The sequence below is a fragment of the Danio rerio genome, chromosome 19 (assembly GCF_049306965.1).
Source record: "Danio rerio strain Tuebingen ecotype United States chromosome 19, GRCz12tu, whole genome shotgun sequence".
Lineage (NCBI taxonomy): Eukaryota > Metazoa > Chordata > Actinopteri > Cypriniformes > Danionidae > Danio > Danio rerio.
The window spans coordinates 26,278,386-26,422,564 of NC_133194.1; the positions used below are offsets into that span (position 1 = coordinate 26,278,386).

The 144,179-nt window shown below is 35.7% G+C and overlaps 6 protein-coding genes and 2 long non-coding RNA genes across 22 annotated transcripts in view; 4 read left to right on the plus strand and 4 right to left on the minus strand.

Moving 5' to 3' along the window:
* Window positions 1-1,557: 1,557 nt before the first annotated feature.
* pimr92 (Pim proto-oncogene, serine/threonine kinase, related 92) lies at window positions 1,558-6,466 on the minus strand. 5 transcript variants are annotated; one of them, XM_073931707.1, is made up of 8 exons: window positions 4,445-4,791; window positions 3,587-3,851; window positions 3,193-3,287; window positions 3,058-3,108; window positions 2,602-2,977; window positions 2,306-2,482; window positions 1,999-2,087; window positions 1,558-1,846 (listed from the first exon to the last, which is right to left on the minus strand). In XM_073931707.1, exons 2-8 carry the CDS (start codon window positions 3,834-3,836, stop codon window positions 1,835-1,837), a joined length of 1,050 nt encoding a protein of 349 aa, XP_073787808.1. In that variant the 5' UTR covers window positions 3,837-3,851; window positions 4,445-4,791; the 3' UTR covers window positions 1,558-1,834. The 5 variants fall into 5 exon arrangements, with proteins under 5 accessions (XP_073787808.1, XP_073787810.1, XP_073787809.1 ...); XM_073931709.1 differs by lacking the exon at window positions 4,445-4,791 and adding an exon at window positions 6,333-6,466 and having other exon boundaries at window positions 1,560-1,846; XM_073931708.1 differs by having other exon boundaries at window positions 1,560-1,846; window positions 3,587-5,663.
* An 891-nt stretch (window positions 6,467-7,357) lies between these two features.
* Window positions 7,358-26,554, minus strand: matcap2 (microtubule associated tyrosine carboxypeptidase 2). Of its 6 annotated transcripts, none has more exons than XR_012395050.1 (9): window positions 26,379-26,554; window positions 25,700-26,002; window positions 23,035-23,696; window positions 20,262-20,405; window positions 16,154-16,286; window positions 11,810-12,115; window positions 10,796-10,893; window positions 8,825-9,038; window positions 7,358-7,696 (listed from the first exon to the last, which is right to left on the minus strand). XR_012395050.1 is itself a non-coding variant. In XM_073931674.1 (8 exons), the coding sequence occupies exons 2-8, from the start codon at window positions 25,701-25,703 to the stop codon at window positions 8,880-8,882; spliced, it is 1,506 nt and encodes a 501-aa protein (XP_073787775.1). In that variant the 5' UTR covers window positions 25,704-26,002; window positions 26,379-26,554; the 3' UTR covers window positions 8,162-8,879. The 6 variants fall into 6 exon arrangements, 3 of the variants coding, with proteins under 3 accessions (XP_073787775.1, XP_073787774.1, XP_696417.4); XR_012395049.1 differs by having other exon boundaries at window positions 25,481-26,002; XR_012395048.1 differs by lacking the exon at window positions 25,700-26,002.
* Window positions 26,555-29,063: 2,509 nt separating this feature from the next.
* Window positions 29,064-49,560, minus strand: chtopa (chromatin target of PRMT1a). Of its 3 annotated transcripts, none has more exons than XM_073930558.1 (6): window positions 49,279-49,560; window positions 48,298-48,533; window positions 45,803-45,953; window positions 43,600-43,744; window positions 31,047-31,181; window positions 29,064-29,899 (listed from the first exon to the last, which is right to left on the minus strand). In XM_073930558.1, the coding sequence occupies exons 2-6, from the start codon at window positions 48,318-48,320 to the stop codon at window positions 29,700-29,702; spliced, it is 654 nt and encodes a 217-aa protein (XP_073786659.1). In that variant the 5' UTR covers window positions 48,321-48,533; window positions 49,279-49,560; the 3' UTR covers window positions 29,064-29,699.
* Window positions 49,561-50,533: 973 nt separating this feature from the next.
* snapin (SNAP associated protein) lies at window positions 50,534-53,933 on the plus strand. Its single transcript, NM_001045148.1, has 4 exons — window positions 50,534-50,649; window positions 50,929-50,975; window positions 51,794-51,912; window positions 51,995-53,933. Exons 1-4 carry the CDS (start codon window positions 50,534-50,536, stop codon window positions 52,100-52,102), a joined length of 390 nt encoding a protein of 129 aa, NP_001038613.1. The 3' UTR covers window positions 52,103-53,933.
* Window positions 53,934-56,319: 2,386 nt separating this feature from the next.
* On the plus strand, window positions 56,320-102,997 carry smad10a (SMAD family member 10a). 4 transcript variants are annotated; one of them, NM_001365639.1, is made up of 12 exons: window positions 56,320-56,557; window positions 63,763-64,003; window positions 80,874-81,048; window positions 81,221-81,244; window positions 84,330-84,578; window positions 88,199-88,405; window positions 89,879-89,974; window positions 90,077-90,130; window positions 93,227-93,410; window positions 96,756-96,924; window positions 100,099-100,237; window positions 102,000-102,766. In NM_001365639.1, exons 2-12 carry the CDS (start codon window positions 63,767-63,769, stop codon window positions 102,209-102,211), a joined length of 1,746 nt encoding a protein of 581 aa, NP_001352568.1. In that variant the 5' UTR covers window positions 56,320-56,557; window positions 63,763-63,766; the 3' UTR covers window positions 102,212-102,766. The 4 variants fall into 4 exon arrangements, with proteins under 4 accessions (NP_001352568.1, NP_001038388.2, XP_009292496.1 ...); NM_001044923.3 differs by having other exon boundaries at window positions 84,360-84,578; XM_009294221.5 differs by having other exon boundaries at window positions 56,367-56,557; window positions 63,758-64,003; window positions 102,000-102,997.
* Window positions 102,998-113,967: 10,970 nt separating this feature from the next.
* syt11a (synaptotagmin XIa) overlaps window positions 113,968-144,179 on the plus strand; it is a 50,002-nt gene continuing 19,790 nt past the window's right edge. Inside the window, exons 1-2 of the mRNA NM_213460.2 lie at window positions 113,968-114,186; window positions 138,476-139,365. Of these exons, the coding sequence (NP_998625.2) occupies window positions 114,153-114,186; window positions 138,476-139,365 (924 nt within the window). The 5' untranslated portion in view covers window positions 113,968-114,152. The remainder of the gene's footprint in view (window positions 114,187-138,475; window positions 139,366-144,179) is intronic.
* On the plus strand, window positions 121,992-126,435 carry LOC141379085 (uncharacterized). Its single transcript, XR_012395064.1, has 3 exons — window positions 121,992-122,597; window positions 123,012-125,062; window positions 125,107-126,435. It is a non-coding gene; the product is annotated as an uncharacterized lncRNA (long non-coding RNA).
* LOC141379086 (uncharacterized) overlaps window positions 124,098-144,179 on the minus strand; it is a 31,407-nt gene continuing 11,325 nt past the window's right edge. Inside the window, exons 2-3 of the long non-coding RNA XR_012395065.1 lie at window positions 126,264-126,343; window positions 124,098-125,658 (exon numbers count right to left, since the gene is read on the minus strand). This is a non-coding gene — a long non-coding RNA (uncharacterized lncRNA). The remainder of the gene's footprint in view (window positions 125,659-126,263; window positions 126,344-144,179) is intronic.

The window sequence follows — 144,179 nt, forward strand, 5'->3', positions numbered from 1 at the left end:
ATTTCTGTGGAGAGTTTGCATGTTCTCCCTGTGTTGGCTTGGGTTGCCTCTGGGTGTTCTGGTTTCCCCCACAGTCTAAAAACATGTGTGGTAGAGGTGAATTGGGTAAACTAAATTGTCCATAGTGTATGTGTGTGAGTGAGTGTGTATGGGTGTTTCCCAGTGATGGGTTGCAGCTGAAAGGGCATCCACGGTATAAAACATATGTTGGTTAAGTTGGCGGTTCATTCTGCTGTGGCCACAGAAAAACACTGCATGTCAAGTGACTTAACCAAAGCACATCATTGGCCACACTAAGGTCTTCTCTTTCCAACTAAAACAATTCAATGTTGGTCTTAAAGAAACAGTGGCAGGGAAATTAACACAAATATCATGTTGCCATATGGCAACACCATGCGGTAGAGGGATAAGTGTGCGAAAAGCCTAGAAGCTGTCTGATGCTTGTATGCTTGAGATATTGAGATATCGTTCAGAATTGTACACACACACACACAGAAATTTTCTTAGTTTATTTCTTAAGTTAATTAGGTTATAACGCCTATATGTATGAGGCAGTTAATGACGTTACGTAAGAGTGTGATTGTTGATGTTTTGAGGTTGTAAGCAGAATGACTGGCAAATTCTTTGTGAGTGTTGAAGCTGGTTTCTGCTGATGAAACTGCAAACTATCTTCAGTAAACTTTATTTTAGTTAAATCCCATTGGTGCCGCGACACAGTCTTACATCTGTTAATTGTGTCTTGGATTTTAAAACTTGAAAAGGTCAACTCTGGGTCATTCTTAGCCCTGGGTAAATCTAGCTTTTTCTTTTACACTGCTTATAATTTACTAGGTAATCCAGGGTTAAGAACAGTGTGGAAAAAATCCTCATTTTTGTGTTGAGAGAGAACTGTTAAGGAAAAACAGTTCAAAGGTTAAAGGTCATTTAGGCCATATGCATATTTCAACACTTTGCTTTTCCAGCAGAATGGCTAGTGTCTGTCCTCTAGTGGCCTCTGACTGATACTGTCTGAATTTTTATTCAATCTTATAGATGTGGAAATGTCAGACCAGTAGACCTTGACTTTTTAGAAACTTTTTTTTTTGGTGCCCGAGAGAAAAATGACTCTTAAGTTATTGTAGAAGAATAAAAAATACAGTCTGTACAGTATAAACATAATTAATTCTATATCCTCTTAAAGAGATATGTTCAAGCCTCTGTGTGTGTGTGTGTGTGTGTGTGTGTGTGTGTGTGTGTGTGTGTGTGTGTGTGTGTGTGTGTGTGTGTGTGTGTGTGTGTGAGAGAGAGAGAGAGAGAGAGAGAGAGAGAGAGAGTGTCTGCACAGTCCTCTTCCCTCTTTTTTCTACATTGTGCTTTAATTACTAAATTTGTTCACAATTTCCCAAAACTTTGCTCAGTTACAGTCACATTATTTTATAAGTGTGTGTGAGAGTGTGTATGTGTTTAGTTGTTCTGATGTTTAAGTGTTCAACTGATGATGTGTTTAAGTGTTTCATTCACTGCTGTCTGCTTTTTCGGCATCTTGGCTGGTTTGATGTATTTTTGATGAAAACAGGACTGGTGCGACAAAGTCTTTTTTATTCATGTTTTTATTTACAAATGTTTTCTTTGTTGGGGCTGTGCCCTTTTCTCAGGATCTTCTGTGCCTTTTCCAGGATCTTGTCTTGAGGCATGTTCTTCTGTTGCGGCTTTGGCCTTTTTTTAGGATTCTTTGTTGCTGCTGTGTCTTTTATTAAGCTCTCCTGTTGAATCTGTACTTTTTTAGCGTCAGGAACTGTGGTGCTCAGTAGTGCAAATAATCTTTCCCATCCATTTGCACTACATTCCTTATTTCTTATTCCTTGACCTGAAACATACAGACACACACCAAATCAAGGTTATTGATTCAGATTCATCACAATAAACAAAAACCATAAAATCTATAAAAAAAAAAACCTTTTTCAAATGAAAGGAGAATCTATTTTCCAAATCATTAGAAGCTGATCTACAGTTCAGTACCTTAAACCATTGATGGAGAAGGATTTCTTCCAGAGGAATCCGCTGGATTGGGTTTTCCTGCAGGAGAGCTTGAATCAAATCACAGCATTCTGTGCAGAACGATGGTGGGAAGAAGTGAGAGAAACACATTATCAACTTCAACTTTACATCTGCTGTCATTTTATTCATCTATAAGATCTGACTCTACTCTCCTTTAGAATCAGAACATTGTCACCATTATCCAATATCCAACTCTTAGTTTCAATCCATCATTTTGTGTGATTTAAACTACAACTGCTCGTCTATGATGTGATGAATGACGTCTTACCTTCTGACAATCCAGGCTCAGTCCAGTTTCCATCATCGATCCTCTGCGTGTCCATGACTTCAGGAAATCGTTGACACAGCAGCAGGAATAACAGAACTCCTAAAGACCATACAGTGGATGGTTCTGCATGGTATTCGTCGTCCAGGTAGTACTCTGGTGGGAAGTACTCCTTTGTGCCTGAAGAAACAAGATTTGGTCTCAGCATGAAACACTAAAGCATGTTTTCTCTGTAACATGAAAATACATGATTGGTCAAATTGACAGTACAGACTACAGGTGTTAAGTTTAATACATACCACAGAAACTGTCATAGCCAGATTCCTGGAGAAGAGCTCCACAGCCAAAGTCAATTAGCTTGACCTCAAGCGTGTCCGTGTTGACCAGCAGGTTCTCCAGCTTTATGTCTCGGTGAAATACCCCACGTCTGCAGCACATGAGACCGGCCGTTGTTGCCTGCTCCATGATCTTTTGAGCCTGGCGTTCAGTGATGGAGCCGAGAGACATTATGAAGTCGAACAGATCTACACAGGGTGAAGGTCGTTCCAGGATCATGATGTAACGATCCTGCTGGTCCTGCCAGTCCAGCAGCTCAATGATCTCTGGAACCTTGCCGCCTCTATGAGCCAGTATCAACAGGCCGATCTCTAAAGGAAGGGGCTCAGGATGACCAGCCTAGAAGAAAGATTAGTTAGGCGGTGTTGCTTCCCAAAATATACTGTTGTCAGTGCCTTTACATGTTTAAGTCTACTTACGATGTTGATGTATTTCATGTTCGATGGCTTTCTGGCAATTTTTACTGCCACCTGCTCAACAAAACAACACTTCTGTTATAATCACATCAAGTGCACTAAAAAGTGAACATAATATATGTTAAAGGGATTGTTCACCTCAAGGCCATCCTCCAAGCGCTTCCCTTCATAGACGCTGCCAAATCCTCCCTCTCCAATCTCCTTGCCGAGTTCATACCGGTCCAGAATGTCACCTGTTAAAAGATGAATAATTGCAGCTGATGTGAAATGTCAAGCACTGACAGACACGTGTGTAATGTTTGAGGTGGAATAGACATATGCCTATATTCAATAATTCAATACATCGTGAAAATGAACCTGCACAATACTGATATGGTGGACACTTCAAAATACAGCAAACAGTGATTGAAACTTTTAGAGTGCTTTTAAAAAATATATTTATATTTACAGAACTTAATGTAATGTACTCTACTTCATACTGAAGAGGATCATGAGAGAAGGCCACACATTCTCAAATGACCACTAGATTTACCTTCAGAACTCTTCTTGTGGATCTGAACAGAAGTCTGGTCCTCCTGACTAGAGCTGCTGCTGGACTTCTGGACTTTACAGGAGAGCAGCTTTTCAGGACTGTCAGTCCTTCTCCTCTTTCTCTCATTTTCTTCTGCAACATCAGAGGACTGAAGGCTGGTGATGGATATCGGAGGTGTATGAGGATGAAAATCGTTCACATGAGAGCTGTGACAACTTCGTTTTCTCTTTTGGCCACAGAGAAAAGTCATCCACTGGTTGTCATCCTTATTTAGAGATGTAAGACATGCATTAATGATAATGATAATGGCTTATAAAATTGATTTGTATTTTGATGTAAAGTGTAAAGACACACTTCATCTTAGAGATCAGAAACAGTCATGAATTGGGTTTCTTATAGTGAATGCTCATAATTTGCCCTCAACAAATCGGAATCATACACATTTTATGCCCATTATTGAGTCCATTGAATATTGATATTTATACCATTTTTATATTTCATTGATATTATTAATAATCTGCAATTATTTAAATTATTTATGTACAATACAGATTGTTGTAAAGATTTCTCTTTTAGTGGATAAAATATGAGAATCTTTGATTACCAAACAATTGGTTCTACTTAGATTTGTGTTAGAAACCTAAAACAAGTTAAAAGTTATTTTTTTATTGTACGTGTTCGGTTTTTAGTTACTTTACTCTCAAAATCATTCCTCATAAATCTGCAGACTTTTTAAACAAAATTCTCAGCAGAAATAGCAAAACATGTCCACAGAATCTGTCTGGGCCTATATGTACATGTACAGAGATCTAGTGAACACAAAACATGGTCAGATTGACAAACAGTGACTGGATTTACCCTCAGCGTAAAGGGAGAGCGGCTTTTCAAAACTCTCCCACCTCCTCTTCTTTCTCACTTGTATCTCAATCTCCTCACCAACACCAACGGGTGAATGGTTCTCAGCCACATTGGCGCTGGATGTTGGAGGTGTACGAGTATGGAAATCATACACTTGAGTGTCTTGAGAACAACGCTTTCTTTTCAATGCCATAATAACAGAATTCACTGGGAACACTACTATTACCAACTGCAATGAGAAGACGCAATGAGGAGATTCTGAACTGTCTTCTACTTTTAATGCTGCGTTCTTCTGTTTCTATGACAGCGCATTCCAGAACACTTGTTTACATTCAAAATCTCAACCCCATATTGGACAAGCTATCTAAACTAGATATATAATAGACAGACAGGCAGATACAAGCTATAATCTTTAATCTTTCACTTTTCAATAATAAGGAACAGTATTTTCACCACAAATATCTACATAAATACAAGAAATAAACTTGTAAATACAACAACTAAACTGATTCTGAAACATTATTGTCCAGGAACTAAATAAAACACTGTCATTTTAAGATTAGATAATCTCAAATAATTTTGCTTAAATTGAAGAAAATTATGATAAATGTTGTAATTGCTAACAGAACAAACTTAAAATAACATTATTAGGCCTACATTTAGTCATGTGACGTATGTGTGACGTAAAACATAAAATAAGACTAACATTATTATAGAGTAACAAAATCAAACAAAGTAATTTTAAGCTTAATTATACAGATTTTAGCTGAAAATAAGTTAGGTTTATATTTATATATGAGCAATTTCAGTGTTATGGATGTGACATTTGCAGTAAAAACTCAAAACATAAATTCACATAGAAAATATTTGTTTAACACTGTATTAAACTGTTTATATTTTCCAGAACAACTGACCACAGAGTTATGGGATTAGAAAAATTTTGTTTTATAAGCATGTTTTGCACTTTAAATGAAAATACTTTGTAGAAATTCTGTGAATTAAACTGCAAGACCCAAAATAAATAATGATCATCAAAATGATAAGAGTTGGCTCTCTATAGAACAAAAATTATTGATTTTATTTTATGTAATATTTTTGCATTTATAAGGAAAAAGTGTCGATATGGATGTGATCGATGTGGAATTGCCACTTGTTTGACTTTGGTAAATCAAATATAATTATTTGAAAAAGAGAACTTTTTAAGTATTTTTAAAGTTCTGTAGACAAAAAAACAAACAAAGAAAAAACAAAAACAAACAGGTTCTGGTTTTGGTGAAAACTTTTTTTATGGCAAGGTTGACATTTGCATGGAATTGCTAAGATATGTTATATTTCTAAGCAATAAGACTATATTTAGTGTCATCTTTGTTCGAGAGATGAATTCATATTAATCCTGTAACGTGTATATATGAAATATATATAGCTATCACTATTTTCTATTATTGTTGGAAACACTCACATCTTATTACAATAACTCTGGGTTTTTCCTGCAAAGACAAGTAGGAGGGAGGTGACCACCTCTATCAAACTTTGTACAACTTTTACCTTTTGACAAAAATCAGGCAGGCGATCACTACTGACAGACCCTAAGTAATGCTCAAGTGCTGGTCATGTATTTAATTTCATTTAATGTTAACAGTTTTAAATAAGATCATGGTTTGATAAGATTGCAAGAATAATACAAAATGTGTTTATTTCAAATAGCAAACATTTCATCATGACTACTAAATGAATAATGCCTGAATAGTGTCACGTGCTCATTCAAAACTTTTAATCAAGCATTGTCAGCTGTAGTCACCAAGCAGTGTTTAAAATAGTTTGTTTGTATTTATGTCTTTAAAATGTTTTGTGTATGAAATATTTGACCTCTCAGATGTGTCACTTTTACCTCAGGGTAAAGCTTGCCGCACCTCCACAACAAACGAACCTTCAAAAGATTTATCCCGACAGACCAAACTGTTCTGATAGAAATATCACATTCCTGCTGATTTACCCTTTTACCCTCACTCTCTCATTTGAATCGAGTTTTAAAGGGAGGTTCCTCCACTGCCTCCTGCTGGCAAAATTAGGTAACAGCAGGATCCGTTTCTATTATTTTTTGCAAATTTCCATGGACATGAGTTTTACACACTGCACAAAAAGTGTATTGGGTTGGATTATAAAATTTTTATTGACTAATAATAAATTCAAGATTTGAATTTGTAAAAACGTATTAAAATAAATAAAGAAACCATGAAATTATGAAACTTAGCTATAAAATTATGTACATTATAGTAAAATTGATTCAAATTGGTTAATAGATTAAAGTTTTTTTCACAGTACTTTTGCCTATCTATATGCACAACTTTGTCTTTGAAGTTAAAAAGAAGAAAATCAAACAGCACCTTGGGTTAGTGTTCATGATGGTTGTCAGATACTGGGCCTTCAAGTAAGATTGGTTCTACAGTCAGAGAAAACTAAAAAGCTTTTCCAGCACACAAGATTGGTTTGCTGCACAAAAAGGTACCGCGTGTCCACTGTAAAATATACTGGTGAATCTTTGATGTTATAGGATTATTTTTGTGCCAGACTCACTATGACAGCTCCAGTTAAAAACTAACATAAAATAATAAAACCCAACTGCCTGTAGAAGTCTCATGACAGTCCATGATTGGCTTTTCAGTAATGACAAAGATCCAAAACTGAACACAAAAAATGTGTCACTGACACAAAATAGCGTTAATAACACAAAATAACTGCAGAGGCCATTTCAGTCTCCTCTCCCGAGACCAGCAATCCAATCACTTTAACCAATATGTATAAAGAAAAAATATTTCATAATAAGATTTCCTTTATATTTTCAGTTGTTTTATTTGAATGAAAGGTTCCATTTTTACATCTTTTTAAATGAAAACTAAAAAGTAAATACTACAATTTCATTTTCACAGCCTTTATTGCTCATATTTGCCAAAGGTGTCATTAACTTTTACCATGACTGACGACAGACCCAGAGATTGACAATATGTGCTTCACCTGTGACTGTTCATATCATTTTGAGGTAATTTGCACTGCATGAATTCCCTAATGACACAAAAATCCAAGCTTAATCCTACAGATTACAGGAAGTGTGAAAACTAAGCACTCAGAGGGATTAATGAGGTGCGTGTATGTGTGTGTAAAGCTTTTGTCCTGTGCGTCCTGATGTAGGTGTCAGTCAGCAGGTGATTGAAGTGACTCCAGGATCTGCTTACAGAGACATGTGAGAACAGACACCTGTGGAAAGAGTTTGTCAAAAGATCACTGTACGGTGTGCTTGAAAGGGCTTTGTGGGAATGAAGATGAATCCTTGCTCACTTGAAAACAATGATCACACTTCATTTAGAATCAATGGAAAAATCACATCCTACATTAAAGATCTAGTGTTCTACCTTTGGATTGAACATCTGAGCATGATATGTGGAAAAGCAAGGCATGCATTTATTAAATCCTTTAAATGTAGGAAGGTCATTTAAAAAAGAAAACTGTCTAGGGCCGTAAAGTATTTTACAGGCAACTTCTAAAGACAACAATATATATATATATATATATATATATATATATATATATATATATATATATATATATATATATATATATATATATATATATATATATATATATAAAAATATGGGAAGACAGCAAAGGTCAGATACTGCACATCAACAATAGAATCAAGGTAGTAAACATGTTCTAGCAAGATGTTATTAATACAATTTATACTTTGAACAAATATGATGGTCGACTTATATAAAATACACTTAAACAAATTAACATATTGGCACCAAAATCAAAGTATTTTTGTAAAATCAGCCAAAAATATGTAAAACTATACTACACAAGCAAGTTAAAGTTTACAGTAAAATAAATTGAGAAAATAAATGGCTTAAGGAACTTGTAGTTCATATGAGTGTTTGGCAACATGTAACTGATGAAAATCTGTCATTTTGGCATTTATTTTAATCCCTTTTCAAAAGAGAATCCACATGTCCTGAGTGTCTTCTGACAGGACTCTGATAGGTCCTGCAAAAATACTCAAAATGATAACTTTCAGTAAAGAAAAACAAATACAGCTTTATAGGCCACTGTGTGACTATGTATTCCAGTCTTTATCCTAGAAATCTCTTTGTTTTTCAGTCCTCATCAGGGTGAAACTCACAAAAACATGCCAGGATCCCATTTTATACACATAAAAATCACGTTTTGAATTTACGCTTATATAATGTTATTTTTACATTGCAGCATTCAAATTTATTTTGTAACAAAATAATTTGTTACAGAATTGGAGGGGAAATATTTAAAAAAGTGATCTGAACATATTCTTGGTAAAGTATTGCATGGCCTGGGTAGGTTTGTGAAATTCACCTATTTACAAAGCAGCTGTTTCACATGTAAGAACAGAAGATCAAATGCCACATGTTCAGATGAGTGTGCTCAGCTCCGCATCAGTTAACTGGTTGACCTCCATGATTTTATGAAGCTGCTCCGTGTAATGCGCTTGGTCCTGTAGGAAGTGAGGAATCCGCACATGATCCATCAGAGCCAGACCTTTCAGACGCTCCACATCCTCATAGGACACCTGCCCAAAACACATACAATTATCTTTGTCATTTAGCAGATACTTTTGTCCTAAGTGACTTACAATTGATGTGGCATTCAGTGACTCAACAAGAAGAGCCAATACACAAAACACATGCTAATTACACAAAGGAACCGATAGTGCTCAGAAGACTAATGGTCTGTTTCCACTGAGTGGTATGGTACGGTACGGTCCGGTTCAGTACGCTTTTATGGCCGTTTCCACTGTCAAAAGGCGTACCTAACCAAACCGTTCTGTACCACTTTTTGGTCACCCTTTGCAAAGGGTACTAAGGGTACCAAAAGGCGGAGGTAGAGCTGCCAAGACATTACACCATAATAATATATACATAAAATAACAAGCCATGGTCGACCTGAACTCAAACAAACTGCTGTGTCCTGTTGTTGTTTTACGAGCCCGTCTAACAGTGCGAGCGGTTTTTGAGCTTATATTAATAATGTGCTCAAGATCATTGAAGGGTTCTAATATCAGATCCTGTCAGAAAGAGACAAACGCGAGAGTGAAGCAGGAAAAAAAGGAGAAGCTGGAAAAAAAAAGCAGCAAATGATGCTTCTGTAACCTAAAACATCAACAAACTGCCATGTTTAACTATTATCATCGCCTTGTGGACTATTAAGAACTCAGAATGACGGAATTACTTTTTAACAAGAGGTTACATGTGCTGCTGAAGATTAAAGACACAGATGAGAGGTTTGCACTGACTGTGGGCTATATTTCGTGTTGTTTTTGAACCCAAATAAGGACTAAATATATGCTGTGTGTAGTTTTTCTGTAATTGATAACATATCAGAGACTGTAAGGGTCTGTATGTGCTCATATATGTTGCATTTATTTATTTATTTCATGTAATTGCAAACTTTACAGTAGGCTATTTGGCACTTTCATTGATCTGCTGTTATAATCAAATCATGTTAGAGAAAGGTTAGTAATAAACATTTATACACAAGTATTTATGTGTATAAAGCATCTGTTTTTTTGTGAGAAGTGCTTCTCATATGACATGTAAACGACCCTTACGGCTTTACTGTGGACATTTCCTCGAGTAAAAAAAGAAACGTCTGAAACTTTCTGTCGTACACCATGCCCACCACACCCTTTTGGCAGCTTGCTGACTTTATCAACGCAAGCTTGATAAAGGTGACCTGTACCGTATCGTACTGTACCTCACAGTGGAAACGGGCCATAAGTGTTAGAGCGTTGCTCTAGCACAGGGATGTCAAACTCAATTCTTGGAAGGACGCACCCCTGCACAGTTTAGTTCCAACCCTGCTCCAACACACTTACTTACCTGTAGGTTTCAAATACGCCTGAAGAACTCAATTAGTTAAATCAGGTGTATTTAATTAGGGTTGGAACTAAACTGTGCAGGGATGCGGCCCTCTGGGAATTGAGTTTGACTCACCTGTGCTAGAGCAAGGCGGGGGGTTATAGAGTGAAGATTGTTTTTACAGATGGTGTTTTTACAACTGCAGTTTCAGAATTTGTAAACAGATTTCTGATGTTTGGGACAATTCTCTGTAGTAATTATATAAAATCCTATTTATTTGGTCAGTGTGTTTAAAAGTGCATAGGTTTTTTACAGCATTTTAATGATGTATCTTTAAATATTCATTAAAGTAGATTAAAAGTATAGTATGAGCGAAAGATTTGGGTAAAAATAATGTTTTGTTTTTCTAACCCTAACACTGCCATTTAAACCTTTATAGGACCATTTTCAATGTTGACTTTAAACGTACCTTTCCCAAAGCCATGAGCAGCTGGAAGTCAATCTTTTCTCGGTGTCTGAGAATCTTCAAGATGCCATCTAAATAAACCTGGTCCTTACAGAAACAGCCTGAATAACAAACAGTCTGTTTTAAAAAAATGCATTGGGTCTCATTCATCATACATTCATAAATAGAGTAATACATTCGGGGTAATCTGCATGTAAAACAGACCTTCCTGAAAATTCCTCCAGATTCACAAATGCTTCGTAAACATATGAATTTATACTTTAGTGTTTATGTTACACAATTAGCATTAGTTTCATTTACAATTAGCATAATGCTCACTTATAAATTATAACTTGCCTGTGCAAGTTACAAGTTCTGGAGTGTTATATTCTGGACGTCTTTCTTTCTCCAGTTTGTTACATTAATGCAAAAAGACGAGGCCATATAACTAATAGTAAATATTGAATTAGCAAGTGTCCACCAAAACACATTTAGCCAGCTTCAAAATCCCAGGGGCTCTACTAAATATGTTTGTTTTTTTCCAGCTAACACTTTGATTGCTATTTTTTGGAATTTGTTGCAGTAACGTATTATTTTTTATCTCATCTTGAGGAATAACACTGGATATTAAAATGCAGTTACCAGTAATATTTACTTTTTTTCTGTTCAGTGGTTGTAAAAGTACAGAATGATAATTTTTATTTAAATTAATATTTGTCCCAACCTTCATCCACTGATTGGACAACTGTATTGATGAGTATTCTGTTTTACCCATAGTTAAACAGTTATCAACTCTCAGCTTAAAAAAAGACCAAACAAACTTGTAATATTATTATGTTAGTGCATAAAAATTCAGTGCAAGCAGTTTGCCAAAAAAAATTAAAAAAATCTTTTACACATAGTAGGAAGCAGGTGCACCTTTACCAAACATTTACATCACAATAGCTTTACAAATTATCTGCACAAAGAATAGTTCTGATTGAGTTTCATAAATGAACCCCATATGTGTCGAAGACTTGTGTACTTGTTCTTGTTTACCTGGCAGTGTGGTGTCCGTCTGTCCTCGTTTGGCTCTGACGCAGTAGTCCCATCGTGTGTTGGGGTCGTGGACGAATCGACGCAGGTCGTGAAACAGCTGTGAAAAGGACATGTGGCTAGCTTGATAGACGGTGTAGTAGAGCAGGGCTGCACGCCACAGGATAGGGTCCTTGCGGAAGAGAACGCTGTGGATGCTAGCCAGACCCTCCTCAGTGGGGTTGATGGGCCGCAGACCGTGTTTCTTCCTGCCGGCAATGCTGCTCCACGGCTGACGACTGTTGTTGATGCCACGGAAATAGTGCGTACCTGAGCCAAAGAAGATGAAGACTGGTTTACTTTACCAATCAAATCAGGCCAAACTGAAATCACATGGAATCTATTGACAATTTTTTTTTCTGGCCATAGAACATTCAAGTAAATTCAAGTTTATTTGTCTAGCACATAAAGCTGCAGTATGTACGTTTGACTCAGTGGTTGAACTAAGTATTGCATTCCTGGATCAAAACAAACGCAAGTGCAGGTTGCCAGATTGGCGACCAACAAGAGCGAGTCTCAAGCCTAAAGGCTGATTTAAATTGTGTTCTAAATAAAAGCAATAGCATAGAGATCTGCGCGGGACTAAATTTTGAATCCCGCTCCTGCCTGCACCCGCCAGGTTTTAGCTCGAACCCGACCGCTCCAGCTTGTATTAAGAATTTATTGTCCCGCTGCCCGACCTGCCCCGTTTTCTGGCCGCCGCGCCCGATCCCGCTAAAGAGCGGGGGAGAACAAAACTGAAAATCCCCCAGCTATACAGTCCAGACAGCCAAGCTGTCTGTATAAACACACACACACACAGCACTAAGCACACACACAGACAAATCTCTCTCTCTCATACGCACACACAAGCACCTAGCAGACACACAGGCGTTTGCTGTTATATCAACTCAAAGGCTTGTAATACCATGTATCAAGTACCAATGTAATACCAAAAGGTTTTATATAAAGGTATATAAATACTGAGTCGCGCCAGCTCCGGGCCGCAGCGCACATTACTCTCTGGCCGATTCCGGCGCGGATGCGGCAGCGTCGGCTCGCTTACGGTCGCCGCAGCTGGCCCGATCGATTCGGGCCGGAATCGGGCAGTGAGTCCACAAGCAGCCGGAGCAGGAGCCGGGCTGAGTGGTAAGTCTCTGGCAGGCGAGAATCTAGCCGGAACTGGCCCGAGTGTATTTTGCTATCTGGGAAAGCTTTCTCTCTCATTTGCGCGCGCACTAACATACACACACAAGCACCAAGCACACACACAGGCAAAGCTTGCTCTCTCTCTCTCTCTCTCTCTCTCTCTCTCTCTCTCTCTCATTCGCATAGCAATATCCGCGATATTGCTAGACAGCCCGCTCCCGCCCCAAATTAAACCCGTTACCGACCGCTCCCGCGATTTATTCGGAAATTTATTCCCGCGCCGCAGAAATCTGGTTGGGTCCTGCGGCGCCCGCGGGAATGCAGACCTCTACAATAGCACACGATAGAAGGAATACTTTTCATATTCATTCATTTGTTCATTAATTTTCTTTTAGGCTTAGTCCCTGGGGTCGCAGAATGAACCACCAACTTATCCAGCATATGTTTTATGCTGCAACCCATCACTGGGAAACATCCATAAACACTCATTCAAACACATAAAAAAATAAATCTGAAAAATTTACAGTAAAAAACGGCAGCTATGGTTGCCAGTTTTTTACCGTCAAAAATACTGTACAAACCGTAAAAGCAATTTCTCATTTTTACGGTAAACTACCGTAATTCAGTCATTTATACATGTAATATGTCTGTAGTTTGAGTTACCAACATTTATACTTCTTTTGTAATAAACCAATGCTCATCACAAACATTGTTTATCAACATTAGATGTAACATTTACCTCTAATGCACATAACTAATGGGGAAACAACTAAAAAGATCCATAGTAATGTCAACAAAAAGCACAAAAAGTTATGTGCCATGCATGGAATTCTGGGAAAGTCAATTTACGGTTATTAGCCGTACATATTAAGGAAACATAGTGTTAACCAGGATGGGTATTTTGATTGTAGCATTTTTACAGTTTTTTTACTGTTGAAATCACGGACAATTTAGCCTCCCCAATTCACCTATACCACATGTTTTTGGGGGAAACCGGAGCACCCGGAGGAAACCCACGCAAACACAGGGAGAACATGCAAATTCCACACAGAAATGCCAACCGGGGCTCGAACCAGCAACCTTCTTGCTGTGAGGAGATTTTGCTACCCACTGAGCCACCATGCAGCCCATTTTCCATATTAAAAGTAGTTATTGTTGTAACCAACACCTTGAATTAGAAACAACTTAAATTTCTCACAAGTAAACAACATTAAAAATGACCATGATCACCTCAGGTAAACCTCATGTGCTTTATTCAGTGTTAAATACTAACAATGTGAGTTTGAATGCCACTTTACATAGCATTTATTGCCACTACTACACTGATAGCAGCGGCAGATAGTTCACCTCAGATCTTGAAAATAAAATAAAAACCCTATAAAACTGAACTTTAGAACTGTTAATTAATGCACACCAACACATATCAGTGACTCAGCATCTACATTTAATAATGTTAGAGAGGTTTAATATGTATTGAATAGATTAAAAACCTGACTATTTCGTGGTTAGAGTGAGAACATATTCTGTACTTCTGAATGGCTGTATTTCAATTTCTGTCGTGTTGCATCTGGTGCAAACAGCCCATCTGCTTATCACTGCAAATCTTATCATGTAGCATGTTGTTAGGACACACAGTTACAATGTAAGCTGCTCACCTAATTTTTACATTCATAATATTTACGGTGTATTATTTGCAAATTAATAACCTCTTGTGGAACTCTGAATCTGTGTCTCATTTCGGGGTCTGCTACTGTCCACTAGAGTTCGCATTTTTTAAGGCCTTCATGACTGAATAAATGAAATAAGGGGTTTTCCACCAAGAAAACCTGGGCTGCTAATATATAATTGGCAAAACTGGCAATGGGCAGATTAAAAGAACCAAAACAAAGACAGCGTTTCGGCACATAACAGACATTTTCAATATCTGACTTTACCATTGTTCTTCAGAAGAACAAGAATGTTCACTTGGCATGTTTTTTTTAAATATCTGCAAAATATGCTTTAGAAGAGTCAAAACATAAATAAAGCACCTTTAATTATCTTAATAATACTTAATAATTATCGTTCCAAAGCAGCTTTACAAAAGGTGCATATTATTACATTACAGTCAAAATCAGAAAAGTTAAGGAGTAGTGTATAGGGTGGACAGTATATAAACATAGTTAAACTGCAGTAATACAGTTTATAGTGTCCATCTACAAAGGTGATGTCTATGTGTTTAATACATGTTCAATATGGTGTATCTGTACTGTAAAAAATGCAGGGTTCCACACAATTTATTTATGTTGTACCAACACAAATTGATTAAGTTAACAACACTGTGTGGATTGAACATAAAAAAATAATTTCCCAATGAAATCTCAGAAATTGTGTTGTTTCAGCTCATTTTATATAAATATTTTGAATGAGAACAAAAAAAATTTTTTTTGAGTGTGTGTATTAAGTGTTTCAACATCAAGGACTGTTGTTTTCTATGAAGGACGAGAGAGCTCTTGGATTTCATCTAAAATATCTTAATTTGAGTTTCAAAGATGATCATCTCAGGTCTAAGGGGATTAGAATGACATGAGGTTGAGTAACTAAGGAAAGAATTTTAGGTTTGAGTGAACTAACCCTTTAAGTGCAAGTACACATCCAATGATATTTTATTCATTGTTTAAAGGAATAGTTAACTGAAAAGCAAAAATGTTTTTTATTCATTGTTTACTCACCCTCGATTGGTTCTAAATCTTTATTCGTTTTTTTCGTCTGTTGAACATAAATGAAGATATGTTGAAAAAAGCTGAAAACCTGTAACCTTTGACTTCCTGACAAGGGAAAGCAAATACTATGAAGTCGATGGAACATAAGCACAAAACTCAGTTCTTTATATAAGAGTCTTGTGAGTTTTGTACATTTCTTTACAACAACAGTATAAATGATGCTTTTCAGTCGCAAATAGAGAAAGTGAATAGATTGAGAACACACAGTGAGGGAGTGTAATTACTGTGGTCATGACACTGAGCTTTGATATGCACAGGATTTAACAGTCTCTGACAACAGGAACACAAGCTGCTGGAACACGGATGACTGATTTTGATTGGGGTGTCCGAGACACGATCTGAACTACAAAACAAGAGTTTATTCTATTCAGTTACTTAATATGAGACTCAAATAACGCAGAGAATAAGACGAACACACCGATTTCATGCCTTAGCATCCCCTCCAGCCATTGCTCTCTGGCAGTAGAGATGTTAATGGTGAGAGTAGGTCTGCCATTCACCACAGTCATTGACGCTCTGGACAGCAGGTCATCAGTAAGATGAACCACAATCTGCAGAGAGAAATTTCTACATTTACAAAGTTGTCAAGATAAAAAGAAAACACCTTAAATTTAACGTTCAAAAAATTGGACATTTGCACTAGGAAGCAAAGGTAAATTTTAATCAGCACAGATGCCTTACAGGGTTTGTTCACCCAAAAATAAAAATCAAGTTATTTATTTTGTTGTTGTTGTTTTTCTCTTAAACAAAAAGATATTCCGAAGAAAACTGGAAGCCTGTGACCATTGACTTCCATAGTATTTGTTTTCCTACTGTGGACGTCAGTGGTTGCAGGTTATCAGCTTTCTTTAAAATTTTTTTTTTTTCAACAGAGCAAATAAATTCATAAAGCTTTGGAACCACTTGAGAGATGTCAATAGTTTCCAAATTTTTATGCGTGGGTTAACTAACCATTTAACTTAAAATATACCAAAATCTACCAATTGCAATACAAACAGACTAACAAACAAACAAACCATATACATAAAAAGTAATTAGGTAAATAAAATATTAATAAAGAATTATACCTTTTTTTTAGTGTTACTAAAATAACACTAGCATATATTTACATTATCATAATATTCATTATCATGCTGCAAAAATTTTAAGTATTAAAAAGATAAAGAAATGTATCTTAAGAACCAAATCAAACACATCAGTAAGTAGAAACATTTGTGGGATTGGGGTAATGATGCTGAAAATTTGGTTAAGAGAAATAAATACATTTTCGAATATATACAATTAGAACATAGTTATTTAAAATTACAATAATATTCCACAACCGTACTGTTTTTTAATCAAATAAATGCAGCCATTGTCAACTTAAGAGCCATATTTATAATTTGTGCTCTATTTTACGATCTAGGCACAGAGTTTAAAGCACATGGTGCAAAAGCATTAAAGGGGGTCACACGCCAGACCCCCTTTAACACGTCACGCTGGCGCCGCAAGTCGGTGGCTGTCCACAATGCCCAGCCATGACTCAGGACACTGTTCATATTTCTGTCGCGCCACAGAGCGCCATCTGAATAGTTTCATCCTAAATACCATGCAAATGTGTGCATCTGGTGTGCGATACTTCCAACTGTCATGTGCGTGCCGTATACCGATGCTGAGCGACGCATCCGGTATGCGACACGCTTTAAAGTAGTGTCCGAATCCATTTTTGCTATTTTAAGGATGGAAAAATACGCTTTGCACCACAGCACATCGTCAAACAGTTATAGCTGTGTTTTTTGAGAATAACGTGCATTAAACCAATCAGAGTCTCATGTCACATTCCCTTTAAGAGTCAGTTGCGTCACACCATGGTGTATTTGCTATTCATATTGTGGACTTTGTAAGTGGAAAAACTAGGGATGCACGATATATCGGCGGCCATATCGTTATCGGCCGATAAATGCTCTTTTAAGATTATCGTTATCGATCCGATGTCTAAATTAGGCCCATATCTTTAAGCCGATAAATTACATAATTGTACAGACCTGCGTGCCGCGTAGGTGGAACTTGTTCAGACTTGCCCAGTGCACTATAATGGATCTCTCCCACACTGTTTATTCCTTCAAAGTCTGTCATTTATTCATGTGGTATTGCTGTACGTTAATAAGTCAGTAAGTAGCCATGTTCCTTATCATTGTACATGTGTTTGATTGAGTGTCATAGTGTATTTTGCTTTAAATCGCCTCAGGAAAAACCTTACATGTGTAAACCTTTCCTGCTCCGTCTCTTTGTTGTGTAGAGATAGCAGGGGATCTTAATTTATTACTCCAGGGCCGAATAATATTAGTTTCGTGGTGAATTGCCTTCTCTTTTAGTTGCATGAATGAACGAGGACACATGTAGCTTGGTCCAAAATTTTTATTACTTTCCGTGTGGTACAACAAATCAGTCACCTAAAATAGTCTCATTGCCCAAAAACCGCTCCTCTCTCTCTCTCCCTCTTCGCTTCACACACACACACCCCAAACTGCAGCTGGACCCGCACATTTTACAACATGTGTAAACATAACAGTTGTTTGTAATCTGATTATTTGTTATTATCAATGCGTTGCTTGTCATGTTGTTGATGTAAGATGTATTCAGTTTGATCGGAATATTCATATTGATTATGACGAGCGCGCGAGCTGTTACCGCACACACACACTGTAGCACGGGGGAGAGGTGAATCCAGTCATAGAGGCTCTCGACCAGCGGCTCATTCTGTCTTTATATTCAGCTCTGTTAGCCATAAAGTCAGCTCAATGCAGGTTTTGTATGAAAATCTGACTCTGATGGCAACTTTGCCTCTACAGTTAAGTGAAACTCTCAGCGGTTTAAAATAAACTTTTCATCGATCATTTTCCCAGCAATTGACAGCAAGAACAGGCGCAGAAGTGTTGTCTGTTTGACAAGCAACAGCTACATGTTCAAAATAATCTAAAAAGCCAAATAGGATGAATCTGTCTCATTTTCTAAACGTACTATATATATTTAGCTGTTCGCTTGTACGGTGGCTCTGAACTGTCAAAACACCTCTGATAAAGGCTTTTTCGGACATGACGTATTTGTACATGTGTACATCACTGTAACACGTTTTATTCAAGAACATTTGAGCTGGTTTCAGTCCTTAGTGCTTTCATTTTCATCTTATTTAAATATATTTAACTTGCTTGTTGATTAAATCCTATTTTGTTATTTAACCTTATTAATTTTATGCAACAGTCAAGTTGCATGTTAATTTGCTATGAAGAGAGGAAGTAATGTATTTTTTGCATGCGGATTTATGTGAAATTGTGAATATAGGTCTATAATCACCTTGCAATTTTGAAGTTAAAGCTTTTTTGCTTTGAGTACAGACTATTTAGTTCATAAGAGCAGTTCAATCTTATATGAAGTTTGCTGTATAAAAATATATTATTTTGAAATATTTATAAACATCGGCCTATACATATCGGCTATCGGCCTCCAAGTCTGAAGAATTTTCGGTTATCGGTATCGGCCAAAAAATCCATATCGGTGCATTCCTAGGAAAAACTGAATGCTTCACTAGCAAGAAAACAGTTTAACAGACCATCTGCAGTGCGAGGATAAAGAACGAGCCTCCTCTATTCGGCCTCTTTACTTTCTCTTTACTTTACTCCTTTACTTTCGTGGATAAGGAAACGGTGTTGTACACACTCTACTGAAGACATTCATCAGCCTACATATTTAATTTTGTTTGTTAAGAGCAAAGATTTGTTTCAAAACTATTGCTAAATTTAATTCTAATTTCCAGTAAACAAATAAATGAACAATAATAACATTAAAACATAAAAACTGAGTTATATCCAAACACCCAACCTATATGGTCCAAAACCAGACGAATAAATCTAAGATGAATGAATCTAAGCTCGTTTGTATTAAAACAAATATAAATATGCATATAATAAATAATAATAATAATAGTAATAATAACATTATACAAAAGCAAATTGTCATGATCAAACTGAAACAAGTTTTATATTTATGTTAAAAATATATTTTTTTGTAATATTTTAATCCTTTCACTTTAATTCTTTTTCATTTGTAAAGAAATTTGCGTATTACTGTACATTCTGTGTCTATTAAGCAAGGTGTAACCATTTAATCCGCACAACTAACACGCTCTGCGCTAGACTTCAGCTGTCAGCTGGTCATATGCACAGTCTATTTTAGTTCCTCAAAATAACAACGCACCAGCATTGCGCCTTAACAAAATTCTTTCTTTACCAGAACACCCATAAGTCTACAAAGCGGCACAAATGGATTTGCTATTTAAACAATGTGGCACAAAATGGAAAGATAAGGGTTGTGTTGGTTTGAAAATAGCATCAAATCATGTCAAACACGACTGGTGCCTTATTGAGTCGAGTGTATGATAGGGCCCTTTGTGTTTTGTTTTTATAGTATTTTGTATTTTCTCAATTTTTTACATTTTCAAAAAAAAAAAAAAAAAAAAACATCTGTTTTTAATTATCTCACTCTCTCACCTCTCCTGTGCATCCTTCCTTCTCCATGTATTTTTTGACATGGGACCCGATGCGGCTCTTGGTAAGGAGATTTCCTCCGGTGGCTTGCTCAAACTTCTCATAGGAGCCGTATTTCTGCAAAGCCAACTCCATGATCCGAACAGCCTGAGACAACAGAAAACATTTAGACTTTCCAATAGGCTACAACTTAAAAAAAAGGGTCTAAAATATTTTGAGCTTATCCACTTTTGATGACTTCTTGAGACAGAGACGCTTTTGACAGTTTCTTAATGCATCTCAATACTGTTTGCGCTTTGAGATGAAACAATGGTGTAAATGAAGTAAACCATGTTTACATGAAGCACAGCTCAATATAACACTCAATTGTAGTGGTGTGAATGTAGACCTCAGCAAATAACTAGGCCACAGTTGAGGCTGAGTGTGGATTTATGAAAACTAATTTGTGATCTGTCAGGATATGCCTAAGGGAAATCACAATGAGCTCAGCACTCTGAAATAATCAATGTAATGGTCTGAAATGACTCCATTCACCCATACAAACCTCTAATATAGCCACTATACACAGTGGTGTGTACTTATAGACATTATTCAGTTCCCTGGTAAAGTATATTTTTTATGTAGTTGTTGTTGTTGGCTTTTGCAGCCAGCTGAGGCGGAAGAGGCAGAAAATGCTATATGGCCCCCTGGTTTTGAGATGGTGGGCTCTGTTAATAGCTAGCAGGAAACTGAATTAAACTGAATAAATGAACTCTTTAGCCTTCAAAAATGTTTATTGGTCTGAATGTGTTGTAGGCGACACGCAGTAGAAACACTAATAGTGGTAGTATCATATTCATTTTCAGAAGCTGTATTTCAAGCCTGTAAAAGTAATACACCTGTTTCTTACTAAATCCATGTTGATAGTAATGAACAAAAGCCAGAAAGTTACCTTTCAGGAGTTAATTAATCTTATTTAATGACCTATTTTTAAATATTATAGTACATTTGTAAGAATTACAAACAAAGAAACTTTGTTGAAATGAATTTATCCAGCATATGTTTTATGCAACAGATGCCCTTCCAGCTGCAACCCTCTCTGGGAAACATTCACTCTCATTTACACTCATACACTACAGCCAATTTAATTTATATAATTCACCTATAGCGCATGTCTTTGGACTGTAGGGGAAACCGGAGCACCCGGAGGAAACCCACGCGAACACGAGGAGAACATGTAAATTCCACACAGATATGCCAACTGACCCAGCCAGGCCTCAAACCAGCAACCTTCTAGCTGTGAGCCGATCGTGCTATCCACAGTGTCATCGTGACACCTAGTACTAACATGTAAACACAAATGGTAAGCATCAAAGTCAATATTCCTAATTTTCATGCCAATCTGCTTTCTATTGGTCAAAAGAGCGATTCACACCAGACATCCCAAGCATATTGCTGAACTGAAACTGTTTTATTAATAGGAATGGTTCGAAATCCCTCTTGACCCTTGTGCAGTTATTGCTGCCAATGCAGGGTCAACCAGTTATTAAACCCAAAGGTTCACATACTTTTTCCACCTAGCAGTGTGAATGTTTACATGTTGTGTTCAATAAAACATGACAACATACCAGTGTTTGTGTGATATCAGTTTTAGCACTCTTATTTTTAGATTGTTGTGACTTTAATTAAATATTGATGAATGCTATTGGTCAGAGTAAAACAAAGTACTTAAAGGTAAAACAAAGTGCTGTGATTCATGGATTGACTCCATGTCACCAGGAAAATCATCAAGCCTCTACAAGCACGTGATTTTGCACTGTGTAAGTCAGAATAGCTGTCAGCCGTATCATGTGCCTGAATTAGATATAAAATGAGACAGAGGACACCGCTGAACATCACGCTAATACTCAAAAATAAAATCTGACAAGTTTTTGTTCATATATTTGGGTTATAAGCATGTGTAAGTAATATGAAATGTTCACATATCTTTTTCGAGTTTGTTATTTGAGATGTAGAACACAAGGAAAGCGGCCGCATGGAGAGACACTGGAGCGCTGGTGAAGATAGTGGCTGTGTACAGCGATTTGACGGATAAATATAAATTTGTAGATAAATTGTTGATGGTGCCAAACAGCATTTCCCATTGTTTACATCCTTGTTTTTGTCCTTGCTACAACATACCGTTGACTCTATACACTATGCATGTAATAGATCAATTTTAACAAATAAAAAACTTACAGGTTGTGGCTCACAATCTACAGCTTCTTCTATTATGGTTGGAGCTGCTCCTTCTTTGAGGAGTATTAAGCCAATTCCAACACTGAACTGGGAGAGATTCTGGAAGCTGTCCTTGGTCAAATACTAAAGCTATATCTTTATTATAATTCTCTGGAACATAATTAAAATTAAATTTTAAGCACTTCTCTGTTTATGTTGTGTCCTTTGGAAGCCCGAATACAGAAACAGAACAAGCTCTGTGGAAATAGCAGTGTTTGAATGGCATTTCAGCTTTCTCTGCCGAAACATTGCAGTGCCTCTGGTCACAACCCGTTGCTGCGCAGTGTGTATGCGCATGGTAAAGCATTTGTGATCTCACTGGCCCAGATGTATTTTTTTATACTCCCTGTTCGCTGTAGGCTATGTAAAAGCCAATCTCTCCCTTTTCATTGAATGTTGAGCGTCTTACATTCAGAGATGTTGTTTATGTTCACCCAGCTACATTACACATCAACTAAAGTTAAAAATATGATATCGTAATAGACCACCCCTTTAATACGAGGAGGTTATGGCCACTCACCTGTGTAAGAAAGCGATCCGAAGCATTATTATACTTTGCTAGTACCTGTGGAGGCAGAGGATTGCTGTACTCAAACTGAGGGTTGTTTTTAAAGTCTGATTTGAAAAACCTGGCCTTTTCCTTCTCCACATTGAATGGTTTAATAGCAGTGAGGATGCACAGCTTCTTGAGTGAGTTCTCTCCATCACGAGCAGTAGATAGCGCTCTGGGCAGCTGTGGGAGTTTTGTTCTAGCTGGGCAGCTGTTTTTGGGCTTGGAAATGGGGCAGGGGGACAGACGGATGGAACTGCCAAGCACGGTGATGCTATTTGTTTGCTTGGAATTGCTGGTGGAGAAACAGGAGAACACAGACTGAGCATGCCTAGTGTCTCTGCAACCAAAGGCCAGGCCACTCATGGAGAGAGGAGCTAGGGACGGCAAGTGTCTTTCACGATGAGTTGCTGTAGAGACTCTTTTGGGGCCTGTGGAGTGTTTAGGGTTCTCCTGAGCATCTGACTCTTTCTGCAGCAGTGTGTTGTAGCTGTTAGTGGCATTGTTAAACAGATCTTTCAGTATGCCTGAGGATATGTGCTCCAGATGCAACTGACTAGGGCTTACAGGCTTTTCCATGGGGCTTAAGACGCAACTCTTAGAAGTTTCCATCTCTGGCCATCGAAGATTTTCTGAAAAAAAATTGTAAAAAGTTGCACATTACATTTATTCTTATTTATTGAATAGATGCATTTCTTGAAAGCAAATTACAAATGAGGGAAATATCAATAATATATTTACAAAGTATTTTGCTTTGGATGAGACTTTCCACTGGTCTTAATCTTAACCATCTCAGGCCAGAGAAGAGTCATGTCATAGTCAAGATTAAGACCAGAGAAAAGTCTTATCCAGAGCAAATATCAATTTCAGATCAAGACCAGAGGAGGGTCACGTCTGAGATACCAAAGTGGGTTGTGTCCAAAACAAATTTAGTTGAAGGTAACATTTTTGTGAAATTAAAATGAAATTTTTTAGATGTTATTTGCAGGAGTGTCAGTTTTAGGGGAATCTGCAAGCTGGTGTGCTCCAAAACAGTGAATAAATTGTGTTTCTAAGATACAAAATGTGATATAAACATCCAAAGCGTGCAGTTTGTCACTTCTGCCTAAATGGATCAATGATTTTTTTTCATGTTACCTCATTCTTCAGTTTCTAATCAAATCTTGACCGAATGCTTTCTAAGATCTGACATGTCCCACCCCCTTCGTGATATTTCTTATTTGCTTTTCATTTTATGCAGAGCTACTCTATGTCCCACCCTCTCTTCGTGGTTTTAGTTTCAAGTTTTAGTCAAAACTGAGTCCAGGAAAAGGCTAAAACAATCAAGTCTTAGACTAAAAGAGTGTAGTCCAAGATAATCCCATGTCAAGACAGATTCCAGAAGAAGGTCATGTGTCCAAAACCAGAAGAAGGTTGCATCCAAATTAATACCAAACGGTCAGGTTCCAGTCAAGACCATATGCAGAAAATACCAAGGTCAGACCGAAACCAGAAAAGGGCAATGTTTGAGTTAAGTCCAAAACAAGATGGTTGTATCTGAGTCAAGTTTGAAAAGAGAAGAGATTCATTCATTTATTTTCTTTTCGGCTTAGTCCGTTTATTAATCCGGGGTTGCCACAGCGGAATGAACTCTTCCACCAAACCAGAGCACCCAAAGGAAACCCATACAAACTCCACACAGAAACATCAACTGTGCCAAGGCTCGAACCAGTGACCCAGCAACCTTCTTGCTGTGAGGCGACAGCACTACCTACTGCGCCACTGCTTCACCAGAGAAGAGATTATTTTCTAAAATAATATTAAGTCCAGATAAAGGTCAAGTCTCAGTCAAGAAATAGTTGCACCCGAGATTAGAAGAGGGTCATTATCAAATTAAAACAAAATGTTGAAGAGACTCGTATTTGAGTTAAGACTAAATCTAGAAGACAGTAATGGTTAAATCAGGCCAGACCAGAAAATGTGTTGTGTCCAAGTACTATCTAAAAACCAAAAGATGATCATATCTGAGTTAATACCAAGTCCAGAAAGCGGTCGCATTCTAGTTAATGGCAAATGCAGAAAACCATCGCATTTAACCAAATCCAAGACCAGATGAGGTTTGTTCATTCATTCATTCATTCATTATTTATATTCTTTTCAGCCTAGTCGCTTTATTAATCTGGGGTCGCCACAACTTATTCAACATATGTTTTATGCAGTGGATGCCCTCCCAGCTGCAACCCATCACTGAGAAACAGCCATACACTCTCATTCACACACATATAATGCGCATAATTTAGCCAAACCAATTCATCTATACCACATTTTTAAACTTGTGGGGGAAACCGAAGCACCCATAAATGTAGTCCTACATTAATACAGATCATAGAAAGCTCAGGTGGAATTTCAAGTAAAGGAAATACAGTAGGTTTAAAACCTGAGATCATCACTGCCGTCGTCAGTTCAGTCTTGCGTCCCCATTTCCTTGGAAACAAAATCTCCTTCGCCCACTTAACCTCCACTCCAACAAAAGACGAGAACCAGATCCGAACAGAACAGTGATATCAATCACGTTGCAAGCAGCTCTTTCACTGTCTTGTAAGTTCCCTTCACTGAGCAGGCTAATCCTATTAGACAGCAAAACAAATAGTCTTACCCATTCAGAATGACAGATACTGCTGAACAATCATGTTCTGCATTTAACCATCCAGCAGTCTTTCATAATCCACGTGTCCCTTAGGATACAGACATCTGATTTTATAAATATATCTACATCATCCAAGGAGAACAGACTAAGGATACATATAAACTGTCCTGTTATGTCAGGCAAGTGTGTGGCACACAATGGCAACACAAGTCCACGTGCCGCTGTGAAACAATCCCGTGCTCCTCATCACAGAGAACAACTCCGACAGGTGCATTGAAGTAGAAGGACCAGTCTCAGCACCGGAGAGACAAACTAGATAGAAGCACATAAATCTGTCTGTATGATTTACATTATTAGGAATTCATTAATTGATGTGGCATTAATACAAATGAATTGTATATTTAAACATATTTAATTTCAGAGCTTTACAAAATTTACTTAGAACTATTTTTAGCAATTAAAACTATTATTTTAATGTCTTTATGAGAACCTTAAGTTGACATAGGTTTCTCTGCAAGATAACTTAAAAGCCACAATTTAATTAAGCACCTTACAGTCTCCAAAAAGAGGTACTGTATGTATTTATGTCTAACGTTACCCATTCATCACATTAAGAACGATTCACTTATAACAGCAGCAAAAGCTGTACACGACCAATTAAGTTACTATATAATAGCAAGTTACTCACCTGTCACGTCAATCGACTCGAGCATCATATCGCTTGTGCAATCTCAACTTTTCACACGTAAATAAAATATGTTTACAATATTTGTTTACGTCTAGCGCAAAATAATGCTGTAGTATGCAAATCTCGTCTTGTAATATCAGTGCGCGTTTGTCCTCTCCTCACAACTGCTTCGGTCTGAACGCCGAAGCAAGAGCATAAGCAAGCAAGCGCGTTGCTATGGTGCGGTGTCAACGTCACTCTCCAAAACGTCAGTTCCGTTTGGAAAAGGCTTCAGTTTGCGATAGTATTTGTGGACTTGTTCAGCTCTTATCTGGTAATATGTCTTCTGAATCCAATATTTTACATACTAATCAGTTAAGTATCACTGGTGAGAAAGTTATAGACAGTTAACGTTAGTTTAATAACTTTTACATTAAAAAGTTATGCAGAACCACATTGTTGCCCAAATGCAAACCTTTTTGGAATTCCTTATGTCTTAAAAAAGTTTGGAACGTTTAACGTTACCTAGTAAATACTGTCTCATCAATAAAGTTAAAGAAGTGACATATAAACTAGTTCTTTTAATTTATCCAGTGAATCAAGTAGTAGTTTGTTTTTAGAGACATTGAGTTTGCGTGCACTTTTTATTGAGGAATCGATAAAACACCTGTTTTTTGAATGCTCATATACCCAAATATTTTGTTTTGATCTTGATATTATGTTTAAAATTGAAAAAAATTGTTTTCTTGTGCAAACATTTTTAAAATGCAGTAATAATAATAAAACTTTGGAGCAAAATGTGTTCAGTAATTTAATGACTATATATGGGAAGTACCATATACACAAACAAAAATGGACCAATGATAAACCATTAAATAAACATTTATTTTAATCATTGTCTTCATAATGTATTTTTTTTTTTTATTTATATTTCTCCTGTTATTTTATTTATATTATTCTCTATTGATGTGGTCCTTTGATGTAAAAAAACAAATGTGGGCATTGTATTCCTCTTCTTCTTTTTTTTGCATTCTTTTGTTTTTGTTATGCAATAAAAAAAGGCTTCGGTGTTGAATTAGTTTTTCTCGCTATGAAGTATTGTTTTACTGAAGTGATAGACAGGATAAACCCAATAAGCGAGGTAAGCGGCCACTTAGAGCCCAGGAAATCTGGAGTCCATCAATAAATATCTAGAAGTATAAATTATACTATACATTAAACTATAAACTATATATTACATAGCTTTCTATCATATTTTGTATTGTAAGGGTCAAACAAATACATCTTACATAATTAAAAAATATTTAATACATACTAAAATATTACATTATTATAATAATGTAATGTAATAATAATATTCTAAAATAAAATATCCACCACTCACAATCATGGAGAAGTCCGGCAGTCAAATCTATTTAAAATATATATATGAATTTAAGTTGTTTATTTACTTTAAGAAAACTAATCATTTAAAATGTAGAGATTAAAATAAGATATAGAAAAGAAGATAATAGAATAAATAAATAAAATTAAATAAACATTAAATAAAAGCAGAAAGGGTGCATTTCAAGACGTGGGCCCCAATATTAAACATTCAAATGACTTTATTTTTTTGTTGCTTGAGGCCCCCAAACTGCTAAATCCACCCTTGGTGATATATTTTAAGAAAAAAAAAAATAGTAACATAAAATATATGTACATAATGCAATACAAATCAAAATTTTATAAAAATAAACATGCAAGCCGACTACCAAATATACATTTACATGCAAGTCAAATTGATTTATACCCTCCAGTCAAAGCTTCTGACTACATAAATATACTTTTTTTTTATTAATATTTTAGGGGTGAGAATGGCTCAGTCCTTAGTTCTATTCCCGGCTGGGTCAGTTGGCATTTCTGTGTGGTGTTTGCATGTTCTCTCCCCACAGTCCAAAGACATGCGCTATAGGTGAATTGAATAAACTAAATTGGCCGTAGAGAATGTGCGAATGAGTGTGTTTGGATATTTTCCAGTACTGGGTTGCAGCTGGAAGGTCATTCGCTGTGCAAAACATGCTGTATAAGTTGGCGGTTCATTCCAATGTGCTAACGCCTGATGAATTAAGGGTATAAGCCAAAGGAAAATGTTTGAATTTTGAATGCTGCATTTATTTCCTTGCGCACACACACACAGTACCCAAGTTTACGCATCTATCTACCTATTGAGAGAAATGCAGCATGCACAATTTAAACATTCAAATGATTTTTTTTATTACCAAATAAGCAGAAACAAAAGTTATACATTTTTTAATAAGCATACATAAACCACTTTTGTATCTACTTTTTAGACTAAAATTAAAACATGTTGGAGAAGAGAAAAAAAGAAGAAAAAAAGTGAATACCACATGATCATTCATGTTAATGATGTCTAGAAAGAGGGCATCACAGTGGCACAGTAGGTAGCACAATCACTTCACAGCAAGGTCCCTGTTTCAAGCTTCAGCTGAGTCAGTTGGCATTTTTGTGTGGCGTTTGCATGTTCTCCCCATGTTCACATGGGTTTCCTCCGGGTGCTCTCGTTTGCCCCAGAAGTCCAAAGACATGCGGTACAGGTGAATTGGGTAAGCTAAATTGGCCGCAGAGTATGCGTGTATATGTATGGATGGATGTTTCCCGGTGATGAAAATGAATGTCTAGAATGATAATGTCCTCCAGAGCACAAGATCTTATTAGCCAAGATTTATTCGATGCCAAAAGAAAAAAGAAAAAAAAGTTTGTGGGTTACAATATAGTTAAAACATTTTTTGACAAAAACAAGACTGTATGTAATGAATAAAAGTTCTACCTTAAAAAATACTAAATAAAAATATAATAATAAAAAGGTAAGTGACGTGTAGAACATTACAGTCATTAACATCTGTTCATTTACACAAGCCACATTTTTACCACAGAGTCATCAAATGTCATTTGGAGTTCACTGTTCACACATTTAGGCCATTTTCAGAATTTCAGCCAAAAATAGCAGAGGTACAATCTCTTATTACAGTTCAATCAACAACAAAATTCCTTCACTTAACAGCCAACATTTTTCCTAACAGGCCCTCTGTTTTAGAACTATAACTTGTGATGAGGATTTGTGATTGTATTCAGAAGCCGCGAGTGAAAACTCTCAAATCTCTGAATGTAACTGGGATAAATTCATAACTTTGTACAAACTTCAAGTCTGAACGCCTTAAAATGTAAATGTCTTAGGGAGTGTCCAACAGCAGCGGAAGCTTAAACGGTACTGGATGATTATGTCATCGATCAGTCTATTATTTGCAGATCTTTGGGAGCTGCTGTGTCTCAGCTCAACAGGGTCTACTCCATACTCTCAGGATCTGCCTGGGCCATATACGCATCCAACTCTGCATCCAGATGGCCTTTGGTTTTAGACATGTACGCATCAAGCTGGTTGTCCAACTGCTCGCGTGTGACGATGGGACGACCTGCTCCTCTGCCTCTGCCACGTCCACGACCCCTTCCAGCAAACCCTCCACGGCCTCTCATACCTCCACGGCCTAAGAGAGAACGAAATGCTTTAGTATGGTGAGATGGAAAATGCTTTTTGTATGGGTTTCACTGATTAGAGCAAAACTGAAAACACTACTAGCAGGGTTCTTACACCTTTTCCAACTTCAAATTCCAGCACTTTTCAAGCACTTTCAAGGTGCATTTGCATGCTTTTCCAGCACCTAATAGTAATAATTAATTGCACTTATACATGTTGTATGTACTTTTTCACATTTAAATACATTGTGCTACTTTAAAAACCACACGATATGACATTTCAACTTAAATTGAGTACTTTAGAGCATAGATTTATTGGGATAGTTCACCCAAAAGTGATTAAAAAATAAATAAAAAAATGTTCAGTTATTGGGTGAAGTATGTTTTTAAGTTTGGCCTCTTTCTACCTAAAGTTGATATCTTAAGAAATGAGCTTACAGTCAGATTTTGTTTGGGTGTAGTACCAAACTTTCAGGACCAGTCACTATTTTTTTTTTTTACAGTCTTTGGTTTTGCATTTCAGGTGCAAAAGATGCATTCTGGATGAATGTCTCCAAAATACGTATGAAGCTAATAGTGCCAAAACTATCCGAATTTGAATTGTTAATTTGAATTCCTAAAAACGTAAAACTTTATTTTTACATACCCAATATCTGCAGTCTTATTTTTACATACCCAATATCTGCATGAATTCAGAACCCAAAAAAAATCTGAAGTTTAAAAATGTCTATAAAAATCTGACTTCAAATATTAAGTTTTCAGATGTTCAATAATCAAGTTAAGAAATACAAATTCAAAACTTTTTTTAATAGGACATTCAGATTCAGAATGTTTTGGCTTATTATTAGCTCCATAAATACGCGCATGCGGTGAACATTTTGCAATGAAAACTGGTCGCACGACAACAATTTATGCACTAGCACACATGCTTCCAAATATATTTCGAGGTCACATAGATAAAATCGTGCGCATATGCAACCAAAACGGTCACAATTTTGAGCCCTTTAAGTTCAAATTCAAGCAGGTTCAAGCACTTTGTTCAAAACACAAGCACTTTTCTAACCTTAAAAACACTATATTAAAAATCAAGCATTTTCCAGGATTTCCAGCACCCGTAAGAACCCTGTACTTGGCAGAATTGTGCTTAATATTTCTCACCTCTTCCTCCAGGCATTCCACGTGCTGCACCTCGACCTCCTAGAGCTCCTCGTCCTGGAGCTCCTCCCCGATGACGCATCCCTCGGCGGAAACCCATGCGTCCAGGACCACCTCTACCTCTCATCTGACCTGCACCTAGGAAAAAAAAAAAAAAAGAGCAATCTTTTCACAAGAAGAAAAGAAAAAACACTTGTGGGATGCATGCAATAGTTCTCTTTAAGCAGGTCTGATCATATATATATATATATATATATATATATATATATATATATATATATATATATATATATATATATATATATATATATATATATATATAGAGAGAGAGAGAGAGAGAGAGAGAGAGAGAGAGAGAGAGAGAGAGAGAGAGAGAGAGAGAGAGAGAGAGAGAGAGAGAGAGAGAGAGAGAGAGAGAGAGAGAGAGAGAGAGAGAGAGATTTTGCTGCTCTGCCAGTTAAAGCACATTTGCGAACGTTCAATGACAATCTCAGTCAATTGTAATCATTTGTTATGATTCAATTTGAAATATCCACAACCATCATAGAGCCCCAGGGATTGGAGAAAGTGTGGGTTGATCTCACCCTGGTCCAAGAGCTATAACAGGGTATATGCAAGAATCCTAAAAGGTAATTTCAATACCTTTTTAAAACGGTTTAAAAGACCTTCTCGGAATATTTTAAGACCTCATCACTACTGCAAGTGCTAATCAGTATCAAACCTTTAACTTAAAGTTGCAGTAGGTGATCTTCTACAATGCTAACAGCTTAGCATAAATCTCTGAATCACAGTGCCTCCCCTGCCGTCTAAGAGCTACGCCTCCTGAAACACGAGCACCGCAAAAGAACCCTCTCTCATGTGTTAAAAACAACTAGTGCTTGTCCGGCGGCGTGCAAGCCAAACTGACATGCGATTTTAGAGGGAATATTTAGAGTTGCATGGTAAACAATATAGGGAGAGACTAGGCGTTTAGCTGTATTTACTTGTGTTTAGTTGTTAAACTAAATAAAATGTACATCATCGATGCTGTAAAAGGTCTCTTATGAAACTGAAAATAGTCTCATCAGTCCTTCATCGAAATATTTTAGTAGCTGAACAACATTTCTGTTAAGATTTAACCCATTTGTAACAACGTTACATCAGCTTTGCGTGAAGTTAAAACAGTTTTAAAACAGAACATTACTTGTCTAAGAGAAATCTTTCAGACATGTTGTCATCCTTTCTCCAGCATGCAAAGGTAACTCCAATACTGATTCAGGTTTTTAAAAAGTTTTGATTCAGCATGTTTTTACCGATCTCAGTCGGCGGAGATGCGTACAAACAGCTGCGCAGTTGTTCAAATCTGCATTTGCTTGCAAAGAGATTGTGCTACTTATCGGAATTGAGAGATGTCGGTCGGACTCCATTTAATAGGATGAACATTTTTTTGTTTTATGCCTTACCCAAAATATAAAAATACATATAAATACATTTAGATCATTTACTGTAATCATTACTATTAGACTGTGAAGAGACTTTGAACCAGCACAACAAAAAATGCTTCTGAAGACAATGACCTACTGCACCTTTAATAAACAGTTGTAGTTAAATCAACCATGCAACAGAATTCAGATAAGCTCGGAAGAAACCAAGCTTGAAAGAATAAATTACAGGGTTGTTTTCAGAGACAGGATTGAGCCACTGTTTAAACTCAACTTTCTTCAACCAGGAGTATGCAAACTTACATTTTCCTATTTACCACCTGTTTCTCTACATGTAGAGAGTGTCACATTACCGTCCTGCATTTGTCACCACCCGGACAGAGAAGCTTGGCCGGACGTGTCCCGGCCCGAACCAATCGTGTGGAACTGGCACGCTATTGTTAATATTAGGAGAAAAATAAATATATTTACACTGGTACACTTTGGAGAACAAAATGCGATTAAGATTTTTTTAGTAACTTTTAAGGGCCTTAATTATCTCATAATTGATTGATCTACTTTTGATACTTTAAGACCCCGCGAACACCCTATATAAAGTGGTGGGCGTTATCAGCGTTAACGCGAGACTCCCATCAGGTGATTTAAAAAACAAACACTGTTAGTCACTGTTTAGCTGTTAGTCTGTTCTCAAAGTTGGGTTGGGAGCTGGATCTGTTCTACACAAGCTATGATGACTTTTACCTTGATATTTTAGCGTTGATGTTTACTTGGCGGAATTGCACTGTGGGTGGCGAGAACGAGTCTTCAAACCAGTGTATTTCTACTCTGAAATTACCACATCAAACATGACAAGCTAACATGGATGCAGTGTGAATCTGATTAATGCTAGCTCCACAACTAACTATCAGGCACCTGTAGAGTTTATGCGTTAGAGTACAACATATATAAACAAAATGGACCGGGTGCTTTTTAAAATGAATGACGGTGAATGAAAGTCAAACCGGTAAGCCGTCTGACAAAAAAAGTGCCCTTCTGGATCTTTCACTTACTTCGAAGACACTACTGACTACGCTTACACAAACATCTGTAATGTAGTTTTGCCTTAATAGACAACATAATTAGGGTGCTTACGTGAAGTGCTTTCATGTAAGGGTTTCTTGTAATTTTGGGTGACTTTAACTGCAGTTCAGCAGTTTCACATTCACTCATGAACATTTCATTTGTTCCCCGTGACAAACTGGGGTATTATTAGACGCAAATAAGGAGTAAGGACTGGTGAGAGTGTTATGGAATTTAATTACGCACAACGAATGAAAAGAAAAAACTTCTGCATTTCGTGATGTTTGTGGCCCTTAACTGACAGCCGCGCACTTGGATCTTGTCAGAAAATTCGGCTTTAAGTCCTACCTGACGGTAATAAATTGATTGCGATTATTACTTCAATAATGCCACTAATATATATGCATACTCCACTTGTCTTAATTCCATTTTTGTTTAGTTCAGGTATGACTTTAGTTGGATTAGGGTATTAAAATAAAAAAAAAGCTGTTTCAAGCTTATGTAGGCCTACAGTTCAAACTTCATGTTTAACTGAATAAACATTTAATAAATACTATTAAATCTTATTGAACATTTATTTTCATCACCAATTTAGTTTTATCACCAATTATCATAATAAAAGTATGATAAAAAAAAAAAAAAGTTTCAAAAAAATAGTTTCTCAAGCAGTTTTATCCATTTTGGAAACAGGAGATGAGCCCCTGGTCTATTGCGCTACCTGGCTTAAGAAACCTCTTCTCAAACTTACTTTTAGTCATTATTTGAGTAGCACACATATTCTGAATGCCTTTGGCAAAATTCAAAAGAGCCATTTTAAAAGGCTGATTTATACTTTTGCGTCAAGCAGATGCGTATGTGCGAATGCATAGCCCTCCCCGTGGTCGTAACTACATGTTGCAACGACACATATGGCAAGCTCTGTGATTGGTTGGGTTGGTAGCGCTGACGAGTGTGGGCAGAGGAGAGTTGTGCAAGCTCGATGGAGCAAGTGTTTACAAGCGTCGAGTCCCAAGATTGAGCTCCAGATGGAGACTGTTGTTTTGGGTTTACCTTGCTATTAAATTTGTTGCACGTCTGCTGATTCCCAACTCAAAATGAGCAAGTTTGAGCCACTTGTATATTTGAGGTAGCGCTCCGAAACAAAACAACACCAGCAAAGACACAGAGAAACAAAAACTTTACTGCCAGTTAGCGTAAGGAAGTTTTATTGCCGAGGAACACACGCAGCGCGCAGAAGTATAAGGGCACAGCAACGCGCATTGCATGAGCTGTGGGTCAAGCCGATCACTTGACGCAGAAGTTTAAACCAAGCTTAATCTAGATTAATTCCAAGATTACAGAGATAAATCTAGGTTAAAAAAAAAATCATCTATGCACACCTATAATATGTATCATCCTGAGACCCCACCCATTGACTTGTGTCCTCTGTAGTGGACATTGTGTTTTAATGAATTTTCTTTGAATTTGAGCTACTCAAGACCTGCTGTACTGTTCAGCAGACATCCTGGGCTATCTAGTGATATGTCATTTGATTGGCTGCATCTGTTTGCATCAAAAATGGCCGGCATACAAACAAGCACATTTTATGGGAAGGAGAAAGGCATGCAAAAAATTTAGTTTTTTTTGCATTTTTTTTCCTATTATTACATGTTTATTAAAGTGTCAGGAACAATACATTTAGTTTTTAAAGTTGTTAACTTTTTTTTTTTCAAAATATCCTTAATTAAATGTCCACTGTAGTGGACACAAGGACCATCTTAAATGTAATTAATGACTGCATGTTGTAGGAGGCAGAACTGAAGCAGAGTGGATTCTTTAGAAGATAGTTGAGGGAGACTCTGAATTAGGTCCCGTTAACACTGCCAGTTAAAATGTAACCCAATTACCATTTTTGCTCATATGTGACACAGAACGGATCTGATCTATGACCGTGTAAACACAGGGAAAAAAAACAAAAAACGCATGTATTCGGATATTCAGAGATCAGTTTTAGGCCTCCTTCAATTGTGGAAATAAATCAGATATAGATTGAATGTTTGACAATGCGACTGTCATGTAAACAGGCAGATTGGATTTTTTGAGGCATTTCGTTCTATACATCATTATACTTGCGACAATGTGGTACTTCTCTGTGGTTAAATGACATAGAAGGAAGAGCGTGTGTGGAGATGCTGACGCGGTAAACAACAGAGGAAACACAGTGGTGGAAAGTGGTAAATCACCACAATTTGCTCCCACCAGACCTAGGATCTCTCTCGTAACCACAAATTCCTCTGAATAGTGGAGGACATCATTAACCTGTTAGCCAGCACTCAATTTTGGGGATTTACACCTACCTAACTTTAAATAGTAACAGTTCCTGACTCCAGTAAGCTACAAACACAAATTATGTATCATTGGAAAGAAGACACTTTGAGCTTTACTGTGGTAAAAGGAGAAGTTGTATGTTAAAATATATAAAAAGTTATACATTATGAAGTCATGAGGAAAAACATTTTTTATTGTGTTTAATTTTAGTTTTCCAGATAGAAACACAGGAAAACATTAATGTAATGTCCTAGAAAAAATATGACTTGAAAGCCAAGTATTTCATATGTTTACATTATAAATTTGATGAAGATAGCATGCAAAATGAGGTTACTGTAAAAAGTTTTCTGAGGCTATGTCGATGTCCTTCTGTCCCTCATTGTCAGAGGCACTTTCTTAAAAATCATCTTTCCAAGTTTAAACATTTACAGTTGCTGAATAATTTGGTCTACATTCAAAGTTTATGTATCTTTGGAAAGAAGACATTCTGGGCTTTGTTATTTATCATCAAGAGTTTATAATGCTCAAAATGAAAAAAAGTTATAGATGCTTAAGTAATGTAAAAAAATTATCCGCACTAAACATTTAAATATTTCATAAACAAATATGTGAAATTTGTTCTGGAGCAACACAGAAAAGCAATAGATCAAAAGCTACACATCCCCTGAGTATATGTTTTGAATTTGATCGGCGTTAGCCTAAACTGTAGCAGCTGTGCTGAAGAGGGCAGGTGCGATCGAGTGATGATTGACAGCTCTCTGAGCCACTAACACTGCAATAACATTTCAGTCGACAAATAAGATCAAAATTCATGCAGTCATTGGTTCCTTCTTCTCAGAAGGTTGACTGACAGAGAAATGAAGTAGCTTTCTGACGGAGCAGTGACTGAGAAATGCAGACGGCCAAAACACTCGGCTTTGTTTTGATTTTAGTAACTATAACTTTGGCTTTTTATTCAGTTTGTGGTCTCGTTTTATCTGTAACACTGTAAGCTATGACATAAACTTGCCTTTTACTGTAAAAACGGCATTTTCACGTGTGAGTACCATGGTAAAACATTGTAAACAATAGGTCTCCGGCAGAAATGGTGACAAACAAATGAATAACCATCCATAATTCAACACTGTGTCAGTGGACTAAATGTGTTTGATGGGATGTTTTTTCTGTGGACTCTTACCTTTCAAAATAAATCGTGATGTACAGCAATGAATGCGTGTGTGTGTTGGTATTACATGATATGTACGCCATCTAATAAGCTTTTTCTGCAAAACTTACACAAATTTAGCAAATACATTCTTTATAAGCTTTCCACTGAAAAACAACTAGCTGCAATGGGTGCTTGGGGGATGTAGCTTTAGAGTTTTTCAAGATTACTCTTGTCCTTTTTGGTGTAATCTATTCATACACATTGACATATGGAAAAACAGCGCCTCAGTGCGACCTCGTCGGGGCGCAAGCTGCGATGACGGCCCTCTTACCTACGCCTCAAAATCATTTTAAAGTTGGGCAAACTTCGTGCTGGAACTTTTGTTTTTGGTCACTATTAATGCACACACTACGGCTTCACTTAGAATAACTTTATTCTCTCCAACACCAGTGCGCACATAGGCAAAGGCTACATCTTCAACCACACACACATCAGGGCCATACCATTGCATAAACTGTGGGTAAATCGGGACTGAACCATTCACTGCTTATACTACACTTCGCATATTTCTCAGAGCTAAAAACAAGACAATTTCTTCCATTGTGGCTAGTCCCAGATAGCAAGTAATCGGCCCGAGCTCAGCTGCCCTTTGGCGCCTCTGGCTCCGACTCGGCATCGGCGAGTGTTATCCAGGCTGAGTATGGCCCTCAGCTCGCTCGCGTACATGCATTTGTGATGCGGCTGTAAAGCACTTGTCCGATTCCTGTTAACCATATCTGGCCCGAGTCTGTGTGTAGAGTCTGGGCCGCTTCTAGCAAGGACTCGGCTTGTTTAACTGATTAAATTCTTATTTTATCAAGTAATTTGTTAGCTCCACGTTAAATGATAATTTGAGAAAATATCCATGGTACGACAGCAACAAAATAGACAGCAAATAGACAGCTGTAAAATTACAAATAAAAACAAAATGTAAAAACTCTAAATTCTAGATTTTTTTTAACTCAAAGTATATAGGAAATCAGAAAAAACATAAGCAAAACATTTTTTTATACAGGAGAGGGTGCGGTGTTTACAGGCGCAAACTCTTTTTACCTGCACAGTAGAGAGCAAGAGGTGGGGCTGGCAGAGTAAAATGACAGTGGTGAGGTGTGCCAGACAAACATAAACTGGGTGCAAATACTGCAAAAAGACTTTTACTTGCACTGACAGAACAATTAATATGAGGCAGCACAGAGAAAAATAACTGTCAAAGACGTCTATACGCAAAAAGTTATTTATAGGCCAAACCACGTGGACCGGAGAATTGGCATCTCCGCTTGCCCTGACGAGTGTTGACGTTACGGGGATCACAGTGCATCAATGTTTTCATTGCAAAAACGTAAAGATGTTTTAGACTGAAAGAGAAAGTTTTGCTGTTACAGATCCAGGTATAAGATTGTTTCTTTCCCTTTACTCTTTTTCAATTTCTCTTTTTCAAGATTATTGTTTTGTGATTACCTAATAATTAATGTGTAGGACGTCCGACAGCTCCTGCCTCTAAATGAGCACGTTTTAGCTACTTGTACATTAAGGTAGCATTCTGAAAAAAATAATGAAAAAATAACTTTGAAGAAAGACCTCAGAGAGACATAAAAACCTACTGCCCCCTAGTGTTTCAGAAGTGCCATTGCAGAGCAACACAAACAGCACGCACAAGTATAAATGGATGACTACGCACAAGGCATGCAACAGGAGTCAAACCGATCACTCAATGTATAAGAATACTTCCGAAATGCTAGTGGGTGAATCAATTCATCTCTAGATAGTTTACCCAAGAATTAAAAAACTCTTAACACTGAATCAAACTCAAGTGGTCCTAAACTTCTATAAAAAGGTATATTGCACAATGTTGTAAACCAGTAGCCATCGACATGCATTTGAGGAACAATGGAACTATTAGTTTTGAACAAGTGTAGAGTGGGTTATTAAGGATCTAATTAAAATTTTCGGTAAAGTATCCCTTTAAGGAAAAACAATAAAAGAATATTATATTCTGAATGTTGTTAAACAGATAAATATACAAATAAATAAAGATTCAGAGACCCCATATTTAAACTGCTGCAGCTTAAAGCATTACTCAGCTGTCTCCCGTTAGCACAGGTGCTGGAGTTACAAGCACATAAGGGGTCTACTCACAGCCATAAAACTGCAGATTCAAATGAGTCAGCAGTGGGTGAGTGCTAAACATCTGTTAAACATTCACACTAAATGTGATTAAATGGCACAAAAGTACGACACAACAATGCTCTTGAAATCAAAACAAAAGTTCCCAAATGTAGCTATTCACACCAGGTGCAATCAATCACAGCGTGTCAAAGCGTGAAAAGTAAAATTACTGTGTGTGCTCAATGGTCTGTGTTTGGTCTAAGGCCGTACTCACACTAGGTACAGTTGCCTTGAACCGGGCCAAAGCACGCTTGTTCCCCCTTCCGTCTCCCCCGACGGCCCGCGCTCACACCACAAACGGGCTTCGGCACGCTTACGTCATCGCTGCTGGGCTATTCAGTGAGAAGCGCTCTCTCACTCAGCAGCACAGTATAGATTTCTCTAGTTATATCGTTTCAGTCGTTTGATATGCCATCAAATTTTTCGCCAAACAGTCCTTAGGGATGCGGGGACACACAGTCAGATATTTCGCCGAACAGATCCGCCACTTTTGGCGCTCATAAACAATCATAAAGCCCTCGTGCTGCAGGAATGAGGAGGTCTGCTGAAGCCGCGCATCTGTCATGCTGTGAGGAGTTCTCGTCTTTAATAGACTACGGCAGTTTGCGTTCACTGAACAGTAAGAATTATTAATAAATCCATATGAAACAGCCCCGTAAAAGTCATGTCTCGCTTTCAGTTTCAGCCTTTGGCGCATTTTGCACTCACACACAAGCGTACCGCGCCAAAGCCCAAGTGAACCGCGCTCAGGCACACCTCTTCCAACCGGGCCAGGGCCGGCCAAGTGAACCGTGCTTGAGCCCGATTCAGTGCACTCACACTTCTCAACTGATCCGGGAAACGGGCCTGGGCACGGTACGGATGGCATAGTGCGAGTAAGCCCTGAAAGCAGTTTGTGAGGGGCACCGGTCTAGTGTTTGGTGTAGCCTTTGCACATACTTTGCTATTGCCTGACCCATTTTGTTGCATTTATTTTAGGGCTGCACGATATATCGTTTCAGCATCGAAATCACGATGTGCGCATCCGCGATAGTCACATCGCAGGAGGGTGCGATGCAAAAAAAAAATAATAATAAATAAATTATATATATATTATGGGTGGAGCCGAACCGGAATACGGTATTCGGAAAAGCAGGAATAGCGTGTTTTTACGAATACTTATGTCAAACAATACTTGATAAATTATTTGTATTTGGGAACAAGAAAAACATTATATCAAAAAGCTGCGTTTCCTCATGAGACCGCACTGCATGCCCGCATGAGTGAGTGAGTTAGTGAGTGAGACGTTCAGGAGTCGGTGGGCGGGGTGGGGCCGGGGTAAGGAGACGGAGCAGGCTGCTTCTCTGTACAGCAACAGAGAAGGCTTGGCAGAGCGAAAAATACTTTTCTGCATTACTATTTTTGTTTATTTTATCATACTAAAATAACACGTGACAGAAGTTCACTCAAAAGTGAAAGTTCTTTCTGTTATTAATTACTAACACTCCCGTCATTCCCACTACTTTCAGAGCATAAATTTTGATATTTTACCATATGAAAATGCAATGCAGTTATGAAAATTGAGAAATTAAAGCAATACAGAGATCTGGTCCCCGCGTCAGGTCAGGGTGCACCTGTAACCTTAAAAACGCAGACACGGCGGAGGCGCACTAAACTCACACGGCAAAGAACTGGGCATTCAATTCATGTTTTAGTGAAATAATTCTTTAAATACAGCTCTTTTGATCTCTAAAGGGGAAAAAAGCAAAAGAAATTTGTTGTTAAATTAATTTTAGCAAAGACGCAACTGCCTGTCATTTTCACATTCGTTTTTCAGTTAGGGATTTGGTCTATTAGAGTAACCTAATAAAATTGTTTTGTTGAACACTGTAGTCTACACAATAATCGATATTATAATTTATTATATACATTAGCTATTATTAAAACTAAACTATACAATTGATAAAACAAAACCCTTTTTAATGTTTGCTTTCATTTTGACACCGCTAACAGTTGTAATAAGAAACATCACATTATGCAGAAGCATGCAGTCTCAAGTTAAAAACACCTTTTGAGTTTAAAGATGATCAGCCTGCCAAGTCAAGTTTACAGTGTCATAAATGAAATGGGTAGCATGAGTAAAGGGGATTTGCCCAGCACACAACCTCATGCGCTGCAGGTAGGCTGAATGATAATCTTTAAAAATATATAGGCTATGCAATACAAAACTTTAAACATTTAATTATTTTTTAATGAAAAGAAAAGAAATCAGGAGAGTAAAATATAATTTAAACCACTGGTCTGGCGCTGATACTTTATTGTTTGTATCCAGAAGAAGGGGAAATAAGCAGATGAAAACCTGGCTGGGGAGACGGCGATAACATATCAGTTCTTCAGCAAAGATCACGACATCATTGTGAGGCGTTTATCATACAACGCAGTTCGTGTTTATAATCATTAATATTAACTAGTATTAATTCTCTCTCTAGACTTAGTTTTAGGGCTTGTTCTTGTCGGCGCAATATAGCCTCGGCTTATTGCACGTACGAATCCGATTGTGAAGAATGATTAAGCGCTTGCATTTTTTATTGCATCCTTTTCGCAAGTTATTCATTTGTTTTGTTTTTTAAGTGGTGCGAACATTATTTACTGGCAAACATGTTCCTCGATCTCGTACATCAACAAACAATGTAGCCTACTTAAGTTAATTTACCTTTTATGTAAAAATTAAGGAATAACCGAATTTAATATTAATAAATAAAACATCCGTATAAACGTACATGTTTATTTTTGAACTTTCGTTAATAAAACACAAAACTGTTTATAAATATTGTAGTTAAATATTAAATTACTTTAACTGCTTGAAACTGTATAATAATAACAATTAAACGTTACATTTTTAAGAACTTAACAAATAGTCTAAATGGCACTTTACTAATCAGTGTAATAATAATATAAATATTAATAATTATAAGTAAAAAGAAAATATTAACCTAGAAACAATATAAGTCAGCGTAGTTTCTCTCCACCTTTTGTAGTCATATTTTAAATTATTTGCCAGAAAAACTAACATGTTGACTTTGTCCGGTTTAAGTGAAGAATGGAGTTATAATGTTTCCAGCAATACACTGTCAGACGGTGTGCTTGTAGCGATAATGCACAGACAGGCTACTTTTTCACAACCATGCGAGAGAGGGCTTCTTGTTTCTGTTCCGCCGCCCGCATTTCTCGCAACGCAGGTTTCTCTACGCTGCGGAGCGGCGCGTTCTTAAGTAGTTACCAAATAGCCTATGCTCAATTTCTCGTCAATGTCTTCCATTTATCACTTTCTCTTTTGTATCTGGCCATTTTTGCAAATGCCTCTGCCATGCCTGGCTGAGCTGGGCTTCTGCGTTTAGAAGACAGGAGTTGATTAAGCCTACATGGCTTTTTTTCCCTCGCCGTCAATCGCCACTAGCTTGCATGGTTCAGGACCCGTGGATCTGCGTATCGATGGATTTGCTCCTCAGTGTTTGGACTCTCAGCAGTGAATATTAAAACACACTTTAACACTTAAAAACCCCCATACAAAAAGCTTAATCTAAATCAATTCGTCCACCTTTCTCGGTCGGCACGAATCCAAAATGTTCCCAGATGTAAGAGTTCGTTTTCTAACAAGATTCATGGTTGAACTTGAACTTGCTGAATCGCGCCTAATGTTATATTCTAACAGATATGTAATACTTGGCAACATAACAGTAATTTGTGTTTTAAAGTGCGTGACTTCACGTACTACGGCCGGTGGCAATACACAACCGAGGTGGCAATAACCACCGCAGTGACGCGGTTGTCATGGTGACCGTCACAGCCCTAGTTTTAAGTAAATATATATATATAAAAAATATCGCAATATATAATCGCAGGGGAAAAAAATATCGCAATGTCAATTTTTTCCAATATCGTGCAGCCCTAATTTATTTTATGAATAAAGTAGTTGAACGTTCACAGAAACGTCTCTTATCTATGGATGAGTCTGGCTTTGACTTTCTGCTACAGTACAACCACAAGCATTTTTGGTGTAATCTCAAAACAAAAAATTGACAGCGAAACCCACTGACAGCTAGTGTATTTGAATTGTTATTGCTAGAGCAGCACAGACAAAAAACAGAAATATGTTTAAAACAGCGGTGGCAAAGTGCATGGTTGGGTACACAACTTGACCCTGCAGTATAAAACAGGCTCAAGTGTGACAGCGTCTTAAAAGAGTTAACTGTAAAACAAAGAACGATTACAAAGCTGACACTGCACTTCCAGTGAAGGAAAGACAAATTCATCTCTGAATTTAAAACTTCAGTGAGTCTACATACATGTATAATGAGGATCTGTGGCTTTTAAGTGAACGCAAGACAGCAGTCACAAAAGAAAAAAAAAAACATTAGGGTCATGAAAAGACTTTCACCTCTAAACGAGAGTGCTCCTCTCATGGTACCACCTCTAGCTCTTCCTCGTAATCCTCGTCCTCTTCCACCACCCTGCATCAAGGAGCCAATGGGTCGACCCAGTCTGGCCTGGATGTTGCTCTTTCCAAGACGCTGCTTCAGGCTCTACAGTGGGATATAAAAAATATTGCATCTCTGTGCGGACTTTGTAAAAAACGCTAAGCAAGCAACAAATAATAATTCATATTGATATTGTATTAATATAAAATGTATTAAAGGATACAGAAAAAATTATAGCTGAAGTCAAAATTATTAGCCCTCCTGTGATTTTTTTTTCTTTTTCAAACATTTCCCAAATGATGTTTAACCAAGCAAGGGATTTTTCCACAGTATTTCCTATAATATTTTTTTCTTGTGGAGAAAGTCTTATTTTATTTTGGCTAGAATAAAATTATTTTTAATATTTTTAACCATTTTGAGGTGTATATTATTAGCACCAATATTTGTTTTCTATTGTCTACAGCAGTTCTCAATCACAGGGCTGTGGACCAGTAGTGGCCAGTGGATCTATTGGTACCAGGCCGCAATCATTAACTATTTCCATTTTATTTATTATCTGAGTCTAGACTATGTTTTATTTAGAAAAATGACTGTGTTCTCTCGCTTACATCTTAGTCACTTGAGCGCCCAAATTTAACCCACAAGCAGCAAAATGAGTAAGAAACACGTCTTTGGAAAGTTTCTTTACTGAGTGGAAAATGCCAACAGAAGGACTATGATATGCCAAGGAATGAATCCACAACCTATTTGTCATCAAATCAGGTGAATCTACCATGTCTGTGCAAGGAGATCAACTGCTAAAGATTGCAAATGACGGCAGCCTTTCAGGGGTCATTCGCACATCACGTTATTTCCAATGAAGTTGCTCAGCTTGCACGCCCAAGGGGCGTGAAGCTCTCTTCTTCCAGACGCACTCAGTTGAATCAATGCAGTGAGCACACCACGAGTCACGTGATAAGAACTGACTGATGAAATTCAGCTTGGATGGAGCCATATCACCCTGCAGCCCAAGACCGGTTACTCACTGAAGCTAAGCAGGGCTGAGCCTGGTCAGTACCTGAATGAGAGACCACTAGGGAAAACTAGGTTCCTGTTGGAAGTGGTGTTAGTGAGGCCAGCAGGGGGCGCTCAACCTGTGGTCTGTGTGAGTCCTAATGCCATAGTAAAAGTGAAGGGGACACAACACTGTCAGTGGGCACTGTCTTTCGGATGAGACGTTAAACCGAGGTCCTGACTCTCTGTGGTCATTAAAAATCCCATGGCACTTCTCGTAAAGAGCAGGGGTGTAACCACGTTGTCCTGGCCAAAGTTCCTCAATCGGCCCTTACGATCATGGCCTCCCAATCATCCCCATCTACTGAATTGGCTCTATCACTGTCTCTTCACTCCACCAATAACTGGTATGTGGTGACCGCACTGGCGCCGTTGTCCTGTGGCTGCCGTCGCATCATCCAAGTGGATGCTGCACACTGGTGGTGGTGTGGAGAGATCCCCCTAATGATTGTGAAGTGCTTTGGGTGTACGGCCATACACAATAAATGCGCGATACAACTACACATTACATTACATATATATATATTTTTGGTAGACTAATTACCTCAGACAAACACAGAACACTCAAACACTGTAGTGCTTTGGAATATTTATGGAATTCTCCATAAATAAAACTTAGTGACAGCAACGTTTTTTTTTTCAGCTTGTCGTCGTTGTATGTGGCAAAAAAACATACAAACGAGCTAATAATTCAGGAAAACTTATAATGACTACACATATGCATGAACGTTTTTTTTTCTTTCTTTTTGATGCGCAGCATTAAAAATAGGTCAACCAATGAGTTTGTTGCTTTTTTTCACACTAGTGGAACTGCTGAATAAACAGTAAAACATGACTTGTTGGCATAAAATGGTCTAGGCAGCTACACCTTGCTAATAACGAAGAATGATACACAGAGCAAGAGAAATGTAGAGCTGCTGGTTTCATTGGTGTCAAAATACTGATGGTAAGCAAAAGCAAAAATGTACACAAACCTTTATATTAAACCAAAACCAAGAACAGAATAAATACAACTATCATAACATTTCTGTAAATTCAACACTTTTCTTTGTGTACCATGACATTGACATCTCTACCATTTCCGGTGGTTTGCACTTTTTGTCCTCTTACCTGTTTGTGATGAAGTGCAGCCTGCACAGAGGGCCTGTTCTCCATCTGCTGAGCAAGGAGGCGGTTGTGTGCACTGGCCATGTGCTGTTGCTGCATGGTCGCCCGGATGCTACTCACTGTCGGCTGCTTGTTCTTCAGCATGTTTGTAAAGCTTTTAGGACACAACAGGAGGAGGAGGGTAGACAGAGAGAGACAGAAAGAAGGAAGAGGGAAAGGGGGATACGAGGAAAGGATGGTTCCAAATCAAATCATTTCGCACAGCATGGACGCAGCTACAGTGGATCCTGTAGCAATCTAGTAATGGCCTGAATAGACCACATGTGCTGTCATTTACTCTCTCTCTCTGTTACATGTAGAGACACCCCAACAAATCAGCAGTTTGGGTTAAACTGAATGCTTGGAATATGGTTTTAAGCAAAGAGGGATGACAGAAGAGCGATAGAGGCTACATCCACATTAGTCCGGAATAGAACCCTTTTAAAGATCCTAAACACTGAAATTATAGAATGAAGAGTTGAAATAAGCATCAATCTGTCAATGCCACAAGAGGCAGCTAATGCAATAGGCTACATGGCTTGATCGATGTCTGTCAAGACTAAAATCCAACACACATTCATATTACAGACCAATATGATTTAATTTAGAGGATCTTGTAGCATTTAATAGTGTTAAAAATAAGTGCTACTTTGTACCATCTTTATACTACTCTCTCGCAAAACATTGCTGTAAAATGCTAAGATGCGTTAAAACATTAGGTCAGTTGTAATTCAGACACTACTCAAAATAGTGATCAAGTGTGAAATTGATATAGTAGTAAGTGATAAGACTTTTTATTAATAAAATGGTCTCAATTTTTCTTTTCTTTTTTTCGTTAAAGCTCAATGCATCACAATAAGTTCAATAAGTTTGTCTAAAAAATAGGGGAGCATGTCGGAAGGGTGGGTAGCAAGTAATGCTTTTGTGCATTGATTTCATTCTGTATATTGTAAAGGTAAAAAATAAAATATGCCTTTCTCAGGCATCATAACAACCTGGTTGACCTTTTATCCATAGTTATCATTTTTATTTAAACTCCTTATTACCAGAAGTATAGGTCTATTGCTCCAAAACAATCATTTACTCTCTTAATCATTAATTGTTTCCAAAAGTGTTTTGACTTTCTTCTTTTGAACACAATAGAATATATTCTGAGGAATGTTAGAAACCTGTAACCATTGATTTTAATAGTATTTGTTTTTGTAACCAATGAGTTCAGTGGTTGGAAGTATTGAGCTGTTGTCAAATTATCTTATTTAGTTTTCAATAGAATACTGCAAGCAACTCAAAGATTTACAAAAAATGGGTTTTATTATTTTTTAATTTCAGCCAGCTACTCTCATCGCTTTCGGTGAACTGTTTTAATATTATACAATTGCCTCGTTTAAGGTCTAATTTCTTTACAAATCTGTGATCTTTACTGCCTGATAGATTTACAATATAAAGTGGGTCTCAGACCAGACAAAAAGCACTGCATTAAATTCAGTTTGAATCCGCTATGTCTTTAAAATATGACAGTTTATTTTACTCCAGTATTTTTAATGGAGTTTCTCTGCTTGCTGCCGATTCTGACAGAGCCAGAGGTTACACAGTCTTTTATCTTGATTTAAGCTAAAATCAACTAATTGAATGCTTAAGTCTATTTAACTGAGTGTATTGTGATTATATTACCACATCGATGCTGTACAAGAAACCCTATGAAATTGAAAACAGAAATATTAAGCTTTTGCCGGAAGTTTATCATTGGCTGAAAAGTACTAGCTGTGCATATACTCCATTAAGGGCTACAAATTTAAGGGTTTTAATTTTCAGTGTGGACAAGCTACTCGTGTAAAAAAATAAATAAAAAACTAAAACGCTAGTAGATGGAGAGAGTGTTCTATTAAAAATTACACCTCTAAATGTATTCGAACTAATGTAGATACAACCAGAGATAGAAAAGAAACAGGCAGACTTCTATCAGAGTGAGCGCCACTTACAGGCCACCATCAACCAATTGTGATGTCCGAGACACCACACGGTGAGTTAGCCCAGGACTACAGGGGTGTCCGGCAACCCAGCCACTTACAACCAAGACCATGACCCGATAAGCTGTTCTGTAAGACACTCCTTGTGAGAAGGTTGAGCAACAGGTCACGTCAAGGTACGGACTAGGCACCTTTTTCTGTAGACAGAAAGATAGAGAGAAACAGAGGTGCAGCAGAAAATATCTCTGAAGAGAGAGAGTGTTTTTGCATGAGAGAGGGCAAACAATATGGATGGCACACAGACCATCTTTCATTATGAACTCATTCCCATGGCTGAGGATGCATTCTTCAGCTTACCTCACCATTATTACCCTCTCACCTCCGGGTGTGCGCCGCTCATGCAAAAGACGCTCACATGGCATATTATTACTTCTAAATAGATTTATGAATTGGGTCAAGTAACCGCTGTCATGTTGCGCAAGCGGAGCACACCGTGTGGGCAGTTTAGCGTCCATGTCAGCTTTGATGTCTCCCCCTCAATGACCTCCATAGTACACGTGTCTTAGGGCCTTAGATATCTCTGTATGATTATCCCCCGGCCTTGAGATAATGCTTTCAGGATGCGTAGCGCCTCACCGCTCATTCAGGGACACCTTGGTGGTGCTTTTCAGCACGACTTTTTGAGAAGAAGGGGCGCTCATGTTTCTTCAGGCTTGCAGTGATCTCTCCTGTAGAAGGAAAGATGGATGTAAATGATCATTATTATATTTAGTTAAAGTATAACAAAACTGACTCAAGCAAATCAATAGCAAGACTTGATGTCAGATATAAAAAGATATAACGCATTTTAACAACTTAACTGTCAGTACCACGTTTTACTGACTTTTCCTGATCGTATATATTTTTAATCGTAAAAAACATAAAACTCAAAATTCAATAAATTCTTTTTAAAATCAGAAATAGCACTGCTACAGAAAAGAGGCATTAAAACCTATTATGAAGCTTCCTCTCCCAGTGGAGAGTGCCAGGTTTCGTTTTACAGGAATTACAGCACAGCTGCGATATCATAAATATCTCAATAGACCGCATGTTTCAGTCTAAAGAAAGATTTTAAACGGTCAGAAACAATTAAATAAATGCTAGTTATATAATATTACAGCAGTAACTTGATTATTAATCGTATCTATGATTAATATTTAATAATACACAAAACAACACAATCTGCAGTTAAATGTTGAACTGTAAAATATTTTTGTTTTCGTATTTAGCTTTTTTGTTTGGTTGTTTTATTTTTAAATCAGCCAGAAACAAATGCTCAAAAATGTTTACAAAAACGAAAGGGTTTAACAGATTTTTTCACTACACTAACTTAGACCTTTAATATCACCGTAATCCACACAAAATTACTGCTACTCATATATAAATCCACTAAACATGATGTTTATTGGTATTAGAGAAATGTTAAACTCTTACCTTTTCTGTAATTGACCCGTGTAGTTGAGTCAGGGCAGATCTGTTAGCCGTATAATGTTAGCTAGCACAGCGCTGGAGCAGATGACTGACTCGACAAAATCACTATCCAAAACTTCTCTATTTCACGCCCGAATATTGTACAACTATCGCCCCCTTCTAAATGTATTTAAGAACTAAAATAAATGATAAATCCCTAAGATTGTTAAACACCAATCTACTTTAATCCGCAACTCTACCTTCGAACCCTACCCTCATTCATCACAAAATGGTGCTAACAACTGCGCGAGCACGGAAAATGGAGCACTATTTACTACGTCAGATATCGCGAGATTTAAGAGGCAAAGGTCGTGTGCCAAATACCAGACTACAGTACTAGTAGGCCTACTAGGGTTTGTGCAAATTGTAGGTAGAAGATATATAAATGTAATATGTTATATTACGTATTTATTTTAATTTAGTAAGTAGTAGTTTAGTAGTTTTTAGTGAATCATTATTTTATTTTACTAATAATTTTGAATTAAAAACTCTTGTTTTATGTTTAATAATAATTTTTATATAATTATTTTAATGACAAATGAGTTATCAATTAATAATGATTACGTTTAAGTTAAGCTTTTTTATTATATGATGAAATGGGCTTCCACATTGATAAGTTGTTTATTAAAAGTTAGCATTATTATTATTATTGTTATTATTATTTATGATTATTTTGGTATGGGTTTTTGTCATTTTTTTATTTACTTTATTGCACTTATTTAGATTTATATATATTAGTAGCTTAAATGATTATTTATATAGTTCATTGTATTTTATTAATAACAATTTATTTGTATATTGTTCATGCTGTTTTTTTTTTTTTTTTACACTTTTTCAACAGACCCCTAGCACTACTAGTGGCCCCAAAGGCTCCCTGCCTGGACAGAATTTTAAAAACTTCTCAACATTATTTATTAAGTATAAATAGACAGTAAAATACACAGTACTATTCTTTACAACATGCCATAGTAATGCACTACACATGATTACCATTCACATTCCGTTTACTAGTTTCACATACTACGTCATATAGTAAGCAGCACGCTAGTATTACTAGAGCATTGGAACATAGCCGTGCGCGTGACGCAGTATGTAGGCAAATTTGGAGATTCGCTGATTTACAAGTCATCGCACTGATCTTGAGCTTGGGCTATTTTTATGTATATGCCCTAACATCCGCGCAGTGACTCCAGCGTTGTCAAGTCAGCGCTCAGTAAAGATGGCAGCATTAGCAGTGGTTGAAACCCCATCAGGGAAAGATGCTCTCGCTGAGGGTTTGCTGGACCTCTTGAGACCCGCTGTACAGCAGCTTGACTTACACGTGCACTCAGTCAGGTAGTACATTTTTTTGGAACAAGCGTGTTTTAAAGAAATGTCTTATTTAGAATGTGCGGTTTTGTTTGTTAGCATGCTAATGACTGTCAACATGACAGGTCTTGTGACTCAAGAGATGCTCGTTGTAGTGTATGTTGGTTCATTTTTTTCCCTTTCGCACTGTTGTACGATTTTTTTTTTTTTTTTTTGCAGTTAAGATATTTTTTATTTTTAGTCACTTTAAATCGTGCAAAAATAGACTGTTATATTGTTGACTATACTGTAAATCTATATTTACAGAGAAAGCCAAGTGGAACTCAGGGAACACATTGATAATTTAGCATCTGGTAAGTTGGTATGACATTCTTATTTACATGTAAAAAGTGCCTAAAATTGACATGCAAATGTGAACTATCTGTTTATATGTAAGTTAACTAAGTTAATTACAACAATAAAGTACTGTACAATGCAAATGTATATATTTTAGTACAGTATAATGATGAAATGCTGACGTCTGTTTGGATGTACAAACTATTTTGCTGTATTTTAATCAATTTATTAATTTAATTTTTATTTATGGTCATTACAATTACATTAGACAAACCATATGCATTTACACACTTAAAGCTTAATTACTAAAAAGTGTTTTAGCATACTTTTTAGTTTTCAGAACCTGTCAATGGGTAATGACAACAATACACAAATAAATAATCATAACAATGCCAACAATAAACCTAAATCTATGATGCTTCAGTGTGCCAGATATTATTCTATATGTACTAAAATGAAGCTAAAACAAACAATGATTAAAACGTAGTTTTTTCAGTAAAATAAATATTAAATAAAACAATAAATAAAAATAAAAAGCAATGCACTCAAAATACCAAATGAAAATATGAAAAGGGAAAATTTGACTGCTAAAAAAAACAAAAGTATCCCAATGCTAAAATATTACTGATTTTGTTTTGTTTTGGTGGCATTGGCCAGTATACTGACCCAATAACTAGGCTTTAAAACATTTTATAGACATTTAATAGAGTTGTCATGGGCAGTAAAACAATCGTGACCATTGCAACTTTAAAAAGAAGAGCTAAGGTTATAAATAATAACATTTTCTGAATTAAAAAAAAGAAGCTTTTTGCATATAACCACATTTCTTCTGCAGAGTTGTGTAGGATCAATGAACACCAGAAGGTGGCACTAGACTTAGACCCATATGTGAAAAAGCTTCTTAATGCCAGGAGAAGAGTGGTGCTTGTCAACAACATACTCCAAAATGCACAGGTAAGTTAGTGTAAACATCGTTCTATATGCACACATCCTTAGATCTTTTTTAGGCTACATTTATCTCAAATCTTTGTTCCAGGAGCGTTTGCGAAGATTGAATCATAATGTGGCTAAAGAGACGGCACGCAGGAAGACCATGCTTGAGGCATCTGGAGCATTTACCCCACGCTCTCCCAGCAAACCATGATGTCATGAACGTCACATTTTGGGAATGCACCATTACACTGTGCTCAATGCCAAGGACCAATGCTCTAGATTGGCAGAATCTTCCTCACATCACTGGGCTATTCAAAGCACTGCTTTAGCATTAATGTCACTTCATTTAAGAGCAGTCAGGGAGACAGCAGTTTGCAAATATGCACTCATTACTTTCTAGAACGTAACTATTTGAATAAAAAAAATGTCTGTTTGAATGTAAATGATGCTAAAAAACTGCAGCTCTGTGTACTTGCAAATGTAAGGTTTTAAAAACAATAGTAATGGTCGTAACAGTAATTACATTTGTTAATATTATGATTATTTTGGCTTGAGGAAGTTATGACCACTTAAGTCAGACATTTAGTAATTTCTAACTTGATGTGTTTTATGTTTCTGACTGATCAGACTCATCATTTTCTAAAACTGTTTGGTAAAAACTGAAATTGTTCACTCAAAGAATTTTATTTCCCCCAGAATTAAAATATACTCACTATTTACTCTCCCTCAAGTGGGTTCCAAACCTTTATGATATGGATGCTCCGATCAGGATTTTTGTAGCCAATACTGAGTACCGTTACCTCGTGATGGTGATTGACCAATACAGAGTACCGATTCTGAAGCTTCAAGCTTTATAATGCATAAAGCACATTTACACTAGTATTCTACTTAAGTGTAGATCTCTCCTTACCTAAGATAATAAAGGAAGGATGTTACATATAACCCCTAAACATGTCTCTTAGTCTAGTGTGAACATGTCATGGGCAGAAGCAGCTTTACAGAAAATAATTGTAATTATATAAATAAAATGGTAAGAAAAACAATGGAAGCATTTTAAATGATGGATGATCAATTCTACATGTCTCAATCAAAAAAGATTTGTAGAGCATATGTGATGCATGAGAAGTCAAAATTCACACCTATATATCCTTTACTAGAAGGAAATAGGCCTATAAATTACAAATAAGTATATTTTACCTGCTGTGGTCACCCAGCGATTGCTCACTCATCATTTATCTCTTTACATATTTTAACACTGCTGATGTGTAATATATGGGTGAGCATGTGTGTCTTCCTAATCTCGTGAACAAACTTTTGCGATCGACCAGGTTGGTGAGTATTGATCGTGTCATAGTGATTATCAGCCGATCTCTGGACGATATATCGGAGCATCCCTACTTGACAAGTTTCTTTTTTTCTGTTGAACACAAACTATTTTAAAGAATATAAACTAGTTGCTATTAACTTTCATATGAAAACCATTGACTTTTATGGTATGTGTTTTTCCTACTATAATAGTAAATGGTTACTATTTTTCGATAATTTTCTAAATAACGTCTTTTTTGTTCAACAGAAATAAATAAATAAAAAATCTAACCTGTTTGATTTTTAGTGAAGGGAGAGAAAATGATGACAATTTTCAGTCATGTGAATTCATGCTAGCCAAGTAAAAGCATGTTAGCAGCATATTAAACTTGAATTCTGCATGCGCTAAATGTGTTAAAACATGTTAACAACATACAAAAACTTGTTAGCCACATATAAAAGCATGATAGAAACATGCTAGCAACATGCTTATTTGCGCTAATAACTTGCTAATTTGCTAACAATGTTTTAAATATGTTGTTTTTTCACTTCATGCTAAGTTTACATTAACTTTACAAAGCTGTTGCAAACTCAAGCAAACTTTTCTCAAGCCAACATAAAAGTCTGTTCTAATTAACTTTACCAACCAGTTATTCATATTACTTATTGCACATTTAGAGGTAATATCCAGTCTAATGTTTATGATAAGTAAATATGATTATAAAAAGCAAATGTATAATTTTGTGGATGTGAATTATTTTATTTTCTTATTTACTTTTTTATTTCAAGTGTAGACATTTTTATCTTAATTGTGTTCTCGTGAATGTGGTTTATTGATTTAAGCGATTTCTAACTATTAAGGTTATACACTCACCAATCACTTTATTAGGTTCACCTGTCAAATTGCTCGTTAACACAAATTTCTAACCAACCAATCACATGGCAGAAACTCAATGCATTTAACCATGTAGACGTGGTCAAGATGATTTGCAGCAGAAGAGCACACCAGGTTCCACCCAGAACAGGAAACTGAGGCTACAATTCGCACAGGCTTACTAAAATTGGACAATAGAAGATTGGAAAAACATTGCCTTTTCTGATGAGTCTCAGTTTCTGCTGCAACATTTGGATGGTTAGGGTCAGAATTTGGCATCAACAACATGAAAGCATGGATCCATAATGCCAACGGTTCAGGCTGGTGGTGGTGGTGGTGGTGTAATGGTGTGGCGGATATTTTCTTATCACACTTTGGGCCTATTAGTACCAACTGAGCATCGTGAGAATGAGTTCACTACTCAAATGGCCTCCACAGTCACCAGATCTTATTCCAATAGAGTACCTTTGGAATGTGGTGAAACAGGAGATTCACATCATGGATGTGCAGCCGACATATCTGCAGCAACTGCTTGATGCTGTCATGTCAATATGGATCAAAATGTTCCAGAAATTTGCCAGTGTCTTGTTGAATCTATGCCAAGAAGGATTTAGGCAGTTCTGTAGGCAATAAGGGGTTCAACCCGGCACTAGTAAGGTGTACCTAATAAAGTGGTCAGTCAGTGTAGTGTACCACATGTCTTTAGTCTGTGGGGGAAAACCGGAGCACCTGGAGGAAACCCACGCGAATGTAGGGAGAACATGCAAACTCCACACATAGGCGACAGCACTACTGCACCACTGCATCGCCCTCCTAGTTTTTATTCCCCATGTAATTTAAGAACATAATAATACAGACAGAGTTTGAAACTCCCAGTTCAAGTGAATAGAAGAGTTTAAATATAAAATAACTTTAGAGGAAAACTGAACTTCCCTTGTATTGTATGGCATTATAATTGAATCAGCAGTAAAATCTTAGGTATGCATATGTCTTATGTAAATAGTAGATGCTTTGTAAGAGGATATGAGATAGGGCAGATGAAGGTGACCTCTGGTATTAGCCGAAAGGGAGAAGGTTAGTAAAAGATTCAGGACAGGTGAAAGGTCAAGGGAGGGAATCTATCAAGGAGGAAGTTGGAATTACATGAGGGGCCTCCTAAAAGTCACTCTGTTGATGAAAGATTAAAGACAGATTGCCGAAAATCACATGACTGTGACAAGTTAAAGGATAGAGGAAAAGCCTGTTGGAGTTCATATTTGATGGTGACAGTATTTGCTAACTTGATTTAAAACAAACAATGCATTATGTTTTTTATAGTTAAGGTAAAGAATATTTTATGTCTAGGTCATGAACATGTTAGAAATCTGCTTTAAATCATCTTAGTGGTTTTTAGACAAAGACTAATGTAACTGTAGAAGTTCAAATCTTTTTAATTCAGTTCAGTGAGCCTATGAGCTAACTACTTTAGGGATAGTTAACCCCCCCCCCCCCCAAAAAAAAAAAAAAATTAAATAAACTAACCCCAGGAGTAACTTACTCTCAAGTGGTCATAAACCTTTATGAGTTTCTTATTCTGTTGAACACTAAACAAGATATTTTGAAGAAAGCTGAAATTATCGACGTCCATGGTAGGAAAAACAAATACTATAGAAGTCAGTTGATACAGGTTTCAATATTCCTAAAAATATCTTATTTTGCGTTTAACAAAAGAAAATCCCATAAGGGTTTGAAACAAGTAAAGGTTGAATAAATGATGACAGCATTGTCATTTTTTTGATGAACTATCTCTTCAATTTGATAATGTTACAAATTTAACAAAAAAATTTATTTTAAAATCACATACTTTTTTTTTTAATTAAGGTTAAAATTAAAAGTAAATCTCTTTTGTTAAGTATGTACTTTTAGTACTTATAGGTACTGTTGTATATTTAGTCGATTATTAAAGCTGTCCGTAGGTTAATAACAAGAATATAATACAAGTTTTCTAGTGCCTATTGCATGCACGCTAGTCTAAAAGTAGCCTTCACTGGCTGTTGTAAATTTCAATCATCGATGGAAACTGAGCAGGCTTGAATGGGGCGGGGTGATCTGATACGGGGCGGAGTAATCTCAGCGGCGCCACCTTAAAAAAACAGTCGCGCCGATATGTCAATCCAGACGCGACCCAGACAGACCTCGGCCCGGGGGCCCAGCCGTGAGAGCTGCGTGCTGATTGGCTGAGCGCCACCGTCCTTTTGAGACTCGGCCTCCCATTGGTTGAAGCCGACCGAGACGCTCACGCGCACAATGTCTACCCGCTTTTGTTATTGTAGCGAGCGCGAGGAGAGCGGGCAGGATGCGCGGACGGAGACAGCGAGCCTGATAGTCCGGTATCGACTCCGATAGACTCAAATTAGATGCTGGAGGGGGAAGGGGACACGGATTTTTACCTCTCCGTCCTTGTGCAGAAGACTGCTTTTTGCTATTCTTTAAAAACACGACCGATGTGTGAGTATTCTTACATTCTTGCGATCGTTTGATTAATTTTTAAATGCACACTGCAACAGTCGAGCCCTTATAAGAAACCGAGCGGCTCGGCGATGCATTGAAGGTATATTACGTCAAAGGTGTGCCTGCTCGTGTCGTAATAACTCATCTTTGCCCTTGTCTGAGCTTTGAAATATTTCGTAACTGTCTAGCGTTTTGAATACTGTCTCGAGACGCTGATATACCCACCCTCTCACAGCAAGTTCACGATCAAGAGGCTGGGCATTCAACAGTTCACCTTCATCGTATTGATCAGACTAGTTAATCGGAACGCATACAAGGTTTGCATGTCATATCAACTGCTCAGGTCCAGCAGGAGCTCATGAAATGTTTAGACGGCGGACTCGATGACGTCATGTGACCAAATATGGCATCTGCGCCGCTGCATTTGTTTGCCCGCAGAGCAGTCAACAGTTTGGCTTTAACTTTGCATGACGTTTTATGAACACCGTTAACTGCGGTGATGTTATTGTACAATATGCTAGAAATGTCTTGGATAGGGTTTGAAGGCAACAGTTCACCTGAAATGAGAAAAATATTGATTTACTCACCCTCAAGACATCAGAAATGTTGGTCACATTTATTGAAATAGTAGTCTTTGGTAGTTTTATAAACTGCTAATCAGTGGCTAGTACGATTTTGACTGTTGAGGAACACATTCAGGCAAAACTAAATTAAAACTCATGGTTGTTTATAATACATTGAGGTGATATGAAACAAAATTGTTGACCTGTGCAACTAATCATTACATACATCGTTATTACCATTAATCCACAGCATCAGTAGTCAGCCCTGAGTGTGCTAACAAACTCAATTGTGAGCTTATGTTGTTTATTTTCAGTGAACTGTTGTGTTTTATTATTCATCGAAATGGATCTTTTGCTTTGGATGCTTTATCTTGTACACAAAAAAGTAAAATTGTACACATTTGTAATTGGGAAGGTTGTCTTTTTTTTAGAGCTTTCCAACATTTGATAATCTTGTTTGTGACTATTGTGAATGTGCTCAGGACTGGTTACAACAATAATGTTGTAAAAAGTTTTATTTTCACAGATTGATCATTTTGCTTCAAAAGACTTCAATCTTTCGTCAGGAGCCACTGATTGATTTTGATTTTGGTTGGAATATTTGTATGTGTTTTTGACTCGAGTTTTACAAATATCCAAAGACAACTTTATTAATCGAATGAAGAAAAAAGTCACTGTATGCTAAAATCATTTAAATTGTACTTTTAATTTTCATCTGTTTAAAGATGTTGAATTAGACCTACTATAATTGTTTTGTAGACTTTCTAGCATATTAAATATGTTGATCTGGGCTTGTATCTTATGATGTCACCAAACACATTGGTGTTTCATCATACTGTGATGGCTAAAGCTGGGTTTGGAACTGAATGTCCTCTAGAATCAGGCCGCCATGCTTTTCTCAAATACACTGTACTCTATATGATGAAATAACAGAGTAATACACCCAGATAAGAAGAGCAGAATAATGCATGAGCGTTCCAGTTAAATCCTAGAAGAAACCCCTTTTTCAAAGATTACAGTGTATGAAATCAGTTAGTTCATCTAATAGTCTTGTACGTTCTGTCCTAATGCAAAGTTGTTCCTCTGGTGCTCTGCCTCAAGGGCCACTTGCGCAGACATGGAGAGCATCACTGAGTCTGATAATAAGGGTCTCAGAGAAGCTCCCTCCAGATTAGATTTGATGATGCTCAGAGATCTGAAGTGTCAGGATCCGTCAGCGCTCCACCAGCTCTCAATTACCACTGCACTCCAGAAATCTTGCACTTTTGCACTTGCAACATCTCATGCTAAGATCACAGGAGTTTTTATCACAGTACCAAGAACTTCTGGTTTTTATGTGCAAAACACAAATTCAAATTTAAAGCCCACTTACAGCATGTGGGTTGTTGATGTGACGTTGCATTTTTAATGTCACGTGACAAAAATTTAATATTGTCATCATTTAAAATGCAGTACATGGTTAAACATTTCTTTTTATTCCATGTTATATTTTATATTTTTGTTTTATTCCATGCTTGTTATAAACTGCAGTCAGGCCCGTAGCCAGCCTGGTGGAAGCTGTGTTTTTTTTCTCTCAAAATGTGGATCTTTTTGCAGTTATTTGCCTCATTTACTTTTTAATTATGAGATTTAAATATACAGCATTTTAATGACATTTTAAGCATTATTTTTAAGATGGATAGCTTGTTGGACTGTCATCATAACCACACTTTTTAATTACACTTTTTTTTATATTTAGAATAAAGAAATAGAAATAAATACTTATTTTTAAAATACAAATTTAATACATCCTATTTCATTGGAAAAAAAAATAGGAACCTCTTTTAAATGAACCACTGTAGTCACTGTTGTCAGTTGTCATTCATTAGGCAAATAACAAACTAGTCAGCACATTTAACTTTCTTCAGCTTTTTGATTTGTCAAGCCTCTCTGGTGAAAAAATTACATTTGATTAAAAATTCATGGATAACAACAATCAACAAATTATTCAAAGTATTCAGTTAGTTTAATATGGGCAGTTTTTGGTGCTTCAGTCTTTTTATCTGTAATTTTTTGTTTTAAAAATAAGGCCCAAGATTTAGAATAAAAGTTACTTGTAAAATGCTTTCTCTGTTTGTAAACTATAGAGTAGCGAATGATGACTTCACTTAAATCCGATTGTATGTTTTCTTGCACAGCTGGCTGTTGGACTCATGAAAAATAATTGTTCGCATTAGCCAACACTGATTAGCTGAAGTCCCACCGAAACAATTGCCAGCAGAGGATTCTGCTTGGTCGTAAAGCCTTTTTCAATGGGTTATTTTCACAATTTATGATGGTGTAGCAGTCAAAATAGGACAAATGAGCTCATATTTTATGGTGTTACACTGCGTTTATAAATTAAAGAGAAGGTTATATATATATATATATATATATATATATATATATATATATATATATATATATATATATATATATATATATATATATATATATATATATATATATATATATATCCATATATTTCCTAAAACAGAAAATTTATATCTTTTTTTCAGTGAAAACCATGTTTGAAAATCATGTCAAGTCACAGATTAAAATATATTATTATTAATTTTAACTAAAATAAATGTCACTGTATAAAGATAAGTGTCCAACAATGAAGTTTGTATATTATTAAAGTCAAACATTATTTTCACAGTATGTTTTAGTGAAAAGCAAAAACAAATAAAAAATAAATAAAAAAATCCTTTTCACAACTTATGGTATTAACAAACCATTAAATGACACCACTAAACTACTAATTAGCTGTTTATTAATAGTTAGTAAGGTAGTAGTTGGGTTTAGGTTTTGGGTAGGATTAGGGATGTGGAATTAGATTGTACTTTATAACTATTAATAAACAGTTAATATCTTAATAATAGGCAGATAATAAGCCAGTAGTTAATAGCTTGATTTGTGACCTAAACGTAGGTGTTACCCAAAAAACACTGAAAAAATTGATAAAGGTAGAAAACCCCTTTATGTTCTTAAACATCAAACAACATAAATGTCTGTTTTTTTTTTTTTTTTTTTTAATTGTTTTACAAAATAAAGAAACCTTTTTACCGGGGCTGCCTGATATTAGAAAAATCTAAAGTTCTGTGATATAAATATTCCAAATGACTTGATATCTCTACTTGGAAAGAATTCATCATTTTAGATTAGATTGGGATCTACAGTGGGAATGCATGTGTTTAAAATATAAACAAAATATAAATACAATAAAGAAACTCTTTCAGACTTTGCCTGCTATGTTTAGAATTGTATACAATTCTATTACTGCTACTGTACTATATGTGCTTGCACTTTTTTTATTTGCATGATGCAGATGACCTATTACTTCATCAAATCATGTTGGAATATGACAAAGCACATTGCAAGGAAAGCTGTATTCCAAAATCCAGTGCACTTCAGTTTGGTTTTTCATGAAGAAAAGTAATTTGATCAGTAATGAAAAATGTAGATTAATACACCCCAAAAGGAAAAAAAGCAGACAGCTCATGGCCACTAATTGCAAATTCATCTCCATAATTAATGTTGATATTTAATCGTGGCCACACTTTGAAAATGAAAGGGAATTCATTTGTCTAACATGACCATAATTGAGGAAGCTAATTTATACAAGGTCACCTCAATTGAACTAAAATGACAGAACAATTAGTACAATGTGGCTGGGATTTAACTAAATGAAAGTGAAGGAATGAGTTAGTAAAACATGGTCTTGATTTCACATAAAATGAGGGAACAAATGAATACAATATGGCCACATTTTATCTACAACTGCAAAACTGATTTGTACAAGGTGGTAACAGTTTACCCAAACAGAACAAATCAGGTACAACATGGTTACTATTTAATAAAATGTAATTGAGGGAATAAATTAGTACAATATGGTCATTATGTACTGAAACGAGGCATTAAATTAGTACAACATGGACACGTTTTAACAAAATGCCTACTGTTTTAACTTTAAGTTATAGACTGGGCTGTTATAAAGACGAGGCTGCACATTATTTCAAATGATAAGAGGATATACATTTCAAACACAGATGTTCTGCAGACTTTAGCTCCAGCCCTAACTGGATACAACTGAACTAGCTAATCAAGCTCTTGCTAGGCAGATTAGAAACTTCCTGGCAGGTGTGTTGAGGAAAGTTGTAGGTAAGTTCTGCTGGACACCAGCCCTCTAGCACTTAGTTTGTACATACTTGCTCTGTCTAAACAATGTCAGACATGGGCAGTGAATTTTTGGGAAGCCAATTTGAATTTTTTTCTTATTTGTGCAGTCAAGCAAGGAAAAGGCATTTTATCTTCAAAGAGTTAGTTAATGGAAATTGGAAATTATGTAATGATTTTCTCATTCTCAAGCCATCCCAATTCTTTGTTAATCTTGAAACCACAAATGAGGATTTTAATCTTAAATCTTACTGCCTACTCTACCAAATGCTTGATCAAATTTTGACTGTTTTAAATAATGACTGATAATGTCATGTAAAGAATGACTTTTAAATATTGGTGTACACTACACAGCATTGTTGGTTAACAAAAAATAAACGAGCATAATCCTGTTGCACTACTACACTTGATACTTAAATGAGAACGAGACACTTAAATGAGACACTTAAATGAGAATCTAAAATATTTTATGGCATATTTCAAATAATAAAGTTGATTTAGTATTCGAAAATGTTTTATTTTGAATACTAAATTCAAACTTACACTTCATATTTTCAGATTTTTCATAGTATATGTATTAATTCAGGTACTTTTACCATAAACCGACTTATCAACCATTTGGTAGAGGTTGATATTTTAGAAATTATGGGATGTGTTGAAAAAAAATGCTTTGAGTTTGTTCACTAGGGACACTAGGAGTAAAGAAATGCAATCCAAATGTATTTTCTTGGTGGGGCAGTTAAAGGGTAAAAAATACTGTTTGCCCAAAGCTTCAAAATATTTCTAAAGAGATACAAAAATCATATGAATGAAGGGGTTAAATCCTCCTGATGATTTGATTTTCTCTGAAAAAACATTCAAACATGTTGAAAAGATTATTTTAGACTTAAACATTGAAACACTGTTTACAGCACCGAAGGTCACACAATGCCAAGCCAGTCAGTTTGATGTGCAAAAACATCAAAGTTTTCCTGTACATACATTCAGCATGCATTGATAAACTTTGGTTTATTTTCAATAAAACATGTGAATAAAAAAAAATCTGTCCATCATATAGAATGCTTGAATTAAACATGCTTTAAAAATATTAAATTGTCAAAGTTTTGGGTGAATAGATTTTCAGTGACAGGATTAAAAATCTCCAAAGTTTAATTAAAATATCTTTCTTCTGATTTGATCTGATGATCAATGAAGGTCTTATGGTTTTGGAGCATCATGTGGATGAGTAAATGATGACAGATTTTTTGGGATGAACCAACTCTTTGAGACCAGTAGACTTGAAAGAAAGTTGAGCATAATTAAAAGTTTATTGAGCACAATTACAAGTCTTGACAAGCAGTCTGTATTGGTGTTCAACTATAATATACAGTGTAGGGCTGTGCGATTTGGGGAAAATATCTAATAAAGTTCTTTTCTTTGACAGATATGGTGATTTACGATTTAATTTTGTAGTCAAGCTTCAGCTCAATAATCTGTAAGCCGGCAACAATTCTGCAACAGCTCTATAAATTTACCTGTGTTTGTTCAGTGTCTGTAACTTTGAAACCAAGATATTCCCTCATTACAATTTCTTTGATATTAATTTGTCTATTAATGCTTCTGAAGCAGCAGAAGCCATAACCCCACTTGCAAGCGATTTCCTGTTTGTTTTCTTTTGTTTTATTGTGGGTGTAGTTAGGTTGCTCAAGATTTGGAAGAACAAATACTGTATATGCTTACTCAATTGGCTAGTATGGCTGTCACACACAACTGGTGTTCTGTCGATTTGTCCTACCTTGTCAGATTGTCCTTCTATTCAAAAAGTAGGTAGCACAATTTGATGACATAGTATGCCACCCATCAATGCTACCAGTGTAAATTTTAATGTAGATTAGTGTGATATTAAGCTACTGTAATATTGCCCTAACCTACCTAATCCCTTACCCTAATCTCAGAACCTTTCAAATACAGTGTTGGTAGCATAATTTGATAGGTAGGATAAAATGTGAGGACACCTGTTGTCACGCATTTGCTCTGGGCAGGGGAAATTAAATAATACATGCGTATTTCATATTGTAGAATCTTTTCAAATGTTTAAAATTGTAATTTGATTTTGATTAATTGCACAGCCCTAATACAGTGCCTATAGAAAATAATTATAAGCTGTGAAAATCTATACCTTTACTCCCATTATACCCTGCTTTCAAAAGACCTTCACAATAAAGCTGAATTCAAAATCTGCAAAAGTTATTTGGAATGTGATTTAATTTCAGGCTTTGTGACAAATAAAGTAATTATTTCAAAGGGACATTATGATTTTCTTTAGGCACTGTATATAGAGACTCTACTGTTCTAGCAATTTCTGTTAACCAATAGTTCTGGCTGTATTTTAGTATGCTAGATGCAGGGTGCAAGAGTTGTGTGTGTTGATGCTGCTGTTCTGTTTTCCATCTGTCAGAGCAGCAGGATGTCCGTGAACCCTCCCAACAGTAATGACGCCTGCCTCAGTATCGTGCACAGCCTCATGTGCCACCGGCAGGGTGGCGAAAACGAGGGCTTCGCCAAGCGTGCCATCGAGAGTCTGGTCAAGAAACTGAAGGAGAAGAAAGATGAACTGGACTCCCTCATCACCGCCATTACTACCAACGGAGTTCATCCCAGCAAGTGCGTGACCATCCAGAGGACGCTGGACGGACGCCTACAGGTGAACCACTCTTTTCAGTAATTGATGTTGTACTATTACCATTTGCTTTAAAGCTCTTAGCAGTGATTTACAGGAATCCCTCCAAATGTTAATGCTGAATGGATGAGTCATTTCTGTGTTTGGCAGATTATTCTTGTCTGTGTTGCTGAGTGCTAGTTGGCTTTTTCAGACAGGGATTGAATAGCTGTTGTCAGTCTGTCAGTGTAAAGGTTTGACTGGATTTGACCGTGCTAGATGTGTCGTGGGACCTGTTTGGTGAGCATATGTTTTTGACTACATGTACAGTAAGCCGGATAAAATCTAATTTTCAGTAGTCTCCTGAAATTTATCCGGACTGAAACAACAGAAAACATTTTCACAATTCCGTCATGGTACTTTAAATCAAATCAATGAAGTTTTCAAAGGATCTTTTAAGTCAGTGGTCACAAACTTGTTCCCGGATGGCCAGTGTCCTGCAGATTTTAGCTCCAACCCTAATCAAACACACCTGAACAAGCTAATCAAGGTCTTACTAGGTATAATTGAAACATCCAGGCAGGTGTGTTGAGGAGGTTGAGCTAAAACCTGCAGGGACACCGGCCCTTCAGGACTGAGATTAGTGACCCCGGTTTTAAGTTATTTAAAGGAACTGAAAACAAAACGGTTAAGTTCCTCACCCAAAAAACACAAGAATTTTGTTAATTCATCTTATTTTAAATGATTAATTTGAACAAGCTGCAGAAATATTTTTTTGAACTGCACATGCGTTAAGACATAAGATGCTTTGACTGGTGTCATTTTTACCTGCCGTTTATTTACTTTCTGGCTTATTGAAACAGCGTAGCAACATGAGCATGACAAACAACTGCTGGATAATGTCTTCCATCATTTTAGATGAACTGGTCAAATGCAGGGATGCACCGATATGGATTTTTAAAAATGTTATATTTTTATACAGTAAACAACTGATTTTATTTTACACTAAAACTTCATAAAATGTTGATCTGAACTTTTGCAAGGTGATTATAGACCTATGAATTAGCATGCCAAAAATAAATTATTTCCTTTTCTTTGCACAGCAAATTAACATGCAACTTGACTGTTGCATAAAAATAAGAGGTTAAAAAACAAAATGGGGTTTAACTAACAAAGAAGTAAAATAAATACATTTTAAGTAAAATGACAATGAAAGAACTAAGAACTGAAACCAGATCAAATGTTCTTGAACGTGTTACAGTAATATACATAATGTCCGAAAAAGCATTTTGAGAGGTGTTTTGACAGTTCAGAGCCACCGTACAATCGGAAAATTAAATAGACAAGTATGTTTTACTTATAAAATGCAGCATGAATTCATCCCATTTGGCGTTTTAGGTTATTTTGAACACATGTAGGTGCTGCTTATCAATCAGATACCGTTTGTTCTTGCTGTCAATTGTGAGAAAAATGATCAATAAAAGGTTTATGATAAACTGATGTGAGTTTGAAATTTTAGCTGCAGGCGCTGTGTGATGTGTGTGCACGCGGAGTGTAGGGATGGGTAACCAAACTCTGTACTTTATCGGTTTCACTGCTACATTATATAAGACAGAAGTATCGATAAGCTCTGACGTTAACTGTTTTGCTATCGGTACTGGAGAATTATGGCTGAATAAATTTGACCTACAATAGCATAATTTAACTGACCAACCTTTTATAATTTGCGATATTTGATATTCCTCTGCACAGTTGGCAGTCTCACATGAGAAATGCTTGTGTTTCCAGCCAGCGTGTCAAATATAAAAGCCTTCACAGTTGTTTCAACAAGTTTTTTTCTTGTATAAGTGGAAACACAAGCAGTCTGGCTAAGTTAAACTTTCAAAAATCTTTCAAAAGTGCATTAATTGCAATGAGAAGTATTGAATAGTTTTAAACTGCCTAGCTAACTGTAACGTTACATCATCCACATCGTTATGTCAGCAGTCAATCACCTAAATTAGTATAAAATTAATAGTTAATTAAACACACATTCGGTTACAATGAAAACAGTACTTATTTTTCTAAATAAATCTTAAACATTAAAAGCACTTTTACATCAGCTGTATTTACATATATAGACTATGAATAGTCTAATAATAATCTATGCTTATTAAGAAAATATTCAAACAATACCAATTCCAATAAAGGAAAAAAATGATTTATTTGTTTTACAATTATTGGTGTAGTTTTATTTTATATTACAAACGTAATAATAAAGCAAAGTGTTGCTAAATCTGTTCAATTAGTTTTTTTTATTTCATAAAAAAAAATCACTACAAAAAGTAACAAGAGAAGTTAAAGTACTGAACCGATAAGTGGTATAGATAAAAATAGTAATAGCAGTAAAACCTTTACGAATACCCATCCCTAGCGAAGATTTGTCCTCGGAGTCAGATTTTGATACACCTGAACACCTGAGCATTGATTATGACAAACACAGTGCATAATGAAAAGACAGAATGTGGCAGACAGTTGAGAACCCCTATGCTGGATTCAGTGACTTGCACACGTCTCCTCTGCTGCTGTTTGGGATGCTATGAAGGCTCTATCTGCTCACTATGTGTGTGCGTGGTAATAGCCATCACATGCGCTCGTTATAATCATTGTAAATATGCAGATCAAATTGAATACATTCATTCTTACATTAACAACACATGGAAAGCAACGTGTTGATAATAGCAGTTATATTAGACTACAAACAACCCAAACCAGTTGTTTAGCACATGTGCATCTCTGCTATTATGTTTACACATGTAATATTTTTCCTTAGGCGAATTAAGCCTAAATACACAATGACACTCTATTAAACATATCTACAATGAAAAGGAATATGGTTACTAACAAACAACAAAACCACACAAAGAAATTACGAACTTTGAAGGAATAAACTGGGTATAGCTATGTTTCTATCCACCAGTTTTTATGAGCATTTTGGATATGGCAAAAAAAAAAACGATTGATGGAAATGCCAAGATGCGCAAAATGTTGTAAATGCACATAAAAGACATGCGCATAACTGAGTAGGATAAACTTTTTATTCGATAAGAAAAGATGTGCATAAACGATGATAGAAACACTTTTACCAAACAAATTTCGGTATGCACATTAAAAAAGTCATGTGATTTTGTTATAAGAGATCATGTGATGGTAAAAATGTGTGCAAACGGACAAATCTGCAGGCTGAGCACACTGTACAACATTTGAAATGTTGTTTTGGTCATTCTAAACTGCCTTAACCGTTTCAGTATTAGTGTCATTATATTATTAACGACCTCCAGAATCAAGAGCGATGTGCTCCGCATCTCAGGCCTTCAAACACCACCGTGCATTCATTGCATGTCAGGATTGTCTTCTGAGGCGCAAGTCATTTATTATATGAAGAAAAGATTCACACAGCTTCTCTTATCACAGCGAATTCCGTTTTTACTGTTGATATTTGGCGCCAGATAATCAGGTAGTGACAATTTTGTTCCCTTTGACTCGTTGGATGGAAACGCTGCTTTATTTGCGCGTCTTTTATGCGATATTTCAGTTTTGCGCACAAAGTTAATTCGCATATTTGGATAGAAACATATTTAATGTGAGGAAAGCTCCATTATAGTGCACTGGACAACTCTGAGCAAGTTCTACCCACGCATGCGCGATGCAGGTAGATCTCTATAAATATCGGCCTAATTAAAAAGATATTGGCCTAATTTTGACATCATGCCGATAATGTCAGATGATAACGATATGGCCACCAATATATCGTGCATCTCTAGTCATATGACTAAAATGTGTTATTGATTTTGAAAACCTCTATTGTCATGCTGACACAAAACAGCATTTTTAAATTTACCTACTTTGGAGAACATTATTAAAAAGATTTTTTAGAAGTTTTAAAGACCAAAATGTTGCATTATTACAAATTATGCATTTGTAAATTAAAGCATAGTGTGGGCATGGCCTTTCTAATAGGACACAAACTAGAAATAGATTGATTGATTAGCCAAGCTGATCATTTGGTGGGTATGTTTTTAATTTATAGATTATTCAGCAGTGAATATGTCCATATCTGTGAAGCTATAAAGAGCTGTAATGAGAAGAGGTAGATTCCGTTTCTTTCATTTTCTAAATCTTCCAAGAGTGCTGTCTATTAATAATTCACACATTTTTCCATACAGCTGAGTAAATATAGCCTGGTAACAGACATTGCTTACCTGTTTTAAACTTTAAATTAAATGAAACTTTTAATATCAAGTGAAATTAAATTTTATAGGCAGACAGAATGTTTTGGTTAAGTCAGTGGTCAATTGAATTAAAATGAAAAGGAAATTTGTGCAACCTATGAAGGATTGCTTTTCCTTTGAGTACATGTTGTGTAAAAAGTAATTAAATTAAACAAATAACAAATTTCCATTTAATTTGGTATTTATTAATCTGATATACTCTCGCTTGCCATTTTATTAGGTACACTTTGTTTGTACCAGGACCACTTCATTCTTTTTGGGCATAAATTCAACAAAAAATCTTTTTGATGTTTGTCACACTTGATGCAAATTTGACTGCTGAACATCCATGATGCACGTGCTCTATTTTTTGAGATCTGGTCACTGGAAGCCATTTGAGGAGAGTGAACTCACTGTCATATTCATGAAACCAGTCACAAGCTTTGTGACAGTGCTGGTAGTAGTCATCTCAAGATGAGCAGACCACAGTCATAAAGCAAAGGACATTGTCAGCAAAGACTGTGACATTTAAACAATGCACACTTGGTACTAATAGGCCAAAAATGTGCCAAGAAAATCTCCCCTACAGCACCCGCAGCAGTCTGAACCGTTGATACGAGACAGAATGGATTCATGCTTTCTTCTGCTGATGTTTCAGCAGAAATTTATCAGACCAGACAATCTATTGTACAATTTTGTTGCAAAAAGCTGGTTCAGTTTGCTTTTCTTAGCTGACAAGAGTGACACTTGGTCTGATCTTCTGTTTGCTTCTAGGTTTGACATGCTGTGTGTACATTCAGAGATGGTTTTGTGCAGACCAGGAATTTTATTAAGGGTTTTTTTTGGGTGTTGACCCTCCTAATAATGCTTAAAAATAATGTGTTGGGCCTCTGGAAACTCTGTAACTGAAGTAATAATAAATAGTACTAAATAATAGTTAATACCAGTATAAATTTGACATCTCAAAATGGTTGATATTCAATTCAGTTCAATTCACTTTTATTTGTAAAGCGCTTTTACAATGTAGATTGTGTCAAAGCAGCTTCACATAAAAGTAGTAGTCATATAAAGGTAACATAAAAGTAGTAGTCATAGTAGTTCAGTTTTTTAGTGTTTAAGTCATTATTGCCAATGCATGATCACACCCAGCAGTGATGCGGGAAAATATTCAGTGTGGTCTGAAAAAGAGAAATCCAGCCCAGAGATAAGTACTGTGAGTGTTCAAAAGACACTTTTTTTTGTAAATCAGATGGTACACAGCCTAAAAAAGTCAAATTAGACTCATAGTTTGTATTATAACTGAAACTATGCTTGCTCATATGTTATACAGTAAACATTAATTGCGATCTTTCATGCTCATCCTTTTATCAGTGCAGGAATGCAAACATCACCATTTGTCAAAATTGGCTATTTTATGTCAAGTATTTGAAAATCGTTTGTTGAAATAGCTAATCAGAGGTTGCTGTATATGATAGAATCTAATCATTATACATAAAGACACTGGAAGTAAGTTTGATTAATACATAAGATGTAATTGAATTAGCATGAATTTGGTTAATGAGGCAGGCATATGTATTTTACAAACCACACAAAAAAAAGACCCCCTTGATAGTTAATGGATAATTTGTACACTGGCTTTTTTTTTTTAATTTGTACATTCAAATGTTGTATTTTAGAGCACAACAAAAGCAGTGCATTGCTGAAGTAGGCTTCTTTTACATTCAGACATATTCAGATGTTATGTTTTAAACTGCATAACAATTAGTGATGCAACATTATAGATTTTGGTAGTTTGGTTATTTTCTGAAGAATAATCACGGTTATCAGGTCTAATGTAAATTCAAGCTTTATATTAGGTAAGTAGCTATTTGGATTAACTGTTGTTGCCATCTGCATTCATGCATACATAATCATTTTAATAATAATTTGTCTAACATATCTTTTGTTTACATTGCACTGAAAGGCACGTGCAACTCTCACCATGAGATGTTTTCTACTGCGTGCGCACAGAAAGGCGCAAGCGCAATGCTCCGCTTGTGCTCGCATAGTCATATATTCTTACATCAGAAATAACAAACTTGCAAGTGGAAAAGACGTGATATGGGAACAGCAGCTGCTATCTTAATCTGGTGTGCGTGCGTATTAGTCTCGGTGTACATACTTGGAACTTTAAATTAGCACACAGTTGCCAACTTATCATAACTGTTTAATTGCATCGTTTTCGTGCAACAGAAACGCGGCTTAGAGGAGCCTTTACAATTCATTATCTGTGACGAATTAAAGCGCAGTTAATAGGGAAATTGGCTAATTGTTGCACCCCTATTAACAATATTAGTGCATTGTACAAAAGGTCTTTTCTACAAAACATATCCATATGTTTTCAGCTGCCCGCACCATTTGCTTACAGTGACTCGCGCTCTGTGCAGCAGCTCGCGCTGTAATGAACAGACGCGCATCACTTCATAACTATAGTGGCTGTTTTTCGACGGAACTAAATTTATTTTTGATGTCTTGGTCACACTATTTGGAGAGCCGGAGTAAACTGCCTCGGGGGCCGAGTTTGGCCCGCAGGCCGCCAATTGAATAGCCCTGCTTTAAAGGGTCACCAAACACAAAAACACATTTTTTTTAATGTTGACAGTCATATATGTGTCCCATGTTACAAAACAATATTAGGACACATATATTTTACTAAAAAAGTGAAAATTGGTCATTTTTGTGTTATTACGAGCAAGTTTGCTCTACCGGTTTGAAAAGTAATTTAGAAGCTGCTTCACGCTGATTAGATTCTTGTGTAAAGTCCAGCGTGGAGACTGGATGTTTGTACCGGTGGGTACAACGTGACGTCTTTTGAGTTTTTGTAATCAATGTGATTATAAATGTGCTGCAACAAAGGTTTTGTTTTCAATTGCCCGTTATAAGAGTGCAGCTGGACTCACATGTGGATTACAGTGGTCTGCTAACACGCGACAAAAATATGTTTGTAAGGAACATTTTTGGTTAAAAATTTGGACTTTGGTTAGGGGTGTTGTATAGGTTTTTTAAACAAGTTTTTAAATTGTTAGTAAAAGTTAACTTTAAAAGTTTAAAAGTCAAAAGTAATACTCAAAACTGTAATAAATGCAATAAAAATGTTTTGTATTTAAATATATATTTTAAAATCAATTTTGAATATAATATATTAATTAATTAATTCTACATATACCCCCTTTTATATAGTCGTTACACCAGTTTTCAGTGTTACACGGAATCATTCTAATACAGGATTTTCAGGTTTATTTGGTTAATTGAAAGTTTAAAAGAACATAATTTATTAGAAATGGAAATCTGTATTTATAATTGTAACACAAAAGTGTGTCACTTTTCACAAATTTCATCCTTTTTAAAGAACCTTGAATATGCCACATTTATTAAATTCACTACAGTATACAAGACAAAATTATTAGCCTTCCTGTGAAATAAAAAAAAAAGTTTAAAGGTGAAAATTTTTCAAAAGAACAAAACAAAAGAATATTGTCACAGTAGTTTTTGTTTCTGTGGATTAATTTTTAGTTTGGCTAGAATAGTTAAAAGTTAGGTTTAATATTATTAGCTAATGTTGTAATGTAATGTAATGTAATGTGTATTTATATAGCGCATTTATTGTGTATGGCCATACACCCAAAGCGCTTCACAATCATGAGGGGGGGTCTCTCCACACCACCACCAGTGTGCAGCATCCACTTGGATGATGCGACGGCTGCCACAGGACAACGGCGCCAGTGCGCTCACCACACACCAGCTATTGGTGGAGTGGAGAGACAGTGATAGAGCCAATTCAGTGGACGGGGATGATTGGGAGGCCATGATCATATGGGCCGATAGAGGGACTTTGGCCAGGACACCGGGGTTACACCCCTACTCTTTCACGAGAAGTGCCATGGGATTTTTAATGACCACAGAGAGTCAGGACCTCGGTTTAACGTCTCATCCGAAAGACGGCGCCCACTGACAGTGTAGTGTCCCCTTCACTTTTACTGGGGCATTAGGACTCACTTAGACCTCAGGTTGAGCGCCCCCTGCTGGCCTCACTAACACCACTTCCAACAGCAACCTAGTGTTCCCTAGTGGTCTCCCATCCAGGTACTAACCAGGCTCAGCCCTGCTTAGCTTTAGTGAGTAACCGGTCTTGGGCTGCAGGGTGATATGGCTGATAATGTTAATAGGCTAATCTGTTTATTGATATTACATTGATACTCAGCTGCACCCAGAACTACACAGAAGCACAGACAGAACTTTAATTGATAGCTAAAATGAATTCTGATCAATATAAGTGTACCAATTATAGCAAATATAGCATATATTTTAACAACCTTCAAATCCACACCCTACAAAATAAAAAATCACAGAAAGTGCAAGAAACTTTAGATTCTATTTGAGATTCATCCTGCTTTCTCTATAACTTTTTTCCTTCACTATTTAAAACCCAACCACTCCTCAACCACTATATAAATTCCTTTCCCCCTGTCTAGAAAGACTTTGCAAATTGGGTTTTCCTTCATTGTTCACACAATTGTGTTTCCCCCTAATCTATTTGTGAATCCTGCGATAAATAAAGCGAGACAATGTAAATAATCAAGGCATTGTCTAGTGAATAAACGTAGTGATTGGGTGTTGCTTCAGGGCCCGGCGCTAATCACATCCACCCACATCAGAAAAAAAAAAACATACGGCTTTCATACTGAAGACTGATGCAGTCATAGCTTCGGCCAGTGCTAATAACTTCCTGCCTGTAGCATCAGTGTCCATCATGATTGACGGTGGCTACAAAGAAAGACACTCATCACAAGGCTTTTGCCTGTAAACCTCAGCCACCTCAAAGTAAAAGCGGCGGTTTCTATGGAGGAGGACGGCGTCTGCACAGATTTTCTGCCTTGTGTATGGGCAGAATTTGGAGGGAGGGGTGGAAAAGAGGTTGTGAAGGTTGTTTTGTCTAAAACACAGGAAAGGGGTTGGGTTAACTTAAGGCCGTCTATTTTTTCCTCAGTGAAGAAGGGCTTTGGTTTGATGGTACACTCTATTCTTTTTACACACTAGATGTGATGTTATCCAGGCAACACAAGTGGAAAAAAACTGTATGTGTGGTAACCAAGACTTGGCAGTAAAGCTGAAATAACAACTGAAGACAAATTGGGGCATCTTTATTGACCTTATTAAAAATTGTGGGAGCATGTGAAGGAGAGACAATAATTTACCACTGTACAATAGGTGTATTATATCTGCTCACATCTGACGGCATGGAAATTCTAGTGTTGGTCCCTGATAGTCTTATTATGAGCAATTTTACACAAAGTATTCGATTAGTAATTGTAATTAATACATTTGATTGATGGATTAATTGATTGATTGGTTGATTAATTGTTGTTACTGTGTGTTGCCCCTTGTGAAAAGAAAATGAAAGGGACAGTTCACCCAAAATTGAAAATGTTCACAATTTACTTCCTTTACTTGTTTCCAAATATTGAGTTTCTTTCTTCTGTTGAACACAAAAGAAGAAATGATATTTCCCCAAATATAATTTAAGAAAAGTATTGTTTGCAAATTCTAAATAGTAAAATCATATAATCAGCCAATGACTATAAAATACAACATCATTCACAGTCAATGAAATCGTGCTAATGTTGTCTTGAAGTCATTCCTTAATGCTATTTCAGACCCAATATTCAAAGTAACATTAGAGTGAGCGCGTGTGACAGATGGTCACTGTTCAAAAATGAACAAATGTGCGGATATAAATCAAACTTTAACTCAGTTAAGCTGATTAGACGGAAGAGCACATTTACTTATGTTTTGCTATTCAACTAAATAAAATTCAGATCAGAAAAAAGGAGTGCTAAAAACTTTTTTTAAATTACACTTACGTTACCAAGACAACGTGTGACTTTACATTTTCCATTGTGCTCGCTGATCCTCATACATTGCTTGTTATGCTTAGGTAAAGGTATTCCATAAAATTGAAAATAGTAAATTTTTCGTCAGACTTTTTCGATGGCTGAACAGCACTTCTGTGCATATAAACCCAATCATAAACAAGAACACAATCTACATAAGCTTTGCATGACTAAAATACCTTCAGATCAGATCATTGTTTTAAACTGCATATCGTCATTTTTCTCCAGCGTACAAAAGTAATTTCGATATTGATTCAGAGTTTTGAAAAGTTGAGATTTAGCATTTTTCAAAAACAGTCTTTCTTTTCATGGATACAAGGCCACGTTGGTCTTTCAGAAAGAAGTCTTTCAGGTTGATGCAGAGTTTGCCTGATGTCACTCAGCTGTCAGCTGTAGTTCCGTGCTTCACGTGTATGAGCAAATGACCTATCTGCTGTGTAACAGACAGTTTGAGTTAGTTGTCGTAATTGAGTTATTTGTTGGTCCGACAATTTTTAATTGTCAGAATATAAAAATGCATATAAAAACACTTAGATCATTACTATTGGAATGTGAAGAGACTTTAAATCAGCACAATAAAAAAGGTTCCTAAAGACAATCACCTACTGCACCTTTAAGGGTGAGCAACCAGTAAGTAAATAAAACCTTTGGGGTGAGCTATCCCTTTAATTGTGTTTAATATGCATTTGTAGTGTAATTTAAATCACAAAAGTATACATTTTGTTTAAAATTGTGTTTGTGTTGATAAAAGGCTTCTTAATTATTCATAAAGACAGTTCCTGTTTATGACTGCTTTTAAACAACTTAATTAGAAGTTATATTTTATATTTCCTATTATTTAACTATTTGAATAATCCTCTTGCTTTAAATACATTTACTTTAATAAAAAAATACTGTCGGTGGCACAGTGGCTCAGTGGTTATCACTGTTGCCTCACAGCAAGAAGGCTGCTGGTTCGAGTCCCGGCAGGGTCAGTTGGCATTTCTGTGTGAATCCCGGTGTTCGTGTGGGTTTCCTCCGGGTCCTCCGGTTTCCCCCAGAGTCCAAAGACATGCAGCACAGGTAAATTGAATAATTTAATTCAATTTAATTCACCTTTATTTGTATAGCGCTTTTACAATGTAGGTTGTGTCAAAGCAGCTTCACATACTGTAAGGTCATAGTAAATTGAAACAGTGTAGTTCAGTATTTAGTGTTTAAGTTCAGTTCAGTTCAGTGTGGTTTAATAATCACTACTGAGGGCCTAAACACTGAAGAGCAAATCCATCAATGCGTAATTCTACCGATCCCCAACCATGCAAGCTAGTGGCAACAGCAGAGAGGGAAAAAAACTTCACCAATTGGCGAGAGTGAAGAAAAAAAACCTTGAGAGAAACAAATATCTCCGCTGGCCAATAGTCTTGTGCAGAGCTGCAGTCTCAGCGCGGGCCTCAGCGAAGACTCGACTGTCCCTGGAGCGTCACAGGAATCAGTTTCATGCTCTCCACTCCTCCATGACCACCACAGCAGCTGCTTAGAATATGGCCTGGTCCAGGATATGGACACCTTGGGATCATATCGTCACTGGTCTTGGATAAATCAGTGACCCTGCATAGTCTGAGGGCTTCGGGTGGAGTATCCCCAGGTGAAAATTAGAGAATAAAGAGAATTAGCTTAGCTGCTGTTCATAGTGTATATAAACAGGATGCAGAAACCTGTGTGGAAACCCGCTAAGTGATGCACTGAGTGTATGCTTTACTAAACAGAAAGGTCTTTAATCTAGTTTTGAACTGGGAGAGTGTGTCTGAGCCTCGGACATTATCAGGAAGGCTATTTCAGAGTTTAGGAGCCATAAAGGAGAAGGCTCGACCTCCTTTACTCGACTTTGCTAATCTAGGTACTACCAGAAGCCCTGAGTTATGAGATCTTAAAGAGCGAGTTGGATTATAGCGAGACAGAAGGTTGGTTAGATAAACAGGAGCTAGATTATTTAAAGCTTTATAGGTAAGAAGCAATATTTTAAATTCAATACGAAACTTAACAGGCAGTCAGTGTAAGGAGGATAAAATTGGGGTGATATGATCATATTTTCTAGACCTGGTACTTGGAACTCAGGCAGCTGTGTTTCGTACTAATTGAAGTTTGTTAATAGAGGATGCTGGGCAGCCAGCAACAGTGCATTACAGTAGTCCAGTAGTCCAATAAGCTAAAATTGGCCATAGTGTATTTTTAAATGAGAGTGTATGGATGTTTCCCACTGATGGGTTACAGCTAGAAGGGCATCTGCTGTGTAAAACATATGCTGGATAAGTTGGTGATTCATTCTGCTGTTGCAACCCCAGATTAATAAAGAGACAAAGCCGACGGAAAATGAATGATAAAAAAATTACTACATAACAGTAAGAAAAAGGAATATTATTTCCATAAAAGTAAATTAAACCAGGTTTCACATATCTTTTGTGAGTATGTTATTTGAGATATAGAAGGCAGGGAAAGCGGCAACATAGAGAGACACTGCAGCATCGCTATAGATTGTGGCTGTGTACATCGATTTGACGGATACATATGAGTTTGTAGCAAAAATGTTAACGGTGCCAAACAGCATTTCTCATTGTTTACATCCCTGTTTACGTCCTTGGTACAACATACCGTTAACGCTAAAAACTGTACGTGTAATAGATCAATTTTAACAAAATTACTTACAGGCTGTGGCTCAGTTCTATTATGGTTGGAGCTGCTCCTTCTTTGAGGAGATTTTAGCCGAATCCAGCACTGAACTGGGAGAGATTCTGGAAGCTGTCTTTTGTCAAATGTTAGCTATATATGCTATATATATTTTATGATTCTCTGGAACAGAATAAAAATTAAACTCTAAGCACTTCTCTCTTTGTGTCTTGTCCTTTGAAATCATAGTGGACCACCCCTTTAAAGCATTGTAGTAGTGCATTAAGAAGTTTCATAAAGATTAATTTTATTAAATTATTTATATGGTGAATACTATACACGGCTATTTTACAATGGATTATTTCATTTCTGTACCTGAGTATGGTTGTTTTCACCTGAAAACAATAAAGCACGGTATATTTGACTTTAATATTTGCTCAATTGTGTTTATTTATGATTGTAGTTTATGTATATAATAAATTACCTAAAATGTATTTATTCATTTATTTATTTATTTATTTATTTATTTATTTATTTATTTATTTATTTAATTCACTCCCCTACACAATCAGCCTAAGTAATGACTTTGCAAAAAGAGCTATTTAAGTCACCTGGTGAAATTATATTGCAATATATATCGCACAGCAACAAAAATATCACAATGTAAAATTTTTCCAATATCATGCAGATTTCATTGTTTTTCTATACTTTGAAATAGAATATCCATCTAGTGTAACTCTACTGTTCTACTCAGTGGGTCATCAGTAGTATTTGGTCATCAGTTTGGTCATTTTTGCTCAGCTGCCCAATCACATTTGAGCCGTTGTTTCAGTGTATCCGTCTTAAATGGCACTGACAGCTGGATTTATCCCTCCGCTCTGCTCTAGTGTCACGCTGCGAGAGCACAAGCGTCGCGTCATGCTTCTAGTGTTAATCTACAAAGGATTATCATATCACACACACGTCCTCCCTGCTGTCCTACTCCACTAAACACACTCTGGCAGCTGTGAAACACACTCAAAACTCAACGCGTGACCTTCGCTCAGTGTGTTTGCGGAATATTGTGATGCTCTTTTGTTGTGCTGCTGCAGTTCTGTCACAATGCCGCTGCGATCAGATGTTTTGCTCATGTTGATGTTGCTTTAGCAGGAGTTTGTCTTGTGTTTGTCAGAGCAGTTGTAAAACAAATGGGGCATGTGATCCAATGCTATTCAGTTCCTGATCTCTGTTCCTATCTTGCAAAACACGTACAGGCCAAAAATAAAATCTAAAACAATGCTTATTCTGACTTGCGTGAGGAATCGATAGGTAAACAAACATGAGTTAGAGTAGCCTAAAATAATATTGAAATAAACATGTCAAAATTTCACTTTTTAAAAATAACATTTTAAAATATATTAAAATATTTTTAGAAAATCTTTTTTTTTTTAAATAACTTTGTCAGCACAGAGCTGCTAAATAATTCATATTTGACACTAGTATACAGCATGCAGTGCAGTGCGTATTTGTAATGTGTTGTGGAGATCAATGCTGAAATTCCAAAATTCAGTATTGGCGTGTAAAAATACATCTGCAAATCAAATGAAATGCACTGATCAAGTTTTAAAATTAAAGTTACTGAAAGTACATAGATTTTTTTTGTAATATAAGTTAAGATTAAGTAAAGTAATAAAAAGAATTAATGATTTATGAATTAATTTAATTTAAACTACTTTAAAGGGCACCTATGATAAAAACTTTTGTAAGCTGTTTGGACAGAACTGTGTGTAGGTATAGTGAGTCCACTGTCATATTGGAGTGATATAAACCCAACAAGTGTCTTTTTAAAATTGACTGACGTTGAAATAGCATCCACATCCCAGTGATTTTGAAGCCCACCCCAATGTGATGTAGGAGTGCGGTTTGAGATTGAGAGGCAACATGTTTCTAATGTTTCATGTTTTCTAATAACATGTGCACACATGTCCACAGTACATTTGTTTTGCAAATAAATTGGGATTATAATATTTGTTATACAAGTTGAAAATGTTTTTAAAACAAAGCATGTTTCTAATAAGGATAGTAAAATCACTATGTAATTCTTAACCGCTGTAATCACCATGGCCGCATGGTTTCAGTAAGCACTAATATATGTGTGTGTGTGTGTGTGTGTGTGTGTGTGTGTGTGTGTGTGTGTGTGTGTGTGTGTGTGTGTGTTAGAACTGCACGATTCTGGTTAAAATGAGAATTACGATTTTTTTTTTTGCTTAAAATCAAGATCAAGATTTTCTCACGATTCTGTAGATGTAAAATAAAGGGTAATATGAAAAGGCTGTTATTGTTGTTTTTTCTTAAACATATGGTAAAATAACAATAATACTTTTAGGCTTGTGTGTACTGGTCTACCGTTGGTTAAAATGCTAAAGTTTGTATAGACTTTGAATGGTGGACTTGAACAGACTTTAAATATGTCCTGGTCATTAATACACAGTAAAGGGATTCCTTCAGAATACGACTATTCATAATTCTAATTTTGAATTAGTATGTTTAGACATATGCTTATCATTTGTCATTAAAAACATTTTTTCAGTGGTAAAATTAAACTTTTATCATTATCAGATTCCCTCTTGCATTATGTTCCGCATAATTTAGGCTAGAGTAGGTAAGGTATACTGACACTGTTAAACTTTTACTTTTGTGCACAACACTTCATGTTCAGTTTGAAAGAAAAAAACACATCAAATGCTTGTCATAGTCATAACTTTAAAATGCGATATGATTATTTAAATAATTTGCGCACTGTTTTAGATGCCACGTGCGGCTCATGGTTGCCGTCACTTTGAGAAAAAAAAATGCAAATCATACTTCCCACACCACACCCAAACAATCGCTCTTTGCAACAAACTAAAAACTAAATTAAGATCGCGTGTAGGGTCAAATCGTGATTGCAATCTTTTTTCGACTAATTGTGCAGCTCTTGTGTGTGTGTGTGTACTGCAAACGGCATTTGTGTAAGACTCATCATTTCAGGAAGGCTTGAATAAACCCCACCACATATATCAAATAAACTTACTTGGAATTTCTGACCAATGCGCTGTATTTCAGCTTCACCCAAGTCTGTCTCTATCACTGATGTTTATTTGATGCAACGCATGATCAGTAACATACACACATTTGGGAATAATTGGCGGGGAGAAGCAGCTCATTTTCATTTAAAGCCACAGGCTACAAAAACAGCTAAAATGTATTCAGACACAAAAATGGGGCAGACTCTGGAGGTTATAATAAGTAACCTGATGGGTATTTTGAGCTTAAATATAAAAAAGTAAAACTAAATTGAAATGCTTAAAAAGCAAGAACTTAATTTAACAACAAAAGCATAGAAAGTTACTAAAAACTGTACTGAAATTGAATATGACAACAGAACACATGAAAATAAAGTATATATTGGATTAGTATATAAATAATGCTTAAACACTGCTCCAATTGTGGAATTCAGTCATAGATAATAATGTAAACTAGTTTTTAGGGCATTTGTTTCAGTAATTGTGGGATACAAAAACAATTCCATTTAAACCAAGCCAAATTTTAATCAATAATTTGAATTTAAATTCATTTCCATTTACAAAATTACAAAATTTAATTGTTTGTTCAGAAAATAATTCAATTCATGTTTATTTCTATAGCGCTTTTATGATGTCTGTGTCGAAGCAGCTTAAAATAGAAGTTAGTAAATTGAAACTGTGTCAGTCCAGATTTTAAGAGTTGGAGTTTAGTTCAGTTCAATGTGGTTTAAATTCACTGCTTAAAGTACAAACACTGAAAAGCAATTCATCGATGCGCTAAATGCTTTATTCATCAATAAATTATTAATAATGGCTTTGTATTTATTTATTTAACATAATCGAAGACTTGTTTTAATACAAAATTTTAGTTATGAGACCTTTGTCAGGCATACCTTATGGTATTTTTTAGAAATTGAGTTGTCATTTAATTTAATTTTTGATATTTTTTAATTGGTCTTATGATGGATTGACAGATATTATTTATCATATTACATTATATTGTACTCCTGGCTAACTTATTTTTTCATGTCGTTTTTTCTTTCTGTAGGTTGCGGGTCGTAAAGGTTTTCCTCATGTAATCTACGCACGTTTGTGGCGCTGGCCTGACCTTCACAAGAATGAGCTGAAGCATGTGAAATTCTGCCAGTATGCATTTGACCTCAAATACGACAATGTCTGTGTCAACCCTTACCATTATGAGAGAGTGGTGTCACCAGGCATCGGTGAGTCTGCTTTATTCATCACCATGAAGACTTTACTGAGCTCTGCAACACGCCTCTTACAGTCTCTTACAGTGTCTTACAGTGTCTCACAATTTCAAAAAACAGTGCATGGAAAACTTACTTGTGCAGTTGATTAAGTTTTGCTTTTTTGTTTTTTTCCCCTCAACTAAAGTTGGTCTCAGTCTTCAAAACACGGGTAAGTTTTTATTACATACTTATCCATTTTACATACCAATATATATTAATTAAATACTATATATATATATATATATATATATATATATATATATATATATATATATATAGTTGAAGTCAGAATTATTAGCACCCCTGAATTATCAGATCACGTGTTTATTTTTTCCCCAATTTTTGTTTAACGGAGAGCAGATTTTTTTCAACACATTTCTAAACATAATAGTTTTAAGAACTCATCTCTAATAACGGTTTTATTTTATCTTTGCCATGATGACAGTAAATACTATTTGACTAGATATTATTCAAGACAGTTCTATAAAGTTTAAAGTGACATTTAAAGGCTTAACTAGGTTAATTAGGTTAACTAGGCAGGTTAGGGTAATTAGGCAAGTGATTATATAACAATGGTTTGTTCTGTAGATTATCGAGAAAAAAAGTAGCTCAAAGGGGATAATAATATTGTCCCTAAAATGGTGTTTAAAAATTAAAAACTGCTTTTATTCTAGCCCAAATAAAACAAATAAGACTTTCTCCAGAGAAAAAAAATATTATCAGACATACTGTGAAAATGTCCTTGCTCTGTTAATCATCATTTGGAAAATATTTAAAAAAGAAGAAAAAAATTCGAAGGGGGCTAATAATTCTGACTTCAACTGTTTATATATATTTTCTTGATCATGATTCAAAAAAAAAAAAAAAAAAAAATATATATATATATATATATTTTTTTTTTAAAATATATATATATATATATATATATATATATATATATATATATATATATATATATATATATATATATATATATATATATATATATATATTTTTTTTTTTTTTTTGAATCATGATCAAGAAAATAGTATATAGTATTTAATTATAATTAACCCTGAAAGAGCCAGGCAAACACTACCAGTTTCTGAGGTATAAATACAGCAATACAAAATACAAATTGAAAACTGTTGTTGCTGTTTTTGTACTTAAGGGCTTATTATGCAGTCTCTGTCACCATCTTGTGGCGGAACGTCAAACATCACTTTCTTTGGTCTGCTCAAACAGGCTGGTGGCAGCCAATGCACTAAATTTGATGTTCTGAAATTAGAAATATCCATTAGAGGCACTATTTTCATAAATAAACTGCATAGTTGCAATCTAAACAACTACATTCTCGACTAAAAAGCCTCTTGTTTTCCAACAGCAGCAATATTTGTCAAACTGTAGTGTCCTCTGCTTGTCGCTGTATGTGGGTGGAGTAATACATAAGAGTGAAGGATGAAGAGGCTGGACGAGTGCTGTTATTTGTTGAATATCGTATGACTAACACTGCAATCATATTCGAGAACTAGAAAGTACTGTTGTATAAATATATGGGGCTGTGCAATTAATCGAAAATCCGGTTTCGATTTCGATTTCGGCTTCTAACGATTATGACAAACATTAATCAAGATAAATGATTATTACTGCATATACCGCCCCCTTTTAAGTTGTACACATTTGTTGCTCTGCAAAGCTCAGCTCCACGTGAAAATGATTAAAAGCATGTGCTGTACTGTAACTTTTGCAGCACGGGATGCGCATCAATAATATTTTTAAAAGCGCGAAAGAGCACATGGCATGTGTGTGTGCGTGCCGCACTTAGCCTCGGACAGGCTCAGAGACGAGCAGAGCACACACATCTAACGCCATCGTAATGTGACCGCTTTAACGGTCAAATACATGCTCATTTGTGTCAGAGTGCGGTGTTTAGTGATTATTTATATTAGCCCTCATTTGTATAATAAACAAACAAGTTGTGAATCAAAAGACATATGATAGAGAGACACCATATCAGAGCCGCACTATTCTTAAAGTGACAGCGCGCAATATCCCTGCTGCTGCCTGTTTGTACTATTAATCAAACAACAAAAGGAGAAAATCCCTCACTGCTCTTGACTGAAGGACTTTTGTGGCTAAAGTTTTTTTTTTCTTACAGTAAAGATGCTTAAAGCACAGTTTAAACATGACAGATTTAAAAACTCATTTCTAAAAACTGATTTATTTTATCTTTGCTATGATGACAGCACATAATTTTTTACTAGATATTTTTAAAGATACTGGTATTCAGCTTAAAGTGACATCCAAAGGCTTAATTGGTGTAATTAGGCAAGTCATTGTATAATAGTAGTTTAATCTCCAGACATTCAAAAATATATATTGCTTAAAGGGGCTAATGATATTGAGCTATTAAAATAGGTTTCAAAATATTAAATCCTGCTTTTATTCTGGCCAAAATAAAACAAATAAGCATTTCCAGAAGAAAAAATATTATAGGAAATACTTTTTATAAAATTCTCTGTTAAGCATCATTTGGGAAATATTTATATATATCAAAAAAAAAAATTCACAGAAGGGTGAATAATTTGGACTTCAAATGATAATCATTTTGAATAATCGTGATTACAATTATGACCAAAATAATCATGATTATGATTTTTCCCATAATCGAGCAACCTTATGAATATTTTTTTATTTGAGAGCAATATTCATCTTTTTTTTTAGCATAGCTTGCTTAAGTTGGTTGCCAAGGAAACATTTCCGTATTTTATTTTGTTCTATATTTTGATATTTGTTTTAAAATATTTATCTATTTTATTTCAGCTTAATTTCAATTGTTGAAAATTTTAATATTTCACTTCAAATGTAGTCATAGAGGTTTGTTTTATTTTGTGCTTTTGTCATGTTTAATTAGATTTTTAGTGTTAGTTGTTTTTTTTTGTGTTTTGGTTATTGGTAATGTTTTTCATTTATTTCATTGTTATTAATCAGCTGTATTTTTTCTGTACATCAATGTTTGTACATTAGCTTAAATCTCTGTTTTTAAAATAGCTAAGGCAACATTAATATATATATATATATATATATATATATATATATATATATATATATATATATATATATATATATATATATATATATATATACATATATATATATATATATATATATTTATTTTTTATTTTTTTATTTTTTTTTGAGAACACTTTTCATCAAACATTTTGTAAATGTAATAATTATAGGTAAATATCATATATACAATTTATATGTTTCAGAAACACATTTGTCCTCTGGTCGGTGTCTAGGTCCCACAGGGAGACTGATAAAGGAAGAGTACAGCCACGACTGCATTCAGATGGACGTTCCCCCAGGCCTGCCTCCTCAGCAGGACCACCAGGGGGCGATGAAGCTCCCCCCTCCAGACCACTATGGCCAGCCACTGCCTCCCCTACAGCTGCCTTCAGAAGGCCCCCGCGCACCCCCGCCGGTCACCCTCTACTCCAACATGCCCCTCTCACCCACCGGTAGGAGAAAAGACACTTTGATGTGTGCTTGCGATCATACGCTGCATCCCCTGTTCACTCATTCACTAATCACTATATATGAGGGTTGGAACGATTCACAAAATTGTTGGTTCTGTTTTATCTTAGTTCTGTGGTTACGGTTGATTTGGTTTACATTGTAAAAAAAATCCCATCTTGTAACAGTTATCATTACATTTAGAAAAACCATTATACAACAGATAATTACATAAAATTTCTTTTTTTTTTTGTATTCTATAGAATTGTCTTTAATATTCAAGCAAACGATTTCTTAAGAGATCTTAGCATATCACTTCAGTTGTGTCTTTACATTTCTTCCATTTAGGCTACATGTAGGATTGATTTCTGTTATTATATATTTAGAATAATAATTGTATAATATTAATAATAATAATTATTATTATTATTATTTATTTCTAAGTACATTTCTAAAAGCAGGTGGTTCGCCCAGGGTGCCATTTTAAACTTGAACCGCCACTGACTTGAGGCATGTAGGTTTTCTATATGACGCATTGTAAATAAAATTAATCATAAAGCTTAGAGACACAATATGAAAATGTTATAATACAAATTGTGTTTATCTACACAAAATGCATTTGAGCTTGAACTACAGGCCAACCAGAAAGTGGTGGATGCGGTTCTCAAGTTACAGGTCGCTTTAAAACAACGGCAACTGAAACCCCGCAGAAAAAAGAAAACAGTTATTTTACAGTATTATCCCCTTCAATATGTGTCTTATTATTTCTGTAAATATTTTTGATCTGTTTTTAAAACTATAGCCTACCTTTCTCTATATTGTAGACAACAGCAATAAAAACATGCATGATACTCTGCATTTCAGTAATTTTATTCAAAATATTTATTTTACTTCAGCAGCATCACAACAGATGTGGATCAAAAAAGGTTGTATTTTTTTTTGTAAAAGGTTCGCAAAAATAAAGTTTCACTAAAACGTAACCAAACGACTGAGCTAGCATAATTTGGCTGCGTAAACTTAAAATAAAAATAGCCTGAATATTTTTTACCACAGCTATTTGTAAAACTTAAAGATTAAAATAACGTTTCTTTCAAAATGATCAGTTGGTGGAGGTAAATAAAATAAAGCTGGTGTGTGACCCTCCTATGTTGGTCTGCGCTCAAGTCTCGCCCGCAACTCCCTGCAGCCATAACCAATCAAATATCAAACTACCGCCCAAATACCAGCATAACCAATCAGAAAGAATGAAAGTAATTTAATTTTAAAGCCAATCAATCATTGTTTTCATGCTCGATTGTCGCTGATGAGTTCGATTAATCGAATAATTGTGCACATCACTAGTCTGGTGATTATTTGTCATTCTATATGTAGGTTATATAAAAATGCCAAGACTTATACAGAGGTTTTGAACCATTAAACATGTTTTCCTTTAACCCCTTAACTGTCACAATTTGACAGGTGGGACATTTGCATACAGTTACAACAGTACCTTAGTCCTAACCTAAAGTAATATGGACAATAATAAAAAGAAATATTGATGAAAGCTAGGCGTCATGGTGGCGCAGTGGGTAGCATGTTCGCCTCACAGCAAGAAGGTTGCTGGTTTGAGTCCCAGCTGGGTCAGTTGGTGTTTCTGTGTAAAGTTTCTCCCTGTGTTCGCATGGGTTTCCTCTGGGTGCTCTGGTTTCCCCTCACAGTCCAAGCACTTGCGCTATAGGTGAATTGAATAGGCTAAATTGGATGTAGTGTATCTGTGTGAATGCAAGAGTGTATGGGTGTTTCCCAGTGTTGGGTTGCGGCTGAAAGGGCATCCGCTGTGTAAAACATATGCTGGATAAGTTGGCGGTTCATTCTGCTGTAGTGACACCTAATTAACAACGGGAATAAGCTGAAAAGAAAATGAATTGATGAAAGCTTACAAACAAGGGTTACCATACTGATTTTCAAAACAGTTGACATAGGAAGAGTTCATTAATTTGCAGCAAGGATATTCTCAGACCCATAAGGATTCAATTTGTTACATGAATTTTAAATAGCAATGCTCATGAAATATCATGAACGTCTGGTCTTGAAAGTTTGGTACTACACTTAAACAAAATCTGACTGTAAGCTCATTTTTGAGAAATCAACTTTAGGTAGAAAAAGACCAAACTTAAAGAGATACTTCATCCAATAACTGAATTATTATTATTTTTTTACCATTTTTGGGTGAACTGTCCCAATAAATCTATGCTCAAATATTCAACAATTTAATTTGAAATATTATATTGTGTTTTGTAAAATAGCACAAATTATGGATTTAAATGTGGAAAAGTACATACAGCATATATATATAAACGTAATTTACTGCGGTTGTTAGGTACTGGAAAAGCATAAAAATGCACCTTGAAAGTGCTTGAAAAATGCTGGAATTTGAAGTTGGAAAAGGTGTGAGAATCCTGTAAATAGTGCAAATCTGTTGAGCGAACTATATTAGAACAAACGGAAATGACATGAGCAAATCAGTGATGTAAATAGTGTAAGCCAGAGAGTGTTTCTTGTGAACAGTCTCATCATGAACACCTACCTATGACTGCAAAATATAATTGTTATAAATTGAACATCAGTGTTCAGTTGTCTTATTTATTGTAGTCTTTGTTGTTTAAGTATTAATTACATTTGAAGATAAAAACACATAATATATTTTTGGTCATAAAATATGTAAATTGAACATAGTATATGAGTGTAATATGGAATATTAATTAGTCAAAATAATATAAGAATTATCTACCAACAAGGAATTTAGCAATATTAATTGAGTGATCACTATTTTTCTTTTATAAATCCTTAACACGTATTAAATTAAATGAAGTATTCGTTAATTTTGGTCATACATACACATAAGAGTAAGACTTCATTCAGAACTTGTAAATGATTTGTTTGCATTTGTATACAAAACCTACTAAACTCTATGAAATCATTTCAATTTAAAGTAGTTTTGTCGATTTAATAGTTCATGAACAGTTAACAAGCGCCACTAGTCTTTCAGAAAAACATTAATAGGAAAGAACATCCCTAATTTTACTATAACATTTTATTTACAGTAAAAAAAACATACTGTTAGTATACACTGTATACTATTTAAAAATATGGTAGAGACATTTCTAAATTTACAGTAAAATACTGTATTTCTTTAATTTAAACCATGTTAGTACTTTAATGTTTTGAAGTATTAATATCTACTTCGTACCTTTGTAATACACACAAAATGTCACCAGAAGCAGGTGTTAATATGATCGTCACATGATCAGCAAATTAACTGGTCAATAAACACAGTAATGTCAACAAAACATAAAAATATAAGTGTCATACAGGGAATTCTGGGAAACTCAATTTACAGTTATTCACCATATATTGTATGGTAACTTACAGTTAACCAGGTAAAAACAGTTTTTTTTACTCTGTAAAAATGTACTGCTTGATACTGATCAGTAAATAATGGTCATGTTTTAGTGTAGTGAACGACTGTAGGGCATATAGTAGTTCACTCGGCTCTCTAAAATGTTTTTAAGTGCACTATAAAGTGTATAGTAAGTGACTGTTTTGAAGACCGCAACAGTGTCTCATTAACCCTCTTATCTTTCAGCTTCAGGCTCTATGATGCCGATGCAGGGAGGTCATGGTGAAGGCTTACTACAGATAGCGTCTCCTCAGGGTCAAGTCATGACCCCTACCCCTCCCCCCTCCACCCCTACACATGGACCCCCACAGACCCCCGTCCCACCACAGCCTCCACCCAACCAGAATGGCTACAATAGCTCCAAACACTCCCAGACGCAAGGCTCCTTTCACAGTCAGTATTACGCATAGAATAAAGCACCCACCCTAATTAACTGATACCCAGTGTTGTTCTAATTATTTTTAGGCTGTCATTATTTTTTTATGTTTGGAAAAGTTTTTGGTGGTTTTGTTACATGCTTGTTATTGACTTTGTTATTTTTTTATAATAAGTATAAATGTATAAGTTTATTTTATTAAGCTTTGTACTTCATCTTATGCTTATTTCAGTTTATGTGTTTTTTGAATGTAGCTTTTATGTTTTCCCCCTAAATCTCAATAGAATATTTTTATTAAGTTTAGTTGTTTTGTAGCTTTGCCATGTGCTTTTGTTGTTTTTTTTATTTATCTTTAATATATTTTTAGTTTTGTTTTATTTGTGTTTAGTTTAGTTTAGTTTAGTTTAGTTTAGTTTAGTACTTCAATTTACATTTAAGCTGGCAAAGCAACTATATAACATTTATAACTTAATTTATTTGAGCTTTTATTAGTTGATTTACTTTTTTGTTTTCTAGCTTGTCAATTTTTATCATTTTAATTCATTTAATGCAAATTTTGTTTAAATTATTTTGTTCTTTTGTCTTTTATTCATTATTTCTATTTAGCTTTAATTTAATTATTTAATATTTTCTTTAGTTTAAGTGAAATAAGTTCTTCATTTTAAACCTATTTTAACTTGTTTAACATTTCTATATTTTGGTTTTTAGATTTTATTTAAATGTTTTTTTAAATAATTTTTTTAATGAATTATTGTTGCATTATATATACAGTTGAAGTCGGAATAATTAGCACCCCTGATTTATTACCCCACCCCCCCTTTTTATTTTTTTCCCCAATTTCTGTTTAACAGAGAAAGGATTTTTTCAGCACTTTTCTAAACATAATAGTTTTAATAACTCATTTCTATTAACTGATTTATTTTATCACTTTATCATGATGACAGTAAATAATATTTGCCATGCTATTTTTCAAGACACTTCCATACAGTTTAAAGTGACAATTAAAGGCTTAGGTTAATTAGGTTAATTAGGCTGGTTATGGTAATTAATTAGGCAAGTTATTGTATAATGATGGTTCGTTCTGTAGACTATCGACAAAAAAAATAAATAACTTAAATGGGCTAATAATTTTGTCCTTAGAATGGTTTTAAAAAAATTATTCTACTTTTATTCTAGCCAAAATAAAACAAAAAAGAAGAAAAAAAAACCTTATTAGACATACTGAGAAAAAAAAAACTCTAAGAGTGGCTAATAATTCTGACCTTAACTGTATATATGTTTTTTGTGGCACCACTAACTGAAATCTAATTGGTGTATTCTGGCTGTGGATTTGGCTTGCTGTACAGTATTTTCTCTGTCAGTGTAGATAAAGATAAAATACTTGTCTCTGGAAGCTTGTCGTGTCACGCCTGTTAGGTGTTATGATCTCATAGCAAAAGCCTCTTCACTGTTTTATATGCAAAATATTTCTAATCTTTAAATCACTGCAGCAACCTGGACAGGCAGCAGCACAGCCTCCTACACTCCTGTAGGACCCCAGCAAAATGGACGTGGCCACCAGCCTCCTCTCCACCACCCGCACTTTTGTAAGTTCATCAAAAACCTTACTCCTATCATTTCACTTTAAATGTGCATGTATGTGAATATACTTAACTGATCGAATCTGTTTTTATTTCTTTCTTTCTCAGGGTCTCAACATCACAGTTCAGCATCTTTCCCCCCTCCAGTCTCCAATCATCCAGGTTAATACTTACTATAATATCCACTTACTATGAATCATGCACTACTATTTACAAGTTTGGGGTAGGGCTGGGCGACATGACAAAAATGTTATCTCATATCCTGATAGCAATATATATAACGTTTTTGCACCATTTCTGTAAATGCACACTTGAAATGAACTTTGGACCTTTTATCTGCTCATTGTAATTGAAATCATGAGGGAATAACACACACCTGACCAAGGAACAGCTGAGAAACCAATTGTCCAGTTACATTTGGTCCCTTAACAAGTGGGAGGCACACCTATTTGGATGTAAATACCCTCAAATTAAAGCAAGCTGACAGTCGACAGAAAAGCACATCTTGTCCTTTCATTCAGCCAAAAATGTTAAAATTGTGTCGACGTCCCAATATTTATCGACCTGACTGTATATATGTAAAGGATTACTGCTTTTACATATACTCAGACCTTTTTTAATTGATGTAGTCATTTGTCAAGTTGGCTTAAAATTGAGGAGGCATTCAGCGATTCAACAAGAAGGAACTGTTACTGCTCTGAGGGAGTTTTTTTTTTTTATTAGAGAAGAGTGTTTTTACAGATGATTTAATAAACCCACTCACCCATGTGAAGCATACTTGATAAATGCACAAAGATTTAAATTTATTTTATTATTATTTTTTTATTTAGAGGTATGGATTGATTCGAAGAAAGTGTATATGTACAAAACTGGTGCATGTGTTGGTGTCAGAGAGCGTTTTTTACAGGTGGTTTGCCAAGCCCACTCACTTGTGTGAGGCACACTTAGGCCCCGTTTACACTAGTGCGTTTTAGTTTTAAAACGGCGTTTTAGAATGAAAACGATCCGCGTCCACACTCGCGTTTTACCCAGCGTTTCTGAACTGCTCTCCGTCCACACCAAAATGCTGAAAACGCACATCACATGACCACACAGACACTCTCTGGCAAGCGCTGCAGCCCATCTACCCAGATGAGAGCTGTGCTAGTCTGACTTCTCATCAAGCATCTCACGCTGGATCTAATCTCACTATATTTATTAAACGGGATATTTCATTCATCTTGTTTTCTTTATCTAACGACATATTCCCTGACTTTGGTCACTGGAATCTATTACTTTTTCTCAGGTAACGTGTTTTGGCTAAGCGCAAAGATAAGTTAATGATTAAAATAACCACGTAGCCTATTCTGTATATTGACTGATTGCTTGCCTTTATTTCCTATAATGTATAAACTTATTGTATGTTATACTTTTATAATGACCATTATCTATTATTAAAACTGGTATTCAGCAAAAGAGAGGGTGTGTTTCGTATTTTCACTGAAATTGAAAGGAGGCAGTTGTTATCGGCTCCGTTTTGTTATAAATATCCACACAGTGAAGATGACGCTCATATATGCAGCACAACGCCTCAACATTTCTGCTGTCTAAGTTGCTAATATTAAAATGTAAATAGGCAGTTTCTTAAATCATGTTTACATTTTATTGTTGAGAAAGTGAAACAACGTAGCCAGGGTGATGTGAATGAAGTTATAAAGTACACTGTTCCCTTTGAAGATTTACCCATGTCCACGGTATAGTCCGTTTTCCATATCAAACTGAGAAGAAGAGACTGCAGCCTTGATCAAACTTGCGAAGTCTGAACTTACAAGGAGAGAATGCAGGACTGAACTGTATGTGTTAGGCTACTTAATTTTCAGGAAAAGCCTCAATTAGAGAGGCGAATGTCTACAGCCCCGCCTCGCGTTTTCAGATGTCTCCGTTTTTGCTTATCCACACTGAGACGGAGCAGCAGCGTTTCAGAATGAAAACGGCCTCTCCAGCGTTTTCGAAACGCTCCGTTTTCGGCGCTCGAGAACTCCGCAGTAGTGTGGACGGTTGGCGTAACCGTAGCAAAACTTAAGCGTTTTCAAACTAAAACGCACTAGTGTAAACGGGGCCTTAGAATTACATAATGTTTTGTGGTTGTTGTGTGGTGTGGTGGGGAGGAGAGAAGAGGGGGTCCTGGTTTTTTATTCACAGGGGTTCAGGTAATCTCGGGAGGTAATTGCAATCATATTTTTAACTTAATTTAGAAATTCAGAACTAATGTTTGATTTATAAATTGACAAATTTAAGATAAATATTAATTAAATATAACACTAATTACAAAAACTAATAATTGGAGGTACAATGTAAAAATTCATTCATTCATTTTCTTTTCGGCTTAGTCCCTTTATTAATCTGGGGTCACCAGCGGATTGAACCGCCAACTTATCAGAATCAGAAAGAGCTTTATTGCCAGGTATGTTCGCACATACGAGGAATTTGTTTTCTACAGTTTCTACAGTGCAACAGAATTAGAGAGACAGAAAAAAAAAAAAAAAAGAGTAATAAATATATAAAAAAGCAGTAAGTAGTGAATGCAAATTTATAAATAGACAAGTGTATGTAGACCTACACTATTATCCAGCATATGTTTTACGCAGCGGATCCCCTTCCAGCTGCAAACCATCTCTGGGAAACATTTATACACACTCATACACTACAGACAATTTAGCCTACCAAATTCACCTGTACCGCATGTGTTTGGACTGTGGGGTAAAACCGGAGCACCCGGAGGAAACCCACGCGAACATGCAAACTCCACACAGAAATGCCAACTGACCCAGCCGAGGCTCGAACCAGCGACCTTCTTGGTGTGAGATGACAACACTACCTACTGCACCACTGCATCGCCACAACGTAAAAAAAAATTTAATAAAGCATCGAAGACTTTTAAATTCCAGAGTTTGTCAAAGCATTTCTTTGCACATGCATTTGCTTGAATTTCACATTGACTAAAACCTGTGGAGTTCCACTTTCAACCTACAATGAAAAAATGCTGAATTGTTTCATTGCAGATTTGTATAGGAAATGGAAAAATCCAATCTTTTGGTTAAAAATGAAATTAATTTGTGGTTGTGTTTGTCCCTGTTTTACCCAATATTGGTACTACTATAAGATAATTTTTAAAAAAAATGTAAGCAATCTTTAAAATTCCAATTTTGAATAACAGTTGTATACATAAAGATCATTTCTGCTATCAGACTGACAGTTGAATTTGCGTTATGTCCACAGGTCCTGAGTTTTGGTGTTCAATCTCATATTTCGAGATGGACGTGCAGGTGGGGGAGATGTTTAAAGTGCTGTCCAGCTGTCCGGTGGTGACGATTGACGGGTATGTGGACCCCTCAGGAGGTGACCGCTTCTGCCTCGGGCAGCTCAGTAATGTGCACCGCACTGACGCCAGCGAGAGAGCCAGGTATGTGTGCCACGATACCACAGCTCTCAGAACAGCCAGCTCTGCTTATCAGTGTCAACACGTGTCTTAGAGCTGGGTGATATATTGCACGTTTGTGAAATATTCTGTATTACTTTCTTGCAGATTTAACACAACTGGAGAGTATTGAAGTGCTAAAAATAGATTTTCAGTAGCATTAAATAAAGACAATTCTTTGTATTATTAGATAAAAACAGTTGTCAGCTTCTGAAAGATAATTTTGGATTTTAAAATAAGAAACCTTTTCTCAACAATAAAATTTTTTATAAACTTCATTATGTAATTAACTTTTGTGTTTTTAAGGATGTGAATTAAATGTTACATTAAAATTGTTTGTAATATTTGTATACTATTATTCTATTCATCATTATTTAGAATTGATCTTGTATATTTAGTTTTATTTAGTTTAGTTTTATTTTATTTAATTTATTAGTTTTGTTATTAAGATTTTTTTGCATCAATTTCAACATTTATTTACAAATGTATGATACATGGAGCTTTTTGAATATACATTGGATATACGAAAACAATTAAACACAAGAATCCAGAAAGTGTCTGAAAAAATAAATAAGTATGTCATCAGATATATAGTGTAATCTGATATATATGTGTATATATAGTCAATTTTATTTAAGCATCACTTTTTTTTCTTTTTTTTTTTAATTATTTGTATTTACATGCCAAAACTGGATGCAATTATTCATTCATTCATTTTCCTTCGGATTGGTCTCTTTATTTATAAGGGGTCAACACAGTGGATTGAACCACCAACCTATCCAGCTTATGTTTTACACAACGGATGCCTTTCCAGCTGCAACCCAGTACTGGGAAACACCCATACACGTTTATTCACACTCACACACTACAACCAATTTAGTTAATTCAGTTCACCTATAACGCATGTGGAAACTTACACCAACACGGGGAGAACATGCAAATAGAAATGCCAACTGACCCAGCCGGGGCTCAAACCAGTGACCTCCTTGCTGTGAGGTGACAGTGCTTACCACTGAGCCACCGTGTCCTTCTGGGTACAATTGCTTAACTTTAATATTTTTAATTATTATCTTTGAATTAAGTTTAAGTACTACTAAATATAGAATACAAAAAGCTAGTAAGTGATTACAGAAATGTAGCTTAAGAAATTGCATGTACTTTTGATTTGTTTATTTCAAAATAAAAGTTGAGTCACAATATGGACCATCATCAGAAGCTATTATATAAATGTCAGTGGGATGCTTTATCCCCTAATTACAAAATGTGTATGTAAACATAATTGACAACGATAGGCTTTTTCTATTAAAAAACTGCCATAAATATTGTCACAATGTCACAGTATTTAATACCGTAAAAAGATTGAAAAATCGCAAACTGTCCAGACCTCATGTCTATATGTGTGCGAGTCTGTGTTTGTGTGTAGATGAATTTCACAGGTTTTATGTTTGCCTTAACACATGTTGCAGAAACAGCTCACAGTGCCAGAATGACACTTGATGGTGTGCTAGGATAACCGTAAAATAACAACCTGATGAAATGTAACGCAAGCACTTCAACAATAGCACATCTGGCTTTGGTTATGACGTTTAGTCACATGTATTTGTGTTACAATACTATACTGTATTGATTTAAAAATACATACAATGATTTTGAAGGATGTGCAGTATTATTAAAATTTAATAAACACTCATCTGCCACTTTATTAGGGACACCTGTCCAACTGCTCATTAACACAAATTTCTTATCAGCCAATCACATGGCAGCAACTTAATGCATTTAGCCATGTAGACATGGTCAAGACGATCTGCTGCAGTTCAAACTGAGCATCAGAATTAGGAAGAAAGGTGATTTAAGTGACTTTAAATGTGGCATGGTTGTTGGGGTCAGAAGCGCTAGTCTAACTGTTTCAGAAAATGCTTATCTACTGGGATTTTTGTAAACAACAATCTTTAGGGTTTACAGAGAATGGTCCGTGAGCGGCAGTTCTGTGGTCACAAAAGCCTTGTTGATGCCAGAGGTCAGAGGAGAATGCCCAGACCTGATAGAAAGTCAACAGTAATTCAAATAACCACTCGTTACAACCGAGGTATGAAAAAGAAGATCTCTGAACCCGCAACACATTGAACCTTGAAGCAGATGGGCTACAACAGCAGAAGAACTGCTAAGAACAGGAAACTGAAGCTACAGTTCACACAGGCTCTCTGAAATCGGACAATAGAAGATTGGAAAAACGTTGCCTGGTCTGATGAGTCTCAATTTCTGCTGCAACATTTGAATGATAGGGACAGAATTTGGCATCAACAATTTGAAAGCATGGATCCATCCTGCCTTGTGTCAATGTATCAATGGTTCAGGCTTAGGGTGGTGGTGTAATGGTGTGGGGGATATTTTCTTGGCAAACTTTAGGCCCATTAGTACCAACTGAGCATCGTGTCAACACCACAGCCCACCTGAGTGTTGTTGCTGACCATGTCCATCCCTTTATGACCACAGTGTACTCATCTTCTGATCGCTACTTCCAGTAGGATAACACGTCATGTCATAAAGCGCAAATCATCTCAGACTGGTTTCTTGAACATGACATATTGTTCACTGTACTCAAATGGCCTCCACAGCCACAATCCAATCCAATAGAGCACCTTTGGGATGTGGTGAAATTGGAGATTTACATCATGGATATGCAGCCGACAAATCTGCCGCAACTGCGTGATGCTATCATGTCAATATGGACCAAAATCTCTGAGGAATATTTCCAGTACCTTGTTGAATCTTTGCCACAAAGGATTAAGGCAGTTCTGAAGGCAAAAGGGGGTCCAACTCTGTTCTAGTAAGGTGTACAGTATCTTTTAAAGTGGCCGTAGATTGTATGTTTACTTATTAACTCAAAGAGTGTTTAATTAAAATAAAAGTATAATGAAATAGAAAAAATGAATATTATGAAAGTATTAAAAGGGACAAAAAATATTTTATATTTTATACCTATTCTGTTCACCAAGGCTGCATTTATTTGAATAATACGTTCAGTTAAAGCTGTCAAATTGTGTATTATCAATACAATTTAAAATAACTGTTTAATTATTGAAATTAGTTAAAGATTTTCTGTCAAAAACAATTTAAAAATTATTTATGTTATCATTTTGGTGCTGAAAACTCTTGTGCTGCTTCTTAACTTACTGGAAATTAAATCTACTGTATGTACATGTTACTAAGTGTATTTTATTATTCAAGGACAAATTTGTGTTATCAAAAGGAATGTAGAGACATGTATCATGTAAAGTAAGCTTGATGAGTAGTAGTTTGGTTCCTCTCTGATTGTTGATTTGTCTGCAGGTTGCACATAGGTAAAGGCGTGCAGCTGGAGTGTCGTGGTGAGGGGGATGTATGGATGCGCTGTATGAGCGATCATGCCGTCTTTGTGCAGAGTTATTATCTGGACAGAGAAGCAGGCCGAGCGCCAGGAGATGCAGTGCACAAAATCTACCCAGGGGCCTACATAAAGGTAAAGGATTCTAGCTGGGTTTTGAACCTGCAATGATTGCAAAATGTCAGAAATAAAAGACTTAAAGGTCATCATCATCATGTTTTAAAAATATTTATGGGTGGAAATAGATACTTGTGTCAGGCAAGAAGCTTTGATTTTGCTATAAACCAAATTGTGAATTGTAAAAAATTAAATGCAGGCTTAAGTAAAATTTTTGCCATGAATTTTTATATTTGTGTATTTTTTTATATCACAGTATTTATATTAAAATATATAAAATGAAAGCACATTTTTGTCGGTTATAAGTATTAATATATTAATAAATATTATATAACAATATGTATTTTATATTTTTTTACTAGTGCTGCACAATATATTGTTTCAGCATCGATATCGCAAAGTATGAATCCACAATAGTCACATCGTAAAAATATACAATGTTGTGTTAACTTTGCGGTGTAATTTTTATATTTACATATACAACACCATAATGGATGCACTGTTTATTTTACTTTTATCTTTGCTTTGTTGCATTTATCTATGCTTGTAGTTTATCTATTATGTTATGCATGATTCAATCCCCTACAGAATCATCCCAGTCAATCAAAATGAATACATTCTGTAACGCTTTCGGGACCAATTCTCACTATTAACTAGCTGCTTATTGGCATGCATGTTATTGAGTTAGTGACTGCTTATTAGTACTTTATAAAGCATGTGTTCTGTATCATCTTATTCTACATCCCTAATCCTACCCAATATCTAAACTACTAACTAAATAACTATTAATAATGAGCAAATTAGGAGTTTATTAAAGCAAAAGTCGATATTGTTTGCTAAAAGCGAAAACTGGACCTTAAAATAAAATTTCTTTCCAAGTAAAACAGTATATCGCAATATTTTATTACAGAAAAACAAAATATCCCAATGTCAGATTTTTCCAATATCGTGCTGCCCTAATTTGTACACATTAGCACATAACAAACTTCATTTTTACAACAAAACTATTCAAAATGTAAATAAATAAATCTAGAGTTAAGAAGCAATCATGAAAATATTTTCTTTTGCAAGGTCATGATTAGAGATTTACAAGTTGCTTATTTAGTTTTTGAAATGCGAAACTTTAAAGTTTAAATGATGTTTAATAACAGAATAAAAGAATTGAATTATATTAGTTTATATATTTTCATTTATAAACTTGTATCAATTTATTTTTCAGTTTAAAAATGAGTTTTGTTAAATTTAACTTGATTTAACATTTTATTAGCAAACATTTTTTATCAGCATATAAGTTGCCTGTTTAAATATATATTTAAATATATTGTGTTAATATGAACAATTATTAAAGGGGTGGTTCGGAGTTCATTTTTATGGATTGGTTGTGTTTATTAGATGCAAAGCAATGTGTGCTCATGCCTTCATATATCTTACTGTGGTGAGTATCTACAGCTACTCAGCTAACATAAAAACGACTTTCATATTTCCTAGTTGCTCTAAAAGACCCGCCCAAGAGGCTCTGATTGGTCAGCTAACATAATGTGCTGTGATTCATGGATCAGCTCCACGTCACCAGGAAAAGTGTCACTCCCTTACAAGCACAAGATTTTGTACTATGTAAACACTGTCAGTTAGAGTAGCTGTTAGCCATATTAGTTTGTGCCTAAATCAGACAGAAAATGACACCGTAGACACAGATGAACCTCACGCCTCTTCTCTAAAATAAAATCTGACAAGTGTCTTCCACAAATATTCAGGTTATAAGCATGTGTAAGTAATATGAAATCTTCACATATCTTTAGCGAGTTCGTTATTTGAGATGTAGAGCGCACTGAAAGTGGCTGCATAGAGAGAGATTGTGGGTGTTTACAGTGGTTTAACAGATAAATATGAATTTGTAGCTAAACTGTTAATGATGCCTAACGGCATTTGCTGTTGTTGTTGCTGTTGTCATTGGTACAACATACCGTTAATGCTAGACAATACGCATGTAATAGATTAATTTTAACAAATAAAACACTTATAGATTGTGGCTCACAATCTACGGCTTCTTTTATTATGGTTGGAGCTGCTCCTTCTTTGAGGAGTTTTTAGCCAAATCCAGCACTGAACCGGGAGAGATTTTGGAAGCTCTCCTTTGTCAAATGCTAGAGCTATATATTTTTCATAATTCTCTGGAACATAATTACAATTAAATTGTAAGCACTTCTCTCTTTGTGTCATGTTCGTTGGAAGCCCCAAAAAAGAGCAAGCTCTGTGGAAATAGCAGAGTTTAGAGGGCGTTTTAGCTTTCTCTGCTATAACATTACAGCATTACAGCACCTCTGGCCACACCCCTTTGTTGCGCAGGATGTATGTGCTTGATGAATCGACGTAACCTGAAGCGTTTGTGATCTTACTAGCCTGGATGTATTTTTTTTTTAGTCCCAAAACTTTGTTCGCTGTAGGCTTAATCAAACTCTGTAAAAGCCAGTGCCTCCCTTAGCATTGAATTGTGAGTATATTACATTCAGAGATTTTGTTTATGTTCACACAGCTACATTACACATGTGTTACAGCTACATAAAGTTTAAAATATGATGTCATAGTGGTCCACCCCTTTAAACTAAATTATTGTTGTTGAAGCTAACATTTCAAATGTACTTCCAATTGAAGGTTATGCAGAGTTTTCTTTGAATGCAATGAATGATAGATTTTAATCTTTGCAATATTGTTTATGGAACATGTTAGCTCCAAAAAACTAGATCAGATTAAACAATATAAAAAAAAAACATTAGAAATAAATAAATCACTTTTTAGAATAAGTAGATCAGATAAGTTGCAAGAAGGTTTCTTATTTTTTAATTATTAAAATTCCCCTTTGTGCTTGCAAATGTTACATTAAAATAATAATATTACCATAGTTGTAGTTGTTGCTGTTATTATTTTTATTATTATAAACTTATTATTTTTATTAAGTCTATGTAATATGCTGCATTTTTATACAAGACTCGATGGGCATTGGATACCTTTGTGCACTTGAGAGATCAGTGTGTATTTTTGCTTCCTGTCACATTAGATTTGCTTGATGCAGAGCTTGACTTTTTTGTTTTTTAAAGCTGTCCACATGAGTTCTCGTCAGCGGTTGTTTGAGGACACGGCAGCAGGTCTGTGTGTCTCAGAAGAGAGAGTAAGCATGTGTCTGTGTTTCTGCAGGTGTTTGACCTCAGGCAGTGCCACAGGCAGATGCAGCAGCAAGCAGCGACGGCACAGGCGGCAGCGGCGGCACAGGCGGCAGCGGTCGCGGGGAATATTCCAGGACCGGGAAGTGTTGGTGGAATTGCTCCTGCAGTCAGTGAGTGTCTGCCATGTTCACTGACACTTCATGACATCCATTACATTTGCTTACTTGGACTACATCCTAAAATATTATCTACTTTTTAAAGAAAAAGTATATACAATTGATTGTGTGACAGTATACTTACCAGGTTTTTGTGACATATGATTACAAACTTTGTTACATGCCTTGTCAATTATCTTGTCATTTTTATTATGTTTTTATTTATCTGCCTTATTATCTTCTTTATCTGCCTTATTAGGGATGAAGCAACATGATAGTGCCCTGGTTATACTTCAAACTAAAATGTTTTTTTGTTTTTTTGTGATCATATATTGTGATTTTGAAAATAATTTCACAAGATGAGTCTAGTTTGGATAGAATTCATCTGCAAAAAAAAATCCTAAATAAAATAAACACATTAAAGCACAGATGAAAACAAATGAACAAAGATAAAATTAAAATAAACAGCTCGTTCAATGGAGTCTAACAGTATTAAGGTTAAGAAATTCATCCAATCTAAAATTACACTGTATAGTCTTCATTGTATAAATAAACACATTTAATCTTTGTTGAAGTGCCAAGTTAATTAAGGCTAACTTGCCAGGATAATATACATTTTAGGAGATTTGCCTTTAGAATTACTTTATAGATGACAAAAAGTTGACGACAGGAAAGCCTAAACTACTGTGTTAAAAGTGTTAAACTACTATAGAGCTATCACTTATATGTACACTACCGGTCAAAAGTTTGGGGTCAGTAGAAATTTTAAAGGCGGCATTTGCTAAATTACCATTAATTTGCTAAATTACCATTAATAATAATAATAATAACAATAATAATAAAAACAAAAATAACAACAATAAAAATAATAATAATTATTAGAATAATGTCGGAAGGATCATGTGACTGAAGACTGGAGTAATGAAGCTAAAAAAATTCATCTTTAAAATCACTGTAATAAATTATTACATTAAATCATAAACTACTTTTGAACAGTTGTTTTATAATTTTGATGAAATAAATGCAGCCTTGGTGAGCAGGATAAGCTTATTTTAAAACATTAAAAATCGGACTGACGCCAAACTTACCCGTAGTGATGATAATGTATAAAATGTAAAGAAAGGAGTGTTGTGTGAGCTTCAAGATTGTAAATTGATATTATATGTTATTGTTGAATTATTGCATTATTTACACTTAGCTTAAAATAAGCATTTTTCTACAGGTGTAATGTAGAATGTAACAACAAGGATTTTAGGTACTTAAAGTCCCAAAGAAGGTGCAATTTTTTTTTTCATATTGTGAAGCAGTTCCTAGAGAAACAGAATAATAAATGACACAACAGTGGGTGTGGCTTGTTTTTTTCTACCACAGGCTGAATGAATGTAGTAAAATACGTATTTCATTCAAAAAGATCTGGAAAGGGGTTTTGAGGAGTTATTAAAACTTAACTGACTCATCCTGCTCACCATTTCTGTTTGTTTTCAAAACGAGACAGTTGAACCAGCGTGGTTAAGTATGTTAGCCATGCTCATTACCTCAAAATCATGTAATCTGGGAATTTAACTGAAAACAAACTGCAAGTGCATTTTTTTAGATTTCAATGAAAGATTAGAAGAGCAAATGATTATTTTTTTCTTAATGACATGTTCAGACGAATTGTTCATCACAAAACTAGCAATGTGAGCTAACAAAATCACATGTTAGTTTTTGATTTATTGAGGACTTTAACAGTTATTGCACGTTTAATCAACTGGTTGTTGTGATTGTTTATTTGCAGGCCTCTCTGCGGCAGCAGGCATCGGTGTGGATGACCTTAGGAGGCTGTGTATCCTGCGTCTGAGTTTCGTGAAGGGTTGGGGTCCCGATTACCCCCGGCAGAGCATCAAACACACCCCCTGCTGGGTGGAGGTGCACTTGCACCGGGCGCTGCAGCTGCTGGATGAGGTGCTGCACACTATGCCACTGGCTGACCCTGGACCAGCTAACTGAGAGAAACAATACACCGCATACACTCACCACACAGATAGTGGACTCACTACAGTAAGCGTGCAAACCACATCAAGTGCTACAGTGTGGTTTTCACTTTAATCAGTCGTTAGAAACCCAATGAAAACACCACAGAAACTCACTACTCTAAAACTCATGTTTCTGAAAGATGTTTCAGTGCGTTTTATTGTTCTATAGTGAAATGTTGCATTTCTTTGAGGTTGAATCTCACAAAAAAATGTCAAGGTCATGTTTCACTTCAATATTAAAAGAAACTAAATATTTCTCAAATATCATGAAGACATATTTTAGGAGGATTTTAATAAGTGATCTTATTTTGGTGTGTGTGTCTATGTGTGTGTGTGTATATACATTTGAAGTCAGAATTATTAGACACCCTGAATTATTACAGGGGTCTCACTGTTTTGTTTTGTTTTTCCCGATTTCTGTGTAACGAAGAGAAGATTTTTTCAACGCATTTCTAAACATAATAGTCTAAATTTTCTCATTTCTAATAACTGATTTATTTTCTCTTTGTTATGATGACAGTAAATAATGTTTGACTAAATATTTTTCAAGACACTTCTATACGGCTTAAAGTGACATTTAAAGACTTTACTAGGTTAATTAGGTTAACTAGCCAGGATAGGGTAATTAGGCAAGTTATTGTATAACAATGGTTTGTTCTGTACTCTATCGAAAAAATATATAGCTTAAAGGGGCTAATAATTTTGACTTTAAAATGATTTTTACAAAATGAAAACTGATTTCATTCTAGCCGAAATAAAACTAACAAGACTTTCTCTAGAAGAAAAAAATATCAGACATACTGTGAACATTTCTTTGCTCTGTTAAACATTATTTAGGAAATATTAAAAAAAATAAAATAAAAATTAAATGGGGGACTAATAATTCTCACTTCAACTGTGTGTGTGTATATTTATTTCAGTATCCAATATTATTCTTATAGTGGCCATTGAAGTCATGAAAAATGATATTCAAGCTAATATTTTAATAATATGAAAGCCCAACAGTGGACAGTTTTTTTCCATTCATTTTAGGTCATAGACATTCAGATTTTTACACTGTGGACTTGATGGAATTTGGCTTAAAGAGCCAAATAAAAAAAAAAATATATATATATATTTGATATGAAATATCTTTTAAATACTTTAATTTAAGCCTCTCCACCTGAAGAATGCACCAAAATGCAATTCTCAAATGAGCTTTATTATATGCTTTTCCGGTTGATCATACTCATTATCAGGAAATTACAGAGCTCGCAATGTCACGACTGACGAATCAGAATCAAACTTTTCATTCTAGCCGAAATAAAACTAACAAGACTTTCTCCAGAAGAAAAAAATATCAGACATACTGTGAAAATTTCTTTGCTCTGTTAAACATTATTTAGGAAATATTTAAAAAAAATAATGAAATTAAATGGGGGGCTAATAATTCTGACTTCAACTGTGTGTGTGTTTATATTTATATATATAAAATACACACAGATACAACAAAGGTTACAAAATATCCAAGTAATCTGTTAAAAGAAAGAGTTATTTCAGCCCTTTATTTATGAAAAAATGATCATGGTTTCTACTTTTAACATCAGTAATAATAGGAATTTTTTCTTGAGCATTAAATCATCAATTTCTACCATTATGGCCAGGGGATATTCAATGCATTAAAGGATTTTAAATGAACAACATGGAGGTAAAGAACCACCTAATGCAAAGCAGAAGGTGGTTGAATTCATGAAGGGCATTTCAAATCCTTTAATAAACAAAAAGCAGCTAATTATCTTTCTTATTTTGTGTTCATATGCCAGGTTATGGACTAGTAAAAAGTAGTTTTACTCTTTGAAGGGAAATATTGATCTGTCAGTTATGATGTTAGATCACGTAGTGCCTGCTTTAAATAAGTCACAGGCAGACAGAGAGAGAGCGCAATTGAGCAATCATGTGCACATGTAAATGACACGGGCATATCTAATAGCTCGTAGTAACATGTGTCAGCTACCAACTCGCAAATACGCTCAAAATATTTGTGATTTGTGATTGTATTTGTGCTCCCGGGTGAAGCACTCTGGTGTCAAGATCACACAGAGAAATGAAAGTTCTGGAACCGGTCACAGATTTACTATGGTTACTACTAATGTTTGAGGGAAGCACTTTTTTATTTTAAACTGATCAAAATCTGGCTGGAACTACCTGTGCATTAAACAATTTTATTTCACATCAGAATTAAGAATTTCAACAGACCATGGAATAAATATAATTATTAAATGTACATATTTATTTATAATGATAGTATTTGCTGGTCTTTAAATGGTAGTTTGTTCATTAAAGAAAAATATATAATTATTATTAGTTATTCAATAATAATTAGAAATATGCTTTTTTCTAATATCGTAATGAAAAAAGCCTAAAATTAATAGCATTTTTTAATATACAAAACATTCTTTTGATTTTATGCTGAAATATGACCTGGACTGCTTTGTGGGATTCATCCGTTCAAATTAGATGTATATACCTTAGCGCTACAGGTCTACTAATGAATGCAAGTTTACACAGGGTTGATTGCAGATTAAGTTCAGGGAAATAGCTTTATTGTTCATATGCCTTTCTAGCTTTGCACATCATGCAGTTATGCTAAGAATATTAGAAGTCTAATAGTTTTGCAATACCGGTAGAAAATGCTTTGAATTTGTTCTCGCAAGAAATTAATTTATGGCTCAGCGAACATATGAAAACAAAATGCAAAAATAGCTGCCACTTTAGCAGTGGCCTTTCGGTCGGTTCTCTGAATATTTTTCCATTCATTTACTCCATAAGAGTCAGAGCCTTGAAAATAATCAAGCTGAACATTATAAATAAATATACATTGTGAATTTAAATACAAGTTAAATGCAAAATCATATATTTAAAGAAGAAAAAAATATAAAGAGTGTTACAAGATTCAAATCTCTATGGAGAAAATGATTGATTTATTTACTTTCGGAACCGTTCTGTCGTGCTCTAATATCACACAAACACAAATACACACAACACCACACAGGTAAAGAAGAGACTGTTCAACCTCCAAGCAAGTATTTTTGCATAAATATCTGGAGATCCACGGGTTTAGTAGCACTAACTGCCTCAGAGCAAGTGTATATGGCTATGCTGGCGCTGGTCACTTCAGGAACAGTTGAAAAGGACCAGCTGATGTAGATCTAAACCTGCCTCTGAGAGACAAACTGAACCGACAGAAAACAGGACAAACTGTCAAAACAAAACTGCTCATCGTCATCATCTCTGTGCTTGTGCTGTGCTCCTCTTCATGTGGACCTCAACTCAGCTATTACGCGGCTTACTATCCAGGCATTTTATTAGTTAGACTTGCAATAGCCTTCCAGCTCCTTTATTTTCATACCAAAAAAAAAAAAAGACGAAAAAAAAAACAAGCCTGAATTGTTCAGCTTTAAAATGGTGGTATTGGTATTGTGACGCAGTTCGGTGTTTGTAACCAAAATCATTTGCCATGTGGTGTAATTCACCAAAGCCAGAATACCTCATGATAATCAAGCATGAAACCCAGTGGATTTTTTTCTTTATGCCAAAATGTGTCTGGAAATCTTCTTATTTCTGGACATCATGCTCACCTCATACTTTAACCAAATCGAAACGGGACGTGTCTTGAACCGAATGTAGAGCCTTGATGCACCGACAGACCGATTTCAAGAACAACGGGTTTTTTTCATTTGCCAACACCAGTTGCTGAGCTTATAGCATTTACTCGCCCAGTAACTCAAGTCTAGATTATGACCAAAATGCAGCCCAGTCATACCACTAAAACTCTCTGCAAACGGGTAGAACATCTCAACTTCAAGCATTAAACATGATAGTTTTGCTGCCTTTACCAAATTGAAATGTCTTGATCTTACTGTACACCTACTGGAAATGATGCATCTATTGCAAGGTCATTCATATTGGTTTATTTAACATGTGAAACTAGTATAAATGGAAATATTAAATGACTAAACACTAATAGTTGGTTAAAGTCATCATGAAATCTACATTTATCCATGTCCCATATGGTTTTGTACTTTATTCATCTGAAACCTTTTCAACATTGATAATTAAGAGTGAGAAATGTTTGCTATTTTAGTTTATTTCTGTGAAAGCAGAATCTTTAGCAGCTAGATCAAGAAACTTTTCAGTTGTAATAATGTTTACATCAAGGAGATATGCTGATGGGTTCAATATAAGATGGGAGGAAAGGATATTTTAACGATTTTGCATTTACAAATGTTGAAGTATTGTGTTCCCTGAAGAAACTTTTGCGTTGTTCTGCAGAAGTCTTGTGTTCCCGCAAGAAACTTTGTTCTTTTGTTCCTAAGGTATTGTATTCACCAAGAAAAAATGCATTGATTTGCAAACATATTGCATTCCCTGATACATTTTTAGTTATTTAGTCAAATTATTGAATTCTCCAAAGAAACGCCGTGTTCTTTTCAAAAGGCTTTACATTTTCTTAAGACACTTTGAATTCACTTTAAAGTTTTTTTTTTCTGTATTATCTTGAAAAAGCATGACACTCCCAAAAAAAATTTAGTGTTAATAGTTTTTTTTTTCTTCCCTAGAAAGAATAACGTTTTGTTTTTCAGAATTACTGCATCCCTGAAAACTGATTTGTGTATCATACCAGGCCCGTAGCCAGCCTGGTGAAAGGGGTGGTTCTTTTTTTCTCAAAAAGTGGGCCTTTTTGCAGTCATTCACCCCATTTTCTATTTATTTTTGAGGTTTAAATACTGTATTTTAATGACATTTAAAGTGCTATTTTTGCTGGATTAGCTATGGTCCTCATAACCACACTTTTTGATGTACCAAAAGCATTTCATAAAGATTTTGAATAAAGAAATGACAATACTTATTTTTAAAATACAAAAAAAAAAGAATCTGTTGAAGTTTTTTAATTTATTAGACAAATAACAAACTGGCCAGCACATTCAACTTTCCTCAGGCAGAATTTGGGATGCCGAAGAACGGGAAGTCACGTCATGCCAAATTCAGTTTTCCAAATTCTGTTCCAACAGCCGGCACAAAAAACTTTTTCAATGAGTTATTTTTACAATTTATTTTGGAAGAGCAGTCAAAATGTATGGGACAAATTCTGGACCTTTTTCAGTGAGGGGTGAGTCTTTCGAACTCCTGTGGCTACTGGCCTGCATAAGTATTGTTTTCACCCAAGAAAATGTATACCCATTTTCAAAAGTATTACACTTCCCCTAAGTAACTTTTTTTTTTCTTTTTTTGCAAAAGCATGGCATTAATCCAAGAAAGTGCATTCTGTTATAGTTCATAAATTATATGTAACCCTGGCCCACAAAACCAGTCTAAAGGCGAATATTTGTGGGAACTATTGCCAAAAATGCATTGTCAAAATGATCAAAGTTGATCAAAATGATCAAAGTTCCAAAAATTTATTAGAATATTAAGTTTAATAGTCACTTTAGATAATTGAAAAAAATCCAAAGCATGTCCTATCTACATGTCTGGTTAAAAAACAAAACCTTTTTTCCCCTTTGAACACAAATATATTTTATTTTTATAAATATTTATAATATTTTGGAGCAGTAAACATGTCTGGCTAAATAATTCAAGTGACTTTTGCTGTCTTAATTAGGTTCAAAAACACAATATCTTATGAATATATTTGCTGCTGAAGATAATGTCCTAAAAAACAAACAAAAAAAGTCAATTAAAAAAATCTTACATGTACCATAGGAACGGTATAGCAGAAAATGTTGACGGTTTTAAAACCTTGACTTTTCCAAACTGCGGTATAGCTTGACAATGGTTATCGTCCCATGTCTAGTCATATCCTAATTCCCAACAAGTCCCATAAAAACACATACATCAATGGCAAGCTTATTCAGCTTTCAGGTCATGTATAAATCTCAATTATCAAAAATGGAGCCTTATGGCTCATTTTGTTGTCACATATTACTCTCATCAAAAGTATTTTGTGAGAAAAGTTCTCAGGGCAAGAGAATGCAGAATTGAAAACATTCTTTTTCCTTCCAACTCATTTTTCCCTTCAGCCTTGGTGAACATAAAAGACTTTTTTTAGAAAACATTGACAACCCCTGGCTTTCGAATGATGTTTAATACGATGCCTTCTGAGTACAGAATTTAGCAGTGGAATGCGTACATTTATTGCAAAAGCCATTTCATGTTGACTTTAATCAGATCCTCTCTATTTTTAGTCCTTGACAAATGGTTAGTCACAACAAAAGAGAAACTATTTAGTAGAACACTGTTCTGTACATGTTCTGCATTCCTAGTGATGTTTCCAGATTTATAATCTTTGTGCCTTTCCATTTGTGCTTCTTTTTTAATTCATTAACTCCTCAATTACTAAAAATAAATCCCTTCTCAGTTTATAAATAACAAAAACTTAAAATCTTCTAGCGGTCTGAAATATTCCAGTAGTTTTAAGCAATGAAGTTCGTCAGGGATGTCTCACAGTCATCGAGTGTCTTCAGCTTTCGTTTAAACCTGTAAATTGGGCGACACAAAAGATGCAAACTCTTCATCTGCAGGGTTGTTCACATCGGCTCAGGTCACGTTGAGAATTATGAGCCTTTCAGAATATGTATCGTAAAGCATAATGCCTTTTCTTTCTTTCTTTTTAGTGAACATTGTTGAATTTAGATGTCAGGTAAACTCATTGTTCTAATGAGTGCCTTTGTGCTGTATCTCATACACATACTACAGATTAAATGCTAAATACAGTAAAGCTGTAGTTTTAATACAGATTACAGAGGCACTTTGTAATTTACGCAATCAGTGTTGAGTTCTCTTCAAACCAGTATGCTTTTTGAGGTCATTTTGGGTGAATTAGATTAAAGCTCTCGCGTTACACATCCAATTCACACCTTGGTGGTGTAGGAACATATTTGTCGTATTTAAAGCTAGAAAACATTTATAAAAATAGACATAGAGAGGTATCTAAATGTCATTAGCAACTTCAGTGCATAGCTTGCTTAGACTTACAGGATTCAAAACATTTTGTTGGTTAAACTGTTTTGCCAATGGCGTCACATGGTCCGGAGTCATCGTGTGGTTTATTTTGCCTTAAAAATGAAAAAAAAAAGTTACAATCGACCTCTGTCGATCTCTGACACAGACGTAGAGTTACTATTGTTAGTGTAAAGTAACTTCACTTTACTTCTCCCTCATTAGTTCTGCACTGTAATTTAGATTTTCTTTCACTGTATGAAAATGTTGCTCTTTTTTTTCAAAGGATGACTTTTGCTTTTCTCAAAAATATGTGGCTTAGCCCCACGGAACAATTAAAGCTCTCCGACGTGTGTGTTTTCACTGATGGGCATACTGTATTGTGTAAGGATATTACATGATGAAAAGCAACATGTATGTCAGTAACATGACAATCATCCAACTGGAAGTCAAATCAACAGCATTCCATATGAAACCGATTTCTTACAAGTATTTATCAGTATGTTATCCAGTGTGAATATATTTGAATCAACTATTTTATTGATATTGTCATTTCAATTCTTGTTGTTATTATGATTATTCTATTGTTAAAGGACATTCTGCTCCTGTATGTTGACTGTACACCAAAGTAAAAAAAAATCATTTTGATACAGATATGTTTTGTGGTGGAGTTCTTTGTTAAATTAGCAAATTAATCATTCTCTTTTTGGCTTAGTCACTTTATTAATCAGTGGGCACCACAGTGGAATGAGCCGCCAACTTATCCAGCATATGTTTTAGGCAGCGGATGCCCTTCCAGCTGCAACCCAACACTGGGAAACACCCATACACACTCTTTCACACACATACACAACAGCCAATTTAATCTGTAGCGCATGTCGTTGGACTGTGAGGGAAATCAGAGCACTTGGAGGAAACCCACACAAACACGGGGAGAGCATGCAAACTCCACTGAAATGCCAACTGACCCAGCCGAGGCTCGAACCAGTGAGCTTCTTGCTGTGAGGCGATCGTGCTACTTCGCCACTGTGACATATTAGCAAATTATTCTAAACCCAATTTAATTGGTACAATTCAGTTAATATAAAAATAATTATTTAGGTTCATTCATTCATTCATTCATTTTCTTTTCGGCTTCGTCCCTTTATTAATCCAGGGTCGTATCCAGCCGTATCCCATCTCTGGAAAACATCCGCATACAATCATTCACACTACGGACAATTTAGCCAATTCACCTGTACCGCATGTCTTTGGACTGTGGGGGAAACTGGAGCACCCGGAGGAAACCCACGTGAATGCAGGGAGAACATGCAAACTCCACACAGAAACACCAACTGACACAGCCAGAGCTCGAATAAGCGACCTTGCTGTGAGGCGACTGCACTACCTACTGCGCCACTGCGTCGCCTATTTAGGTTAAAGTAAATGAAAGTAAACATGTTTTTTCAACTTTCTAAAATAGTTTGTTTATGTTTATGTATATGGCAAATATGTAACATTATTGATTATTTGAAATGGTTTGCTAGTTTTATGTTTTTTGTCTATTTAGTTTTTAACTTCTACCTGTAAACAGTTTCTTTCTTCGTTATTATAGTACAACCTCAGAAAGAGGTACACGGTGGTACAAATATTGTTCCTATATGGAACAGAAAAGACCTCTTATAAAATTGCTCTGTAACTTTTATGGTACAATTGAAATGAAGGTACACAACACATAAAAAAGGTCCATAAGTGTTGGACAACTCCTTTATTACAATATCTATAAAAAATGACTGGAAAGGCAAAGTGATTTTATGAATAATTTCCATATTAAAACATGAATCATCATTCATAACAATAATGAACCCATGAACAATAATTATTACATTCTATTATACAAAACCACTGGTAAAAAAAACATTTAAGGAATTTTAATAAATATTTGATAGCATTTTCTGGTAAATCTATTTTCATTATTGATATCTGCACCTTTTGGCATTTGCTTTCCACTAGTATTGTAAAGCTAATCAAACATAGACACTGATTTTCCATAATTCTATTTCCATTCTAAAATTAAGTCAATTAAATGATCTTTTAAGTGATTACAAATAAAGTGTGAAATGTGTAGCAATAAGAGATATTTTGATTGATGTTAAAGTATTTTTAATTCTTTATTGTAAATGGGAAAGGTGCATTTACACAACAAGAAACTTTTTTAACAACGGTGTTTAAAAATGTATTTGATGTTTAATATTTACTGAAAATAAATTGACACATTTTGGATAAATTGTAGCAAAATGCCTTTTAACAGTTCTTGAAGGAACACATTTGACACTGTTAAGGTACAAAGTGTCTTGTCACTGGTACATTCGTGGATCAGATATGTACCTTTGATGAAGGCACAATATTGTCTCTGCAGGTTTTAAAAACCGAAGGTACATTTTGGTTTGCCATGGTACAAATCATGTCCTTAAAGGTTCACACTGCAATGGTACCAATTTGTTTCTTTGTCTTAAGGTACAATTCTGTCCCATAAAAAGATACTGCCCCTGTGACAAGGGTTTGTACTTTCTTTGGTACAACATTGTACCATTTTTCTGAGAGTATAAATTGATTGTGATTTTTCTTTGCAATGAGCTGGAGTAATTGTTTTGTAAATATAAATATTTATTTTCTAAAATAAAATCTGTTATATAAGAACTCTACACTAAATTGTTCAAACCTCATCATATTTATACACACCCCAGGGTTCTGAATAATTTCAGGCTTGACTATATACAGTATAAAGTTTTCTCTCTTTTTTTGTTATTTGACCAAGTTAAACAGAATGAAAATGATTTTTATTTCTTAGCTGAAATAACATTTTTATGAAATACGTATTTTTATATTTTAATTTTATGTTTTACTTCATTTTTTTGGGCAGCATGGTGGCTCAGTGGTTAGCACTGTCGCCTCAAAGCAAGAAGGTTGATGGTTTGAGTCCGATTCGTGTGTGGAGTTTGGATGTTCTTCCTGTGTTCGTGTGTTTCCTCCAGGTGCTCCGGTTTCCCCTACAGTCATGCGCTATAGGTGAATTGGATGATAATGCATGAGTGTGTGTGAATGTGAGTGTGTATGGGTGTTTCCCAGTACTGGGTTTGTTGGCGTCCACTGCATAAAACATATGCCGGAATAGTTGGTGGTTCATTCCGCTGTGGCGACCTCTAATAAATAAGGGACTTAGCCAAAGGAAAATAAATGAATGACTTTTTGTTCAGTTAAAGCAGAGATGCCCAAAGTTGGCTCATCGTAATCTACAGTTTGGCTTGCCATCCTATCTGAAGAGAGGGAGAATGATAAGATGTTGGTTGGGGCGAATGCCTTTGACAGAGAGCACCATTTTCTATTTAACGTAACCTTTAGTTTCTTTGTTTAAATGAGGAGCTACAAAAAAGCCGACTAAAATTAGATGTAAAGGAATCAGACTATTAAAATGTAAATACTGCCACTTGACAGATGGGAAAATCAGCAAGACATCAGTAAGCAAATCAAGGCAAAAGCAGGAGTAGCTCGACTAGTGTATTCAGCATTGATCTCTATTGTGTTATAAATGGGACTGTGTATTTTTTTTTTTTTTTTTTTTTTAACAAATGAGTTTTATTCAGTCTACTCAAATAAACAGTTCTTAAAAAGACATTTTGTTACTAAAGGCTCTGGTAAACAAAACTCTATTTCTGAATCTGATTGAGAAGAAAACATGTATTGAAGTGTTTACATGCAACCAAATAATCTCTGAAAAGCCTTTATGTAAACAACTTAATTTATGAGATTAAGGTCAATCTGAATGAAATTTTTTTTTTTTTTTTTTAGAATATGCAAAAATCATACAAATACAAGAAAATATCAACAGATAACAAATACAAAGCAACAAAACAAAAACAAAACAAAAACATCAACAATATAGTCAGGTACTGGTATGTGCGTGAGTGTGTGCGTGTGAGTGTGTGTATGCATGTAAAGGTAACTTGGTGGACAGGTCAGAGTACATACATTAGGAACAATAACAGTCAATAAATGAAGCAAGTGTCACATATATAGATAAAACATATAGAAAGAAACCACTCAGAGGTAGGGAGTAACAACAATGCTTATTAATGTATGATAGTAAATATGAGAGTAAAAAGAGAGAAAGGACAACAGTAATAACTGACAACAATAATAATAAATCACAAGTGCTACACCAACTACTACTACGGAAAGTTACTTATATTACAACTACTACTGCTTCTACTACAGCCACAACCACGACTACTACTACTGAAGTGTCTACTAATAATGATACTACTACTACTGATACTATAGCGTTAGACTGTGTATTTTTGACTATAATAAGTAAACTATAAAACCTTAGGAATGATACTGCATCATTAATATGCTTTAAAACAACGTTTTCTAGTTATTTTTAAATATTAGCAAATACATTTGAAATGTACACATGGCAAATGTATGGTAATATGGCTTGGTATATTAAACTTTGGCCCACAGCCCTCAATCAAGTTTGATTTTTGGCCCTTAATGAGAAAATGTTTGGGCAACCTTAAGTTAAAGTATATTTTAATAAGAGTCATTTTGTTTTGGTTACCTCTAATAACCCCATGGTTGAACTTGATAGCGCGGAATGTTGTTTAAATGTATGAACTGTAGAGGGCGCTGAAGCGCTTATGTATGAAAAACAGTCGAGGCTGCGCAGCATCCGCCCTGAATGAGCATCATCACTTTCATCTGGAGGCGGGAGCGCGCGCGCGTCACCGAGCGCATCCTTGAGGAGCGCGCAGCCGCTGAAGAAAACATCCTACAGCTCGACCACCCGTTCAGCTGGAGGATCGGCCTAGAGAAATTCATGGAAATTAAATAGAAATTCATTACCTTTGCTTTTTGTTTTTTGTTTTCTGATCACAGCCAAGCCATTGGACGCCAAAATGGCTGAGATGACCAATTTAAAACCAACCTATGGTGAGTACACGGGTTTATCTATATTTACGTAATGAAAATGTTTATAAACTGCGATTATGGCATAGCTACCTTCAATAATTTGACACCAGCATTATTAGTTTTTTAATATTATTAATTTCGATCTTGGATTCCGTTTTGGTTTGTTGTTTTCAATGAAACACCGTATTCTAAGATATATTTTGTGGACATTTTGTACTTACATTAGCCTGTATGCTATTTTATATCACTGTACACTGTATTGTAGGCTATATTAGTGTGTTGGGGGAGTTATTTTGGAAATATTTAATATTAAATTGGCACTCAAAACCGTAATATTCGCCAATCAAGTGTAAAGTGCAGCACCGGAAATACGCACATGAAGACAACATGATTTACCCGCTAGACGCATGAGGTGTGTTTATCCACACACATGTCATGGCGTGTGATGAGTTATGACAGTCTCGAAGAAGAAAATAGATGCAATTATTTTGGAAAAAGAGTGTTTATGAACTAAACTCTTAAGCCTCTTTGTTAAGACGGTGCGTGTATGACGTCATATATGTTCAAGGCGAGTGTTTTGTGCCCTTATTTATTTATTTCTTATTTCATGACGATATTCAACGCTGTTGCCTATAATGCACATTGTTGCATAATGTGTAGTATTATGATTAGACCTATTGCTTTTCATAAATTGGCCCTACATATACATGTCTGTACACTTAAACAAAAATAGTGCATGGATTTTAAAATATTCTCTCAGAAACTGATAAATAACAGTTTGAAGAAAGATTTAGACCATTAGCCTATTTATTTTTATACCTTAATAAATCATTTTTACAGTGTTTAACTCTTTAAACAATGATGTCATCTAGACATCTAGACATATCTGTTAAAAGTAAATTATAAATGTGTATATTGCTTTTTATTCTCTAATGTTATGACTGTAAGGTGTGTTATATAACACAAATGTATAGATAATGGACATTTTTATATTAAGCTACAATCCTTAACTGCATGCCAGTATATGCTATTATGCTTATATCACACACTTCCTCAAATAAATAATCACAATATTTCTTGCATAATTTTCTTTTATTTATTTGTTTGTTTATTGCAGTGATAACAGAAAAAAAGGTTTCATAGAGAAGCTTTCATTGAGCATTTCCTTATATAATTATCTTTTTCTCAGAATATTAAACATTTGAATGATCTAAAGGACCCTTTTCCACTAGTATACAGTTTTTTTGTGCAATAAAATGGTTCAATAAATTTTATATAATAAAATTAATTATATGTCAAGAAAGAAACTTTATTATTAAGAAAGAAAATGTAATTTTATTTGTCTATATCAGAAACGATTGTCACTTTTTCTTGTACTGTAGCTTCACTAAAACCCCCCAAAAATTACAAAAAAGGATATAATAGTGTGAATAATAAACCTTCTGGCCAGAAAAGACTTGGTTTAAATGTTTCATATTTAATAACAGTTAATATCGTGTGAAAAATAAAATGTGATTCCAGTTGTTGAGTGGTTTTAAAATCATCAACAGATTGAGTCTTTAGGGGGATTATGTCATACTCTGGGGGATAGTGGACGGTTTTGACGCGTTTCCTGGTGAATGCGTGTGATGTAGTTTGGGTCAAGTATTTTAGGAACACGTCTGAGGCATCTTGGATCACAACCCAGCGCGTGGGAGTTGCCTGGAGACAGAATCAGCAGCAAGATGTGCATGCGCTTGAGAAGAAAATAACCTGGATCAGTTCAGCTAGAAAAACACAATAAGGATTTCAGAAGCCGTGAAGGAAATAAAACCTTTTATTGCTTCAGTAGGAAGTCTTGCACATTTAAAGCCAAAATGCTGCATGACGTAACACAACAACTAAATGTTGAATGTATGTGCGTGTACAGATGTGTGACACTTCATTGTTTTCGACAATGAAGATTAAAGGGATATTTTACCAAAAATGTAACTTCACATACAATTTATTTACCCTTGAGTGGTTCCAAACCTTTATGAGTTTCTATGTTCTGTTGAACACAAAAGAAGATATTTTGGAGAAAGCTGAAACCACTGACATCCACAGAAGAAAAAACAAATACTATGGAACGCAATGTTTTTTTGTGTGTTAAAAAAAATTAACTCAAATAGATTTTAGACAAGTGGTAGGTGAGTAAATGATAATGGAATTTTTACTGTGGGGAGGGGGAACAAAAAATATTGCTTGCAAATTGTGCAGAAAATTTGTGCTTAAAATGAGCCCTTGTAGTGTGTTATACAATAAATATTATAAAAAATATTAATATAATAATATATAAATATATTACAATAAAACTATATGTGAGTTATCCACAGTTATTTCCATTAAAATAACATAACAAAAAAAACAAGCAAAATCTCAAATAAAAGATTTACAATTAAAACAGCATCTAAATTCATCTAAATTAAGACTGCAAAAAACAAAGTAAGTTCAAGCTAAATTCTGCTAGCTCAACCATATGCCTGGGCAAATAAAAGTGCCTTCAAATCTGATTTAAAAAACCTAATATCCTAGGACAGGTTATTTCATTGACATAGTGCAGCATAGGGTTGGATAAGATTTGGGACCTTAACATATACCTTATCGTACAATGCTGCAAAACATAAAATACATGCTTCCTAATATTTTTTTTTTTTTTTGCGTGTGTTTAGATGACAAATCTGGCTGCTGACTACTTTTCTTTCAAATCTGAAATGTTACTTACGTGTTACAATTGGTAGAGAAGGCAGGGCTTTTCATGCAGATCACCTAGCGAACCACTGACCTAAACCCTACCCTACACACAAACTACGCACAATCTATAGTGTTTTTAAAAGGAAACATAAAACAAAAGTGCACAGCACCACAGTTTTACCTTGATTTTACATCGCTTACATTTCTTTTGCTTTAGCGGACTTGAACCCAATCACATTGCAACAATTCAACAGCATAAAATTGAGTTCCCAAACAAATCACAACAGAAAGCGTATTCAATTACAAACTATGACAGACATTAAGTTGTTTTGTGGTTTTGTGCAAAGAAAATAATCTTTTATTCAACAATAATATGTCCTGATTTAACTGTAGTCAAACTGTGTTCAATGAAAGTAACATGTGAGATACCTACATTGACCTTCATATTAAAACTTGTACTTCACCTCAAAATCAGCTGGGAGCCAATGTAACAAGACTAGCAGTGTCCTGATACCTTATAGTAGCGAGGCATTTTTTTTCCCTGACCTGAGTGCTTTTTTCTGTGATTGTCAATGGAAGTTACACATATTTAAAACTGACAGCGTAGCTTGGTGTTTTTAAAACTTTGACAGTTGGAGAAGTACTCACAGCTTAGCATTTTTAAAACAGCACTCATGGTTCTGAACTGAAAAAAAAAAAAAAAAAGATTAATTAGATTTAATAAAAGTATCTGCAATCAGTTTATATTGGCTGAATTTAAAACTTAAATTTAGCAATTTTCGGCTGCTCATTCCATTGTGGTGACCTCTGAAATAGAGATGAAGCTGAAGGAAAATTAATGAATGAATAATGGTTTTAAATTTAATTTATCTTAATTTGTTTGTTTAAATTCAGCCCATATAGTTTGTTTGCAACCACTTGCCTTAAAAAAAGTAGTAAATCCAATGAACCAATAAATCATTAAATCAATTTTTTAAAACTAAAGTCAATTTTAAATTTGTTTTGAAAATCTTCTGTCATGCTTTAAAGAATTATACCAACAAGAGCTGCACAATATATTGTTTCAGCATGAATATCACAATGTGATCAATCGCAATAGTCACATCGCAAGTATATCAGTGTTGAGCGTGGATAATAATTGATCATTTCGCAAGTGTTTTTTAAAGCCTGTGACTGTGTGAGGGTTGTAAAAGGATTCAGATTTAATAAACTGAACCATTTGTAACTTTGACAAATTAACAAAGATTTATTTTGCTTAAGTGTTTTTAAAACAAAGACTATATGCAGTATTATTTTACATTTGATTATTAAATTACTATATACTGTACCTAAATACAGTTCGACTCCTCAGAAAACAACAAAATGCTGTTTATTTCATTTGAATCTTTTTCTTTATTGAATGGATCTGTGCTTGTAGATTGTGCATTATATTTTATGCACTCCCCTACAGAATTCTCTATATCAGTTTAAAGTTATACATTTTTTCCAAAAAAGTTATTCAGCTAATCAAGTGAAATCGTATCATATCACAATATACATATCATAATGAAAATAAATGGCGATGTTAAAATTTTCCAGTGTTGTGCATCCTAATACTAACCATTAGAAATGGATATTTAAATGATAAATTAATTCCACAGTTTAAAAAAAGATGTTGTATTCTCACCTTTTTAACAAATTTCAGTTTCAGACTGTTATCTGATTTCAGAAAATACCACTAATGTCAATTAACAAAAGACTAAAGAATGAATTACGATTTAAAAAAAAAATTCTTTCTTTCTTCTTGATGTTTTCATTCATATTAAAGTGCACCAATGATGAAAATAATGTTTTAGAAGCTATTTGGACAGAACTGTGTGTAGATATATTATGTCCACATGTCATATTTTGGTGATAGAAACAATAAGTCTCTTTTTTTAAAATTTCCTGACATTAAAATAGGATCCAAATCCCTCCCATTTTGAGGCCTACTTGACGTTGGAGTGTGGTTTCCCCACCCACTGAATGTCATATCAACAAGACGGGACGTCTGCAAAGCAACTGGGATTAAAAGATCTGCTTAGCTCTCTATGATCATCAAATGTAATCAATAATGAGTTTAAAACATTTTTAAAATAGTGCATGTTTGTAATGAATTACAGCGATTTTACAGTCTTTCACCACAGCCGCATGTCAGTACAATTATAAAAGAAGACACTTCAATCCCGCTTTGTGGACGTTAAATCAGTTTTTTTTTATATTAATATTATAAATATCCATACAGCAGTTGATATTAACGTGTATCTTGTCACATTTGCTGTACAAAAACTGTGCAAAGATAAACGCGCGATATGTGTGTGTGTGTGTGTGTGTGTGCGCGTGAACTTCACAACATAGTGTGTGACTAATCCAAAGGCTTGAAATCTTTAAATAATCACTGGGAAAGTTCTTACTGTAGAATTTCTCACAAACATTACATGAGATCTGCTTCCTTCATGCCAGTCACTGTGCTGTTTATCTGACACAGCCAAGGCAGAGCTTGAGGCACACTCTGACAGGCACGTGACAGTGCCCTTTAACATTGATGGAAATCCACTTAAGCTGTGATAAAGTGCAAAAAAATGTTTAGTCAACGACGTAAACTATTAGATATACAATCAGCGACTTGATTTCTATTTGTGAAGCCCCACCCACAATAAAATACCATTGGTGCAAAATGCCACTCCATATATGCTGTATATTAAACAGCAGCTCAGTTCTGATTTAGTTTCACATTGCATTTTTGTTTTCATCCTGAAATGTCAAATCCACATATTGATAACAGGGTGTAAATTGTGGAACTGCAGTGAAACGAAAAGCTGTTTTTAAATTCAGGGTGCGTTCTGTCAGGCTGAGACTGGCTCAGTATTGTCAAGTCCTCTCAGATAATAGCAGTGACTTTATTGATTGAGCAGAGAATCGATTGACCTTGCAGGACATCATTTTTATAGTCAAAATAGGAGCAAGAAAATGCTTTCAGGAAGGAAGGTGAGCAGGTCAAACTCAAACGTCAATAGCATCTGTCTTATGCTTGTTTTATGGAGATTCACAGCCTGATTGGGATTATTAATGTAGGCAGCAGAAGCAGATAGACTGACGGAAAAATGATCCCATTTGTTGATGATATTTGTAAATAATACAATTAATAGGAATTGTGTCAAACATTATAACCTGTGCTGTAAATAATGGTTGTAATGTTTTATTTGAACAGTATTATTAAATAAACTATTATTATTATGGCGACACGGTGGCTCAGTGGTGAGCACTGTCGCCTCACAGCTAGAAGGTCACTGGTTCGAGCCTCGGCGGGGTTAGTTGGCATTTCTGTGTGGAGTTTGCATGTTCTCCCTGTGTTGGCGTCAGTTTCCTCCGGGTGTTCTGGTTTCCCCCACAGTCCAAAGACATGCGGTACAGGTGAATTGAATAAACTTAATTGTCCGTAGTGTATGAGTTTGAATGAGTGTGTATGGATTCTTCCCAGTACTGGGAACTTTATAACACTTTTATAATGTTAGCACCAAAACCACATTTGTATTAGGATTTTTATAACATTAACATTTTATATAACATTTACATAATTTATTATCATGTTTAATTTAACGTAGGCATTGTTTTTTTTCACTATTGATTTTAATAGATTTTTACAGGATTAAATATGTATCTTAGTTCACAAAAACAGCAAAAACAATTATATAAAAAATCTGTTTATTTCATTAATACATTTAGTGAATTGCTTAACTCAATATATTAAAAAAAGATATAATGAAGCATAAGATTATTAGTAAAATAATAAACACAAGGCCAGAAAATATTGAAATAGAACGTGCTGTTCTGTTTGCATGCTCAGAGGAGGAAAAGGACATCTAAAGTCATTTAGCATAAAGTACAGAAATGGCAAGATTATACTTGCAAAAATCTGTTTAGATGCAGTGGTTAGTGACTATGCACAAATAAGCCCTCAGTAAACAGAATTCTTTATAAAACTACCTTTTTTTGTCAAACATTCCTCTAACTTACAACTAAGTCACATTTCAATTTTACAATGGGCAGGGGTTTGTGTCAAATTAGGTCCACACCAATATTAAAAGCAAATCTACGCTCTTGTTTGAGCCAACATTGAGTTATGACAGTGCAGCCTTTTTTAAAATGTATTTTCTCTTAGTGGAATAAAACTGACAATTTTTCCAACAGTTTTTTTTTACTGCAGAGCAAACTATAATTAATAATTCATTTTAAGGGTTGTTTTTGAAGACTAAATCTCTTTGAAATTATGTTCTCGCCTAGACAACATTTGATCTTAGCTTATCACACACATCTGCAAAGTGTAGCCTGTCTTTTTTCTCTCTCTCGCTGTCTCTTGTGTGTGTGAGGAGGGTGTGTGAAGCTGCAGTGATGAACAATGGTTTGATTTATACGTGTGACTGTTGTCAGAGTGACAAGCCTTCACTGTCCCTGCCGAAATCCAGCACACAGTGTCTTTCTGCAACACGACTGCTGCTGATCCTGATTCTCACACCGCTGCTACTGACATATTACCAATGACAGCAGATACACAGCGCCAGCCGTCCTGACATGGCAGCCCATGAAAACCTCTCAGTGATCCTGCTGAACCGAGAGCAAAACCTGCGGGTGGCACATGAGCGAAAACAAAAGCAGGAGCACAGACTGAATTGTAGCAGCACTGAGTGTCATTATTCACACCTGTCCTGTTTTCTTAACCTCATCATTTTCCCTCGCTGCTTCCTCTTAATTTCTACTCATCACGAATTCCGCCCTGCCGTACAAGCTCGGCGGAGACTGCAGACAATGGCATCATTTCTCATTTGTGGCCAATTTTGTCAGGCTTATTAATCATGTGTGCCCACACGCGTACACACTCAATTTTAGCACGCAGTTGTGTGTGTTTGTGCCACTGGAGCGTGTTATTGAGTGTGTCATGATCAGAGGCTTGTGTTTAGGGCTGATAATGTTTTTTTTTTTTTAGGTGAGGAATGAGCCATACTGCTGACGTTGGTTAGCATTTGTTGAGACGACTGCTGCACATTCTGAATCACTTTAATAAATTTAATTTCAATTTCAGTTGAAAATAACAACATCTTTTACACATTGGGAAAAATAAATTTAGCAAAAGTTACCATCGGGCAGCACGGTGAAGCAGTGGGTAGCGCTGTCGCCTCACAGCAAGAAGGTCACTTGTTCGAGTCCCAGATGGGTCTGTTGGCATTTCTGTGTGGAGTTAGCATGTTCTCCCCTTGTTTACATGGGTTTCCTCCAGGTGATCCTGTTTTCCCCACAAGTCCAAAGACATGCGCTATAGGTGAATTGGATAAGCTAAATTGTCCGTAGTGTATGTCCTGGTCCTCCCAAGTTGGGTGTTGAGCATTAGGCTAACGACCCATCTCGTAAAAAATAGATGTTACGAAACACCAACATGGTGCGGCTAAATATCAACTTCGATAGAAACAGCCCTGGGAGTAAAAGTTACCATCACTATTCTTTGCTATGTAGTTTTAAATATTATCAGGTTTCTAAGCAGTGGTTGTCAGGGTGTTGCTGTGCATTTGCTAATTCATACTTTTTAAGGTCTGAAATTGCACACTTCATTACTGTATATAGTATGTAAAAAAACATATGTGAGCTGAGTGGTATGTTCGAATTTATAGTATTCGAAAAATAGTAGGCGACATGATCTTCTACTTCCGGTGAGATTCTGAAGTGCGCATCCAGTGGATGCTGTACCATCCTATAAGGCCATGTCAGATCATTTATAAATGGGAATGAAATGATAAATGGCAATGTAGTAAATTCTATTCGTTCTACTTCTATTCATTCTACATTTAAAGGTCATAAAGTATGTTCAAATTCAAAATAAAGTATGTTCAAGTCCAAAATCCCTTATTACTCAGTAGGTACTGCATTTACATTTAAATGTACTACTCTGCCATTAGAAAAGTACCTTCTATATAGTATGAATGTGAGCAGTACGATTGTATGATCCGCCATTTTGTCATCATCACATGACCTACTCAAATCTGTTGCGTTGCTTCCCTCCCATTCATGAATTCTCTCGCGGTGCATCATGGGATAGCGTACCGTCCAATTGATGTGCACTTCAGAATCTCACCAGAAGCAGTAGGTCATCCGGGTTCTTCTCACATACCATTTTCAGACATACTACTCGCCTCGCATACAGTATGGAAGTATGCAATTTCGGACACAGCCATAGTATTCGAAAAACAGTAGGCGAGATGATCATCTACTTCCGGTGAGATTCTGAAGTGCTCTTGCAGTAGACTTGCAGTACTATCTATCCTATAAGAGCACATAAGATAATTTATTAATGAGAGTGAAATTATAACTGGCAATGTAGTAAATTCCATTCATACAACTCATATTCATTCCTCGTATAAAGGTCATAAAGTGAGTTCAAGTTCAAATGCAGCGATCCCAAATGCATCCCTTACTACTCAGTAGGTACTGCATTTAAATTAAGTTCTATAAAGTATGAATGTGAGTAGGATGAATGGAACTCAGCTTTACTCCCATTCATGAATTCTTTCATGATGCATCATTTAGAATCTCGCCTAAAGTAGTAGGTCATCCAGGTACTTCTCACATACTGTTTTTCGAATTCTGTAAATTTAGACATACTACTCGGCTTGTATACTGTTTTTAGCATAATATATAATATGGAAGTATGCGATTTTGGACACAGCTTAACTGTGTTGCTAAGTGGTTGCTTGGTTGTTATAGGTGGGTACCAGGGGTGTGACTTTGTAGTATTCTTATGTTGTGTTCCAAATGCCACACTGTGACGCAGTTCATAGAGAAACAAATATTAAATGAACAAAGAGTGGGCGTGGCTTGTTTTTTTGTACCGCAGGCTGAACGGATGTAGTAAAGTAGGCATTTCATTCAGAAATATCAGGAAAGGGGTTTTAGAAGAGTTAGTACAACCTAACTGACAAAAATGCTCACAATTTCTGTTTGTTATCAAAACTGACAGCTGGAGTGGCATAGTTAAATATGTTAGCCATGCCCATTACCTGAAAATCACTTGATAATTTATAAATCTGATAATTTAACTGAAAACAAACAGGAAGTGTATTCTCAGATTTTTTTTTTAAATTAAAGATGAAAAGGGCAATCTTTTTTCTAAATGACATGCACAGATTAATTGTTCACCACAAAACCAGCAATGTGAGATAACAAAATCATATGGTTAGTTTTTATTTATTGGGGACTTTAAGTGCATGAAGTGTTCAACATTCCTGTCTACAATGAAAGAGTACTTATTTACTTTAGAATTTTAAGGTGGATGCATTACTTACACTACTTCCAAATTTAGTAAAATAGTGCATAAGTATGCGATTTGGGACTCACCTTTAGTTATTTCAGTGCTGCAGGCTGTTGCCAAGTTATTTGTGGTTGCCAGGGTGTTGTACATATTCACTGGGTAGTAACCAAGGTGTTTTGCAGTTATTAAAATATTTTGTTTTAGCATGTAAAACTGTTGGTTAGATATTACCAGGGTGTGGCTTAGTATTTGCTAACATAGTTTGAAATATTTTGGTCTATTGTTTGAGCATTTGCTAACATATTTCAGTTATTCAGTGTGTCAATAAGTGGTTGCAAGGGTGGTATAGGTGGTTAACAGGACTGTAGCTTTGTAGTTGCCAGTGTGTACTGAGTTATTGAGCGGGTTGGGTATGAAGAGCAAGCTACATTTAATATTTAGGCATATAATTGCAAGTAAATTTTAATATGGCAATTTAAATTGACATTAAATGTAGTGCAATTGGTGGATTTAAGATGTACTGAAGCAAGACTATAATAGTAGTTAAAATATTTATAAATTAGGGTTAATTGTTTTATTATCAGGCAGAACAGTGGCTCAGTGATTAGCACTGTCGCAGCAAGAAGGTCAGTAGTTTGAGTCCCAGCTGGGTCAGTTGGCATTTCTGTGTTTACATGTTCTCCCTGTGTTGGCGTGGGTTTCCTTCGGGTGGTCCTAAATTCCCCACCGTCCAAACACATGCGCTATTGGTTGAATAAACTAAATTGCCCATCATGTGTGTGAATAAGTACGTATGGGTGTTTTCCAATACTGAGTTGCAGCTTGAAGGGCATCCGCTGCGTAAAACATATTCTACTAGAATAGTTTGCAGTTCATTTGCTGTGGCGAGATCTGAAATAGAGACTAAGCTGAAGGAAAATTAAAGTTTTAATATAGGTCAATGGGATTTTTACACCGATGTTTGATAAAGTACCTCTTCCTGAAATATAATGAAAATTAATTTTTCGGCTTGCAGTATGATTTGAAGTATCATACATATCTCCAGCAGAAACAGTGAGTGATGTTTATAGTGTTTGTTCAATCCATAACTGTAAATATGAAGATCGATAGTAATAGTCTTAGCATTTACCACTAATGGTTATTTCAGAGGTCATTTAGAAACTTGTTTCCTAGTAACTATCATGTCAGATTTCAGCTACAATCGTGACAGTAATTTATCATTTCTAAGGTAATTACCAGAGCGAGAGGCGAGTGTATCAGCTGGCGAAATCATTTTTTTCCCTTGTGTTTCATGTCTCAGAGGGGTCGTTTCTAAGCAACGGGAGCAGCTGGCTTTTAAACATGCAGCCAAAAGTGACATCATCTTATTGGGAGTCTCTCCAGGGGTCGCAGTGTCCAGTTGAATCAGGGAGGGTCCGGTCTTTGTGTGGATGGAAACAGGGCGGGTCCACCGAGGCTGGGGGTCGCTGGAAAAAAAAAGATATAAAAGAGGGAAAGAGAAGCCAGAATAATTTAGGTGAAATGTCAGGAAATGTAAAGCCAGCAGTGTCAAAGAATGATATTAAACAGCTGTGCTAGATGTGTCAGTGTAGTGCAATCATTCTAAAGCTACAGATGAATGACAGATTTCTTATGAGTTCTGTATCAGAGATGCTGCTTTCAATCAAGAATCTCATGTCTACCTGTTATTTTTAATCTAACCCCCTCTTAGCTCTTTCTTCTCCATCTGACACTATAATATTGTCTTTCACCTTAGTTTATTCCTTTATTTTTTATGTAAAAATTTGTTTGGGGGTGAGATATTTGATACCTACCATCATATCCTAATTGTAAATTGGCTGTTGTGACCCCTAATAAAGCATGGCGTGAAGTGAGTGAGTGAATATTATAATTGTTTTTTTAATGATATGCAAGCTGACATTAGAACACCAAAGGCTCATTCTGAAAACGTAGCCCTATATATATGTTTGTGGAGATCCCGAAATAATGTAACCAGAAGTACGTATGGCTGCATTTTGGTTTTAAAATGAACGATACGGGGTGGTATGATGCCGTTCCTTTTCACGCTTACCAGCTGACTGCTTATCTCCGTATGGATGGTTTTCCCGCTGTAACCAGTTTGTCCAGTAGCTCTACATTGAGATCGGTGGACTAGAGACACAGAGAGGGGTTGACCATGATGACGGGGTTCGAGTCCGACAAAGAAAATGGGACAGAAAGTGGGACAGACAAAAACAGAATCCAAAAAAAAAAAAAAAAAGAAATTAAATAAACAACTAAATAACAGTGAGAATGTAGTAAAATCTGAAAACATGATAAAAAACAGAGAGAGCTTTTCTTTTTCTGGATTTCTTTTTAAAATTGTCGGTTGGGTTTATGGAAGTGGGTGGGTTGGTAAATCAGTGCTTTTGAAAATACTATTATTTGGGTTCAGGAAAGGAGGAGGGTGGGTCAGTCGATCAGTCAGTCAGTCATTCAGTCAGTCAAACAGTCAGTTGACAGCGGCCACTGGTGGAATTGTGCAAGAATAGCAGGCGCGAATAGCATGCACGAGAGAAATTTGGGATCTCAAAAAGCATACACGGCGGCCTCTGGTGGATTTACAAAAGCAAAAGCTACAAAAAAAGTAGCTTCTGGGACAAATTTGGTTCCCTCCAGAAATGTATATAGAGGTACTTTTTTTCAGAATGAGCTTGGGTTGCATTAGAAGCAATTAGAATGGCCTATACAAAATCTTGAAAACAAAAATAAATATCACGATGTATGTTAAAAAATATCATACAGGTTAACAAATCTAGAGGCAAACATTTGTGTGTGTTTCTGCACTGTTGTGTCTTATTTTGCAGTGAATTTGTTTCTAAATAAACAATTTATTCCAATGTCTTAACGGTGTGCTCATAAAGAAAGTCAGTAAATGAATCAGCAGTTTGAATGAATCACTTGAATGATGCAGTGAATCATTCATTAAAGCAGGGTTGTGAGCACTAGATGGTATTACTTATTATTTTGGGATTTGAACTGTACTCAATTACTGAACCTCAAATCAGCGAGATTATGGGAGGAAGTAGTGATATTTTGTGCCATTTATTCAAAGTGAACGATTAATTGGGTACAAAATTCAGACAATAGTGTACTAAAAAAGTATTGTTTATATAAAAAACTAATAAAAATAGCAAATAAAATAATTTTGATTTGATGAAGATAGCTAATAAACCTTTAATTACCTTTTCATTATATGTAAATTTCTTTGCATTAATGGTCAAATGTCAGTTTAAATAATCTACTAATCTTTTATTGGAGTTTATGTTGGTTTTCAGACTATACAATTTCAGCATGATATTATCTAATTACATGTATGGCGTTGCAGTAATTCATAAATGACTACAAGCCCTGAGATGCAAAGAAATCCATCGTTCTATCTCGTGAAGCATATCATGATAGACGACAATCGATGCTGCATCTGCGTCCTGACAGAAAGACTGCCATATGTTAATGTTTCAGTGGCTTTCATGACATCTGTGACAATGACAAATAAGAGAACAGAAGCTCTTTCGGGCACAGCTTTCAAACATGGCGAAAAGAACAAGAGAACATGGTACTGGTGTTAGTTGCAATTATGCAATGTAAGAAATGCTCAGGATCACTTTCAGGAATCCTAGGGTCTTGCATGCGTCACTCTTAAGTGGTCAGTGAGCTGCAGTAATAGGCCAGTTCTTTGGTAAAGCAGCATATCATCTTCCTTTCAGATTGAGGCCAGATGAGCATTAGTGATGTTTTACATTAAAGCAACAAAATGTGCTGCTAGTAATCCTGTCAGAAATGGATGAATGCTCTGCTGTGTGTGCATGTACATGCTTGTTAGAGTCACTTTGAAGCTTAATACACATTTTCGTTATGTTACACATCATACACAAATATAGTAGTTATAGTGAAAAGTAAGATAACTTGCATGAAAATTGAAAGGTGTCACACTAGTGAGATTTCAGCAAAAAAAAAAAAGAGTTTTATGGAAATATGTGTCTGTAATGTTGAGATGCCTAAAAAAGCTTAATCACATAGAAGTGAAAAGATTTTGCTTGTTGAACAACACTTTCTCATTAGGAGTGAATACTTGGTTTTAAAATGACTAATTTGTGAACTTTATTGAATATAGAGCATGGTGAAACCTACACCCTGTTTTAAAAAAAGAACATTTTTCTCCAGTTCTCAGTGAATATAGGCAATGTAATTTGGTGCATTTAAAGAAAACAAGATATTTTAACAGATACATTTATTAAAATAATATTTTAGTCACCAAACATATTTAGAAATAGACAGATAATTCAAATCCAAAAATTACAACCTACAAAATTTCAACTAACTTTTTCAATTTTATTTTGCTTCTCTTGATTATTCCTCTGTTTTAAATTTGTATTTAAAAATGTTCTGTAACATAAATTTGGGTGTACTAGTTTTTGGACCATTATCGTAAGTTATTTTTTAGATAAGCTCCAGATTTGGCATCAGTACTGACTAATCTAATGTATGTGCACAAATATAATATTGCATAGCTTTCTATTAAAATTATGTATTTAAAAGATAAATTTGTACTTAGATATGCTGAGCACTGTATATATAACCTGCATGTACGCATAATCCTGCATGTCAAGGTTCAGTAATTTCACTTTTATGGCAAAGAACAGGTTATTTTCATTGCCTTTAAAGTGAAATAACTGAGCATAAATATAGAAGACTAAGAAAAATGCTAAATTTAAAAGAAAATTGCAGTTTTTTTTTTTTTTTGCATATGAACTATACATTGTTACTATAACTCTATTATGTATTATATTATTACTATATTATACTATAACTATAATTATACATAGATGTTATATGTATACAGTCATAATTTGAAGAGTCAAAGCTGGTCTGTGAACACTTGTTATATGTACTGTAGTTAATAAATATGTAGATTCCAAAAAACAACTCGAAATAATTTTTTTCAAAAAAAAAACCAAATACATTGCATTTGTAAAGTATTGCTTTTATGATTTTTTACAGCAAGAATGTCCTGCAGTTTATTATCTTATTCATGGTTTTTGTTGTCATTATTATTATTTTTTAAATAATCAAACATTTGTGTATTTCATTTGTTATGAAGTGCTTGTTTTTTGTATGTTTTTCGGTTTTAACATTAGAATTTGGGCGTCACAGTGGCGCAGTGGGTAGCACGATCGCCTCACAGCAAGAAGGTTGCTGGCTTGAGCATTGTTGGCATTTCTGTGTAGAGTTTGCATGGTTTCCCAGTGTTGGCATGGGTTTCCTCCAGGTGCATCGGCTTTCCCCAACATCTAAAGACAAGTGGTCTAGGTGAATTGGGTAAACTAAACTGTCTGTAGTGTATGTGTGTGAATGAGTGTGTATGGATGTTTCCCAGTGATGGGTTGCAGCTTAAAGGGCATCCGCTGCATAAAACATATGCTGGATAAGTTGGCGGTTCATTCCGCTGTGGTGACCCCAGATTGATAAAGGAACTAAGCTGAAAATGAATGAATGAATGAATTAACATTAGAATTGATAATAAATTCATTCAAGTGAAGGGTTCTAAAACATGCCTTTTTAAAAATGAACAATCTGTTCACTTAAGCATCACAATGCACCAGTAAAACACTATATTCCTCTGTCCTACTTTTTAATTTATATCGTTTTCAGCAGGAACTATGTTTGACGAATTGCCTCCCTAGATTTTATTGTTTTGTTTTGTTGCTCGGACATGTGGTTTGCTTCTGTGTTCCCATTGGCTGGCATCCCCTTAAGGAGGCTGTTGTGTATGGCAGGAGAGCACATCCTGTTCTCATCAGCTCACTGAACCCAAGCCCAACTCAGAATTCCAATCAGCTCTGACTGGCATGACGGAGGAACCAGGGACCTGGTGTTGCCACGGCGACCTAAACACTTCACCACCCTGGGCCTCGGAGTTCAGGGTTTGGCAGGAGGAAAGAAGAGATGAGAGAAGTGGTGGGGAGTAGAGAGGGGCAATGAAAGAGGCGCGGAAGGGTGTGAAATGAATTTAACAAAAAAGAGAATAGGGAAGAGTGTCAAGGCAGTAAACGGAGAAATGAAAGAGGATGAGATACAGACACAGAAAAAAGCAGAGGGAAAATGACAAAGAAAATGGAGCCTGTGGCTGAGAATCTATCGAGCCATCTTAAAACTGAGTGTGCTATGCAAAGAATGAACTACTGAGATTCTTAAAGTCAATATGAAATGCTCCTTTGCTGATACAACTTCCATTTAACTTGATGTTATCAAGGCTGTGCAAATGATGTAGTTGACTAGTCGCTAAATAGATTTCTTAGCTTTGTCTTGGGCTACTGCTGTAAGTAGGACCACCTTTCTATGTCTTTATCAGTATTTATTGCATTTTATAGTGGTTCAAATTTTATATGCACAATGCCAAAAGCAGACACCCCTCCAAATGAATGAAGTTAAGGCCATAACTGCCAACATTTGTCTCTGAAAATGTGGAGGGGGGGTGGGGATTTGTTTGGTGGTAGTGTTAAGGTGGGTTGATATTGTGATCGTGAACTGAAGAGCTGGGGGGAGGGGGACTTGCAGGGTATCGCGAACTGAAGAGTGGGAGGGTAAAATTACGGGACAAAAATAGGAAAAACAAGTGTTGGCAGGTATGACCTTGGCATGCTGTGAACGAATGTGACATTCTCAGGATCTTAGTTAATTCAAGTGTGGGACAGTGATATGTTACCACCTATGCAATAAGTCCATTGATGAATTATTTCCAGAGCTTATTCTGCAGGTAACTGTTATAACAAAATGGAAGCATTTCGAAACAACAGCACCTAAAAGTGGTAGGCCATGTAAAATCAAAGATAGGGGTCAGGGCATGCTGAGGTACATTGTATGAACAATTTGCCAACTCTTTGCAGAATCAATAGCTATAGGCATCCAAGATTTGCTTGGTCTTTGGTTTAGCACAAGAAGAGCTTTATTATCTGATGTACACACCAGTGAACAATGGAAGGTTCATAAGGGCATGGATGAGCAGGTTTGGCATGGAGAAACTTTACTGGCCTGCACAGAGTCCCGAACTCAACCTGAGGGAAACTTTTGGTATGAATTAGAGAGGGGACTGTAAGCCAGGCCTTCCTGTACAAAATTCTCATAAACTCCCAAACCTTGCGAAAAGTTGTCCCAGAAATTTGAAGCTGTTATAGCTGTAAAGGGTTGGCCAACTCCTTTTAAACTGTACTATTGAGGATTGGGATGTTGTTAAAGTTCATGTGCATGTAAACTGTCGTTACTTCATTATTGTACTTAACAGGGTTTTCCCAACTTCGTCTGAATATTTTTATTTTTAAACTTATTCGTTCCAAAGCATAATATTGTATTTTAACTCCACTACACGTAGTTCCATGTTATTTTGACTTGAAGAAATTCCCACTTGTGAACTTTCTTGGATCATGGAACGTCAATTCAAATGTTGAATTCAAAAGAGCGAGTCTCTAGTTAAAGATACACAGATTTAAACCGTCTGGTAAAAGTGACTGTCTCCACGTAACGATTTTCAAATTCAAATGATTTGTTCCGAGTGAGTCTCCAGTTAAAGACTCACCAAATCAAATATTCTAATCAGACCAAGTCTCCACTTAACCATTCACAGATTCAAATGATCTGTTCAGAGCAAATCTTCAGGTAATATAAAAAGAGCCCCTATTATACATTAAAAGGGTCATGTTTTGGTTATATGGGTCTCCAACAACATATTGATATGCATGCAAAGTCAAAAAACACCTTCATGGTCTTATAATATGCATTTATTTTTAATTATCCCAGCGACTACCATATGAATCGTTCAACAATTCATTTGTTCCCAAACCCCTCCTTAGTGTGAAGCTAATCTGCGCTGATTGGACCTATGACAGCCTGTTGCGATTGGTCGACAGCGTTCAGCGCAAGACAGTAAAATGCCCAGCGTGATTTGTCAAGCGCCCGGGTCGCCAACATTGGTATAGGATCCGATCGCAACGGACGCATGAAACACACTTCATAGTAAACTTACTCAACAGTGTTATTCAGACACCTTACCCACAAAAGCAGTGTAGTTAAACACCAGCATATTGCTCCATTCTTAACTATGACACATTCAGTATTAATCCACACAGCAGCAAAAGCTAAACTATTCTGAAACTAGACTGCCGCACATGTGTAGTATCAGCTGACGGTGGCAATAGCAACAACAAACGGCAGTGGAACACAAGCACACAAACGCATTTAAATCCGTAAATGAAGCAGCACGCATAGCATTTTCAATGCGGCATTAGACACAATATGAGAATATAAAGAGTTAACCTGATACAGTAAGCAGTTACAAATAACAAAACCCAATTAAATACATAATTTGCAAGCTAAAGAAAACAAGGAGACAAGCCATTTACTTACATTTATGAAATGTGTCATGGGCCTGGTCCGATTTCATTAATTGTCTTTCATTTTGGAGCTTATCTCCCTTCTTAGCTGTAGATCATTTCTTTTTGCACTCATTGCTGTGGCAGCTCTTACGTGAAGTGCTATATATTCTCAGGGCTTACCTGTACTCTGCTTTGCCCAACGATCACATCCCCAGCCGGGGGTTGTTGCACTAACCAGTGCTCCTCCTCAGCGAGCAGCAACCTGCCTTTGTTTGACTTTGTGCCTAAAAAACTGGCCATATTTTGCATGCACCCATGGTGTATCGTATGTCCATTTGTCTCACAAGTCTCATAAATCAGTAGTCTTTTCTGATCCTTCCTTTAACAAATGAATGAATCGCCCATTGTAAGCGTGTAGATTGCTGAAGCACTCCTTTCCCTCACACTTCCAATAATATCCAGGTAAGCACAGCGTCTTCATGACTCATAATGACTTCAGGATCTGTTTGTATTTGCTGCTGTGTTAGTGGGCGGGGCCACAGGTTTAAATTTTCCCGGGTTTGCGCGCGCAATAATTGTGCGGGCCTTATGTTTCGTAGCCATGTCACGCCAAAACGGCTAAAGACTCGTTATGAAGATGATTCATTCTAACAATTATGAGTCGACTCTTTTTTTAGATGAATCAATACTTTTAAAAACTGTGCAGTTTCAGGTTTAAGCCTTAGCTGGATATTTCACTTCACTTAGAGCTGTGTTACACACTACATGGAAGGTCATTTTCAAAAACCCACAATAGGGGCTCTTTAACTTAAACAATAAGTCAGAGCAGCCTGTCTGATACCAACCATGTTAAGAATTACAAAAATCTCCAATTTTTTTTTTCATAATCTGATGCTTGTTCAGAGCATCAGATATTATTGACAATGGTTGCATGCCTAAATGTATTGATTACTGTCATGCAATTTGGCTGATAAGATATTTGCATCGGTACGGCAGTGGAACCAGTGTATTTAATAAAGAGGCTGAACGTGTAGTAATGAGAATGTTATCCTCAAGTCATGTGTAGTGCCTTTGGCCAATTGTGGATATTGTGTCTGTTATCAAGGGTGTCGGGACAGAGGGAACCACACAGTGTGATGCTTCCTAATTGAATGCCCTCCAGCATGGGGCAAAAGTAGCACCTGCCAAATCTGGTTAAGCTTGTTATGGCCTGGTGCTGACATTTAAAAGTTTCAGGGGATGTGTTCTAATGAGCCAGATATGACTGTAATATATAAATGACCAGATATTTTGTTGGCATGGTCAGTTTCTTGTTTTAATAATACCGAAGAGGCGCTTGTGTGGTGGGATTGGGTCTGTGTGAATAACACTAAATGCTCCACCCAGGTGAATGTTACTGTCGGATCGTCTCATAGACTATAATAAAGAATCCATGACCATAAATATAACCGCTGCGCTCAGCATCAGCCCCATTAAGCTGCAAATGGCCGTGGAACAAGCAAGAAACAAACATTCATGAATTAAACAGGAAAAAAATCCAAGCTGGAGCCAAGAGAAAGAATTATCCTGCAATTCCCCGAAAATTGTTTTTCATTACCGTGGATCATTTTGGTACCTAGAAAGTACTTTTTTTTTCATTTGTGTCTTACAGACAAGCTCTGTAATTATACTCCATAAATCTCTTTTGCTGATATTTTGTCTCCTATATTTGTGTTTTTGCATTTGCAAAAAAAATGACCTGACGCGTTGCTGCTGTTTTTCTTTGTTTGGCTCTGTTCTGCATCTATCTGGGTCAGTCTCTTACCTCAGTTTTAGGCCATCGGTGGCCATGTTTGATGTTCTGTTAAATTCACTTTGAGACCAGATGTTTTTCTCTAAAAACATTATCCAGCTCTACATCACCCACAACTCTGAGTGAATGTGGGTCACAGTCCAACCTACTCTAAGTATATTAGGAAGATACAGATTTGTTCACAGTATTTATTTAGATATTTATTTAGATTTAGTTACAGTCTTGGATTCAGAATTTAAACATGAAGTGTGTGATTTTTTTTTTCCAGTGGTAAAAATAAAAACAGCTTAATATTCAAAGATTTATGCATTACATGTTCTTTCACAGTTTTAATTTGATATTATTATTAAATATCATTACAATAAATGTCAATAAAATTATATAAAAATGCATGTTCAATCAGTTGTATGAATGATTATTTTATTTATTTATTTTTTGCCCTCATAGTTTACTGAAGTTATGTACAGTCAATATACTCACATATTACAAGTGAAAGATTTTTGAATGAAGTGTGCATTACTTGATTTTAAAATAGTTATGTCTTGTAAATGCTATTTAACAGTGCATTTATTGAATCTTATGTTTTCTTTTTAATTGCGCAAAGGCTGTGCTGAACCACACCCATGCGTTCGCTACAAAAGTATAAGGGAAAGTAATTGAAAAAATTGACTTGGAAAAATTTGATCGATTATAGGTTCTGAATGTTGATTTCGATTATTTTTTTTATTAAACGCCTAGCCCTAATTACAAACAACACAGATTGCAAGCTAAAAAAAACTTTGCTGGAACTGGAAAGACTCATTTTACAACTACCCTAGAGTTAAATAATTGAGTTTGATCATTTTTAATCCATTGAGTCAATATCTAGGTCTGGCAGGAGCATTTTTGGCTTAGCTTAGCATAAATCATTAAAAACCATTTGACCTTTAGCATCTCGTTCAATAATGATCCAAGACTTTCTATAATTTTCATATTTAATGCACCTTCTTGGCTGTTTCACAACACACTTTTCAGTAAGGTATTTTTCAGTAAGGTATTTTGTAATCATTTTAACATAAATCTTTTTAAATTTAACTTTGAAGTAATTTTTAAATTAATATATTTGAATAATCCTTTGTATTGTTTTAAGGAAATATTATTTCAATGTGCTGAGTGTGAAATTGCACATTATTTGACATAAAATTTATGTTGAAAATATTTACAATACAATATTTACAATACAATATTTATTTATAAAGCACATTTAAAGACAACCAATATTGACTAAAATGCTGTACATATGAGTACTAAAAACAGAGAAGAAAGCAGAATATAAAAGAAACATTTAACAAAAAAATAAAAAATAAAAAAGAGTGATCAAGGAGTATTTAAAGCAAGAGAAAATACAGGTCTTTAAAACAGACTTTAACACAGAAATGGAGGGGGAAAGTCTAATGTGAATTGGTAGAGTGTTCCAGAGTTTAAGACCAGCAACTGCAAACGCTCGATCACCTCATTGTTTAAAGAAAAAAATCTGTTTTGTATTAATACAGGTCAAATTTTGGTTTTAGGGGTCTCCAACAACATGCTAATATGCATGCAAGGCCATAAAACCTTTTTTTGTATTCATATTACTAAGTGCTGTGTTACTCACTGCATGGAAGCTCATTTTCCACAACCCATAACAGAGGCTTTTGAAGGTGTGTTTGATCTCAATGAATGAGAGGGGGTATAGGTGTAACCCAGGTTACTGTAGTCCTTATCAAGACCTTTAACCAAATAAATAAATAAGAACAATAACTGGAGTACATGTAAAATAATTTTATTTGTATTTTGTAATAGTCACAATGTTATCAAAAAGAAAAAAAGAAACATTATATAATCGTAGAATGCAGATAAAATTAAATGCATCTATTTAACTGCGAGTGAAAAAAATACTAGCTCCGCCTCCCGGAATGACGTCATCTGCGCGCGTTGAGTTGAGAGAGAGGCAGAATCACAACGTGAGAGAGGAGTGAAACGAGAGAAACGTGAACAGCTGGAGCGAGCTCGCGGCCCGCGTCGTGTATAGCTGTAAAATTTGAGAAATTAGAAGTAAGACAAGCAGTTGAAACTTGATTTAGTTGCTGTAATATACTACTGTCCGTACTCAAACCCCCAATCGCGTTTGGACCAAGGACAGGAATCGTCTGAAGCACAGATCTGATTAGGCTGTATTTTTTTTTGGTTCATAAGTGATTTTTCCTTCAACTATAACTACTATATTTCTTGGTTGGGTTTTTTTTTTGTGTGTTCTTTTCCTCTGTTTTTGTTTTTCCATCTCCTCTGTTCGTGATCCTGACACCTGACATTTGGAGTGTGGAGTTCTAGAAGTCCAAAGTATTCTTGTTTCTGCCATCTTGGAGGACATTCGCTGTTGGTGGAAACTGGCGAGCCGCCCGGTTTTATGGAACCAATATTTCGTGTTGCCCAATTCATCTGATTGGTAGGAAATTTGAGTTTATATTTTCCATCGTCTATCGGACACAGGAACGACTGGAAGCCAGAGTCATATTTAGTTCTATTTTTCTGGAACTGAGCTACTAATCAGTGTTAAAACAAAACACTGCAACGGGTGCATTATATACATTTGAGTTTATTGAACTGAACTTGAACATTTCGCAACCAAAGAGGTGACCAATCATATTTGTTTGATGGACTAGTGAATCATTTAGCCGAATCACTTTGGTATCTGACAAGAAATTATTTTCTGGGTTCAATTTTCTAGCCGTTTTTTTCCTAATTGAAGTGTTTCAATTATTACTATGGTCTTACTTACCTGAGGAGTGCTGAAGTTGTTTATATTTACCTTTTACATTTTGTTTTTGTGAAGAAAACACTTGACATAGTGTGAAAAGCCTTTATTTTATTTTATTACTTTATATTTGGGGAAATATACATTTCAAAGTCCAAATTTGAGAATAATTAGTTTGTTATTTTATTTAATTTATTTAATTTCTCACTAATATTTACAATAAAAATCATATATATTTTGATACAAAAATTCCTGTCTTGTGTCATCATTTCCCTTGTCTTGCTGCAAAGTTGGCTCCAGAGCGAACTTAAACTTCTGATAACTTGGTCCAAAGTTGATAGTATAATATTGTAATCTCCTTGGTTTCTATATCGTGCGGGTTACATATGGACAGAGCAAGTCCGTAAGGTACAGAGGAGCAAGATTATTGATGGCTTTGTAAACAAATAATAACATTTTAAAATCAATTCTGTATTTAATGGGAAACCAGTGAAGTGCAGCTAAAATAGGAGTTACTGACTCATACTTGCAGGTGCCGTAGAGTAGTCTAGCAGCTGCATTTTGTACCAGCTGCAAACGAGGTAGGGAAGACTGTGAAATACCACAATAGAGGAAGTTACAGTAATCCAGATGAGTTGTTATGAAGGAATGAATCACTGTTTGAAAATTTCTCTAGGATAAAAATAGCTTGACTTTAGCCAGTTGTCTGAGGTGGTAAAAGCAGGATTTAATGACAGTACTGATATGTTTTCATCAAACAAAACACCAAGATTTCTTACACACTGGACAATATGTGGGGCCAAATATGCCACATTGATATTTAACAGAGAATTTCTTTGTACCCAGATAAATTACTTTAGTTTTTTTTCCAATTCAAAAAAAAAAAAAAAAAAAAATAGCATGAGAGCCAAAGTTGAAACTCCTCTAAGCAAGCCAGAAGTGGTTGTTAGCCACAAAATATGCAATTAAATCTATTTAAATATGTCTTAGTTAAAATATAAATAACATGAAAGTTTCGTTATTTAACCAGAAATTAGTATTTATGCAGGAGAAATAAAAAAAAAACAGCAAAAGTGATTCAATTGCATATAATAAATTACTTCTTAAGAGGGTCAAGCCAACAGTTCAGCCAACAGATTTGAAGGAATTTAAAATATAATACTTTTTATTTAGTTTATAATATACATGGAATCTAATGTCTTATACATTACATTTATTTTTGGACAGTAGTCTATTTTCTTTAGTGTTTTATTTCTGTATGCTAAAATGTTTGACAGCAGCTGATCTAATTGTGTTTTTGTCTCTTTCAGATGTGTCCCCAGTGCTTGCAGGTTTTCTGGGTGCAGGGGTCTTGGTTGTGTCCGTGACAGTGGCTGTTTTCCTGTGGACATGCTGTCAGAGGCGATATCGTCAAATGACAGGTGCGTACAAGCTGACCAGTGGCCCCTACGACCCCCCCGTCGACCCCCCCTACAAGTTCATCCACATGCTCAAAGGCATCAGCATCTACCCTGAAACCCTCAGCAACAGCAAGAAGATTGTGCGGGTGGGACGTCGCTCTGCATCGAACTCCTTGTTGAGAGAATGGGGTCGCGGATCTCGAAACGGTGACGTGCTGCTTGTGGATGCAGACCCTGAATGTGGTACCACACACCTACAAATGAACCACCTGGTCCCTCCTGTGGGTCCTCCTAGACTGGAGAGGGCGCTGCCTATCCGGGCCGACTACTGCTGTATGGAGAGCAGCTCAGGAAGCAGCAGCGAAGCTCACAGCAAAACGGCGTCTCCTTACAGTCTCAACTCCCCTTCTCTGGGGACGCTCAGTTTGGCTATTGACTACAACTTCCCCAAGAAAGCCCTGGTCGTGACTATCATAGGGGCGCAGGGGCTCCCAGCAGTGGATGAACAGGCAGGCAGCTCTGACCCCTATGTGAAGATGACCATTCTGCCTGAGAAGAAGCACCGGGTGAAGACGCGTGTTCTGAGGAAGACTCTGGAGCCTGTGTTTGACGAAACGTTCACTTTCTACGGTGTCCCATACAGCTCGCTGCCAGAGCTTACACTGCACTTCCTGGTGCTCAGCTTTGATCGGTTTGCACGGGATGATGTCATCGGGGAGGCAGTGGTGCCGTTAGAAGGCGTGGATCCCAGCACGGGGAGAGCGCACATCACCCAGCAAATTAGCAAGAGGAACACACAGGTAAGCATTTATGAGCTTGTGTGGGATTGTGGGATAGTGTAGCTCTTCAATCTTTGCTTTAAAATTTAAGGGATAGTTCACACAAAATTGAAGATTTTGTTTTGTGTTCAACAGAAGAAAGAAATTTAAAAAAAATTACAACCAATTAAGTGTGAGAAAATGGTGAAGAAATTTTCATTTATGGGCGAATCATGTCATTAGTATGGTATTAAGGATGCACTACCCTATGAAAATACTGCTTAGTAGTTGATGTGACGAGATTTCGAGACTAAATGGTTATGAGATTTCTTGTCGAGGTGAAGAGTTGTAATGTTATGGTGTAGTGTGAGGGTGAATTTAGCACTGAAAATTGGAGGCAGGATTGTATTTGAAATGCAAATCATATGCTTTGCACACACATGGCAACCTGGCCTGCTTTGGTGTAAGTAAAATTACTCATTTGTTTGGGCAAGTGTGATGTAACCGTTTTTTCACTGGAGTTCAAAGGTTGCCGCATCCAAAAGCAAAGGCTGCTACAACTGCAGGCACACAGTTATTACCCATGTGATGGAATAGCACTTTAGACATGCTTAAAGGTGCAGTATGTAGGTTTGACACCCAGTGGTTGAGCTAGCTATTGCACTCCCGGATCAAAACAAATGCAAGTGCAGGTTGCCAAATTGAGGACAGGAGCGAGTGATTTAAACCGTGTTGTAAATAAAAACAACGGCCCCTGATAGAAGGAATATTTTCTATATTAAAATGAGTTTTTATCCTAACCAACACTTCAAATTGATATATTAGAAACAGCTTCTATTTCTTGAAGCTGAACAACAGAAAATTTTGACCATGATCAGCTCAGGTAAACCTCATGTGCTTTATTCTGTGTTAAATACTAACAATGTGAGTTTGATTGCCATTTTTCATTACATTTATTGTCATACTACTGAAAGCAGCAGCAGACAGTTCACCTCTGATCTTGAAAATAAAATAAACCGTTTGAAATTGAACTTTAGAACTGTGAAATAATGCACACCAACACATATCAGTGATTCAGCATCTACATTTAATGATGTTAAAGAAATTTAATATGTATTTAACAGAGTAAAAACCTTACCATTTCATGAGTAAGTGCATATTCTGTGCTTAAATGGCTGTATTTAAATTTCTGTCATGTTTCGTCTGGTGCAAACAGCCAAATTGCTTATCACTGCGTATCTCATCTTGAAGCGTGTTGTTAGGACACATGCTTACAATTTAACCTTCCCACTTAATGTTTACATTTGTAATATTTATATCATTTGCTTGTTAATAACCTTATGTGGAAATCTGCGTCTCATTTCAGAGTCTGCTACTGTCCACCAGAGGTCGCATTTTGGTCACAAGCGCATGCTTTCAGAGCCTTTCTGAATAAATGCGGTTTTCCACCAAGGCAACCTGGGGTGCTGAAATATAATTGGCTAAACTGGCATTGGGCAGGTTAAAATGACCAAAACAAGGACAGCGTTCTCGCACGGAAAACACATTTTCAAAGCAGAATATCTGACTTCAGCATTGTTTTTCAGATAAACAAGTATGTTCACTTAGCATGTTTCTTAAATATCTGCAAACATATTATGGTATTTTTATGCTTTAAAAGAGTCAAAAACTTACATACAGCACCTTTAAAGTCATAATCGTTGTAATCGCAAATCAAATTAAGACATGTGGAGAGTGCTATCACCTATATTTCCTTTTTCATTAAAATAAAAATATATTATTTTATTTAAATATTGCAGCTATGTTTTTTTTACAGTGCATCTTGTTTACTCTAGCATAAACTCCCCTAAGATGCACTTCTGCTGCAATCAGCATGTCATGTCATGTTAAAGGCATGAATCAAAAACACCATGGCCAGCAACATACATCTGAAAATGATCAACCAGCGGAAATAAACCATAATTTATTCACTGATAATTTGTTTTCCTATGATCCATATCGTATGATTACCAACATATTTCATATCACTAGAAAAATGAATTGGAAATGCATGAGCAGTGACATACTGTTAGCAAACATCCTGACACCTCCCACTATGTTTAGATGAATATATGTTGCACTTATCTCTCTATTACAAAGGAAACACAATAGAAATGACAGGATTGAGAAAACAGCAGTTAAAAAGCATCCAAGTAGAGGTCTGCATTCCCGCGGCTGTCCCGCGGGCGACTCCCAAGTGAGCACCCGTATGTATGTGTGTAAATGAAATAGTGCGATGCTGTGTTTAGCTTGTTTGTTGCAGTGTGTATGTATGCGCACGCGCGAATGAGAGGTGTGTGTGTGTGTGTGTGAGCGCGCGAATGAGAGATCGAGCTTTGCCTGTGTTTGTGCTTGGTGCTTATGAGTGTGTGTTAGAGGGCGCGCGCGCGCGAATGAAAAAGAAAGCTTTGTCTGTGTGTGTGTGCTTGGTGCTGTGCGTGTGTGTGTTTATACAGACAGCTTGTTATAGGCTGTCTGGACTGTATAACTGGGTGATTTTCGGTTTTGTTCTACCCCCGCTCTTTAGCGGGATCGGGCGCGGCGGATAGAAAACGGGGCGGGTCGGGCAGCGGGACATCAAGTGCTTAATATAAGCGGGAGCGGCCGGGTTCCGGCTAAAACCTGGCGGGTGCGGGCGGGAGCGGGATTCAAAATTTAGTCCCGCGCAGATCTCTAGCTCCAAGTTACATTGGGTTTACACACTTATGTAAAGTCATTGTGTCATTTATTAAAAGTAAATTAAATAAGCTCTTTTTACAGTGTAGAGATGAGATGTAATATATATATATATATATATATATATATATATATATAAATATATATATATATATATAAATATTTTTTATTTTTTTTTTTATTTTTTTTTTTTTAAAGTCTATTTACAGTCCAATAAAATATAAAATAAAAATTTTAATAAACATTAAAAAGACACACATACTATTTACAATTACTTAAAAGGTCCAAAAGTGAATCTCTCCATACATTCTGACCATTTTGGTATCTAGCTTTTGGTATCCTTTGTTATTTTTATTTTATTTATTATTATTACTTATTTTTATTAGAGAATAGAACATTGCATGTAGTACAATACAGTGTTTTTGCATGTTTACATCCTTACGACATATAAGTGAGAGAAAAGAATGACAATAGTTAAAAAAAATTTAAAAGTAATAATAATAATAATTGTAATAAAAAAAGGGATAAAATAAGATTAAAGGCATGACAGGCAAGTCGTAATGCATATGTTATTTGTTTCAATTGACATAGCTCCCACAATTTTTGAATCCAAGCATTATATGATGGAGGTTCAGAATTTTGCCATCTGCATGTGATGCACGTCAAAACTGCAGCAAGTAAGATTAGTAATAAGTACATTTTTGATCTTCCATCGAAGCCCATAGGGCATACACCTACTGTAGCAGAGCAAGTGTGGGTTCTTCAGAAAATTTATAATGGAAGATTTCCTTAAGGGCATTAAATACCTCTTTCCAATAGTTACTTAATTCAGGACATGACCACAGAATATGAGTGTGGTTACCAATATTATGTCTTTAATTTCTCCAGCACTTGTTAGAACAGGATCCATTTTAAAATTATTTGTGGAGTTGTATCTTTTGTTTTTGAGCCAGTTAATATGAAATCAATTTGAACTAAACCACAGATCCTCCATCACCTCTTTTAGGTGTTGCCATGTCCTGTTGTTATACATGTTTTCGGTCATGTTTGTGCTTGGCTTAAACAAGTTTGGTGATCAAGGTTAATGAAAGAGCAAACTATTTTGTGTAGCTGTCAAATTAAAGCAATTTATATTAGTTTCTTTGCTTTATTCTCCAACAACAAGAATAATTCATGGCTGTTTCTGAGTGATTTTGATACAGAAGACAGCCACAAATGCTTTAATGATGATTATTAAGTTCATTTGGGCTTCATACACACCCTGTAGACTTTTGGTAAATAATTGCTAGTCCAATGTTTAAAGATAATTCAGTTGTTGACAACCCAATTCAGCTGCAGTGCGTACATGACCCTAGATGCCTCTAATCTTTATAAAAGCATACTTACATTATTCAGAAACATGAAAACATCAGTGCTGGGTGCTGCCTTCCCTGTGAGGGAAATTATATTCCTCGCCTGTTATACGACACAGCAATCGTTAAACTTAATCTTTCCCATGAGATGGCCGCTCAAACCTTTATGGATCTCCCAAGATGTTTTACGGTTAGCAGGAGTCATTGTGGGAGAAAGCCTTCCTTCTCGTGTAGGAAATAAGGCAAAATAAAACATTTTGAGCTCTTTGCCCGAGGTTAAGCGTTCTTGTGATTGATACAAGCAGTTTTCAGGATGACGGCACTGCCATCGGTTCCAGTTCAGTGAAGCTGTTATTCTACAGCTTTTCTTGAGACGGAGTCACAGAGGTGCAGATTTTATTATGTTGGCATTTATAACCTTTCATGACATTTTAGAGAATATATCAGCATTCGACTTGCGATTTTCAAGACCTTTTCATCTGCTTTTGCAGTTGAGAGTCTTTCAAGTTCAGACAAGCAAACTTTTAATATTGCTCAACTTCACATATCTTGCAATGTTATGGAATGACTACTCAAATTGTGTAGCTTTATTATTGAAAAAGAGATAAGCATACTATTAAAACAAGAGTACTTAATATAGAAATAATATACTTAAAAATAGCAATATCACATGGTTCATTATGGATATATGACTCTTGAGTGGGATTATGCCCATGCTAAATCACAGTCATGCTTGTTTAAAGATATATTGCATGGCTACAATGTGAAATTCCATTTATGCAGCAGTTT

Bases quoted from the DNA above. Each gene is read 5' to 3' on its own strand.
- pimr92 (XM_073931705.1), bottom strand. From the start codon at position 3,836: ATGACTTTTCTCTGTGGCCAAAAGAGAAAACGAAGTTGTCACAGCTCT. The intron at 3,109-3,192 runs GTGAACAATCCC...TTTGTTGAGCAG, and splicing joins GCTTGGAGGATGGCCTTGAG to GTGGCAGTAAAAATTGCCAG. The intron at 2,978-3,057 runs GTAAGTAGACTT...TCTTTCTTCTAG, and splicing joins ACATGAAATACATCAACATC to GCTGGTCATCCTGAGCCCCT.
- matcap2 (XM_691325.10), bottom strand. From the start codon at position 26,406: ATGATGCTCGAGTCGATTGACGTGACAG. The intron at 12,116-16,153 runs GTGTGTTCGTCT...TCTTTGGCTCAG, and splicing joins GATGCTAAGGCATGAAATCG to GTACGCACTATTTCCGTGGC. The intron at 10,894-11,809 runs GTAAACAAGAAC...TTTGTTATTCAG, and splicing joins GACGGACACCACACTGCCAG to GCTGTTTCTGTAAGGACCAG.
- chtopa (XM_021467993.2), bottom strand. From the start codon at position 48,119: ATGAAAGATGGTCTGTGTGCCATCCATATTGTTTGCCCTCTCTCATGC. The intron at 43,745-45,802 runs GTAAGAGGACAA...ATCCCACTGTAG, and splicing joins CTGCACTTCATCACAAACAG to AGCCTGAAGCAGCGTCTTGG. The intron at 29,900-31,046 runs GTGAGAAATATT...GTTCTCTCTTAG, and splicing joins TGGAATGCCTGGAGGAAGAG to GCCGTGGAGGTATGAGAGGC.
- snapin (NM_001045148.1), top strand. From the start codon at position 50,534: ATGGCAGCATTAGCAGTGGTTGAAACCCCATCAGGGAAAGATGCTCTC. The intron at 50,976-51,793 runs GTAAGTTGGTAT...TTTCTTCTGCAG, and splicing joins CATTGATAATTTAGCATCTG to AGTTGTGTAGGATCAATGAA. The intron at 51,913-51,994 runs GTAAGTTAGTGT...TCTTTGTTCCAG, and splicing joins ACATACTCCAAAATGCACAG to GAGCGTTTGCGAAGATTGAA.
- smad10a (NM_001365639.1), top strand. From the start codon at position 63,767: ATGTCCGTGAACCCTCCCAACAGTAATGACGCCTGCCTCAGTATCGTG. The intron at 84,579-88,198 runs GTAGGAGAAAAG...CTTATCTTTCAG, and splicing joins CATGCCCCTCTCACCCACCG to CTTCAGGCTCTATGATGCCG. The intron at 93,411-96,755 runs GTATGTGTGCCA...ATTTGTCTGCAG, and splicing joins GACGCCAGCGAGAGAGCCAG to GTTGCACATAGGTAAAGGCG.